The 144,179-nt window shown below is 45.2% G+C and overlaps 1 protein-coding gene across 1 annotated transcript; it reads right to left on the bottom strand.

The window, feature by feature from the left end:
* Window positions 1–34,590: 34,590 nt before the first annotated feature.
* On the bottom strand, window positions 34,591–103,510 carry LOC133345865 (Krueppel-like factor 6). The gene is made up of 4 exons (XM_061556915.1): window positions 102,936–103,510; window positions 81,383–82,079; window positions 55,786–55,909; window positions 34,591–38,298 (listed from the first exon to the last, which is right to left on the bottom strand). Exons 1-4 carry the CDS (start codon window positions 103,035–103,037, stop codon window positions 38,247–38,249), a joined length of 975 nt encoding a protein of 324 aa, XP_061412899.1. The 5' UTR covers window positions 103,038–103,510; the 3' UTR covers window positions 34,591–38,246.
* Between the last annotated feature and the right edge of the window lie 40,669 nt (window positions 103,511–144,179).

The raw sequence follows: 144,179 nt of genomic DNA, 5'->3' as shown, positions 1-144,179 counted from the left end.
GATTGAAGGTTGAGCAACAACGGTGGAGGGGTTAGGCTACTTTATTCGAGACGACGGGATGGTCAGGCATGGCTGCATCAATGCTTTTGATTATGTACAAGAACAGCTGTCCAGATTAATGCCGTTCTTTTTCAACGATTTTATTCAACGGTTTTACTTAACTTAACCTGTGTTTGTCGTGGTCAAATCGTGTAATCAAAAGTTGGTCTACTTCCTGTTGTCCAATCAATTCCAAATGTTGCACACTTAGATCCGGTGACAATGCATGTCTGTGTGAAAATCGGTACCAATTCATCAATGAATTGCCTCCTTTCAAGCAATTACATTTTTTTGTATGGAAGGTTGATTAATTATATATTTTGTGTAGGACAAAAACGCCGCGGTCGATAAACTGTGGAATCGGCTCGCACAAAACGCAGGTGCCACGTGTCTCAGGCGCCATTGACGTGCTTCTCAAAGACCGCGAGTTAAACCAAGTTGTTAATAAAACCGTTAAATTTCGATTTAAAGCTTTCGTGACTGCAGGGATTCATCTTCTTGGTTCTTTCGGTAAAGTCACGTAGAAGGGAAATAATAAAATAATAAAAATAAACAATAAAATAAAAATTATCACGACGTTTCGGCCACAACGCAAGGTTGCTTGCGTTGTGGCCGAAACGTCGTGAGAATTTGTAGTTAATGTTTTATTTTAATATTTTATTATTTCCCGTCTACGTGACTTTACCGAAAGAACCAAGAAGAATAAAACCGTTGTTTAAAAAAAAAGTACTTTTTTAAGGAGTTTATTTTTAGCGTAATACATCGCAGCCAAAGTTGCCATTGTAGCTGCCAGATTGCGCTCGGCGTTTCTGTAGCGCATTGCGACGGACCATTTGGTGCGCTTAATGTCATACACCCAGGAGATAAGTAATTGAGTGGTAATGATAATTTACCGGCCCGTAAAAAGTTTTTAACAAGATAAAAATACATTTAAAAATTTCTTATAGAAATATACAATGGACCCTCATACATATGTACATTTTAGCCAAAGGTGTAAGCTTTTCAGACAATTTCGTCAAACTTTCACGATTTTTTGTTTACTAAACCGAACATTTCCATGCAAACTGAGCTCTTACGTAAGCCACATCTACCCACTGCGATATAATTGTTTGAGATAGTTTTTAACGTTCATTTGAATGTTACATTGCTGCACTGACTCTCTCTGTGTTGTGTTCAACATTCTGTGCGTTGGATTACAAGTCTGGTCGTCTCCGGCTTGTATTCTATTTTCTCCAGTGATTTGCACATTGGGTACATTTTTAATTTCATCATAAAAAGAGCGGCGGAAAAACGCGTTGCCTTTTCGCTCCATTCCAACAGGAATTAATGCACGCGGCGCAATGTTTCGAAAGCGGCGCGTGATTCTGTTCAATTAAACCCTCTAGAGATGTCGGCGGCAGGCTCGGGGAAAATGTTTCACGGCAATAATAAAAAAAAACCCCGACACAACAAAAGCGATTAAGCCGCAGACATTTTTCCGCACTCACACATCCAAAGTAACTCTCCGCCATGCAAAGTGTTCGGTGCCGTGATCTCTCGACTCGTTCGTCTGATCGTCTGGCCAGCGGCTAGCGGCTGCTGTGGTCGTGGGCCCTGCATCGCCAAACGTCCATCGGAATCTTTGATCAGAATCTTGATTTGGACTGGAGGAATCCGATGAGCGAGCTCTGAGGCTCTATGGATGGGTACCTGAAGGGGACCCCACCCAACTTACTGTCACGATAGCCACCCACACGACAGCGAACTGCCCCCCCCCACCCCCCCCATCGAGAGGAGCTGACACCAAACCTGATTGAACATCCAGTCTTTTTTTAAATTTTTAATCTGGCATCTTAGTGACTAAAGCATCACGCCACAGTACTGCCCTGTGTTGTATAATGTTATTGCCTTTTAGAAGCCACGATTATTGCATTATGCAACATCCACATTATATAGCAGCCAGCCAGTAAACCATGCACTCTCTCCAAATTGTGCAGTGCGTAGAGATAAACGCTCTCTGCTCTTTGGCTGCCCTGGACTCACGGTCTGCCTGCCCACCCCCCCCACCCACCCACTCCATCTCCGGATGAATAATTCATCGTTCCCATAAGCACACGGCCATTGCTTCACAAAAGAGACCCGAATGAACTGTAAAGTCAGCTAAGATAGCCAAGCTTGCTGACAGAATGCTATATTAGCAGTGACTAATAGCAGAAACAAATGATTTTCTGGGGGGCCTGAGTACCGGGCATAATAGATATGCACCTAATGCACATTCGGTTCAGTATTGCTCAAGGAAAGCGCGTCGTAATGGATGCGTTTTCCACTAGGGGGTGTAGAGTCCTAGCCAGCAATCGTACGGAGCTCGGCTGCTGGGAATCAAACACGTCTCCACATCGCAAATGTGCTCCGAGTCCACGATCGCGCAAAACTACAGGAAATCAAACATCTTAATACAGTTGGCATTCGCTCCGTTGTAAAGAGCGCAAGGCCAAACACGAAAGTGATGTGTTTCACAGACGTACGCTGGCTTTTTTTTCTTTCTTTAACTCAATTCAGCAATGAACTGATGATGTGTTTCAAGTGTGCACCACGAAGCCACCATCCACTGTGAAGCCGGTATTCATCCCGCCGCGGGTGACAAGATGTTGACTACCTCGCCTGGTTATACGCAAAGGTCGTGGGTTCGATCCTGACCGTGACGCCTGCTGCACATGTGGAGTTTGCGTGTCTCTATCTCTCCTCGTAGGTTGTGTGCATTCTTCTCCGTGTCCTCCGGTTTTCCCCTTCCACATTTAGAATCAACATCACGCGTTCAGAGCATTTCGCTGCGATACATTTCCACGCGATAAGCCACTTCGTTGGGTTATCATTTGTGGCCAGGTCGCTTCTGACAAAAGAGCTCTGCAGCTCAGTGGGCCCTTACCTGGTAAACAAAAAATAATAGGAATACACCCGTGGTAGAAACCAGCAGCCGTGGCACCGATCTTCGATGCTCCACAACAAACGTGAATCGTGCGCTGCCACGTGGCCACGTCAGCCCGCCGGTGCGAGCTTCGGGGCTGCTCCGAGTTGAGTGCACGTGGGGTCACCGCCGGCTGCACGAGCCGCGCAACAGCCTCGAGTGTGACAGCCAGAGCCAGGCCCGCAGAGACAAACATCTCCTCCCCCAACCACCACCACCACCATCCCATAGCCTTAACTGTTGGGTGCAAGTTCTTTTAGCGAGCACCTGTAAATGCCTTGCATGGTACACGAGGTAGTTGGGTGGCCAGCACTACGCCCGACTGCCTTTGTCTCCCCACACCGCACCAGGTACTCATTTGAGGCTGAGTCGACCTTGGAGAGAGAGGCCCAGGATCGTTTTAGATAATCGCCACTGGTGTTGCCCGCGAGCGGGAGCGTAACTCGGGTCACCGGGCTTTGTAGCGCAGCGCGCTAACCGCTGCCCCACCGCTCCCCCACACAAAACACACACGCACAGGCGTGCAATGTGACCAGGCTGACTGCAGAAGGCTGCGTTGCGGGAATAGAGAGAGATAGGCGGGGGGGGGGCGGGGAGATACCGAGGACAAGAAAAAGCGGAGCGGCCAGACAGACAGAGCGAGAGAGTGGCAAGGACGGATGGCCTTTGTTCCCTGGCAGCCGTGACGGAGCAACAACATGAATGTCGTGAAGAAAAAAAACCCAACCACTCTCTCTTTCTCTCTCTCTCTCGAGCCACGCTCGTCGCTGTGATCTCCTCTTGCTCGGCGGCTCAACTGCCTGAACGGGGTGTGAGCGCTTGAGCAGGAGGACTTCTTTACCTGGTGTGTAGCGCAAGCCTCGTGCGCGCCTTCTGCAACGTGACCGTGCCGGATGACACATTCCTCCTGCGGAGGAGGGAGCTGGTAGGAACGTTGTTGGGTTGCTCGGTCAATGGCCAGGGTCAACGGCGGCGTGGTGTATTCCGCAAATATGGCCGACTGTGAGGGCGGGCACAAGCCGGCGTGAGTAGGTTAAACGTTGAGTTTGATAAGGGCACCACGGGGTGACCAGCCCCTCCCCACCCAGCCCCACCCCTCCCACCCCCCACCCAGCCCCACCCTTCCCACCCAGCCCCTCCCCAACCTCCCCTCTCCACCCAGCCCCACCCCTCCCATTTTTGGATGCACGACGGACGGACGGACACAATAATCCCCTGTGGGCTGGTGTAACCAGGAGGTTCCTACCAGTATAAACTCTTTGGTTCTTTCGGTAAAGTCACGTAGGTAGAGAAATAAAATAAAACGAAAATTTAAAATTAATAAATCACGACGTTTCGATTGCAACTCAAAGCGTCCTCTGCTGGATTATTTTTTTCCGCCTGAGGACGGCCGCTTGTGTTGCGATCGAAACGTCGTGATGTATACATTTTTGTTTTATTTTATTTTGTCTACCTACGTGACTACCGAAAGAACCAACAAGTATGGATTCCTGCAGTCACGAAAGCTTCAAATCAAGATCGTACCGGATATATTGTAAGTTATAAGAATTATATATTGATTGGTATGATTTCAACTCGTGTTGAGGACATGACACACAACAAAAATGTGCACGTAATATTTACTATTACGTAAGCTCTGCGATTTTAACAATCTTACGCATTTCAACTAAGAATTGCATCATGTGCAGAACTCCTTAAATCACTGGACGGATGCTATGAGGTAACTGGTAATCAAATCTGCAGCTGTGGATGATTAAACCTTAATTCCACGGTGATTAATATTTATACACTTTACAGGGCTCGTGCAGGAGGAGCTCACTGAACACGTGCAGCCGTAACGTTAATAGGTGCGGCTTGCGCATTTAAAAAGGGCCTTCGCCATTAACACGCGGGGGGGGGGGGGGAGCCCCTCTTTATAAAGCACAAAAAAAAACACTCGTTGGTGCTGGTGTGGGAGTGAGCACCTGCCTTGCCTAGGCCACCTGTCCACCTCATCGATCAAGCATTAATGTTTGCCATTCTACTCAAGCCACCTGTACGCCCTAAATCACGGTGTATTGTATCAACTGTCACTAGTCTTACTTTTTTTACCTACCAGGTAAGGTCCACTGAGCTGCTGCATATGTATATATGGGTGTGGACCAATCAACTTCAAGGACAGTGCATATCATTATCATCATCAGAGTTGTTTCTTTTTGTTTGCATTTTGACTGCTTGTGTTATGGTTATTGCAACCATGATGCCTTGTATAAAGGTGTCAGTTTTTGTACCAGTTGAAAGGGTAAAAACCTATTACTGCATATGTATAATTTAAAGAAGCTACCTGGTCGGGGTTTATTCGTTAACCTTGGACCAGTCTTCAATGCCTGGAGCCCAGCACGGCAATGACCTGGCCAAACCTCACACGCCTCCCCCACAGAAAATCGCTTCCGCCCCCTGACTGCTCTGACGAGTCTCGTGTGCCTGGTACCGTCGATGACGTCCAGAACGTCAGCATGTTGTAATGTATGATGTGAGGGAGGATGTGGAATAAAATATTTTACGTATAAAAAAAAAGAAGCAACCTGGCCATGAATGGGAGCTCAACGAAGTCGCTTATCACGTGGCAATTGATCGCAGCCAAATGCTCTAAACGGGTGTCGTTAGATCATGATGTTTGTCCCGCCCGCAGACGGAATCAATCAGAAACTGGTCTGTCTGACGAACACACATCGGCAAATGCACGCCAGGGGCCCCTGTCTAATTTTATATGGAACTGAACTATTAAACTATTTTACTCTTTGGTTCTTTCGGTAAAGTCATGTATAAAGAGAAAATAATAAATTAAATACTAGCATACGACGTTTCGATTGCAACACAAGCAATCATCATCAGGTATAAATGAAATAGAAACACAAATCTAGTATACTTAAAAATGTAACGCAACACAACAGAGAGTCGGATAACATAACAGTCAACACCCTACCTGGTTGATTACGTTCTTCCTGAGAATGCTAAATTTGAGAGAGAGATAAAACACAGAACCAGAGACATATAGACAGACATATAAGCAGACAGATATCACAGAGATACATAGAGAGAGACAAACATAGGCAAACAGAGAAACCACGCCTCTGTGTCGAGGCCTTAGATAGAGAGAGGGGGCGGGGTGGAGAGAGAGGGAGGGGTTAGAGAAATTAGCATGTCAATGAGTGGCACGCTGCAAAAAGCTTGGAAAACATGAGGAGACAGGAAGAGAGACACACTGAATTAAATAACCTAGCAAAATTTCGCAATGTAATGTAATGCAACACAGAGAATCGGTCAACACACAATTAACGCATAGACTGGTTGATTACGTTTTTCAAAGATTGCTAAGTTAGAAGTTAAGTGTGAATTTTTTAAAGAGAGACAAGACGCAAACACGAAGAACAGACAAGAGCAGAGAGCAAACTATTTTAGTTGTATTTTACGAGGTAAACGCCCACTGAGCTAGGATCTATTCTTCAGAGGCGACGTGGCCACAAATGGCAGCTCTTCGAAGAGGCTTATGACGTGGGAATGTACTTGGCAGCCAAATACTCTGAACGAAATTATTCTCAATGTGGAGGGGAAGAACCGGAGGACCCAAAGAAAAATCCCCGCAAACTTCAAATATGCAAGCGTCAGGGTCGGGATCGAACTCAGGACTTCGTGTATACCGGACGAGCCAGATAACATCTCGCCACCGCGGTGCCCCATTCCGTCGACGTAACCTAAGAGATGGGTGCAGCATGCACAACTTTCCATTTTGGATGAGAGAATGACCCAAAGTAGACCGCATGGAAATCGTATGAGGAACAGGGATAAGTGGTGTTATCAATGTGAGCCTGATACTCTGGGTGCGATTCCTGGCCATGGCCAACAATATTGGTGAGCTGCATTGGGGATGCTTGGCAGGTTCGATCTATCTGAGGGTTTGGAGTATGGGAGCACCACCAAGATCCACGAGCCACCACGCAAGCGATGGGACAGCCCTCGAGGATCAGCGAGGACTGGTTCACAAGCCCGCTTGCCGTGCTGCAATCTACCCGGCCACTGGGAAGGCCAGCGGGTTTTGTAAGTTTCACACAGATCTCTGTGTGATCCACCAGCCTTTTCGTTAAGAGACGCTGGATCACAGGTGTGCCCACCTAGGCTGGCTAAGTAGGGGGGTGAGCGGGGGGGGGGGGGGTCTCAAGGGGCTATAGCCCCACATCCCCCGCGTGTTGGTACAATATATAACACCAATGATAAATAAGGGGCATTGCAGCAGCCTTTCATCAGGGGGTAACAGCTACAGAAGACTGCCGGATAGACAAATGCAGATCTTATATTACTCATTCTGTTTAGCGCAGGCCATTTTCTTAAAGTTTGTTGAACACAGACTGTCGTGCCCCCCCTCCCCCTCTGTGTTTTTCAACCCCCCCCCCCCCCACCTCTGTATAGAAGGCTGCGCTACAGGGTTGGCTTATACTTAATGCTTCTGAAGCCAAACCTGTGCAAGTACACAGCTGGCAGAACTTCACACCTCACGTCACCCACAGCGCTCAAGCGATAGGGCGCTGTTCCTCCCCGAGGCTGTTTCAATTCCCACGGTCGGACTTAATGACAGAGTTCGGTCAAACTGACTCGCCACTCGAAAGAGTCTGGGACAGTTTGGATCATCTGCACCGGTGCCCGTGAATTTGTTATGGAAACTCCACATTCACGCGTACGTACGTACGTTGGAACTTCTTTCGCACCTTAAGTAGCCAGTCCGTGCTAATCGGAGGTGCGGGGGAAGGACAACAAACGAAAAATAACAAGATGACAACAGGCCTCTGTATAGTTCAAGCCACTGTTTACATTCAACAATGTGGTGGCGTTTTATCGACCCCAAAATGATGATGAACTCGTGACCTTCCGTTTGCGAGCCTAATACAGTGGCCGCAACTGCCGTTGGCTTCGCAGGTGATGCTAGCACTGCAGGAGTAATGATGTTGGACATGACCAAAGCATGCCTCTTTAAAGTGGACGTCAAAGATCTTGTGACGTCAATCATAAAAAAAGTCCATTGTTGTACACTAATATTGTGCACCAAATGTCCCTTTATCTCCTCCTCCTCATCATCACCATCAGCCATTGTCAATCCACTGCTGGATGAACGCCTCTCCAAGCTGGCATATTCCCCAGCCATCCATGCCATTGATTCCTTGCTCCTATTCAAGTCCAGGCTACACTAAATACCTTTTATTCCTCTGCCTACGTCTGATGGTCAGTTTTTCGTTATGTAATAAATAAGTAAATAAAGTAGCATCCTTTCCCCAGGATGCCCATGTCTCACTGTTTTACACAGCATCTTTAGATGTGTGCCCATGTCCCACTGTTTTACACAGCATCTTGAGATGTGGTTGCATTCAGATGCTGCACGAATCCAATTCGTGATTGTAATATTCCGTACCTCCGATTAGCATGGTGGGCCACGTAGATATATGGACAGGTCCTGGGGCCCCCTGCCCCACCATCAACACACACTGACCAGCGTGGTGAAGTATGGTCAAAACAACTCCCGTAACTGACGCAGCGTTGGGGAGGCCTTCATTTACAAAGCGTTATATAAAACAATTGTAAATGAGGATAATAAAAACATGATTTTTTTTTTTACAGAAAAATAAACTTTTCTGCAAACTGTTTGCTGAACGGGGTAATTGTAAACGTATACATCACCCACGGAGCATGTTTACTAAATTGTTTCCGTGGCTCCATAACCATTCCAGCGAGTCTGCCGTGGATTCTGTGGGTGAATTGTCAAAAAACATTCTCTTAGCTCACGTATCGGAGCAATGTTGGGTTACATCTTGGGGGGAATCATCCTCAAGGTTCCAGCGCGCAATAGCAGCTCAGGAAGTCAACCGTTATATTCAGAGACACCCAGCCACACTGGGGCACCGGCAGTCATAAAGTAAGTGGCATGTCTGTGCTGCAATGAGACAAAAATGCGAGCTGGCGTCTCAATTTGCCCCACTCACCATGTGTCATGCATTGCGCTTCAAGACCACACGCAACACATTTGCAATACAATTCGTATTCTGCGCATAATACCGTACTTGTGTGAAGCTGCATTCATCGTGACAAATAGGCCAAGACGTTGGCAATGTTGGGACCGGGATGTTTTCTTTGTAACGTGGTGTCTTTAACCAGAAAACAGATTTGCTATTGATCAGCTACATTAAAAAAAATCAATAACCATTAACCGTGGGCAGAAAAAACAAATAGTTTCAATACTTAAATGTGGCTAAATTTATCTCAATCATGTCACTGGCACGTCTGCGGAGTCTGCAGGAATGGCCAAACTGTAGCTGCATCCTTAGCTCAACAATGCGCGGCACAAGCGTCATAAAAAGATGCCTTTGTTATGCAATGGTACAATTGTCATGCGCTGGTAAAACAATGCATTTGTATGACAAAAGATACCATTGTTACGCATTGGTATAACAAAATACGCCGTTGTTATGCATTGCATGGACGTGTGCGCTTAGATGTGGAACGCAGTGTACAGTATTGAAATTCCGCACCATCTCAATTAGCTGACCCCACAGGGTTACTTCATTTGGGCTCAGATAATGAGGGCCGTGTTAGGAAAAATGAGAAGAAACCATTATATGAATGTTCCTGTGAGGCTCCTCTGGGAAAAGCTGAAACATTTGCATATCAGCTCAGTGTATGTGCCAAAATTGATTAGCATGCACTATTTGGTCTACGGCGAACATATGCATAAAGAGGCAGGGTATGCCGTCTTAGAATTACGCAGTTAACCAAAGCCAATGAATGACCTTTAGATTTTGTTCCATATTTGATGTGCATTCGATCAATTTTTTTTGCCAAACAAAGTAAAAGCGTTACTATGCAGTAGTTTTGGCATTTAGGCAAGTCCCGTGCGTGTGGAAATGCGACGCGTGTGCGGAGGTGGTGTTGGTTTCATCGGCTACACTTCTGTAATCGGGCAATTCTTTGACAAGCTACAATTTTATGCCGATTGTGTTATTGGCATCGCGTGATGAGATGAAGAGTCTGCTCCGATCTCTTTCACGGCAGCGCAACCCTTTGCGTGAAAGGTCAAGGAGCAATTTTAAAAGATGTTATATCAATATTATGAATGCAAAAAAAAACCCCAACAAAAATACAGTTATGAGGATAGTAGAATGGACGAATATATTATATGTTTATATTTTATAAAATATACATACCTAAATATAAATCCATATGTGGTGGCGAAATGTTAAATACCTCACCTGGTATACAGGAGGTCGTGCGTTCGATCCCGATCCTGACGCCGCCTGCTGTATATTTGGAGTTAGCGTGCCTCTCTCCCTGCGGGCGCATGGACTTTTCTCCGGGTCCCTCCGGTTTTTCCCTCCACATTGAGAATCAACGTGCTATCATTTGTGGCCAGGTCACCTCTGAAAACTAGTTATGTAGCTCAGTTGGCTTTACCTAGTAAAATGAAACGAAAAATGGTTTAATAGTTTAGTTTAATGCGAAGAGGGAGGAAATTGGTCATGGGCCGCTGACGTGCATTTGCCGTTCTATGCTAGTCAGGCAGGCCAGAGTCCGATTGGCTCCATCTGCGGGCCGGGCCAACATCGTGAGGTAATGACACCCATGGCTGAGCCCCCTTACGCATCCCCTCGGGTATGTTCTCTAGTTTATGATCGGCTGCCAAGTTTGGTGGAGACTTATGTGACGCCCATTACGTCCAGCAAATTGGCGGCCAGACTGCTTCAGGAATTGGGCGAAATAGTTTTCTTTTCTGAAAAATGATTGCCCTAGGAATTTCTTGAAAAATCCAAATCACAATGTTCATGAATTTTGCCCATGATCTCCATACCTGTCTATGCATCAGCACCATTGTGGAACCAAGACTAGCAATCTACGTTGGTCAATTTATCCATCAACACCACGTAAACGATGTTCAAACGGCATCCTGTACAGCGGCGTCATTTTGAAAATGTTGCCTAAGACCATCCTTCACAGGGCCAAATATACGGAAATATGACGATTGCCAGATCCGCACTGACCAGCCCAGTCTATACTCTTTGGTTATTTCGGTAAAGTCACGTAGTTAGAAATAAAATAAAGTCTAACCCAACAATGAAATGTTCTCTGGAGTTCTTCGGCTCATCTGCCATGTGGCATCGTGTTGGACGGAGATGAACTTCTGCCATTCCACTATCTGGACGCATTGGCCAAATAAGACTTCCATTGCCTCCACTGTTTCACAGACGTACTTCGGATTTAATTACATTATCAAATGTATTCGTCAATTTTTTTGCTTACACATTTCTAATTATTTCCACGTGGCCAGGAAAATGTTTCGATGTCGACTTAAAACTACAATAGAAATCCTCGATCAGCCTATCACCAGCCTCTATCACCAGTGAGTATGACCAGCAAACAGTGGTGTAGTAGCTACATTGTCAGCTCAGGAGGTGCCGCAGTCGTTCAAGTGGGATCCTACTATTTAATGTCTCGCACGGTCGCACCTCGGCTACGTATCGCTGCTCCTCTTGCCTAGTCACATCGTTACGCTCGCGGTGTCGAACATTTAACGCTGCAGGGGCGCTCCGTCGTCGCAAAGTGTAGCCACTACAGCTCCGTCGTAGCCATTTGCAATATAACTACATTTCTTTCGGGTAAAAAAAACGGTATTGCTTCCGATACTAAATTTCTAAATAGCTACGTAAGAGTTACACTAACATATACAGTGGCACGTTCGAGTATAACAGTAATTGCCTTTTCACAATTTTTTTTCTCAAAATCAACAAGATGCCTATCCTTTAGGAAGACGTAATTTTGTGTAATGATCACAGCATGGCTCCTGCAATCGCTTTCAACAGAAACGCTCGTCTCGAACATTGAACTTTAACACGGCTACGCCTGTTTTGAATTATCAACGGAAGTATATCTGAAAAATATAATGACACTACATTGTTAACTCATCACAAAGACGACTCATCTCTAATTACGTCACGGCTCCGTTATTCTCGCTTCAGCGTCGGCACACTTGGAGGTGACTTTTCTCCAAAGCGACGGCTTCAATTGTTCCGCTCTCCGCATACAACAACGGTGATGGAGAGGCGATCCTCTCGCTATGCTGACCGCAGAGGGTTCTTTGTCAATCGGAGGCAACTCGAAGCTTATCTCGGCCTTCGCGCTGCTAATTGGGATGGTCAGATGTATCCGTGAGTCGATGCTCAGGTTTGGGAATGCACGGTCCAAACGTTGCGCTATTTGCTGACGCCAGATGTCAACGCCATAATTAAATTAAAAGGTGGCCACTGGCCACCCACCCCCTCGTGTACCGTTCCGGCCTTCATAAGTGCTACTCGCTAACGACACTTGCCCCAACAGTCTGTGAAGGCTATACGGGGAATCTTTGTCTTTGTGACTGAATGAAAGCTTTTCATGAAAATTAATTTAAACCGCGTTTAAAATATTTTTTTAGGTCTTTTACATATCTATACTCTTAGGTTTTTTCGGTAAAGTCACGTAGGTAAAATAATAATAATAAAAAAATAATAATAAATGAAAAATAACTAGATTAAATCACGACGTTTCGGAGGCAACACAAGTCTCCGTTTTCAGGTGGGACCGTCACATCTAAATTAACTGTATCAAGTGAAGAGAAATCCAAGAGACAAGATCTTATATACCAGTTAAGGGGAGGGGGGAGGAGCTTCTCTAAATGTGGCAGTCAGGAACTAGCCCCCCCACCCTCCCAGTCCCTGACTGCCACCCTCCCCTTAACCAGTATTTAAGATCTTGTCTCTGGGATTTCTCTTCACTTGATACAGTAAATCTAGCTGTGACGGTCCCACCTGAAGACGGAGACTTGTGTTGCCTCCGAAACGTCGTGATTTAATGTAGTTATTTTTCATTTATCATTAATTCATTTTATTATTATTATTATTTTACCTACGTGACTTTACCGAAAAACCCAAGAGTATTAATCCTTGCAGTCACGAAAGCCTCAAATCTAGAATTTTACATATCTCATGGTGGCTGTCAAGGGGGCCCAAAGTCATCGCTAATTTGGATGGTCATATGTATCCGGGAGTCGATGCAAGTCACCCCCCTACCCGCCCCACGCTCGTTACGCGACTGCCAGCAATTATCACTGGCCTCCATCACCAGCAAATCTCCACCGCACCTCAGATTCGCACGGCTGCCGACGTACGGTGCGAAAGAAGCTCACAACGTACACACATCGTCAGCCTAAGCGACCACAAGCAACAAACACACACACCGCAGCCAAGCAGGAATAAGGCGAGAGGGGGACACTTTTCACGTGCACACACGCAGCAGCCTACGTGACGCAGCCTACTTATAGGACACGGGGCTAAGGAGTTGTCACAGCGGAACGGTATGGCGCTCAGTGAATTCCATTTAGCGGCGAGTGCGGAGGACGAGTGGCTCGTTTGGCGCCAGGGTAAGACGGTGCCACGACACGATGCGCTCTGCCAAGGTGGCGTGGCCCAGAAGAGTGCCAGAGAGAGAGAGAGAGGGGGGCCCACTCTGGCGTGTCAGCCACCGTGGCGTAATGAAAAATGGCCACTATCGCGTTCCGCATGGGAGCCTGGAATTAGCAGACTAATTATGTTATCCATCCCACTAATGAAATTTGTTCTGCTCGTTTTACTGTCAAAATGCACAGGATTTAATTTCCCGGGCCGTCGGGCCAGAGCTGGGCCCTCCCGATGATTCATCACTTTCTGGCTGGCTTAACCCCTGCTCATCATTCCACTGTTACACGCGCACGTGCGCGCGCGCGCGTGTGTGTGTGACTGGGGAGCGGTAGCGTAGTGGATGGCGCGCTGCGCTACGAACCCGGCGCGCCCCGAGGTTGATTCCCGCCCACGGGCAACACCATTGACGATTGTCTGAACCGGTCCCGCGGCCTTTCCTAGGTCGACTCAGCCTGAAATGAGCACCCAGTGCGGTGTGTGAACATCGCAACTGGGGAGACAAAGGCGGTCGGGTGTGGTGCTGGCCACCCACCCCCCTCGTGTACCGTTCCGGCCTTCATAAGTGCTACTCGCTAACAGCACTTGCCCCAACAGTCTGTGAAGGCTATACAGGGGATCTTTGTCTTTGTGACTGCATGAGTTGGACGTGTGTGCGCACGATGTGCTTTTCAATGTGGGTGTCTTTCCAAAACGTAGGCATATGGCTTATTGAACACTTAAGGCATAATTAAATTTGATATATAAAAAAACGTAATGTAAACAATATTACGATTGTTTCATTCCTGTAACAGTGCATGTCTCCCCACGGTGTTTGTACATGTGTGTGCGTGTGTGCGCATGAGCGCAGATCATCACCAGCACGTGTCCTTGCATGTGCACTAACATTCGTGTGCAGATGGTGGCATGCGGACAGGTCCTTTCACGCACGAAGATGCGTGTTTGTCTGTGTCTATCTCGTTGGGAGCGGCAGTGCAGTGGATCGGGCACTGCGCTACGATCCCGGCGACCCGGGTTCGATTCTCGCTCAAGATCAACACCGGTGACAATTATCGTGAACAGGTCCTGGGCCTCCCCTAAGTCCACTCAGCCTCAAATTAGTACCTGGTGCAGGTCACCCACCGCTCTCTTGTGCTACTCGCTAACCTGTTAAAGGGGCTACACGGGCGACCTTTGTCTGTTGTGTGCCCGTGCATTTGCGTGCATCCAAGTCACCATCCTCGTTCAACCCCCCCCCCCCCGCCTCATCCCCACTCCTACCCAATACCTCTGCCATGGGCTGCATGCATTAGCACTATCGACCGGGGGATTAGCTGCCTTTAACCTCCCCATTCCCTCCCCCCCACAACATCCCTCGCTGTCAGCTGCCCCGTGGCGCGAGCGACTTAACCCATTCCCCCGCCCGCCTGCAGCCTTGCCCTCAGCTCACCCCCCGATGGCCCACGTGGATTCACGTGGCGTGCCCCCCCCCCCCCCCCCCCCGGCGGAACGGTCTGGCGAACCAACAAACACAACAAAAGTCACCCCCGTAGAGGCGCGCGTGGGTAGCGCTTCTTCCACGGAACCTGCCCGCGTCTCTCGCCTGGCACCACAGCGGCGCGCGACGCTAACGAAGTCGTAATTAATTGTTGCGCGATAATAGGACTCGATATTAGTTTATAGCGGCACGTCCGTTTCATTGCCGTCCGCCCTTTGGTATTGTAAGCACACTAAATGCGCGCGCGCGCGTGTGCTTATTTTGCATGGGAGATGAGACGGCGACGATTAGCGCACAATCAAGAGGGATATTAGCGCAGCGATGCGGCTAAGTGTTAAGAACAGCGCGATCAATAGACAGTGAGGCGTGCCGACAGGGATCATTCTTCACAGCCTGGTCAAATGCCACAGACAGGGCAGGCGCCCAATTTCCCAAACTAGTTTCTCCGGGGCGAAAGAATAATCATTCGTGGATGATGAGAATTGGGAATTTGCAATGCTGCCCAGTTAAAGGAAATAACGCAGCACTCTAATTATAATCGGCTACAACGTGCTCGCCATAGCAATGTTTTTGGCATTTGTCTACAAATGTCCACAAAATGAAGACGTCAAATTGATGTATAGCCCGAATAGGGCATTGCAATCGGGATTAGGCTGTCAAAATGAAGGCGGCAAATGTGTTTGTCCACGCAGCGGTGCCAGGGCATATCCAAGCCCTACATTCCCCTCAACTGCTAAACGCACACACAGTGCGACGTCCCGAGATAAACCTCATTCACAGAGGCTGCGTTCACCGCAAATCACGCACTTCACGGGCATGGCATGCCCAGTCACGTTCGCGTTTGAGTTTTGAGGGTCTTTTGCCAAAGCTCCATGCAATTATATACATTATAGAATTGCGGAAACCACCTCGCGTGCACGTGTCAAAATCAACCCAAGGCTATTTAATATCCCCAATGATCTGAAATAATGAATATCTGAAACTGAAAGATTTTCATTGGAGAATAAAACAAAATTAGAGGTTTTATGTGTTTTACTCTGCACTATAAGTGTACTGTAATGTGGAATGGAAAGCTTTGTGATTTGAATGTGTGTACTGATAATCATACTGCAGGCATGGTGATTAAACATACTGAGGCAGACAGTGAAGACGCGAGATACATGAAGAAAATAGACAGTCTTAGCATATCATTTGTTTAGTTATGACTCAGAATTACACTCCAATGGCTCATTGTAACGACTCATAAATGTATTATCTCACGTTTTGATGGAGTGGAATTTTTTTCCTTTCTTTAAACGTGTTTCGTATAACAAAAAAACATGTTCGTGGCAATTGCATGGACTGCCAAATTCAGCTTTGCTGGTTAAGAATTGTTTTTTTAACGATAGTTTTATTAATAAGGACTGTAGACAGTCGAAAAAAATTTGTAAAGCATGTTTTTAAAACAAAAACATTAAATGTCGTCAATTTCAATAACGCAATTCAGCGTTTCTTTACGATGCATCTCCCGTTACGCTTAATCGCCAAGTATTTATCGCGCATGGGAAAGCTGTTATCACGCATACTGATGCCGGCTCATTTACCCTCAACTTATAAAATTATCTTCCATTACAACAACAGCATTTTGTCAGAGCTTGATGGGCGAGCTACATTCGAAGTTTATTGCATTTTTTTCCCGCCACCTCAACTATTCAGCTTACGCTCAACATTCAGCCAAACGATGCCGGCCCCGCTTATTTTATTCATGAAATTTCCCCAACTCCGCCCACCACACCAGACATCGGCCACCTTTCCAGCATTTACTGTATGTTTGTCCAGAGATTGCACTTGATAGCCCTTTAAGGGATCCGTCTAGTATATAAAGAACACATGGGATGCATAAAACACACGGTAAAAATGTAGAGTTGCAGGTAAATTTGATTTAGAAATTATTTACGGCAGCTCGGATGTTTGAGCGCCGATGGAGCGCCTGGGAAGGTCGCTGGTTTGCGTGGCAGTGGCCCATCACTCACGGCACGGACTTGCTGATCCGGACTGCCATAGCTCGCTCGCCAGCTGCGCCCAAGGCTCTTTACCCCCAACACAATAAATCTAACGTCCATTAAATGCTGCGCGGAAGCAAATGACTGAAAGAGATGTCCCAACGCCGCAGCGATCTCTCCATTGTGACCTCTCGTCCCGTCCGCCCACCTCCCTTCTCTGGGGCTCTCTGTCAACCCAACCCCTGCTTCCCATTTACCCCACCTCCTCACACCCGCCACAACAAACTCCACCACCACCACCCCCTCCTCCCCTCCCCCCATCTCGTCTGCAGCTCAACCCTCTCTCTCTCTCAGTGTAGCCGGGAGCCACAAATCAATATGCATCGGCTGGGATTTGGCCAATAGAGGAATGCTATTGGGTTAGCGGGGCTAATGAAAGCGTGCGGAGGGAGGCGAGCGCTGGCGTGGCACACTGGGGGCTTTTTAAATGTCCCAAACAAATCCACAATTTCAAAAGCGGTGGCACGTTCGTAGGAAATTATGTTGTGCCACCATGCCATCCTCTATATGCCCCTGAAATCCTCTCTTGATATATCCCTTGTGGCTTGTGGCGAACGGTTGTTGTCTTTCCCCCGCACCTCCCATTAGCGCGGTTGGCAACGTCCGGTGCGAAAGAAGTTCAACACGCGTCCGTGCGTACACCGTGACGTGCTGGGTGACTCAAGTCCCGTGCAAAGCGCCACATCAGAATCCGTGGCACAAGAGCTACGTTTAAACAGTGGGAACCAAATGACGCCTGGATTAGCATCTCAAACCAAGTGTGTCTGTATTCTTTGGGTATTTCGGTAAAGTCACGTAGATAGGTTCAAAGAAAATAACAGAATATGAATTCCAGCTTTAAGTCAAGATTTAAGTGTGTCTATGTGAGTATCCAGCTGGTAGTCAAGCAGACGAGCGGGGAGTGCATCTTCGCAAGACGTATCACTCCCCTTTGCAAGAGTGCACTTTCGAAGTTTTCATTTCGTTAAATTACAGAAAAGTTCGACGCTGCGTGCGTCGCAACGGGACGACCGAGAAAGTAGCGCTCGTGCAGTCTAAGCACGTTCTACACAGCCACGAAATAAAAATAAAAAGTCTGCTTAACTCCATACCTGAATATCAATGGGATGAGGGTGCCTTCACTTTTCCATTTGAATCTGGCGGCTACCTCTGGCAAGGGGAATAAGTTAAGCGCGCAAGGTGAATCATTTTTCCTGCATTGAATAGAGCCTACCGAAGGGTCCCAAGTTTGAGCACAATTGGATGCACTTACACAAAATTACATTTTTTATGCACTCCAGTTTGAAAAGTCGGAGTCAAAATTAAAACTACTTGGTGTCTTTGTCCTCGTGCATGGCAATGCAGTTGTTAAACAGACATGTATTCCAATTGTGCACGAGACATTTGAGGAGTCCGAAAGATCCACCCAGAAACCTCACAGAGTGGTGACATCTTCCCGCGTTGTGGAGAGCGGTTGTGGAAGATATTTTCACAAGGTTCCTCCAGGAAAAAAAATTAAAGTTGCTTATTTTGTCCTTTACAAAGCAGGGAATGGTAACTTGCCACATACACACTCTGCTACGATATTATTGGTCGCATGGCAGTCAAACCAAAATGGCATTCAGAAACACGTGTTTTTGTGCAATCATTGGTCACCAGGCTGTCATTAGCGATTGGGCAGAAACCGTGAAGTCACTCCATAGTCATGGGTGGATATTTCATTCCATTATAAAATTGGTCACGTGAAACCTTTCATGAATCACCGCAAACTCCTCTACACAAAAATAGGCTTTGTATATATACGTATGCCGAACAGTCTTTAGCACCGTACGTAACTAACCATAAAAAGAAGATATATTCTTGGTTCTTTCGGTAAAGTCACGTAGAAGGGAAATAATAAAATAATATTAAAATAAAACAATAAAAATTCTCACGACGTTTCGACTGCAACACAAGCAATCATCATCAGGTGTGAAATCCATAGCAAGAAAATTAGAAAAAAGTGGCGTTTGTATATCATTTTATTATTTCCCTTCTACGTGACTTTACCGAAAGAACCAAGAATATGAATCCCTGCAGTCACGAAAGCTTTACATCAAAAAATAAAAAGGAGATGTTTATGAAACAATTGGAAGCAGCTCAACTCCGTCAGTGGACTCGAGAACCAAGATATCAAGAACGATTTGAGACTTCTTGGAACAACGTGGCATGAAGCGGCTCAGCTGACAGAAGACGGGGAGCTGTATAGCAGCTGGGTTTGCCCAGTGTGTCGCTGTTTAGCACGGGAAGGAATACGTAACTACGTAACTATCGATGGATGTTGCACGAATCCACATAGGGTCCAATTCAGAGCTACATGCCCTTCGGAGACGGTTTATCCAATATGTTTCCCAACCCGCTTCAGCAAAGACAACAATGGCTGTTTTTTTGGCGTGTCAAGAAGTTTGTCTGCTGGGCCATCCACCTTCAGTTCCTCTTACGAAACACCAGAGACTACTTCTTTAGATTTGCCACGCCATGGTCAGGCAAAGGAACAGAATAGACCAGAGTTTAGTGCTTGGCAGCAGAAAAAATGAAGCTGGCAATCCTCTCGGGAAACAAACTACTTAAAACATATATACAAATTCTAGATTTAAAGCTTTCGTGACTGCAATGATTCATATTCTTAGGTTTTTTCGGTAAAGTCACGTAGGTAAAACATCAAAATTAATAAAAATAAATAAAATAAAGATCACGACGTTTCGGAGGCAACACAAGTCTCCGTCATCTGGCTGTGACGGTCCCACCTGATGACGGAGACTTGTGTTGCCTCCGAAACGTCGTGATCTTTATTTTATTTATTTTTATTAATTTTGATGTTTTACCTACGTGACTTTACCGAAAAAACCTAAGAATATATACAAATTATTAGGTGATGCTGCTTTGGTAGTGATGCGCACGCACAAATAACAAGCAAAACAAACGCTACACATTCGTCATTAATACCGTGTGCCTTTAAAGGTAAATCGTGGAAAATTTCAATGGTCCTTCTGTAAAGCTATGAAGAGCCAATGATTGTGCTGTGAAAACGTTGCCTATTAATTTTGTATGTTTTCTTTTAAGGCCACATAGTTATTGACACGTGTTGAGTTTTTATTTACATCGATATTTTTTGTAATTTATTGGAATACATTACCCCCCCCCATCCCCACTGGTCTTCGCACCTAATTGGCTCACAAGTGACGACATCACATGCATCCCTCTATTTAAGACCGAAACAGGAGGAGGTTGTCTCCAAAACTCTGGCTGTCGCCGGATGAGGCCGGTTGTAATTACCGGTGAAACGTCACGGCACTCAAACTGTGAATGTTGTTTGTGGGTTGACTATTCAGCAGACCCGTGTGCTGTACTCGTAACGAATCGGCATGTTTCGTTTACGTGGCAAACCTCACTAATTTACTGTGTCGGGTGGTGGCAGGTTTAACAACGCATTTATATTAACGTAATCTCACCCCAAAAAAAGCCCTCTATAATGAAATTAAATGAAGCAATAATTATATTATTATTTAATTTTCTTTCCTACGTGACTTTACCGAAAAAAACAAATAGTATACTTTGATAATATATGCATTGTCTTTGAAACTGATTGGTACTGGCAAAGGAGGTCCCATAATGTTATTGTTATTATTTTTATTACTTATTCTATCTACGTGGCTTTACCGAAAGACCCAAAGAATATGAAAAGTGAATAATACTGCAACTGAGGCACATCCATACATACAAACGCAAATGTGCATCCTTGTCACTAATAGCCTTGCATGTGTGGACTAAATCTTACAATATACAGCTGCTGGGAGGTTTTTTTATCCTCTTAACTGATAAAAACACAGGAAGCGGATCCACGTGGTTACTATATTGCATTCTGGTACTTAAAAATAATAACTGAGCCTAGATGCGTTGCTAAATGCGTCGTAATGAGTTGGTCGGCTGTGTACAACATTAGTCCATGAGCCCAGGCCGGGTATTTCACTTCTCCGTTACCACTTCAGGCGGCGTAACTTCCACACGACTGTAGCTGAGTTTCGTGATAACCGTTTTAAATTATTGGCCGAATAAATACATCGGTACGACCACGGGTTTGCTACCTTCGTTGGTACCAATTACTGTTCTGGCGGCGTAAACTGTACGGACGCCGTCTTAGTCATGAGATTTTTTCAACAGATAAGGTGGGCCTCACGTAATTTATAACTCCCTCATTCTTTTCGCAGTGATATATTTTCGCGCAATTGAAATCATTAAAACCGTTGAAGGGCATTTGAAAAATTGATAGCAGGCAGAAAAATGCGTACGGTATTGACAATTCTTGAAATGAATCAACTTTAACTCGATGCGTACATAGAAACGTAGTATATTTCTTCTTCTCAAACTCGATAAAGTAGAAAATCATCGTGCCCGTGTAAACATCTGCATGTTAATGTATTTTACACTCCGAATAATAATCTCATGCTGATGTAGGAGCAATTTTTTACTCACGAATTTTGGTTTGGTTTACATCCACACTCACTGCAGTTGTTAGCCAGAACTATCGTAAATCATCCTTTATCGACAATATATATTCAACTTGTAACGAGCATTTGGTCGCTTTCGTAGAGAAAGAATGACTCAAAGGCGCAAGGAGGAACCACAGACAGGCGGAAAGGCAGCCACGTAATAAGCCAGCGCCAACAATTACCCAAACTCTGCGGTCCTCTATATTAAAGGCATTATCAGTCATTGAATAATGTTGATAATAGGGGTTTTCCCCTTTTTTTCTGGCAACAAAACTGAAACCTTTTTACGAGTAATCATGTCTGCATTAACTTGTAAAAAGGTTTCAGTTTTGTTGCCAGAAAAAAAAGGGGAAAACCCCCTATTATTATATTTTGGTACTGGCAAAGGAGGTCTAATGATGGAGATGCTTACCCTGAGCCCTCATTACTTTTGCTAGTGCATTGTCTTTGAGCTGTACACCTTTTGGCGTCCTCTGGTCTAGCACCAATTGAGACGAGGCTCAAAAGAAAGCCGTCTCTGGTGTGGTCCAATTGGTTTCAAGGATAATGCCAATATATTATCATAGTGTGTTTTTTGTTTGCATTTTGACCACAATTATTGTGGTTAATGCAGACATGAATCCTTGTAAAAAGGTTTCAGTTTTGTTGCCAGAAAAAAAGGGGAAAAACCCTATTATTATATTTTGGTACTGGAATAGGAGGTCTAATGATGAATAATGTTGATTTATGGAATTCCAACATATTCATTTTGCCAAAAGGCTATTCTAGTTTTGAAAGTCAGCTTTCCTAACAGTCGGTACCTGAAGAGAAGATACATGCTGTGAGTTCCTAACAGAATGAGTTATCATAAACGCATTTTTAAACCTTTCTTTGAATCCAGTCGTTAGCAAATATATATCTGCAACAAAACTCATCACGGTGTAAAAGGAGCAAATTCCATTTTATTCTCTGTTTATACAACTTCCCTTTGGATTAAACATCAGTTCAGGAAGTGAATTAGCTATATATTAAAGCAACAACGCAGCTTTTAGGGATCAGGTCCAAATTTCAAAATAAATCTTTATGGAGGTGATTCACCCAGGCAGGGCGGTCCACAAGTTTGTGGAGGCCCAGGGCTAGAGGCCCGAGTAATATGCCACCTGGGGGAGCCCCTTATTCATTGGTAACAAAAATAAAACAAGAACCAGGTCTGTTATGGAACCTTCTTTTGCGTGAGGCCAAGGGGGAATTGCCCCTTTTGCCCTCCTCCCCCCCTTCTCGGCAATGGATCATTTGGGATGAGTGAATGACAAAAGTGCATTACAAGACAGGTTTTTTCTTTCAATTTATATGACTTTCAGCCCATGCAAATGATCGTTTAAAAAATGCTGTTGTTGGAGACAAACTCCACCTTAGGCATGGACATTTATTTGATATAAGTAATGCTGTATATCTACTCCTTTCTAGAAACTGTAGCCTAAATAAACTTAAGTGGCCTGTAATCCATTTACAAGGCACATCTCGACATACGATTCATCACGTAACATGAGCTTAATGCACATCTGCTTTAAAAAACAAAGTAATGGCAAACACGACAATTTGTAGTTGATACTCAAACACAGCAGTGGAAGTCTACGGCTCATTTTGTGGTGGCACCCACCACTTCAGACCAAGAAATCCATAATATACAGGATTGTTATAAATGGCCAGCCTTTGCTATCGTACATGGCTTCAATGGGAATTCACTCTAACACGCATGTAAGGCAAGCATACGCATGCTAATGATATGAGACCGTTCAGAAAGTGAGAGGAAGCCGCGCCGGCGAGATGTTATCTCCCTCGTCCGGTACACAAGAGGTCGTGGGTTCGAGCCCGACCACGACGCCTGCTGTACATTTGGAGTTTGCGTGTCTCTCTCCCCGTGGTCGCGTGGATTTTTCGCCAAGTCCCTCTGGGTTTCCCCTCCACATTTACAATCAACATCACGCGCTTAGAGGCAGGGGTGGCCAATCTGTAACAGACCAAAAGCCAAAAAGAACCCAAATGAGTTCTGCAAAGAGCCAGGTGTACATATATGTGTGTGCGTGTATATAGACAGTTTTCGGCACAGCACAGAAGACATTCAACACATTCCTGCGTAGGGAGCTGGTAGGAACGTTGGGTTGCTCGGTCAATGGCCAGGGTCAACGGCGCGTGGTGTATTCCGCAAATATGCCCGACTGTGAGGGCGGGCACAAGCCGGCGTGAGAAGGTTAAACGTTGAGTTTATAAGGGCACCACGGGGTGACCAGCCCCTCCCCACCCAGCCCCTCCCCACCCCACCCAGCCCCTCCCCACCCCACCCAGCCCCACCCTCCCCACCCAGCCCCTCCCCACCCACCCCTCCCCACCCAGCCCCTCCCCACCCAGCCCCTCCCTGCACGACGGACGGACGGACACAATAATCCCCTGTGGGCTGGTGTAACCAGAGGTTCCTACCCGTATTATTCTTTATTACTGTGATAGTGTGTTCTCCGTTATGCCCCTTCGATAGAGCCGCGTGTGGGAGATTCAAGGGCCGCATGGGGCTTGAGAGACACCGGTTGTCCACCGCTCGTTGAGAATATTTGGCTGGTGCTATACATTTCCACGTGATGATACGCTTTCATTTGTGGCCAGGTCGCTTCTAAAAAAAGACCTCTATTGCTCAGTAGAGCTTACCTGGTAAAATAACAATAGTTTAGAGAGTTGTTTTTAGTTTAGGATGATGGGCGATGGTCAAAAACAACAATAATGGAGTGGTAGCCAAGTTGATAGGCTCAACACGTCCGAGGGAGGAGGGAGGATGACCACTCCTGACTTCCCACAATCAGAATCAGAAGTTGATATTTCCGATTTAAACTTTCAACCTCCTGATTGTGAGTTGAGCGCTCTAACCATGGCAACTCTCCAAGTAATTCAATTACGAGAGCTAGTTAATATTCATCTAGATTCGAAGCTTTCGTGACTGCACGAATCCATACTCTTTGGTTCTTTCGGTAAAGTCACGTAGGTAGACAAAATAATAGATCACGACGTTTCGATCGCGACGCAAGCGAAAGTCTTCAGGTGAGAGAGAAATCCGTCTGCGAGACGCGGCACTATATATAGACCCGGGAGGGAGGGGGGGGGGGCTGCCTGATCGGCAAGAGGGCGGGGCCAGAGTACGGTTCACCTGAAGACGGTCATTTGCGTTACGATCGAAACGTCGTGATCTATTATTTTGTCTACCTACGTGACTTTACCGAAAGAACCAAAGAGCTAGTTAATATTCACGTCAATGCATTAAGAATTTGTCTTGTCGGCGCCACGTTTTAAAGTCTGTGTCTCAATCTCCACGTGGCGGTCCCAAGTCAGGAGTGCAAATTCAACATTGCCATGGCAGAGAAGCAAAGTCTGTCTCTAGGGGAAACCTCAGTTGGCTCCTCGCAAAGTGTTGCTCATTTCATCTGATGGGATACTCGTTGACAATTCGACCGCATTTGAACCTCGCGTCCTCCGTATCGTCACGCGCTCTCTCTGCTGTGCATCGTTACATTTCAAATCATTGACTGTAAACAACATTTACATAACACCTCTGTGTGGACTCTTTATCAGAGCAATGTACACACACACACATTCTGATCTGACAGCTGCTCACAAAGTGGCGGAAACAATAACGGAAGTAGCACAACTTTTTTCTTGGTTTTTTAAAAGTGCTGTTTTTCATGTTGTCAACTGCGTTTGAGTGATTACGTTGTGAACCTATGGGCTGGCAAGCGGGTCTTGGTAGCCGCAGGACAGCTGTGTGTGGTGGGAAGGGAGGGGGGGGTACACTCGCATTTGTCATGATAATAACTTTAACCACTGGGGGACAGCCTATGCAGAGTACGGGAATAAGTTCAACGTACATACCATATAATTTCGTTTGTTGTGATAGGTTTTAACCCTTTCAACTGGTACAACAACTGACACCTTTATACAAGGCATCATGTTTGCAATAACCACAACACAATCAGTCAAAATGCAAACAAAAAGAAACAACTCTGATGATGATATGCACTGTCCTTGAAGTTGATTGGTCAACAGCCGAGACAGCTTTCCTTAGAGCCTAGTCTCCATTGGTGTTGGACCAGATGACGCCAGAAGGCGTTGTTGTGTTTAGTTTTGGTGTCCTTCCCTCGCACCTCCGATAAGCACGGTTGGCTACGTACGATGCGAAATGAAGTTCAACATGTATACATACACATCCTGGTGCAGTGCAATGAGGCCTTCTTGGCTGACACGATTGCGTGAATGTCGGCACGTTCGTATACAAAACATTATTTCACAACAACAGGCGTCACTTTCGCTCCAGAATAACATGCTAGCAGTGGTGTGCACCATCCGGTCATCGTCTTCTTAGCAAGAAGCACATGCCTTCACAGGCAAAGTTTATGATCATGTAAAGCATAATTAGTAAGGAATAATTGTTATTCATCAAGCTTGAAATTCTGACATCTATGTATATGTACATTTAACTTTTATCGCAACGTAAGTAGCCAAACGTGATGATCGGAGGTGCGGACATCAGAGGACATAGCATCGATTGGAGTCAGTTAAATTGTTTTGCTTGATGCATTTCGTACAGGCCTTTTAATTCTACAAACAACCAACACATTTCATTGTCCTACAACTCTTCCAATGGTCATGGTTCCAAGGAAACCACATATTCAGATTTTGTCTTTTCTGCAAGTTTAAAAGCTCAGACGTAGACATGCAGACGATCACACACTGCCAATGTAAAATAGAGACGCTACACAGTAATTGTGTTCATTCACAATACGACAGATTATGTAGACTCGCATAACTCTACAAGTGCAGCGATGTGCCGCACACACACACTCGATATGCACACAGCACAACAGCTGATTAAAATATGATCTGTTGATTTGTGGGTTTTCCAATCCACCTACAAATGAAAGTCAACATGGCAAAGACATCCTGTATCCATAATACAGATTTTTTTTGGGGGTTAGATCGCGTAAATATATAAATGTGTCGTTAAACCCGCCACCACCCAACACAGCCAACTAGTAAGGGTTGTCACGTAAACAGAACGTGCCAATTCGTGACTAGTACAGCACTAATCGGTGTGTTGGAGAGCCAAGCCACAACATTTACAATCTGAGTACGACGTTTCGCCAGTAATTACAACTAGCATCATCAGGCGACAGCCAGATTCGTGGCAGAAACCCTCATGTTTCGTTCCTTAAATAGAGGCGTAGATGTGATGACGCCGCTTGTGAGCAATTTCTTGTGCGAAGAGGGGTGGCGGGGAGGGATTAATGAATGAAAAAAATGGATATGGGTATCCATTCCCAGTTGGGTTAATTGTATGGTAATCCACGTACATTATGTATGCGCATTATGCAAGCTCTCCTGTCGATTGTGTGCACTAAAATAGCCGTACCTGCTAGTGTTCAACGGTAAATCCTATTGAAGTATGGTGACCTGGTTTAGACATGCATTTGAACAATGTATTACCAGAGGATTCGCTTCCAATGAGCACTAAGTCTGTAGTTATCCGAACGGTTAAAATATTTTTGTATTTCTCACAATTACGATAAATTATCTAATTAGTCTTGGCCAGTAGTAACTAGTTTTGCACAGAGCTTCAACATTATTTAAATGTATTGAGTGTCCTTGTTGGCATTCGTGTTCTGTATTATGGATGATATTGGTCGCGAAAGCCTACGTGTTAAACTGTATACGGGTTTAAAGACCACAGTGGAGTGAGCCTTTGAGAGAAATGGACGTACAGATGCGTGTAAAATGGCATTTCAAGGACTCAAACGTAACTAAACAATGGCGTCAACTATTGTGCAATCACATAACCTATACAGAGCAAGTCCTTAACTCGAGAACAAAAGGCCAACCCCCTGACTACAATGCTGTATTAAAACCTCCGGCCCTTTTCATCGCTTCTCAGAATGTAACTGTTCATGAAATTGGACTTTACGTATTTTATTTATCCCCGTATACCGGCGCCTGAACCAAAATACTTCTTCGGTCAATTTTGGAAAATGAATTCTTTATCCAAGGTTTGTTGGGATCTTTTTTTTCTCTCGAGGGCTTTTCAAGCGCATTGCCTGCTGTGTCACGGGCGGCAGATGCCATAAATTCCGTGACCAGAACAAAAAAAAAAGCACAAGCCCAAAGGAGAACCTTCCCATCATACAATACAATTTTGTTTTTATACAGCATGAAGACGAACGGGCTTCGCGACAGACGCTGCGCACCGTCTGTTGCCGTACCGGTCAGCGGGAAACGTGCCGAGACGTAACGCACAAATTGACGATGCGAAACAGAGGGTGGCCAACGCGGCGGACGAATTAAAACAAAATCGACACGTTCGTCAATGACACCGTGCGCCTTCGTAGAAAGCAATTCATAATATCTTCTTGGTTCTTTCGGTAAAGTCGCGTAGAAGGAAAATAATAAAATAATAAAAATAAAACATAATAAAATAATAAAGGAAAATAATAAAATAATAAAATAAAACAATAAAATAATAATGTTTTATTTTTATTATTTTCCTTCTACGTGACTTTACAGACTCTGCCTTCTCGACAGACCTGTCTTCACCAGAGGACGGCTACTTGTGTTGTGGCCGAAACGTCGTGAGAATTATTTTATTATGTTTTATTTTTATTATTTTATTACTTCCCTTCTACGTGACTTTACCGAAAGAACCAAGAAGATGAATCCCTGCAGTCACGAAAGCTTTAAATCGAAATTCAATACATAATAGGCGACGTTTCGGGCAATGACCCTTCCTCATAGCACGTAAATCAACGTTGAACGGAGATTATTGGGCAACATAAATGACGCCTCGAGAAAATGGTCCTTCATATATGCTATGAAGGGTCATTGCCCAAAACGTTGTCCATGAGTACAATACAACATCTTTCAAGGCCACAGTGTTATTGACAAATGTGTTGAGTTGTTGTTAATTGTGCTTGTGCATCACTGCCTTTGCAGCAGCATCACCAGATAATTAGCTTAATGCAGAGTTATTTTATTACCAGAGTACATACACCCCTGGCAATAAGCCAGGGGTGTATGTATTTTGTGTTTATTGTTGTGAAGATTTCAATCACAGATTACATTTCAGGAGAGCTGCAACAGGATACAATGAATCCGCAACAGAACGAATGATAAATTATGTTATTTGCGTAAGGAAGCCAATCAGCGTCAAGGGGCGGCCTACTACAGGGGCTTTTGCGATCCACAAATCTTTTGATCCAGAAATCATATACACACAGGTTGTATTGTAAACCATCAGTCGATTCCCGTTCCAGTGTTCCTTATACGGGCAAAGCCACGCCCGATGACTCTACATATGGGCCTAAAACGTGAACATAATGTATCATTCATTCTGTCACGGATTCATGTTATCGCGGATTCATGTCAAAGCGTGGACATAATGTATCATTCATTCTGTCGCGGATTCATGTTATCCTATTACGGTGCTACCAGAGCCATGTCACGAGATAGAAGGCTCCGATTCGGAGTTTATGGAAATGTTAACTGCAGATGTGCACTATGTTATAGCTAGGAGGTCACTTTATAAAATCAACTCAGGCAAGTTACACATTGCATTTGAATGTTTCTATTTACAGTAAGTCCTCGTTTAACGCGGTGCCGCATTAAACGAAAAAAAACGCGTTCGGTAAAACCTTTCCAAATCAATAATGTAACGATATAGTTTGGCGAGATGCGATGTACTACTGCTAGGCACGCACAGTGACATGGCGGAAGAAATAACTGAGGGTACACCGCCGCGTTACTGTATCATTCAACGGACTGTATCACTGTACCACTGCCACGCAGCTCAATAAAGTAGTTAATCGTCCGCTTAGAAACCGCGTTATAACGGCGCGCGTTCTGCGTTATAACAAAGCGCGTTCTGCGTTATAACAGAGCGCGTTCCACGTTATAACGGCGCACGTTCCGCGTTATAACGGAGCGCGTTCCGCGTTATAATGGAGCACGTTCCACGTTATAATGGTGCGCGTTCCGCGTTATAACGGAGCGCGTTCCACGTTATAACGGAGCGCGTTCCGCGTTATAATGGAGCGCGTTCCACGTTATAATGGCGCGCGTTCCGCGTTATAACGGAGCGCGTTCCGCGTTATAACGGAGCGCGTTCTGCGTTATAACGGAGCGCGTTCCGCGTTGAAATGGCGCTCCTTCCGACTCATAACGGTACGTCTACTGCGTTGTGCGAAACGTGCTTCCCAAAAGGAAGAACCACGTTATAGCAAAAACACGTTGTGGTGCGAACACCACGCGTGAAGCGATCGTGTACGGCGTGGTTCTGTGTAATAGGCTCTTCAGTTGTAGCACTGTGTCAAAAACAACGTCACCGCAGCACAGTGCGTTGTCATATTTCAATTCCGAGCAGCTTTTGCAAAGATTGTAACGAGCGTAAGCTCTCTGTGGCAGCGATGTCTCGTAAAAGGTGGTGTATAAACGAAACGTAATCTCATTGAGGTTGAGATACAGACGTTGGAAAGGAGTTCAAAAAGAGATCACTCTTCAGTTCACGTTACTGAGAAATAGCAGGTTGGGCGATACGGTGTCATTTAACAGCAACGCGTTTCCAGTGCCACCTAAAAGTCGCGTCTTCAAGACAACAGAGGTGAGACTATTGCATTCGCTGGACATTTAATTACATTACCCCTGGAGGTGACAGCATTTACTTGTGCAGAGCAATGAATCGTAGCAGAAGGCTGGTAGTGATATGTGTAGAACACATAGGGGTTTATTTCGACAAGGGCAGGAGATGAACGTGTATTGACAAATGACCGTTGGAAGGTTGGTGATGGTGGTGGTGGTGGGGGGGGGATGAAGCGAAGGTGCCAGAGTGGTGAGATGAAGGGGACATAATTGAAGCACGTGGCCCGTACAGCAAGGATCGATTCACACTTGTGGGTGTTGCAGATCCCCCCCCCCCCCGTCAACGCCTGCATGAGGCCGCTTGTAATTAACGGCGAAACGTCACGCTACTTGAATTGTAAATGTTGCTTGTGGGTTTGCTCTCCAAACACACAAAAACGGGGTGCTAAACTAGTGACGAATTGGCTGTGTCGGGTGGTGGCGGGTTGAACGACACATTTATGTTTAAGAGATGTGACCCCCAAAACAATTCTCTATTATTGGTAATATTGGTCGTGACAGCCTATTACGTTTCGATTTAAAGCTTTCGTGACTGCAGGGATTCATCTTATTGGTTCTTTCGGTAAAGTCACGTAGAAGGGAAATAATAAAATAATAAAAATAAAACATAATAAAATAATTCTCACGACGTTTCGGCCACAACGCAAGCAGCCGTTGTGGCCGAAACGTCGTGAGAATTATTTATGTTTTATTTTAATTATTTTATTATTAGCCTATTACGTGTTAAATAGAAAAAAAAACCTGTACACTTGCAGTTTGTGGTTCCGAGGCTTTGGTATAAATTCCACATTACATTGCTAAGAACTCATACAACTTCTGTTGGCTTCCCACAAAGTTATACAAACTGTGATTCAGATGCAGGGACCTGCTTGTGGGTGTCTGTTTACAATAAATAGAAATAACTAAATTCACACATTAACGGACACTCATAACCTTCATGTCTATTGCCATTGCACTCCAACCTATCATCACACATTGACATTTTAACAATTTAAAGCTAGGTTAAACAATGTACGCTTGCTTACGAGTAAAACGTTTTTTTCTACATAGCTCATTATGTAAGTCCTCACCACAAATAAGGCTATTTAAATAGGGCCTCCGACGGGTTCTGGCACGATGCCAATTACATTTCCATTGCCATGAATCCACAGTGTAGCGTGACCCCCCCTACGCAACGCCTCTGTGCTCCAACACGCACCGGGCACGTAACCCACATTATGTCGCGACTGCTAATTGGCTTGAAAGGTCACACGCCCAGAAGAGCTAATCAGCACTCGTAAGCAGTGCTGCGTCTGGGCTGCATGTGGCACGCACGCCGACCAGGCAAGATGCACTGCCAACGCGGGGATTCACGGCGGAGATAGATAGCCCCCCCACCTCCTCCTCTGCCCCCACCTCTGTCCCTCCACCCCCCCCTCCGCCCCCACCGCTGAAACTCGCCCTTGCGGTTTGCAAACGAGGTGAGTAGAGCGGTTCCATTCACAATTGGGACCAGCACCCACCGGTTCACACGCGTATCCATGAACGAAGCAAGTTCATGCCCTGTCATTACCATCGCCGCCCGCCGTCGTTAATTGTAAAAAATAAAACTATTGCATCGAAAGGAATGTCTTGGTGGCAGTTTTGAAATGTGATGGGCCCCAAAATAACGGCATCTGCCTAAAGAGGACAATATATGGATATTTAAACCTCATGTTGTACACTTTGTCTTACCTGTACGATGAATGCCATCACTCATTTCAAAGGTGTGCATAGCCAAGGCTAAATATAATCTCGATTTATAAAGCGTTAATGTGTGACTCCATACAACTCTTGTGGTTAGCAAATGTTTTGTTTATATTTGACTCCAATAGATAGTGACAACATTCAAACTCGTTTGTATATAATTACACTTGAAGACAGATAATTTATAATTAACGATATTCTCAATGAATGACCATTTTTTACAGGTTTGAAAGGTAAAACGCATCAAGGACATTTCACCGAAACACTTTGCTGCAATCTTTACAGGGAATTATTGTTACTTGTGGAATATAACCAAATTCATTAAAAAAATCCCACCTAAATTATCCCCAAGCTTTTTAATCGTCCTAACTTTAAAGGACTTGGATTTATACACTTACATGTCAAGGAATTTTGGATGAACGTCGATGCCTTGAAAGTACGTATTACTACCCTAAAACCAGGCATTAGTGCTGTTCCAGAAATATGGCTTCCACGTTCCATTACAGATGCTAATGTATCATTGAGCGGGTTTAATTTATTCTGCCTTGATTATCCAAGAAGCGGAAGGGGAGTGTTAACTTTATATGTTTCATCAATTGAACAATTGTTTTATCTTGAAACCAAAACGATTGAATTCTTATGATGAATGTGCAAATTATCACCTGAATCCCGTTTTCATCTCGCCGTTACTGCCAGCCTTCTACATATGACTTTGCAGGTTCATTGGTCGGTAATATTCCAGCTCCCTGCATACTCTCAATTGATTGCTGTCAGAGACATGGGAATGGAATTGGCTTTAGTATCCAATGTCCGATGCATTAATTCTGACAAACTTGTTACCATCGACCAAATCGATAACAGAATCCCCCTTGATCAATGTAAAAAAAATATTTGTTCTACCCAGTGCTTGGGCCTCTTCTTGTAAAATGTCAACTGTGGGTATTTTGGTAAACAATTTGAATGATGACTATTTAGTGGCCTATATTCCAGTCAGTACACACTTGAGCACTCATTTTAAAATAATGAGGCTCGATGAAATTGTTTGAACATATCATTGTACGTTCAAATATGCAGATACATGGAAAATCTGCTTGTTTCCAATCTGCTGGCAAAGCAACTCCAAAATGCCAAGCAATTGGTTTTCAGATTTGAGAATATTGCTGTAACAGCCATTTCCATCGTTTGAATATTTCGCTAAGGTGTGCTCAGCTGTCTTCATCGCTCTCTGACAAGTCTTCGGTGAGGTTTATAATCTTAACCTCTAGATTACATAGCGAGCGGCGTGAGTATTAAGGAAGTGGACCGGTTTGCAAAATTATCGACAGGGAAGAATATTATCTTCAGAATGCAGTGATTTCTTCAGATTTCTTTTTTTTTTCGTTTCTAAAGGAGTATGCCTAAGCCCAATACTTGGGTCAACCACCCGTCCTCTTTTGTACATAAATAACACGGGCTCACATTTAATTACAGACATTCTAAAAAAACATGTTTGTGCTATCTTAAATACGGTGCAATATTTGCAACTTATCTGAATAAAATTCAAACATAATTTCCACTGGATTTTAGCAACATTCAAATGCACATCTTGTATTTAAGACTTGGAGTAAATGTGGATGCGAGTGTACTCTAATGAATGCACACGTTTTGCCTGTTTGAGGACATTCATTGAAAGTAATAAATCAGCGTTATATATTTTATATATATCTTATGTATAATCACATTTTTTTACACAATTTCCCGGAAATTTGCTCCGCGAGACACACTGTTTTTGGTTCTAAACATGTTTTGCCCACACAGCGTTTGGGAGAACCACAGCATGCCAGATGGACGCTTGAAAATGAGAGCTATATGGATGTTTTTAGTATATCTTTATTTATGAATGTAACCCACTCTTAAATTGCTATACCCTAGAAATGTGTGTAAAATGTAAAAAAAGATACAGTATTTGATTTTGTTTGTATTCGCTTTTATTTGTAATTCTGTTTTCCAATATTACATTTTGTAATTGCATTTAGATATTTTTTTGTGCTTTGGCCTATTTATTTTGTTGATTCTATAGTTTGGTTAAATGTTATTTTTTATTTGTTTTACATTGAACTTGGATTGTTTTATTGTGAGACTATCTACATTTATCTTTCAGCATATTTCCAACACGGTACGCGGGGTAAGTGTGTTTACCATTCTAGCTATGCATCACAGGAAGGAGTGCATATCTTATTTTAATTCAATACAATGGTTGTATGCTGTGCTATGATACAATTGCAGTGATGCAATGGTGGCAGTGGTTGGTGCGTTGTGCTGTAACCCAGTGGCCTGGCTTGAAATATCGTGGAGAGGCCTTCATCCAGCAGTGGATTGACAAAGATCTGCAACATCATTTATTATAATTTTTTATAATCTGATTAGGGTTAAGCTAAATTAATTGGAATGTTTATGTTATTTTAACTTATATTTTTTTTAATAGAGACGGTAATTCAACATTCGCCTAATCAACGATTTTAATGCAATGCGATTCACGTTATCTCAGGAACTATACGAGTGTCAGCAAAAAAATGGTTTCTGGGAAATGTCAAAGGATTCACAGCAGTTCAAAAAGAATGCCATTCTCTTTATTTGATAACCAGAAATAGGCATGAGCAAAGATTGACGCGCGTGGTTTCCAAAATGCCCCAGACATCACAGACACCCATTATCAAAAGACAGGTAGATTTTTTTCTAGAGAAATGAAAACAGCCCGAGATTCATGCTGCCAATGGCTTTTTGTTGTTGTTGTCAGAATTACAATGCAGTCAACCGGAATAACTTAAGTAAGTGTGCCTGGTTTATCAAGCGATACACAATAAAAAAAAAAAGCATTTACACAACAGAACGTCAACAAAATGTTGCATAGAATTTTCCAGCCGCATATTTAAAAACAATTTTACAAAAAGGAACCAAACATGAATCATGTTCACCAATATTATGAACATCATTAGCGTACTAATATAATACAAAAAATCCCTCACAATTTTGGCCAAACTCTTCGAAAGAATTGGTTTCAATCAAAGCAGACCGTTCAGCACTCTAAAAAGCACTATGAAAATCAAGTACAGTTTCCCAATTTGGAACTCTTCCACCAGAGTCATGCTTCCCCCACCCCCTCCATCCACTGGGCTCACAACAGAGGTCGCAACCGGGTACCCGATACCCGTACCCTACCCGATACCCGGCTACCCGTACCCGGCCGGGTACGGGTACGGGTAGGCCGTGAGTCACTGGTGAGTAACCGTTTGTCACTCATTTCGGGTAGGGAACGGGTACCCGTACCCGGCCAGGTACGGGTACGGGTACCCATTTGCGACCCTGGTGCGGCCGGGTACGGGTACGGGTAAGGAATCAAAACCCGTTTGCGACCTCTGGCTCACAATTCACTGCGCTGACTTCACAATGTCAGCAAACCCGACGGAGTGTGGGGGACACTCGGGGAAAGGTGGCGCAGCGTCATTTGCATACGCTTACTCGACGTTTCGGGCCCTCCGCCGAATCGCCGCACGCAAAATCTGCCGGAAAATGTTCGGCGGTCGCGTAAGCTCGGCTCGGCTCGGCTGGGCAGGAGTGAAACTTTGCGAGGATGGTCACAAATTTTCAGAGTGCCCAAGAAGAAGGCGCCCCCCCTCCCCCCCCCCCCCGCTGCTTGATGTCATTCCGTGTTTATGTGCCCATGGAAACAGCCTCTTAGCGACGTAAGCGTCTCTAAGCTGTGCACACAGATGTTTGGTAAAGCCAGGCTCGCATGGTTGCCTCCGTCTATGGTTAGGGTTAAATCAAAGGATTTCACACGACATCCAGCGGATTTCCTCAACTTCTTTTCGTCAAATTTTCCCTCCCTCCTCCTCCTCCTCGCACCTCCTCCCCTCAATCCGAACAACTCCCAAGCTGAAATTAGGCTCGTGGTAGATATACGGTCCAGCGAAGCTTAAAAAATGTGTCAGGTATCGTGTTTGTCGCATGCTGCATTTGTGTTTTACGACTAAGTATTTTTTTGTTTGTTATATATATGGGGCGATTGTGCATTGTAAGTTGTCTTTGGTGTTTATCGTCGTAGTCTGCTGTGCAATGCACTTGGTGGATTTTCTTAGTGGAGCGTCGGGCCAAGAGCTTCGCTCGTGCCTGTACGTATTCGCTGCGTGTTTGCGTGCTGTGTGACCGGGTTATTAATTCATCGATGGGCATTCTTTATACGAGAGCACTTCTGGTGCCATGTGGTGACCAAACTGATGCTTTGGAGCTCCTGTTTTTTTTTTTAACAAATTTTTTAAGAGTATAGCGTTGCTCCGATGCCAGCCAATTCATGTACACATTTGAATGATTTACCTTCCTCCGAGTTATCTAAGTAATGCGGTGTCTTGTTTGTCTGTCAAACTTACCACAATGGTGAGCGCTTAATCACAACCAGATTCCGTCGCTAAAACGATGAGCTATTTTTTTAAATGCAGTGCTGTTTCCCCACCCTTTTTTTGGCTTACTGTACATTTGGTTTTAAAAAATAGAGAATGCGTTATCAAGAACAGCATATATATATATTACTGAGCACTATCATACGTGAATTCAGAGATAATTCCTCATTGTACAACAACAACAAAACAATTACGTGGTTTATAACACCAACAATATGGCTCTCAATTATAACCTGATAGTACTTTGTAAGTTACTCCAGTACACAATAATTTAAGTAGCAACAACACAAATTACCTCCCCTCCCTCCAAAAAAATATTATTAATTCGCAACAAAAAAACCAGCAAAGCATACACAGCACGGAAAAATGCCCTCTTGTCATGTCCTTTACAAAAATGTACCCAAGCATCAAAGGCAAACACCTTGAGGGTGTCTTTGACATCCATTGTAAGTGCATATTGATAGTGTTGTTGGTTGGTAACAGTCCGCATAATGATCGAGTCTGCAACATGGCTAATATGGTGTCAAATCAATGGTGTAAGGGCACAGAGACAACAGGCGTTGTTATTGCACCCCCTCATTAAATGTCAACGTGTGACGGTTAATCCGACGGATGGCGTGTACACGCAATGCATGACATTTAAGGCACCACTCTGGGATGTAACCAGGAGGAGATAATTTCGTTTCGTCTGGAAAGCCAGACAAGAGGATGTTAAAAACCCAATTATACCACGCATTTCGCGGACACGTTACGGGTGTGCCATTGGGACAGATAACGTGACAATGGAAAAAAAGATTCCCCCTGATGAAACAAGATTATTTCACAGTTTCTATGAATGGCTCTGTGTTTTTTGAAAGCTTTCCTTACTCACGATCTACTTTGAAAACATAACAGAGTATCGACGCTGCCCTAAACTTGCCAACATTGCACCGGCAAGGAAGCGTGAAATACGGAACACATAAAACCCGAGACCTTTCCCTTTAATGCGTTTCCGTTCTATTTGCTTTCTGTCCGCTTGAAGCAAAGGTGCAATCCATGGATTTTATCGTTGTGGTTTGTGCCTCCCATTCTCCGTCTTCCAACATTGCATTTGCGAGCGCAATGGAAGGGCCAGCAGCCACCCAGCTCTTTAACGGGGGCTGCTGCCTGTGCAGCGCTGCACATTTTTAATCAAAGCCACAGACATTTGTCTGGACTCTGTTCATTTTCCAAGGTGTCAAATGTTTTCAAATTGATTCACTAAAAAATTACTACCACGAGTGAAGCATGTGGCCTTTCTTCAGGTGACTGCATAAGAATAAGACATTGAAAGTATTAAAGTGTCCTTATTTATTTTTCTCTTATCTCCCCCCCCCCCCATTTTAGGTCATGCTAGTGAAGCAGGGATATTGTTGAAGGGTGCAACAGATATCCTTGCGAGACGAAAGATAATGAAAAACGGAGGGCAGTTCTTAGAAATGTATTGAGTGCGCCGAAGCGCACAACTTTCTCATCGTCCCTGGGACGATTATTTTCCAACTTCAATAAAATCGTTTGTTTCCGATTTCGGAGCCCACACATCAATGGGCAAAACAGTTTTATAGCGCAGCCTAAAAGACTGTTTAAAACTCATACTTGATATAAATTCAACACTCATTTCACAATAATGCGCACAGTGCATGGATCAACTAGAAGCAAGTCATCACACTTGGTGTCTGTTTTACCAAATGCCCACTTGGAAAATAGGACCTTCCGATCTGCGTTTCGTTTAATCACCGAGGAGAACCAATGTGTTCTTGCTGGGAGTCGGTAGCGCTGTGGTGGCGAGCTGTGGCGGTCATCGTTGGCATCGGAGTGCAAAGTCTGAGGAGTCCGAGGGAGGTGGATGCGAGACTCAGATATGCCTCTTCATGTGCAGAGCCAGGTGGTCAGACCTTGAGAAGCTCCTGCAAATAGCCGCACACAACATCAAGAATCAGGTGGCGTGAAAAACAGAGGGATTACAGAGCATGCGTCAGTGTTGACGCCAGGTATCCAGTTGTTACTTCAGTGATCCTGTACGTAACATCACAGGTTAATTCCGTATGTATGTATGTTGAACTTCTTTCGCACCGTATGTAGCCGACCGTGGTAATCGGAGGTGTGCGGGCAAGGTATGGGTATGTATGGACATTAGTCGTAGCCTTGCAAGGTTAATGTGCATTAATGGTTAAGTTAGTTACGTCTATTTTGTTTAATCAGGTGGGACCTCAAGAGACCAGGATAGTTTAATTCACAAGAGTAACTTGGGGCACTCGTCTGCCAGTAGGAGGACATTATTGGTTGTACATAATCCCAAGTGAGTCATTTTGCTAATTTGGCAAATAGTCTGCATGCGTCATAGACGTGCATTAAGTCATCTACTGTTATATATGCACGCAGTTTTGATGACCTGTGCGTACACAAGTGTCATACTTTCTTCATTTCTCAATTGGAATATACACAGCAATCATTCCCGCCCTACTGCAAACAACTTTGTAGGACCCTTCTCAGAATACTAATGAAACTCGCTGAGGCTTAGCTGGGCAAACAAGTCTAACAACAAACATTTACACGGTGGAGAATCGCGCAGTGAAATTAACAGTTGGCTTTCTACACATAGGCATATTTACAATACCTCCCTACCACCATCATCACGTACCCTTGCCCACACATTGCAGCAGAAGCTCCCAGACCGGCCTTTTCAGCCATTTGAAGATTCACAAACAGGAGCCACCGAGAGGAACAATCAATACTCGACCCTGAGTGATCGTCGATGATTATGATGATGACATACCTACACGTATATTGTGCGGTCCACATTAAAAAAATCTACACGCATTCAACTGTTCACACTCAAATTTTGATTTAAAGCTTTCGTGACTGCAGGGATTCATATTCTTGGTTCTTTCGGTAAAGTCACGTAGAAGGGAAACAATAGAATATTTTTTATTATTTTTTATTATTTTATTGTTTCCCTTCTACGTGACTTTACCGAAAAAACCAAGAATATGTTCACACTCAGTGAATTGTATTCCAAAAAAAAGGATTCTCAACCGCCCTGACCAAACCCCATTCATCTGTTCCGGTTTCAGTAAAACTCCTCTTTGCCGATTTCCTGTTGTCCACACACCTCCTATTATGTGCATAGCTTGTACGATCCGCACACATTCCTATCTTGTGCGGTACATTCTACCGAAGGAGGATTTCTCCACAATTCTGGCTGTCGCCTGATGACGTTGGTTCTAAATACTGGCGAAACGTCGAACTCGAATTGTAAACGTTGCGGGTTTACTCTCCAACACACGAGTGACGAATTGGCATGTTTTGTTTACGTGACAAACCTCACTAAATGTCTGTGTCAGGTGGTGGTGGGTTTAACGACACATTTATAGTTACGTAATTTAACCCAAAAAAAGCTATTGATAATATTAGCCGTGAAAGCCTACTTGTTCAACTGAAAATGTTCCTGTAATAAGTCACTCAGAAGTGTCAGCAAAAACCTTCATGGAAGTTGATAATTCTTCCTAATATCCAAGCCATCATGCAGATAAGAGAAGTAACCGGATAATGGTGGCCAATTCATCCGAAAATCTGTGTTTATTCACTCATTCCATCCCAGTTAAGTGTAAAATCTGCAGGTAAGCACACAATTACCCCCCACATCAAGCAAGAAGTATACAATGGCATTTCTCTACACTACAATCTTTACACATATATAGTATCTATGTGCCTATATAACATTTCAATTTTTATGGAAGGTAATGTTTTTTATAGGGAATGACATTAAAGTGCTCGTTATTGCGATATGAGAAATTGCTCATTTTTTTGTAGCGTTAAACGATCAAAAGACATTGCTTCTAAAATAAAAAGGGAAAAGCCAATGTAATGTTTGCCACGATCATCAGGCGCATGATGACCTTTATTTATCGTGCGCTGCGAAGTTGAACGCAAAGATGCCATTGAGCCTGGCCCATAGTGAACAAGTGCATTCGCCTTATGGATACACGGCACACAGTCTACGGGGAGACATGGGGAGACACGAGGAGACATGGGGAGACGCGAGGAGATGCGGGGAGACACGGGGAGATGTGGGGAGACACGAGGAGACATGGGGAGACGCGAGGAGATGCGGGGAGACACGGGGAGATGTGGGGAGACACGGGGAGATGTGGGGAGACGCGGGGAGACGTGGGGAGACACGAGGAGACATGGGGAGACGCGAGGAGATGCGGGGAGACACGGGGAGATGTGGGGAGACACGGGGAGACGTGGGGAGACGCGGGGAGACGTGGGGAGACACGGGGAGATATGGGGAGACACGGGGAGATATGGGGAGACACGGGGAGACACGGGGAGATATGGGGAGACACGGGGAGACACGGGGAGATGTGGGGAGACACGGGGAGACGTGGGGAGACGCGGGGAGACGTGGGGAGACACGGGGAGACGTGGGGAGACACGGGGAGATATGGGGAGACACGGGGAGATGTGGGGAGACACGGGGAGACGTGGGGAGACACGGGGAGATATGGGGAGACACGGGGAGATGTGGGGAGACACGGGGAGACGTGGGGAGACGCGGGGAGACGTGGGGAGACGCGAGGAGATGCGGGGAGACACGGGGATGTGGGGAGACACGGGGAGACGTGGGGAGACGCGAGGAGATGCGGGGAGACACGGGGAGATGTGGGGAGACACGGGGAGATGTGGGGAGACGCGGGAGACGTGGGAGACACGAGGAGACATGGGGAGACGCGAGGAGATGCGGGGAGACACGGGGAGATGTGGGGAGACACGGGGAGACGTGGGGAGACGCGAGGAGATGCGGGGAGACACGGGGAGATGTGGGGAGACACGGGGAGATGTGGGGAGACGCGGGGAGACGTGGGGAGACACGAGGAGACATGGGGAGACGCGGAGATGCGGGAGACACGGGGAGATGTGGGGAGACACGGGGAGACGTGGGGAGACGCGGGGAGACGTGGGGAGACACGGGGAGATATGGGGAGACACGGGGAGATATGGGGAGACACGGGGAGACACGGGGAGACATGGGGGACACGGGGAGACACGGGGAGAGTTGGGGAGACACGGGGAGACGTGGGGAGACGCGGGGAGACGTGGGGAGACACGGGGAGACGTGGGGAGACACGGGGAGATATGGGGAGACACGGGGAGATGTGGGGAGACACGGGGAGACGTGGGGAGACACGGGGAGATATGGGGAGACACGGGGAGATGTGGGGAGACACGGGGAGACGTGGGGAGACGCGGGGAGACGTGGGGAGACACGGGGAGACGTGGGGAGACACGGGGAGATATGGGGAGACACGGGGAGATGTGGGGAGACACGGGGAGACGTGGGGAGACACGGGGAGATATGGGGAGACACGGGGAGATGTGGGGAGACACGGGGAGACACGGGGAGACGTGGGGAGACACGGGGAGATATGGGGAGACACGGGGAGACACGGGAAGACGTGGGGAGACACGGGGAGATATGGGGAGACACAGGGAGACACGGGGAGATATGGGGAGACACAGGGAGACACGGGGAGATGTGGGGAGACACGGGGAGATGTGGGGAGACACGGGGAGACGTGGGGAGACACGGGGAGATATGGGGAGACACGGGGAGACACGGGGAGATGTGGGGAGACACGGGGAGACGTGGGGAGACACGGGGAGATATGGGGAGACACGGGGAGACACGGGGAGATATGGGGAGACACGGGGAGACACGGGGAGACGTGGGGAGACACGGGGAGATATGGGGAGACACGGGGAGATATGGGGAGACACAGGGATACACGGGGAGATATGGGGAGACACAGGGAGACACGGGGAGATATGGGGAGACACAGGGAGACGGGGAGATGTGGGGAGATGTGGGGAGACACGGCGAATACGTCGTCACTTTATTATGAACACCGCTACCTGATTTGCCATTGCCTCAACCCCACACACACTTACGTCGCTGACAGCATCGTCGTCCGTCATTTCTCGTTATCCGTCGCCTTTTCTCAGCCTTCGCCTCTGCCTACGACGCTGTAAGTCGCTTTGATTGACGTCGTTTCGATATTCGTCATCGCACCTTTCAAGAACGTATCTCCGATGTAAGCTGGGGTATTACTGTATTTATATATACACACATTATGCTTTTGTATTTCCTCGCTTTTTCTATTTCCTACGCCATTTTGAAAGTCCTCGCTCTAAGATTCTGTAATGCCGTCTGGAATTCCCTTCCTCCCGACTTTCTTGCAGCTAAACTAAAACGAATAATACATCTTGACTTAAAGCTTGCGTGACTGCAGGAATTCATGCTCTTTGGGTCTTAAGGTAAAGTCACGTATATAGAAAATAAGAAAACAATCACGACGTTTCGATCGCAACACAAGCAATCGTCTTCAGGTGAAAAAATAATGTATTTTTATTTTACCAGCTTAGGCCCACTGAGATATGAAGTTCTTTTTCAGAAGTTACCTGGCCACAAATCATAACTCAACGAAGTGGCTTATCATGTGGAAATGTATAGCAGCCAAATACTCTAAACGCATGTTTCTAAATGTGGAGGTAAAACCCGGAGGACCCGGAGAAAAATCCATGTGACCACGGAGAGAGAGACACGCAAACTCCAAATATACAGGCGTCGTTGGGGTCGGGATCGAACCCTAAACCTTCTGCATACCACGCGAGGTAGTTAACATCTCACCACCACGGCGCCGCAGCTGAGACTTTCCTTGCTGGCCTTGTTCAAGTCAAGACTTAAGATCCCATTCGTTTTCATGTGCATAGGGCTAAATATCTTTGCCCCTATGAAGCATCTGCGGTTGCATTTAGACGCTATATAAATGTAAATTGTATTGTATATTGGCTCGTAATTGACGCATTTATAAAGCCTACTGTATTTTGACGCTATGTAAAGGTTTTATTTGGAATCTATGGCGTGGCTGAGTGTTTTGTGGTTTGGTCAGTGGTAATTCTGGTGCAGAGTTAAATTGCATCACTGGGGCAGGTTACGATTTTTATCTTTCGGATTGTGATGCAAGCGACATGGTTCTTCATAATCCTCTAAATACTATCAATGTTGTAATACGTAGGCTTTCGGGACCAATATTATTATGATCAATGTTGTACATTCTTACTTCTGAACATTTACAATTTGCCAACATCACACATTTTTTCATCACATATTTGCATATTTATGCACATTTAAAACGTATAAAAAAATGGAACACATTTTAACGTCGATATATAATCATGGGACGGACTCAAACCTGCAATGCACCACATTTGCCCGCTGTAATTAACACAACTCATATTGAATGGAAGTTACACATTTTCAGTGCTTGATATATTATGACGAATGTGATGCGAGTGTGTGTTCTTTAAATGTAATTATTGCAACGTCTCCATCGCTTCATCATTAGCGCCGCTGGCTATTCATCTTATTGATTATGACAAAATGGTAGCTCAGAGACCACACACAAGTGCAGCGACAGTCGCGGTGTCTTGGCACATCGCAGTGGAGACAGAGACCGAGAGAAACCATCGCACAGATCCAACACATTGCACTGCGTAGCGGGTACTGCGGTACGTGTGTTTGTCCGTTTTTCTACCACGTGCAAACCATCCATTAATGGCACTGGTCAAACGCACTAATGTAGGAGTTTCCTGAGTGAGGATCTCCTCTGTAGATTACTATTCTCTTGCGTGGCGCTGCCAATGTTACATGAAAAAGGAGGAATGGCGATTGGTTTTGGATATTCCTTTAGAAAAAAGAAAATGTCCCGACCGAGTAATCTCAGAACAAAGTGAAAAGGGGAATGATTTATTTCGTAAAGTGAATTAAAGTTTGATTTGCATAATTATTTTTGCGTAGATTTGAAATTTTATTTCGGGCAATTACCTAACTAGTATAATGTAAATGAAATACATTATCGCAGTAAATTATGGAAACATTACACGGTTGTCCAAATTAAAAAAAATCTGTCATGCTACTATGCTTTGATGGAGGAATATTCGGCCATAAAATAATTAAAAGATGTAATACTGTATTCAAATATATGTAAAGCCCGGATAAAGCCGGATATTTAATATGAAACCGTGGTGAATGCCAATAAGTTAACAGAATCCAATGAGTCTTTTTTTCACGGATGTCCAGTAAGGGGCTGGTCAGCGAATTACAACAACAACAATAAAAAATACAAAATAGAGAAAAGGTAACCAAGTCACGAAATAAAAATAAACATAAATAACGAAGTATATAACTACTAATTGCAAAAGAACATACATTCCAATATTTTGACGAATATACGAGCACTATACTGTAGTCTTATCCAAATGGTTCACGCTTGGATAAGATTAAGCAAATAACTCCAATTGTGTTGTATGTAGTTATATAATTATATGATTAGGTTTTACAATTACAGCTTTGCGATTCAGCACTTGCAAATGTCTGTCTGGGTGTTTGGCTTCTCGTGCCAAGTAAAGATTTGCAATCTAGAGTTTCTCCTAAATAAATAAATAAATCGCCCTTTGATGATTGAGGCAGCCTGTGGGCAAATCTCATTGGTTGCTACACCGCGGTGGCGGCTGGGAGATGTTAACTATGGGAACCTCATTTGCCAGTAAAAATATGATAATTGGTTTTTTTACCCTTCTATCTGGCAACAAAACTGACACCTTTTTACAAGGAGTCATGTTTGCATAGACCGCAATACCTGCAGTCATAATACAAACAAAAGAACATAACTCTGATAATGTGCACTGTCCTTGAAGTTGATTGGTCCACACCCGAGACAGCTTTCCTTAGAGCCTAGTCTCACATGCGCCTTTTGGCGTCATCTGGTCCAACCCATGTGAGACTAGGCTCTAAGGAAAGCTGTCTCGGGTGTGGACCAATCAACTTCAAGGACAGTGCACATTATCAGAGTTATGTTATTTTGTTTGTATTATGACTGCAGGTATTGCGGTCTATGCAAACATGACTCCTTGTAAAAAGGTGTCAGTTTTGTTGCCAGATAGAAGGGTAAAAAAACCAATTATCAGATGTTAACTACCTCGCATCGTATACGGGAGGTCGTGGGTTCGATCCCGACCCTGAAGCCTCTATATTTGGAGTTTCCATGTTATCCCCGTGGTCGCGTGGATTTTTCTCTGGATTCTTGGGGTTTTCCTTCCACATTTAGAAACATGCATTTAGAGTATTTAGATGTGATACATTTCTACATGATAAGCCACTTCGTTGAGCTATCATTTGTGATAGCCAGGTCGCTTCTGAAAAAGAGCTATAGAGCTCAGTGGGCCTCACCTAGTAAAATAAAAATAGTTTAGTGCTGCATTCGTTCGAGGTCGGACACGTTTTTCTCCAGCGGATATGTTTGTCTGTGCATCACAAGAGCACATGGTGAGTATGCTCCTGTACCAATTGTAAGGAAATTTAGTATGCAACAACAAACGTATGTAATTTGTTTTGTAAACAATGCATATACTGTGTTTATGAAATTGCGGTATTTTAAAATGAGCAGTGTACAGCCGAACAGCGCATGTTTAAATCTGTGCTTTTGTTAATGTTGCTTACGAAGAGTATTTTCTTTAAAAACAAACATAAATCACGTTTGATACATTATACGATTAAATAAAATACACGTTATAAATGACAGGACGGTATTGAAAATTCACAAATGTAAATATTTGTTAACTTGATTTGAAGCTTTCATGACTGCAGGAATCCATACTCTTTGGTTCTTTCGGTAAAGTCACGTAGGTATAAAATTAAATTAAATCACGACGTTTCGGGCGCAACACAAGCGTCCGTCATCAGGTGGGAAAACATGGTCTGCTGCTGATGCACACTGTTTTATTTTAATTTATACCTACGTGACTTTACCGAAAGAACCATAGACTATGTGTTAACTATTTGTCTTTACACGTGAAAAGGTCATTGTTTATGTTTAAGCTGGTTTTGATTGGTTTTAACACATTACACCATGAATATTTTCAATTCGGTCATATTTTAAAGCATTTATTACATTCCATTAAGCGCGGTTAGTATGCAATGAACTCATAGTCATGTCATTAACAGATACCCTTTTCTCATTTCCTGCACACCCGTAGAGCATTACAAATCTTGCAATGTGTTTATAGTTGACAGCAGGTCCGAGTTTTTACGATGCAGAGTTTCATGTAATACAGTCTTTTTCAGGATTTCTTACCGAACACTATAGACACACACAGTCGGTATGCACTGTACTTACAACGCCTATGACCCCGTAAATTTCCAATTCCAATTTAAATTAACATGCTGCTAATTGCCTGTAATCCATTACTTTCGGGATGAGTTTGATGGCCTGTGTGCAGACAAACCCAGCCTACGTGGCAATAAAGGAGGCCAGCAGATGGCAGTACAGCAAGTGGGACGTTATTCCCACCAATTCATGGTGAAATACAAAACATTAATTAGTAAAAAATCCTACCGCAGTCTATGAAAATCCAAATTTTTTAAATGACTGGGTAAGTGAAGGTCGCTATGATGCATGTACTGTGTTTGCATGGCAATCCTCTGTACAGCTTTTGAGAGGGACTCCCTCAGCTCTCCATTAATTACATTCGCCCAACTGTGTTACCATAACAAAAAATACGAAATAGCTTAAAATAGTCTAAAACCGGCATCGGCACTCAACAAGTCTCCACACTGTTGTCCATGCACACATTGAGTGGCAGGGATGGCAACAGAGACCAAAGGTAAACTATTTTATATGTTTTCCATGTAAGGCCCACTGAGCTATGTAGCTCTTTAATAGAAGCGACCTGGCCACATATGATAGCTCAAAGAAGTTAATTATCACGTGGAAATGTATTGCATATAAATACTCTAAACGCATGTTTCTAAATGTGCAGGGAAAAATCGGAGGATCCAGAGAAAAATCCACGCAACCACGAAGAGAACATGCAAACTCCAAATATAGAGGCGTCAGGGTCGGGATCAGGGATCGAACCGACGACCTCCTGTAGACCAGGTGAGGTAGTTAACATCTCGCCACCGCGGCGCCACAGACTGATGCAGTCACAAGGATAAACTACGACAACTTGGTCCGGGTAACAAATCAGAGAATGTTCTTGACTGTCACTGGCGTTGCCATTTGGAGAGAGGACTGTGAAACAGCAAACGTGAATGGTACTGGCAAGAATTTCTCACATAAGTTCTCAATTGTCAACGTGGGAGTGTAATAGATCGGCTGGCTTACTTTTAAAAGGAATCCAGTCTGTCCAACGAGTACTCAAGGTTTTAACAGCAACGTGAAATAATTCCTTATTTTGTGAACGCAAATGAATATAGTTACTTGATAACTTCTGGAATGACTTTCTTCATTGTCTCAAACTGACACAATTTCTTCCATAAAAATAGTTTTGAAACAATTATTATTAAATTTGTAAAAAGACGAATCATAATAAAAGTAGTGAACTGGTTTCTGCTAGCAATTGATCATTGCACCTGCCTCTCTGTCTCTCTTTAGGGCCTCTGTTGAGCTTCCCCCTACTTTACTGTAATCTGATAAAAGCGAATTGTTAATTGTAATGTTTTATTTGTCAATATCTCTCAACACATGCATACACTCAACGAGCTCACAGAATGTTCACGAATGCATCATATTATTTCAACCAAAAGCTTGTCCAGCAACTAAATGTATAAACTCATTATTACCCTACGCAACCATCACTTCACCTCACGACTCGACAGAAAAGGAGATGCTTTGCTTGATGGGCAGCTTGATTCAGTCTATCGTGTTGGAGAACTACGACGTGAAACAAAGATAAGTAATATTTAAAAAAATACTTTTTTTAAAACAGGAAGTGGCCCCGAGGCTTGCCATAACGTACGGGACCGTGGTCATTTACAGCCAACGTCAGTTGAGCGTGGAGAATTAGACCCAAGCCGAAACATAACATGTAAAAATGAATGTTTAAAAAGATTTTTTAATTTTTTTATGATAGAATATAGTATTGTCATCAGTATGACATAAGTATACCAAGTTTGCAGTGGATACCACATTGGGAAGTGGGTAAAAATTTAATTACAAGATTTGAGGATACGACAACGACGACAACAGACATAGTGAGTTCAATAAAAGCGTGTAAATAAAAAACAGTCTTGTACGAATTCATTAAGATCATGACTGCAGTGTGGCTTATTCAACTTATTTGTTGCATTATCACAGGCAATGCTCTCCAGCTCACACAAACATTGGGCGATGCACATCCTTGTTTTTGCTCACACTTGCATATTTAAACTATATTAATGTTTTTTTTATTTTATAAAACACATCCACATGCTCGCAAACCATAAAAGTGACCTAACGCAAGACTCGACAAAGGGGACTGGTCCGAGTGGTCCCCATCTTGGTTTAAAGGGAACTCAAACCCGCCAGTGAAGGTGTGTTCACAGTTCGTTGCAGGATATTTGTGGCGTCCCCGGCTAACACTGCCAGGTCTAACACGTTCTTTCGGAGTGGGCAGGTACGAACTTGGTTGGACAGCGCATTCGTGTGATCCGTGGTACGCGGCGCAAGCTGCGTGGGGCGGCGCGTCACGTGGTGCTGAGCCTGCCCGAAGCGCTCTTTGAAATACAAATCGAGGGGGTGGCTATGCACGACAGACAGACAGACAAATAATCCCTGGTGGGCAGTGTGGTACTTGTTGTTCCTACCTGTATTAACCACCAGCTGCTTGACGGTGGGTCAAATAACGATCCTGAAGTGTTGTTCGAAACAAAAAAGCCCGCCACGCGTGAAGGCGTCACGGTCCAGGTTTTTTTCAACAAGTTTGAAAAATTCCACCAACAAAATGCCTAATTGTCAAAACAAAAAATCACGGCCACAATCTTGTTCCTCTGCTTGTGAAACTACTGCGGATTACAGTCGTAAGTGAAACGGTGCTCTCGTGATAGCGCCGTGCTATCAGAATTACACGAAAAAAGTGGGAAGGATTCGATTACTTTTATATAAGGTGGCAGGACTGTTCATTTTATTATTGTTGTTGAGACAATTTCTGCTATTCAGAATGTATATGCAAATTGAAATGACACGGTAGATGTATATGTTGCTGAAATATTAAATATTGTCCATCCAAGTGATGTACCACTTACATTTTGAAACAAAAAACGGCAATTAAGGAAGCTAATTTTCCACGTCTGTTAAACAGGATTCTTGTCTAGAAACATTGACAAATCTAAACACGAGCCATGTATTCATTTATTGATTACAATTACTGTCATTCTTACTAATGGGATGCATGCATTACATTGTGCGTATAAGAATGTATTGCTTTTTGATTTATGCAAATTGTACGCAAATGTTACTTTTAGACTAATGGAACGCATCAGACGGAACATGTGAAACAATACGAGTCAGTGCAAATGATGGAAACAAATTGAATCTTGAATGAAATCATGACCAGGATTAGTGATATTTAATTAAACTGGGTGGGTGCGGGTGAATAATTACATTTCTACAAAACACCAAGGAGGTGAAGCAATGCTCTTGCCTATGTTATCATAAATTTGAGGCAGACGTCTACAGGGAAAGACACTCGGCATTGTACCAACATCATCAAAAAAGCCATAGTTTTTCTTTCAATTTTGTTTCAAGGAAAGTTGCATTGACATAAATGCACGTTTATATTCTGACAGGCACTCCCACGATTAAAAAAAAACAAGTTTAATAACGGTTGCTTAATTCCTTCCAATGTATTTGGGTCACGCCACCAACCAAAGTTCAATGCCCCGGTAATATGTCAGTATTTGTACCCACATTTAAACCTTTGATGTCTTTACAGCAGTTGTCAATATTGTGGGCTCAGCATTATTTCCATCGATATTTTATTTATGCTTGCAGTAATGTCTTCCAATACTGACATTGTTTTCAGATAGAATCAAATCCCCCCCCCACCCACATCGTAACAATTTTACGGCATTATCTCTGGTGTGGTGATGTCGCGATTGGTAATGATGGCTTCCCCCCAACAGCTAAGGCCTAGATATGCTCTTGTGTGAGAATAAATACCTTGTATGAGCAGAAATCAAAACCCACTTGGGAGCCATATAGCGGAAGAAAAAAAATTGAGAGGTTATGCTTGCTGCAAAATTCAGGGGAACGTAAGAGTGAAGTGGGTCCCCATAAAAGAACCCAAAGCAATATGTTTTCATCTATAAGGGCCCCCATAAATCTTCGTCGGCCAGGGCGCCAACATGCGCTCTCTTTTGGTTTTTACTGGTTAGCTGTCAACTTTGAAACAAGCCCTATGTTTGCAGTCCAATAACGCCGCTGCAATCTGAGGAGCGTTACAGGCTTGACAATGTTTATTGCGGGCACGTTAACGACGCCACTCGCAGGGTCCGCGTTTCCGTGCCGAGTTAGCGGGCACCTCCCATAGGGGCCATTTCCTTCCATACACTTCCTGCCATTCTCCGGGCTAAGCACATTGGCCACTGGGCTCTTGGGGAAGCCCTGAGCGCAAAAAGGAAATTTCCCTATCGCTCTTGTCTCACATTTTCTCGAGATTTCAATTTGCCACACAGGAAAAAGTGAGAGCAGTGTGTGATCACCGGGGTATGTAATGGAATGCCTCCATCTGTAGAGCTAAAGTTCAAGGGAGCAATTATAATTCTTGCATAATCACTCTGATGCCTTCAATTAATCGAATTCATATTATGCGTAATGCGTTTATGGAAACGTAAACAGTCTTGAATCCAATTCAATCCATAACAGGAGGAGTTAAAATACATTTCAACGTGCATAAACAAAATTGCCTTTGAACATATTTAGTTTATGTTATTTCATTACATGGGGCAGTACGATGAAATTGGTCAACACGGTTAAATAAGATACATTTGACTTAATTGTTTATGGTAATGTAATGCATTGCTGCATGCATTAAGCAGAGGGAATGGCGCAGCTTAGCGCTAAAATAAGCGGATATTAAATAGGCCAGAATTCGCAGGATTAGGTGTCAAAGAGGCATGGCTGCAACAGGTCATTAGCAAGAATAATGAAAGGACAGTCAAATGGAATTCACATTAGCCTTTAAAACGCATCACAAGAAGCAAACAGCAAGCAGCTGTGTTCGTCGCTGGCCGCATTGCTCCCCAGTGTAATTGGTTCCTTTGACAGCGGTACCAGTAATTGTCCTCGTGTGCTGCTCGAGGAATTAGTTAAACAAAGTTACGTTTTCTTTTTTTCAATTCCTTTCCCAATATTTGAAAGAAAAAAAAAACACGATTACAATAATCCCGATGAAGGTTATTCTGGAAAGAGTAAAACTTCGACTGTTGCCATCTGCGGTCAACTTTGCAAGGCTTCGCCCCCGTTGTACCGCCGCGTGCGCTCGAGCAAGCCAGCGTACGTCTTGGCAAATAGCCGTGGCACGCGAGATAGTTTCCATCTGTTCTGGCCCGGGGAGTTTTACGGCGAATGAGGCGACCGCGCGTAATCCTTTCCCACAGCGCAGTGCACTCGGCTCTTAGTGGCACGGTCTCCATAGTTGTGCCCGTAAGCCAGACGTCAACCATCTCCCAGGCCCTCTTCAAGCCATCACATCTGTTTGCGTGAATGGGAAGAAGCGGCCATTCACGTTGTGCAATGTGTAGAGATATATAAGTGAATTCGCACTAAGGTCTCGCCATAAAAACGAAATACTTTGGGATCTTAATTTAAGCACCAAATTGGTCACTGTGTGCCTTGTACGCTTGACATTAAATAATAATTTACGGGTGAGCTATCAAGTGAAAGAAAATCAATCTTTAAAGACGTTTGAAAGCAATTCACGGTCAATGCTCTCATGAAATTGTGTGCCAAGTTTTTAGTGACCATTAAAATATTGATATGCATAATGACATGTCAATACATCATACACATGGACAATATGAAGAATGGTTACCATCATTAACTGATGTTATTGTGGTCATATTGTGAAATAATGAATACATGGTATGTTTGTATGGGTTATCATTTTGTAAACTGTTTTGCAAACATCCAATTATCTCCTTACCCAGAGCTTGCAGTGGACATTCCACATTACTCTGGCAGAGGCCAGTTTCTCTATTTTAAGACTGATGACTTATTACAAAGCAGTGCTCATAAATGTTTATCGAATATGATAACTCAATGAACAAAAAACTCATGCCACTACTGGCAAAAAGGTCCTTCACGAGAGGGAGCGGTACGGAGAGAAAAGCACCGCATTCAGTAGAACCCCCTTCTTAACGACAGTAATTGGTTCCACAAAACCGTCGTTAAGTGGGTTGGTCGTTAAGCGAGTAGATGCTTTCACTTTAAAACGCGGCAGACACTGAATTTAAACAATGCCCCAACTGCTCATGAATGGACATCGCTGATTTGCCGAGGCCGGATGAGACCATTTTGGGATCTCGCCGATTGACCGAAATTAGCGGTCGCGTGCTCGTCGCAAGCCCGTCGTTAACAGGCGCATGGTCGGTAAGTGAACACATTGGGCTATATGGAGGCCCGTCGTTAAGTGATTAGTCATTAACAGGAGTGGTCGTTAGGAAGGGTTCTACTGTACATTGTGGATCTGTCCTGAAATTTACGCACACCTTGAATTTGGCAAATGTAGAAGATCAGACTGCTAACGTTTTAATTGGCATTAATGGTGCTACGAATTTATAACTTCGGATTACATTGTAACCATGGGCACTAGGTCCGTTATGTGCATTTGTGTAAAGAAAGGAACTCGTTTTTTAAAGGTTGTACCACAGTCTTAGAAGATGCATTGCAGCGATAATGATCTGATATTGTTCCAGAAACAATAGAGGAAATGTTTTGGACAAATGCCTCTGAAATAAACGACGTAAGCTTACCGGGTTGTATTTTACCCATCGCGGGTGCCTTTGTCTTTGAGATCGAATGTGTGTTACCTTGCAGGTTATTATAGGCAGGATGAAGTATGCAAGTTGCCATACTTGTCACAGCCTTTCACTTGTCAGTGCGCAACCGAGCCTGCCAGCTCAGCCAGACGTCGTCGCTGTAAGAGTGCGCAGGTGAAAATGAAGTGTCATTGGAAGGCAACTGCTTAAAGGATGGAATAGAAGAGCAGGGATGGGACGTAGAAATTAGATGTAATTTGCTGCACCAGTCATGGGTCATGGATGATTGACTCACAATTAATTGCTTGCTGTGTCATATTGTGGTCGATGCAATGCCTTTGCTGTATGCGTGGCATGTGCCGACAGCGCACGTGGGTGTTACACTCTATCCATTGCATTCACATGCTGATCGTAGATGTTCTCATCCCTATCCTCGTTCTGTTGTATTGATGCTCGCAAATAAATACAAACTCTGTACATTGGTAACTTTTGTTTATTCTTCAGAATTGGAATTATAAAGTATTGGATATCATCATGGGACCTCCTTTGCCAGTAGCAAAATATGAGAATAGGTTTTCCTCTTTATTCTGGCAACAAAACAGCTGTGTTAAGATGTTCAAGCACCAAACTGAAACCTTTTACAAGGAATCATGTCTGCATTAACCACAACACTTGTGGTCAGACTGCAAACAAAAACATACTCTAATAGTATATGCATTGTCTTTGAAACTGATTAGTCCACACCAGAGACAGCTTTCTTTCGAGCCTAGTCTCGTTTGTTGGGTTTTTGAACCAGCTGTGCCAGGATTGGGCAAGTACACGAGCGTGCTGTATGGGAATTTCTTAATTAATAATAATGCAATTTATAACGCACGCAAATTTGCGGACATAACGGCCGCAACTCGGAGGCGTGGAGCCATGCTCAGATTCACTCGAAAGCACGTGGCTGTAGAGGTGAGTTTTTAAGTGTCTCTTGAAGGAGGCGATTGAGGTGCGTTCCAGACTGTTGGGGCAGCCACCGAGAAGCAGCGCATAGACATGACCATCCTGGATCTTGGTATCAAGAGTCGCACTGCGCAGGCATCTGCCGTGTGCTGTGCTGCAAGTTGTCAATAATGAAGAGAGGTACGGGGGGCAGGAAGATGTGATGGCGTGGTGGCAGAGGCAGGCGATCTTGTATGTGACCCTACTGGCGATGGGGAGCCAGTTGAGAGCACGGAGACAGGCTAGTGAGTCGAGATGGGGATGAGTGCGGGCAATGACGACACGTGCCAGGTTGTTTTGTAGTCTTTGTAGTTTTTTGAGGTTGTCATACGAGGACCGGACTAGGACGGAGTTGCAATCGTCGAGGCGAGACCCAACTATGCAACATGCCAATGTGTTGGCAGTTTCAATGGAGATGACATTGAGATAGCTGATCAGTGAACCTGATGCTGTGACCAAAGATGTGTATGTGTATTGGGAGCGTATGCTATTATTTTTAACTTCTTTCGCACCGTACGTAGCCAACCGTGCTAATCAAAGGTGCAATGCTGTTATGATGACCCCTACACTCCCCCCAGAAAATATTGAAAATATACCGACGAATTTGAATGCAATTTGTTGCCATGTGTGGAACGAAGAATGCGTGCACGTGCGCTGTGTATGTATTTGCTTGTATGTGTTGCAATGTTTAATCAGTAGATGTGCTTGTGTGTGTGTCTGTGTAGATGTGTGTGGGGAGCAGTAGTGTAGCAGTCAGCGCACTGCGTTACAAACCCGGTGACTCGAGTTTGATTCCTGCTCACGGCCAACACCAGTAACGATTATTTTAACCTGTCCTGGGCCTCCCCTAGGTCAACTCAGCCTTAAATGAGTACCTGGTGCAGTGGGCAAACATTGTCAGACAAAAGCCGGGCCGGGCGTGGCTCTGGACACCCACCCTTTCGTGTGCCGTGCCAGCTTTCATAGGTGCTACTCGCTAACAGCACTTGCCCCAAAAGTCTATCTTCGAGGTCACGTGGATTTTTCTCTGGGTCCTCCGGTTTTTCCTTCCATCAGCATCGATTTCCAGGTGATAAGCCACTTCGTTGAGCTATCATTTGTGACCAGGTGACTTCCGAAAAAGAGCTACGTAGCTCAGTGGGCCTTACCTGGCATAATGAACATCGTTTAGCCGAGGATATTTTTGTTTTGTGTCGACTCGTGCATACGTGCGCACGATTTAGTACGTATTCTTAGGTTTTTTCGGTAAAGTCACGTAGGTAAAAAATTAAAATGAATAAAAGTAAAATAAAAATAAAATAAAAATCACGACGTTTCGGAGGCAACACAAGCCTCCGTCCTCAGGTGCAACCGTCACAGCACGACTGCCGTATCAAGTGAGAGAAATTCCAAGAAAACAGGCCTCGTATATATACTGGTTGAGGGTGGGAGGAACCAAGGTAGGCCCTGAATACGTGTCGTTTTTTTGCTTCCGTTTAGACGAAGCTAAAACACGGGCGCCGCCCTCTGTGAAGGTGTTCGTGCGCTGACTCCGGCCCCGTCTCACCTGTCGCAGTGCGCGCACTTGAACGGCTTAGAGCCCGTGTGCTTGCGGTAGTGGCGCGTCAGCTCGTCGCTCCGTGCGAAGCGCCACTCGCACCCCTCCCACGAACACTTGTAGGGCTTCTCGCCTGCAGAGCACCAACAAGGCAGGGCATGGGAGATGTAGACTTGCAATTGGGAAAGGATAACAAAAAAGGGTCACGCGGCTAAAACCGTAGCGACTATGCAAACACGAGCGTTACGTTCGCTCCAGAATAACATGGCAACAGTGGTGTGCACCGTCTTGCCATCGTGGTATTATCAAGAAGCACATGCCTTGACAGGAAACGTTGATTGTAATGTAAAGCATAATTAGTAGGGAAGAATTATTATTCGTCAATGTTGAAATTGTGACATGTGTATGTTGAACTTCGTTTGCACCGTACGTAGTCGACCATGCTGACTGGAGGCACCGACCATGATCTGTGCCCCTCAAGCTGAAGATGGAACATAATTGAACTTTGAATCAAATGCAATTGGGGTGATGGGTTACGATGTCAGTGGAAGTCCAGCAAAACGTGTTCAAAAATATCCGTGACAATTGCAGATGTCAGGGTGAGTAGATTGAGCTTATTTTTGTTTTCGATTTAAATGTTGGAGACGATATTTTGTTAGCCCTACAAATGTAAGCATTTCCAGTACTTTTCATATTTCCCAACGGCATGAACGTACCATTCAATTGACAGAACACCATTTTATAAAAGTGTCCAAGTAATTCTTCCAAATTCCGCATTCTAAAGACAGTCAATGCTGTAAATATGGATCAAATGACACGTATTGAAGTTGCTCATTGGGCATTACAAGATTTCTGTGAGTGTCATACTAAACGCATTCTTCAAAGTCGATCCATTTGCAGTGTTACTTGACAAGTATATGACGAGTAATTTGGCCGTGGTAATTTCACTTATCCGTGTAATTGCCTGCATGATAGAAAATACACACGTGTCAATGTGCCATGTACACGCACTGCTTGATGAAGGGTCTTCCCATGCTGCGCGGACGCCAAGTTCTACAATATAATCACGGAAAAAGTCCAGGTTGACACTACATAACCGTCGTAGCAACCCAAATGAGGCCTTCGCTCCAGGCTGTGCCCGGGCGCACGCACCGACAGAATTCCACTCGGACAACACCTGCTGCACAGAATGGTGACTAACTCGCAATGCACCTCCAGTTAGCACGGTTGGCTACGTACGGTGAAAAAGAAGTTCAACATAACCAAACACTGTCACGTATTGCACTCGAAATCTCAGCTTGGTACAGTGAAACTCCTCTTATCCATGGCCCTGTTACCGAATCACCTATATTATTTCACAACCTATGGACTGATCTGCAAAACAAACGTGTCCTTGTCCATGGGTTGAGTTTTCTCCGTAAATTTGAGATACTTACGCGGGGAAAGGGAATCGCCCAAAAGTGTCAATGGTGGGTGATGAATTCGTCAGATTTTTCGTGGGGGTCTGCAGATAGGAGGACTTTGATCTATCCTCGGGAGACCAAGACACCTGCCATGACGCGAAGACAAAGGACGTCCTCGATGCTCTGACAAGATAGGGGAGTTGACGGATGCCCAGACTTCCATCTCACTTGCATGACGGGATGCGGCATATCAACAAAAAAATGAACAACATATTTTTTGTTATTTTACCAGGTAAAGCCCACTGAGGTATATAGCTGTTTTATTTTTAAAAGAAGCGACCCTGCTACCACAACGAGAAGTGGCTTATTATCACGTGGTAATGCACAGCAGCCAAATACTCCAAACGCACGCTTCTAAATGTGGAGGGAAAAAGCGGAGGACCCGGAGAAAACTCCACACGACCACGTGGAGAGTGAGAGAGAGACAGAGAGAGAACACGCAAACTACAAATATACAGCACAGGCGTCAGGGTCGGGATCGAAAAGCCACGGCCTCCTGCGTACCAGGCGTGGGAGATGACATCTCGCCACCGCGGCGTCACGTATCACGTTGCGCGGCTACTCTGTGCACACGCGTTAACGCACGTGCGCACTGTGCACGCGCACGTCCACCGTGAGGGCGGCAACCGCGGAGATGGAGCGATGACGTCGGCTCCCGTGCAGGTGCTCGATGGATGAGAGGTGGCGGCAGCTTGAGGGGGAGGCCTTCATCCAGCAGTGAATTGACCATGGATGATGCAGGTCATGCGTGTGTCTATTTGTGTTCATATATGTACATGTGTTTTTGTCCTTTGTCAATCCACTGCTGGATGACTGCTTCACCATGCCATATTGTTGTGGGGGTTGTTTGACCATACTTCACCATGCTGGTTAGTGTGGGATTGTTACACGGGCCAAGGGCACACGCCACGAGGTTAGCTACGGCTGGGATTCGAACTCAGGGGGCTGGGTTCATTGCACGGTGGGCTAACCACTGACCCACCACTCCACCCCCATGTGTGTATATGCCGGTTGCGCTTTTCTATAATATAATATAATTATATAATGTACGTGTATAGAGCGTGTACAAGTATGTCTACGGTGCTTGCGAGCGCGAGAGTGTTGACGCATGGGACGTTTAGCATGGGCGAGAATGTTCCAGGTCTCACACCGACAAAGTAGCCACTACCCCCTGCAGTAAGAACACGTGGTAGGCAGGCTGCTGGATCAGGTGCGTTAACCGTGCACAGATAGAGGAGTGAAACCAGCTGAGTGAACAAAATGAGTTCAAACCAGTTCTCTAAATGCTTCCACCGAAATGCTAGAATCCAATCGTGAGATGAAGCCTTATTCGTCTCTTATATAAAAAAGCGGTGAAAAAACTGTATTAAAACATCTTCTTGGTTCTTTCGGTAAAGTCACGTAGAAGGGAAATAATAAAATAATAAAAATAAAACATGATAAAATAATTCTCACGACGTTTCGGCCTCAACGCAAGCAGCCGTCCTCAGGTGAAGGCCAGGTCTGTCGGGGAGACAGCGTCTGAACTTCTCCCCGATAGACCTGGTCCTTCACCTGAGGACGGCTGCTTGCGTTATGGCCGAAACGTCGTGAGAATTATTTTATTATGTTTATTTTTATTATTTCATTATTTCCCTTCTACGTAACTTTACCGAAAGAACCAAGAAGATGAATCCATGCAGTCACGAAAGCTTTAAATCGAATTGTATTAAAACAATTAAAGACTCATTGTCCTCCTATCGCACACATTTAATTATTCAAGAGGACAGTCATTAACTAAACGGCCAGCAAATCACGCGAGAAAAGTGGATATACCAGAGGCTTCTGCCATATGTAAAGTGGCTTTTGCCCTGGCCACATTGGGTCATGAAAGGCGATGAGAATGGGCGAGGTTGGGTAGACAGGGATTGGTCATGGACCACACCTGCAAATACTTTCAGCAATTCGATTTACGTGAAACATGAGTGCATCTCCAGACGCATCAGCTCCTCCTGCACCTCTTGTCCTGCTATTTTGCTGCCGCGCTGAGCTTTTGGGAAGCAATTTCCAACTTAGCCAGACATTCGACGTGGGCAGAAACCATTTTTATCCAGTGGAAGCTCCTTTTACCCTCTTAACATTTCGATATTTTACTAGGTTATTGAATTTTAGTTTGTCCTTCTGATTTTCAGACTTGCTTGCCGTGTCATCGCACTTGCAGAACCTTGTTTTTGGACCACTCATTGATATGCAAATGTTTTCTCTAACCCCCTCCCTCTCTCTGCCTCCTCCCCCCTCTGTCTATTTAAGGCCACCCCACAGAGATGATCACCCCTCTCTGTTTCCTGTGTTGCTCCCTCTATGTATCTTGGTGATATCTGTCTGCTAATATGTCTGTCTATAGTTTTCTGGTTAGATTTTATGTCGCTATTTCATTATACCTGATGATGATTGCTTGTGTTGCAATCGAAACGTCGTATGCTATTATTTAATTTAATTTATTATTTTATCTTTAGACGTGACTTAACCGAAAGAACCAAATAATAGCTCCTTTTACGTTGGAGGAGAGAGTTTCCACCATTTTGCACTCCTGGTTTGAGCAAGGTATCACGAAACATGTAAGCTTTGTGGTGCTGTTTGCGATAAAAAACACTTCGGATTAATATAAACGACCCCGCATGCCTCCTGTTTCACGTTTGGATTCCATCTGCTGCCAAAAGATGGACGTTTTTATTCCCTCGTAGTAGGCCTCGGCAAGGTAAGGTAAAAGTGTAAAAACAACGAGCCTACCTTTACCCTACCTTTTACCTAACCACAATACACTCACTCTACCCTACCTTTTACCCTTTAGCAGGTAAGGTCAAAGGTCAAAAGCAACGAGCCTACCTTTTACCCTACCCTTTACCCTTACCCCTTGGCATGTCGACACCTTTACCTTTACCCTTTTACCCGGTAAAAAGGGTACAATTACCTTACCTTGCCGAGGCCTACCTCGTAGAACGCCTTGCAAATTTCAACCCAAATCCAATGAATACGACTTGGAAAATTTTTTTCTGAAGATAGATATTTATATATTCCACCCCCCCCCCCACCCCCGACCGTGACTCTCCGCCAACACGTGTCATATGTCTGATATTAAGCAGTCAGGATGTCAGAAGAGTGGACTCGCAATGCAATCGGGAGTGCAGAGTTTAGCGGCGAGGTTAAGGGAAATGATGATCAAGGGGAATGACAGCTGAGACGAGATCAATGAGTGCACGAAGAAGGGCAGTCTCTGTGGGGTGGCCAGTATGGATCCCAAATTGACCTGCATTCTGCCAATAACAATACCCACATTACTGAAGCACCGAAAAAGAAAAGGGGCATACATTACTCGAGTATTCCAATTAATAATTTTGATTTTTTTTATGGACAGTTTGGAGCCGTACCCATAATGCAAAATAGACGTTATCGTTATTAGACCAAAGATGACGTCCACGTGGATTTACGCTGCCTCTGTTACTCCTGCTGTTATGGAGTGACTAATGCTGCCAGCTATGGCTGCAAAGTTTGGTCGTACATGTTATGTATATCGTTAATTGTTGCATTGGAATCACAGTTCCTATGATCACTGTTACATTGCTTTTATAGCTTTATTTAGGTGATTTCGAAAACGTTTTGGTTTAGCCATATTTGTTTGTTGTAGTACAGAGTTAGACTGATAACTTTAATATAAATTGTCTTATGGTTGTTATTGTTTGACTTGCATCCCACTGGGATTTCTGCACACAGCGTTGATATTCGGTGCTTTTTCTGGAAGACTTTGCTGTTTTTTCCTGGATTTTTCTGTTTGCGCGGAGCCACTTTAAGATCTTCCTTGTTAATGTTTTAGTTTGTTGCGGTTGCACCCGAGTCCAGAGCCGCATGGCTCACAGGGCTATACCCAATAAATGAAACTGAAAAACTGAAAACTGTCTTGGCCCCTATCCCCCTTCGTTCCGAACGCGCCGATGTCAACGTACATGGCGCGCACTCAACAGGGTTACGAGACGAAACCGCACGTCGCGTGATTAGCCTCTTACCAGCACAGCCCTGCCTGCCCTCGTCTCGCTCACACACTCGCAGCTTGAGGCCGACACGCGCACGCGTGGCGCTCATTAGTCGCATTATCGGGTGTGCGAGCGCAACCGGGAGTGCAGATTATGCTGATTTACCCAAAGCCGTGCCGTCTACACCACCACCCCCCCTCCCTCCTCCAAACAACCCTTCTCTGCACTCAAGCCCAATTAAAGGGTGGCACATGCCATGGTCGAGGCCGACTGCCACAGATGTCCAAGTCGTAATCAAGGGAAAGAAAAGTTACAACTGGATGGCAATTAGCTTTTTGGTAAATAAGGGTGCAGATAAGGTGGAGTTGGGGCATGCTGACCAATACCCGCGTGGATTAAACGAGGAAATTAAATCCAACTTGTTTTGAAGAACCTCATTATTTTGCATCGTGCGATATTTTATACGGAGCCCTTGTTATTCCTAAAAGGTGCAGCTAGTTACCCATTCACATAATAGCTTTGTAGGCCACAGCAAAGCAGGCAGAATGTGAGCAGTTTTACGACTCAGACAAGCGGATCGCGTTTGTACGTCTGCTGTCAATCACACTTTAATTGACGTGGGATTCACTCCACTGGGGCCATTTATGTAAATTATTGTATACTGAATATATGAATGTTTTATCAAATCTCGCTCCGGTTTAAACAACAAAAACATTGAATGTATAGATCATTCACAAATAAATAAAGCGGCGAGATAATGCAGCATGTCGTGCAAGTGTGAACGAAAGCGGTGGAAAACAACGAAGACGGGAATCTTGGGTTCAGATGAGGCGCAGAGGAGACGAGGATTTGAGGACCCCTCCCACCCCCCCACCGGAGTGAGATGAAAAACATGGGTGAGGACAGTTCGCCTCGGGAGTGAAGGGCCTTCCACATCCATTATTTATCCTGCTGCCCCCATAGGACACGGGCAGCAGTGCATGTTGGGAGCGAGACACCACATGATCGGGTAGATCTAATTGTGAACCTCCCACAGGACAATCCATCAAGGCTTGTCATATCCAGGGACAGGCTGAAAAGCACAAACCCTCACAGGGCGACAGAGGTTGGGTTGGGTGGTTGGGTAGGTGGGTAGGGGGCTGCTGCTAAGGCCAGCAGCTAGCGGTAGGGCTGGGTGGACCCTGCGCCAGGCTAAAACATTGAACGCTGTACAGTATTTGATTTGTTTTAATAATACATACATAAATGGTTGGCCCACAGCCAGGAGCAGTGGGGGGTGAGGATTATAAAGAAAAGAGTCGCTTCAATTTCCCAGTAGCAGACCGAGCAGTAAATTTCATCCATTAGGCAAGCCATAAATCTGTGTCCAATGCCTTAAAACGGAAATTTTCTTTTCAATTTTGTTTCCTTTCAAATTAATCTTAATACATATGCTCTGCAAAATGCGCTTGTCAAGACTAACCGTCTACGTTGCTCGCTGCATACGGCGGGAATTGCCTATTAAAATTTCATAACAATACAGTAACGTGCTGCGGTACAGTGTATGTGCTGTGGCACAGAGACTAATTTATACGTCACATTGTAAAAATTGTACGGCTAACATAAAATGGGTTTAGCTTCCAATAAAGTGACACTTACATTACCAAGATCGAGGCTGACGGTAAACATTCCTGTCCACGTGCATCGACTGTTTAATGTGGCAGACACACTTAAAACTCCGCAGAAGTTCCATTTGAAAATTGGAATTTTGGGCAGAAATCCTTTACTTCGGAAAGATGTTGCTTTTCTGTAATGTACCATTAACGCACACCGAATTCCCCGTTGACCAGTGCATGCAAAAGACAACTTCAACTACTTATCCATTTTAAGTATGCACACGTGTAGGGTATATTTAAGCGAGCCGTTTACTATGACCGAGCATAAAACTGGTTTGCAAAGCAACGTTTTTGGCGCACTGAACATCCATTTGTAAACGACAAAAGACTGGGACTTGAGTCTGCAGATTGGCCAAAGACCATCTATCCCTCAGACAAATTAATTGCTTTATTTTTCTTGAAATCCATCAGCCTGTGGATCATCTTGACCAGTGCTTTACAGGCCGTATTTATTACAGTAGACAAAGGTCTGGGCTCTCCCGACTCTCATCTTCGGTCAACTTTGATCAACGGATGATGCCTAGTTGCCAGATAAGGACCTCAATGAAAACTATGGGACCCATTCAGAGAAAGAAACACCCCCTCCCAAAACAACTTCGATATGCGTGGTCGTGGAGGATTGCGGGTGACAACGATGAGAGTAAAATACGTTGGTACCTGTAAAAACAAAAGAGTCCCTCACAGCCTTCTCAACTTCCCGCACCAAAATTTGACAGCAACATTTTGTCGCAGCGGACCAGTTTCAACTTATCAGCACGAGTTCAAGCATATTAGACGAAATGCTTCTGGGTTGCCAGATGCCACAGACAACACCGCTCAACGTAAACTGTTCAGTGCCAAGTAACGATGCAAACCATCACGGGAGGACGATGGGTAACAAGCGGGTAAGGAGTACGGGCCAGACTGGCTCAGTTTGGGAAATGTATACGCACCTATTTCCTACTCATCGGCAGATGGCATACGTTGGTGGGCAATCTTAAGTAAATGCTGCTACAAACGCCTTATTGTGTACTGTACATGGAATGGCCGGTGTCCAATCTGCCCGAGGGAAATTAAAAACACCTTTGCATAATTGTAATCGATGGCTCCCTGCTATTACAAGAGGCATATCGTGCGGTGAGGTAAAGTTACACAAAAACTGTTGGAAAATAATATATTGATACGAGAAGTACATTTACATACTGTTATACAGATGAACCCGAACACTTTCTAAATGGTGTTACATGTTGACTGCTACATGGCTGAATTTCCATATGCACATCTATGGAAGTCAAAGTAATTTAGTACAAGCCTACCTGACAGTTCATATAATAAGTTTATTTCCAAACCCATGTTTCCTTTCAGTGTTGCAGCACTCATTATTTATTCCATTAAGTGCAACGTTGTGATTTATTTAAATTACCCTTTAGAGAATGCAGCTGAACATACAAATTCCCACTTTATCTTATGAATTGCATTTCTCTGCTCACAGTTATTAACAAAATGGATGTCGCTGGTGCATTGTTCTTGTAATCTGCGAATTGCACCACTGGACGTCCGTCTGCACAATCCTCACTCCTGTAATTGCTGCCAATTCTTGTCTCGAAAAAGTCTCTTCCATCCACGATATCTCCAAATCTGCCGATTGATGCCCACCATTTCAACTGTGCCGCACAGACCGACAGACTTGAGTGGAGGTGGCGGGGAGGGGGGGTGGTGAACACAAGGCGGCCGCTCGACGCGTTAAACACCGCTGCCGCCGGCGCAGGAGAAACATCGGTCAACCTGGATGCGCTTAAATTGCCTTCGCACGGGAGTCGGCAGGTCAAGGAGTCAACGCGCGGGAGTGGAGCCGCTGCTCGAGTGACTCTGACACGTGCGCGACCCGCGGTGAGACGCGCAGGCCACTGGAGCATCTCTCGCCGATCTGCCGACTCCCAGAGGAGCCGAGCGCCGTGGAGGACCTCGTCAGGGCTATAGACAAAAGCCGTGGGTTATTATCCATTGCTGGCCATATGACCATCATCACAAGCCGTGGGTTATCCATTGCTGGCCATATCATCACAAGCCGTGGGTTATCCATTGCTGGCCATATGACCACCATCACAAGCCGTGGGTTATAATCCATTGCTGGCCATATGACCATCATCACAAGCCGTGGGCTATCCATTGCTGGCCATATGACCATCATCACAAGCCGTGGGCTATCCATTGTTGGCCATATCATCACAAGCTGTGGGTTATCCATTGCTGGCCATATCATCATCACAAGCCGTGGGTTATTATCCATTGCTGGCCATATCACCATCATCATCCTCATCGCGAGCCGTGGCCTATTCTTTTTGGCCATATCATTGGCATCATTATGTGCCCAATACAACGGTGGTGGCTGGAGCGCAGCCTTTGATTGGTCAGTTACAAAGGCTCATGCCCAACAATGACAACCCTTTTAAAACATCAATTTGAAGCCACATTCTAATAAAATACAGCTCTCGTAGGTCATGATATACGCCACACATGCATTTGAAAATCATATCATACTCTGTATGAATTCTAATTCTTTTTTTACGTGAGCGAATAGCATGCAGTAAAAGCCACCGTAAGTAATACAAATATAGCGCAGTGCTGGATGCTGATCGTCATGATGATACAGTAATTATCACCGCCACAATTATCCTCTGCTCTCATTACCATTGTTACAGTATTGGTATATTATCATGCATAGTCATAATTGTTACTGTCATCATTATGCACTGTCATTGTGATTATAGTAATCGTCACCATCGCCAATTCCAGCATGATGAATTTTTAGGCTTTGGCATAAAATAACAACATTCTTCATAATTTGAGAGCTGCTTTTTGGGTCATCGCAGTGCGACCTACGGCGGATTTAACTTTGGACGACAAAACCACTACAAACTGTGTTATTTACTTTCAACATACATCTTAGTTACCCACTGACGGATGATCAATGTCAGCCCTGCTACATCATTATGAGCCATGTTCTATCCACTGCTTGACAACGGCCACGGTCATCATCGCCCACAGTCGCGCAATGCGAATACAAATGAAGGCGAGAGATGGAGGCAGGTCTTGATTGCTGCCGACGTCGAAAATAAACATCTCACACCAGACCCGACCATCGAACCTCCCGGTATTCACTTTCCACGCCGCCAGTGGTCGACCATCAACCGAATCAGGACCGGGCAATACTGATGCGGCCAACTGATGCACGAATGGCGCATTGAAGATTCTGCGATCTGCGAGATCGTGGCCACCAATCCCAAGCCATCGACCGCGTCGTAAACACTCCGCCGATGCTGCTGCTGCTGTCTTCACGCCTTTAAAGGAGGAACGAACGAGACCCCACTCTGCTTCTGAACACACAATTGAGTGGATAACAAATCTAAGATTACATCTTTAATCCGCTCCTTTTAAACCGTACGAAAGAAGCAGACGCAATGGTAGACAATCCACCTCGCTAACTGCACATGGAAAAAAAGTTCTTCATCACTCATCGGATTCCATCAGTACAATTCAATATTCTCATTCTGATGAGCCGAACCAACTGCTTCATCCCCGCAGTGGAAGTCATCTCAAGCGAGCTCCTGCCTTTGGCTGCCACTCGTGCCGGTCGTATTGACCGCGAGCCACCGTCCCCTATAAGCGACACGTCTTGCCCAAGCACGCTCTTCTAAACGGTCAATATGATGTATCTAACTTTCGCATTTGCTCTTTGATCCGTGTGTTCTCTCTCCGTCTCCCGGTGTGATTCCAAGCAGTCTAAATGCAGGGCCATAAATAATACAACTGCGCCTTTTGCTTTGTTGAAACCAGGTTATCAATCTGCTTACCAATGCCAGTTACGCAGCAGAGCCTTTCAATCACTGGAAGCATATCCTGGCCAAGATTCACCCAGCAAATACACTCATTCCACTCTTCCCACCAGGCTCCCTTAGTCAAAACGACCTTTAACCGTTCTCGAGCACACACCGCTCTTCTACGGATGTCGCTGTTGCAAACAAATCTCCGCTTCTTCTCCTCTGTACCGGCAGCAGTGAATTCACTCGATAAAGTTTAAGTTTCAGACATTTGTATTTGTGCATCTGATGTTTTTTTGGCAATCTGACTCAGGGCCATCAAATTTAGTGCACATACCAACCATAGCAAGTACCTTACTCTAAAGGATAAATAATTATGTAAATGTTCTTGGTTCATTCGGTAAAGTCACGTAGAAGGGAAATAATAAAATTATTTTGTCAAGGCGCCCTTCCCCCTCCATCCCAGCTTAAATAGACGCTCCAAGCCTGGAGTGTGTCATTCAGACTCTGTCTTCTCGACAGACCTGTTCTTCACCTGAGGACGGCTGCTTGCGTTGTGGCCGAAACGTCGTGAGAATGATTTTATTATGCTTTTATTCATTTATTTTATTATTTCCCTTCTACGTGACTTTACCGAAAGAACCAAGAAGATGAATCCCTGCAGTCACGAAAGCTTTAAATCGAAAATTACTGTAAATGTATTATTTAAAAGCTTGAATCTCAGATTTTTGCTCACTGCCACATGGTCTTAAGGCAAGGCCACCTTTGACACCGCTCCGATTTATTTTGGTAGAAAATATTAATTACAGTATCCAGTACAGTAAAGTATCTTACACTATACTCATGCATGAGCATTAGTGCACAATGTATTACCATGGTAGACCACAACACAGTACTGTACAAGTCCGGATAATGTGCAAGGCACTCTTTTCATCAGCTAAAATACGATTTTAATTTAAATCAAATACTGCACACTCCTGCAGCCACGTTGCATATTGTTGGGGTAAAATGTGTAGTTAATACAATCATGTACGGTGCTGTATTGCATTTCCTCCATGCGATACAGCTCCGTAGAGTATTTGAGCACGTTGCAACACAGAATAGGGAAACAACAGAGGCGTCGTGATGTCTCATAAATGCAGGAGTGTGTGTGCGTGAGTGTGCGTGCCGAGCCAATAAATCGTAATAAACTGGATGGTCTATTTAGCAGTGATTTAAATGGACAGCTATAATAGAGACCCAAATAGCCGATTAAACGTACGCAATTTAAAGATTATAAATGAGGTTAAAACTGACGCTGTGGGGTTGATGTGTTGCCCCCTTAGGCTTGCCCAGTGATGCAGTAACCATTTGCAAATACGACTTGGACGTCTGAGCTTCATAGCTTATCGGATTCCTCCGGTCTAAATCAAGATTTTGATGGTGTAGTCTGCAGCGGTAGGTGGCCAAAAACAATAACAGATACAAGACTGGGTTATAGTGCGGTACGATATGTGTTGCTCTGTTTGATTCTTTATAAATAACGTATGTAAAAATATGGACAATATATTTAATAAACGGGACTGTATGAATATAAGTTCGATAATTTGATACCGAACTGCCTTGGAAGCTAACCGCCCCTTTTCCTGAAGACTACCGCTTGTGTTGCGATCGAAACGTCGTAGTTTTTTGTTATTATTTGTTATTTTATTTAAACCTATCTACTTGACTTTACCGGAAGACCCAAGAATAGGAATTCCTGCACTCACGAAAGCTTTAAGTCAAGTAATGAAATAATTTACAAACATTGAAAATATTAAAATAATTTCACTGTTTGATAATCGAGGACACAAACATGTAACGTATTAGTTATTTTAGACAATGTTTAACAAGCATTTACATTTTTTGGAAAATGACTTAATTTGTCATAGATTATTGAGGACATTCATCCAGTTAATTATTTATTTACTGTCGACAATTGAGGATTGATGAAATGTTCATGAAATGTCATCGATTTCTGAACATATATAAAGAATGAAACATCGCAATCAAATATTATACCATATTACAGCAACTGAAATACTGTTATAAGGAATTTCAGTAGCGTGCTGTAAACACAATGCCAGTGGCTATGCGGTTACAACTCCAATGTGGTCACAATATGTGTATCGTAATACCTCCATCGTAATGCAGCCCAACAAAACTGAGGTTATGCTGATTGGCTCTCCGCATCGCCTTCGCAAACGTGATAACGTTTGCCTACTTATTCACAGCGCTGCAATTAAACCCACTCCCGTAGTTGGGAATATTCATCCCTCGCAGCAGCGGCGGCTTTTTGGCTAACTAGCGAACAAAGACGGCGGCCACCGCAACGCACACTTTCAGTTGCGCTTCTGCGGCCGTCTGGAACGCTCTTCCTTCCGATATTCGGAAGCCACTGGAGCTAGGCACTATAAAATCTAAATGTGAGAAACTCATTTCTTTAGAACTGCTTTTTGTGTTTAGGTTGTCGTCCTTCCCCCGCATCTCCGATTAGCACGATTGACTACGTACGGGGCGAGAAAAGTTCAACATACATACAACTTTAAAATTCTGTTACTAACCTGTACGGATTTCATATTTTTTTTTGTGACAAAACGCGAGCCCGGTACAAAACGCCGACTGACCTTGGAGGGGAACAGAAACTCCACAAAATTCGGCGAGATGGGGCCGTACTACGTAGGGGCGGTGGGGAAGTTAGACTCCTTGCCCCAGCCAAATAGAGACCACGCGTAGAAGCGTGAAGATTTATATGGCGAGGGAGAAGGGAGAAACCTATAGGGCTTTTAACGGTCTCGTGCCCGGCTACCTCAGTGACCTGCTGCTACTCTACCCCTCATCTCAATTTATGTTTCCTGGACTCCAGGGCCTCTCTCTAGCACCACGGTGGCGAGATGTTAACTGCCTCGCCTGGTATGCAGGAGGTCGTGGGTTCGATCCCGACACTGAGGCCTGTTGTATATCTGGAGTTTGCGTGTCTCTCCGTGGTTGCGTGGATTTCACTGCCGGGTCCTCCAGTTTTCCCCTCCACATTTAAAAACACGTGTTTAGAGTATTTGGCTGCTATAATTTTCCACGTGATAAGCCACTTCGTTGAGCTATCATTTGTGACCCGGCCGCTTCTGAAAAAGGGCTACATTGCTCAGTGGGCCTTATCTGGTCAAATATATTTTTTAATAGCAGTCCCAAAGAGGCGACCACTGAGTGATCGTGCATTCTGTTGTTATGCAACCAGCACTGGTGGAGAAATGCTCCACCGACCTATATCAGGAAATGTGACTCTATTTTCACTTTGGAATCAAGCTTGAACACCTGTTTCACATGGCAAGGACCAGATTCTCCCGAGGATGACAACTAAATGTTGGGCTCTGACGGGACCCAAACACGTGGGCGACCAGATCCAAGCTGTATTTTCTCGGATTAAATGTTGTCATGTGAAACGGTAATTATCATGGACCAAGGTAGTTCTGCTCTGTCGTCATCTGCTCACCGATGAATGAAGTACTTAAAATCCATCTCACAGGGTTCATTTACGTGTTAAATTAAAGCTGGATATCCCTTACCTCTTGTATGTCCATGGCACTATGGATAAGATGTAGATTATTTGATTCCGAATTCAAAATAAAAATTGCTCTTCTTACTCTTTGGTTCTTTCGGTAAAGTCACGTAGAAAGAAAAAAGAATAAATTAAATAATAGCATACGACGTTTCGATTGCAACACAAGCAATCATCATCAGGTACAAATGAAAGAGAAAACAAAACCTAGTAAACTTAGAAATATAATGCAACACAACACAGTCTATGTTTACTAGGTTCTGTTTTCTCTTTCATTTGTACCTGATGATGATTGCTTGTGTTGCAATCGAAACGTCGTATGCTAGTATTTAATTTATTCTTTTCTCTTTCTATGTAACTTTACCGAAAGAACCAAAGAGTAATTTCTGCAGTCACGAAAGTGCCAAATCAAGATTTCTCTTCTTGTTATTTTGGTTGCCGACCCCTGATGTAGGCTAACATATGCGTAGCTGTGTTTATGTTTGTTATGAGAACAAAGCAACACTGATAGCGATAATCGTAATTTACACATGTATAGCACTAAAAGCCAACACATCTCAAGACACGAGACACAACGATAGGGATACACAAAGTTGAACAAGTAGGAAATGGCATTGCCTGGTCCAAGGTGAACATGAAGTCTGGGTAAGAGGCAAGTCCCAGTGGCCAGATCACCAAGGGAGCAGTGGCAAGACAACAGTCTCAGGTCAACCACCAAGAGCATCCAGACTCGGTGCCATAACACCGCCAATGTCCACAGGGGAGTGTCTGAATGCTGACCATTATCCAGAGGCTACACACGTGACCCGGCGCCAGCGCCAACCGTTTCCAAAGGTTCTAGATTTGAAGCTTTCGCGACTGCAAGAATTCATACTTTTTTTTTCTTTCGGTAAAGTCACGTAAGTAAAAAAATAAATGAAAACAACTATATTAAATCACGACGTTTCGGGCGCGACACAAGCATCCTTCTTCAGGTGGGGACAACGTAGCGAAAGTACAACCTGAACGTCGTGATTTAATTGAGTTGTTTTCATTTATTAAATTTTTTACCTGCGTGACTTTACCGGAAAAAAAACCCCCAAAGAGTACGTCTCCAAAGAGCAATGAGCCCGTGGGTCCAGCGCTGACAAAGCCCACGGCCAGGGGCACGGGGGACGAGCTGGCGGGGCCGGAGGTAACGGCAACTTGGACGAGTGCGTGGATGAGGCTAGGCTATGGTCAGGTGGCCATGGCAACATTGGGAAAAAAATATATACACATAAAGAAAAACCATTCAAACGCTGTCTTTCCGACATACCTGTTCTTCACCTGGGGACGGCTGCTTGCGTTGTGGCCGAAACGTCGTGAGAATTGTATTTTATTATGTTTTATTCTTATTATTTTATTATTTCCCTTCTACGTGACTTTACCGAAAGAAACAAGAACATGAATCCCTGCAGTCACGAAAGCTTTAAATCGAAATATAACAACAAAGGGAAGGGATTTGGGAATTTACTCAGAAATCTACGAAAGCTAAATATAGTGTATTAACTTGTTCGTGTACTTTAGATTTGTTAACAGTAACATTGACACGGTTGAACAAATTGTCGTTTGCCAACAAAAATATTGATTTGAAGCTTTCGTGACTGCAGGAATCCATACGCTTTGGTTCTTTCGGTAAAGTCACGTAGGTAGAAAAATAATGAAATAAAACAAAAACAATATATCATGACGTTTCGATCGCAACACAAGCGGTCGTCCTCAGACGGAAAAAATAGTATATTAGCCGATGTTAATGGGTAATATTCCAACGCTTAAATGTTTCTGAGCACAACTGATTAATTATGTGCCCCTGATGAAAGTAAACATGATATGTGTGGCATACATTTCAGGCAAGGGCTATTATTACATTTCCTGTTATGCGATTCACAAATGCCATGCTTCACACATATTCTTGATGCGTGTTAAAGAGCTATGTCTGTACATAACCAAAACAAACTGGCAAACAAGAGAAGCGCTTCTGCTAGAAACTACGACGGTATTAGCTTTGGCTCTAGCGGTGGCACTCTGCACTGAAGCTTATGAGGTGTGTGTGTGTGTGAACAAGGCATATAATTAAGTTGAAAAGTCTAAACAGGTGAGCGTGCAGCTCTTGCAGAGTGGGTGAATGTCCCGTGCTGCAGTTAAGAGTGCATGGTTCCGAAATGCCCTGTAAGTCTATTTTGTCAGCGTCCGCTGCAACAGGATTATATTTTCTGTTGTGGCGAATTCTCTTAGGCAATGGGACGAGACGGAGCAATGCCTCACACGGACTGTGATCGCCGGACGGGCAAATTGGAGAGAGGTAACAGCCGAGGAGCCAATATCACCGCATGTGCTATTTGAGGAATGTAGATTGATATAAGTTATTAAATAATTACTGGTGTATTTGGAATTTTATAAGAATTAAATTTTTATTGCATGTTCCTGACCGTTATTTGTTTTGTCCAACATTTTTTGGAAGCAATTTTTATTATTATTAATTACTGAAATTATTCATTAAAATTTAGTTAGATCTAATATAGATTCCTTAAACCCATTTAAAATTAGGTCAGGCAGTTTGCTAAGGCGGCATGGATAAGATTGAAAATTATTATTTGAGATCAAACATGTACTACATTATGCAACATATTAACACGGAACGGTGGTACAACGATTCTAACCACATTCGAACGCTGGCCCAACGTTGCATGTTTACTGGGTTACAATTGTTCAACATTATTCTTTAAAAAAATACATTTCAAAAACATGTAATGCCATTACTTAGCAAGTCATGTTACTGTATTACTTATTTACATTATTTTTCGAATCCCTTGAAATGTTAATAGAAATGTGTTCAAATAAAGAGATATTCCAATTGCTGTATCTCGAGTCGAAAAGTGTATTTTTTGTACGTGCAATTTGACTATTGTACTGTGAAATTGATATGCCATTGGCTCTGTGTGTATTGCAACACATCAGGCATGTGACCAGTGCGTCTCAGCTTGCTGACCTTACTCTAATAAGTTGTGCTATCACTGTAATAGAATCCTAAGGGGGCCTTGCCCGGGATCTCTTGCAACATGAAGTTAAGGTTTGGCAGGAGCAACCCCCTACATTGCTTGAGGTGGATACCACTTTTATGGCATGGTCAGCAGAAGCAATGATGTAAAAAGAGAAATGCATTGTGGAGTAAGTGATTGCTTGGTATATAAAACCGGCAATGTATATCACAGGTTATTCTTTGGAAAATTCATGACGTCCTCTTCTTTTGAGAGCCTTGACAAATGACTTGAGCACACAATGCCCCTACGATTCTCGGAAAAATCAGACACAATATATAATTTAACATTGCAAGATTTGCAACACTTGTTCCCTTTAAAATGTTACGTAAAGAAAATGTAATAGAAACCTCACATTCGTCAATAACACTGTGGCTTTGAAAGAAAAAAATAAGTATATATAATAGGTAACATTTTGTGCCTTCTTCATAGCAGATAAACATCACTGTGTTATATTTCTGGTTCTTTCGGTAAAGTCACTAGGAAGGGAAATAATAAAATTATACAAATAAAACATAATAAAATGAAATTCTTACGACGTTTCGGCCACAACACAAGCAGCCGTGCTCAGGTGAAGAAACAGAGCTGTCGGAAAGACAGCGTCCTAATGAACACTGCTAAGCTTGGCAGCGTATTTTAAGCTGGGTGGGAGGAGGAGAGAGCCTTGACAAAGGAGTTTACATATCAACAGAGGAATTTAGGAATTAAAGAGGTTTCTTCACCTGAGGACGGCTGCTTGCGTTGTGGCCGAAACGTCGTGAAAATTTTATTTTATTATGTTTTATTTTTATTATTGTATTATTTCCCTTCTACGTGACTTTACCGAAATAACCAAGAATATGAATCTCTGCAGACACAAAAGCTTTAAATCGAAAATCACTGTGTTACATATGTAAGTACTGTGCTTTGAAGTGCTGCTCTTGAATATCCTTGATAAAACGAAGTGTCACTTTAATGAGGCATACATGACTGTGGTACCGAGTCAATATTCCCCCTCAAGACTTTCAGAAGGGCCCTGCTGGAGATATGTGTCACGTGCTTAATTGTATGTAAAACTGTACAGTAGCAGTAGTCGTGCCATCATTGATGATACAAGTTCAAGGCGCAGCCCTGAAATGTCTTGCTCACGCCACTGCTGGCAGAAGGCCCCACTAGAGGAAGCTTTAGAGAGCCCCTCGAGAGAGCACATCCATGCTGGCCATATGATCTTGGAAGAGGTGGGAGTCACCTACACTTTACCCCACCATATGCGATCCGCCGATGAACTAGCTACAGTTTGTGCATTTACAGTATATACAGGGTGGTCTAGATGTATTGTCACCCTCATTTAATAATCTAAAACTGAAAATGCGTGCATACTAATGGCTGTGAAAACAGAAATGAATAAGCAAAGTAAATATTTTCATGGGCCAGTTAATTGGAGGGTGGGGGGGGCAGGTCACAAGGCATCCGGTCCACCCTATACTGCTGGTTGCACAGAGGTGGGCAGATAAAAAAAAAGATACTTGCACCACCGTTTAAGCTGTCGTGCCGGGAAATCGAATTGAACCGGCGACCTTTGGATTACAAGTCCGGTTGCGCTCCCCATTACTCGATGGCAGCGTCCCATAAATTAGCGTGTAAATAATAAATGGCGAAATTGAAATTCAACAGTATTTTGGACGGGGGCCCCCCTCCCCCGTAAATCAGCTGACAATCAAAAGAATGGCAGAAGCAATTTTTCTCACAACAGTTGCACTCGCTACGCAGTCTTTACAGATCATTTTACAATGGGCCGAGACGCGGGCTTTTTCCCCGCGCGGTATTGAGTCAGCAAGTAATAAGTGTATTATCTAATATTTCATCCGCTGTGCCACACAACACATTAACTCTGAAGCAGAATATTTTACAATGCTGACCATTTCACTTCCTCTCTGAGCTAGGGAGAATCCAGCCACTGTACTGAGCATTATTGCGCACGCTAGCCCACAAGACTGAGGATTGTCCTAAGATTAAATAGATCCCTCATCACTCAAACGAATGTGCAACCATACATAAATAAACATACATAAAATCAAGGTACAGTATATTACAACTCCTCATCCGATTTCCCTGGAAGCTACACATCCTATGATATGCGCACCTAATTTCATATCCATGCACTGTTTTATTAGAGCCCCAGGCTGCGTTCTCCATCATATGGATAAAAGGACATGACAATAATTTCCCTAGAAATATCACGAACATTTTTTTTTTATCTGCAGCAAGGCACTCATTGAAAATACAGGGGAATACCCGTGTGTTACGTGGGGTTGAAGATGATGGTGTTGGTGATGGAGGGATGATGAGTGCTGGAGTTGATCTGACACGAAATTATGCGAAATTGGTCTGCTGGAAGAAACTCATTGCTCCTATAATTCTAGCCTCCTGCACGGGTAAGGTGGAGTACCCGAAGTAGTGGTAAATTCATCCACGTCTTACCGTCGGTTTATTTGGAAACTGTGGGAAGACGCATGTAAAAGGATCCATGCCAAGGATCGCCATATCGAAGCAGATAAGAGGATTTACAAATGGTGTAAAATGTTATTCGAGTTTTCGATCAGAGCGCAAATGTTTTTAGCCATTTTATTTGCTTAACGTGACTTTCTGACCCACCCCTACTGGGCATCTGTGAAAAAGAGCTTCATAGCTAATCGGATTTATCCAGGTTAAATACATTATTAATATTCACGTCATTTTGTTGACCCAATTATGATATATTAGTTAAGCCATAGTGCATCATACTCAAATATAAGCAATTGAAAGAGTTTAATAAAAAAACGTGTGTACTCGAAAAAGAGAACTGTGGTCAGTCATCTATCATAATCAGTCATGTCCTTTCCACTGCTGGATGAAGGCCCCCCCCCCCATTATTGCCACCATCTCTCACAGCCTTGCGATGTCACAATCCATCTCGCCCTTGTACAGGAGCAGATCTCATTGCTTCATCTCCACAGTGTCACCTTCAGTGACAGCTGTGTCAGGTCGAGTGAGGGGGGGGGGGATCACGGGAAATCATGTAGCGAGCGTCTAACATTAAATAACAAAAGGATCAATACATTACTTGAACTGCATTTTAATCACGCCATTCCGGTCAGGCCAAGTTCCCCAATTGTAGGAAATCGCTCTCCGCTGCCCCTCATTCTGCAATCATGAAAAGGCTCAAAGTGGACGGGCTCAGGGTGGAGTTAGGGCAGAATCAGGTAATTGAAGCATCGCATCAATCAACGTTGAAGGGCACAGCCTTTGAGGAAACACTGAACAGGCACGGGAACCCATCTGTAAAACGCGTCGGGATTTTTGACCCTGCCATTGTTGGTGACTTTTAATCACGAGCCTATTGCATCTCCGCATTAAATATGCAACGTTGAGCCAAAGTTGACGTGTGATTGGAACTGTTGGACCAATGTTGGCCCAACTTTCCATGTTTACTGGCTTATAGCTCCGGGAATAGGGTCAGATGCCACGAAATGGACGCACACGGACACACGCTGTCTCTCAAGATGAAGTTGATGGTGATGAAGCTGATTAGGATAGAGATGATAATAACAGTGATGTTAATAAGGTTGATTTATAACGCGCACAACGTTTGTGCAGCCAGTCGCAAACAAAAGTCGGATGCTGGTGATGATGAAAATTATATCGGTAAAGTTGATATTATTCATGAGTGCATCGTTGACTGTAAATTATTTTTTCAGAAGGGTCTTGAATTGACCCCGAACATTTTTTCCCGTTTCATATTAATTTCTGTTTAAAAATCCTTACTTGAAAAAAAATACGTTTTGTAGAATTAAATTAGTGTGGGGAGGGGGGGGTCACAACACATCTAGACCACGCTGTACAGTGGCGCGTGTGGGTTCAACTAAGGTGGTTTAGGGCGCAGCCCCCCTGCATTCCATAGCTCACACCGCTGCTGTTGGAAGGAATTCCACTCGAGGAAGCTGGAGGGTATTCTGGTCTACTCTTTTTTTTTCTCGGAAGCTTAATTTAATATTAAAAAAACCCATCACCACCACCAGCACCACCACGGCTGAGTACGTTTTTCAAACACGGGTGTTATTCCTGTTACATACGAAACAAAAAATGATAATTGTAATAACACGATGGAACATTTTAATAAATAGACTCGACGATACCCCCAGACGGCGCGAGGACGATTCGCGAGGAGCTCTGTGATTGGTCAACGTGAGCATCTGTCACCACTCTCTCTCTCTCTCTCATCTCTCCTCTCTCTCTCTTCCTTCTCCAGTCCCTCGAATCTCTCTCTTTCTCTCTCTTTTTTTTACTCTTCACTGCTGGCCGGACATGTTAGCAAATACACACGCGCCTAAAGGCAGATAGACACGGAAATACCAGACAAAGATCCCCAGTAAAGCCTTAACCGACTGTTGGGGCAAGTGCTGTTAGCGAGTAGCACCTATGAAAGCCGTAACGTCACACGAGGGAGTGGGTGGCCAGCACCACGCCCGGCCGCCTTTGTCTCCCCAGTGGCGATGTTTTTACGCACCGCACAAGGTGCTCGTTTAAGGCTAAGTCGACCTAGGGGAGGCCTAGGACCAGTTCAGATAATCGTCACTGGTGTTGGCCGTGAGTGGGAATCGACCGATATTCCACATCTATCATGATAAGACGCAATTCTTTCTATTTGAATGGCCACTGTTGTGATCGTACATACAAAGTGCACACATCTCCCTGTGAGAGGTCTGTGAACCAACTCGCGAGTCGGTGCCATCTCGCAACATATCGGGTTTTGGCATTTTCACCAATTTAAACGTCATCCACCAACCCTTGCCTTCAACGTGTTGGAATGCAGGTGGGCACCATTGCTGATGCTCATACCACCTCATTTAAGGCCGAGTCAACATAGGGGATGCCCACGACTGGTTCACACACAAGATACTACTGATGGTAGCAAATTTGGCTGGCAATTGCGCACAGGTCACCTGGTTCATCATCGTGCTATTACACTATGTCACGGCTTCCCAATTAACTGCACTTACCAGTGATGTTTACTGGGCCTCCCCTAGGTCGACTCAGCCTCAAACGAGTACCTGGCGCAGTGCGCAGACATCAGCACTGGGGAGACAAAGGCGGTCCGGCGTGGTGCTGGTCACCAAGCCCCTCGTTGCGGAGTGTTGGCCTTCTTCATAGGTGCTCGCTAATGGCCCTTGCTCCAAACGTATGTTAAGGCTATGAGGGGCATCTTTGTCTTTTGTGTGTGTAAAGTATGGCCTGGCTCGAGTCCCAGCCAGAAATGTTCTGGGCCTGCATTAGGTCAACTCAGCCTTAAATTAGTACCTGATTAAGTGTAATAGGGTTGTTAAAATGGTCACCGTTTGAAAACCTCCGATATAAACCGCCACAAGTTTGCCGCACACGTAGAGGTGTGTAGCAGCACACATAACGTGTTTACCTCTTTAACCGAGAATTGCTGGGAGCTGTCCCCTGGCGGTGTGTTGGTTGAGCAGCACGTGATTGGAGTCTATCTCCCGGCGCTGCATTTGAACAATTTGGCCAAGTTTCTCAAATCTCTTACCCCTACATAGGGGGGCACGGGGTAAATCCCACCGTGCCGGCCCTCCGACGCCTTCCAAACTACCCCCCCCCAAAGCGCGGGGCCCGGGGCGATCTCCCCGACTTGCCAAGAGATGTCTCTGCTTCTAATCCCAGCTCACAGCAGCGGCAATGTGTAAAGTGCAGCTCCGCCCAACTCTTCCAAGATTCACGTGGCCCTAGCGGTAGCTCGTTCGCCCGCTTCTTGCAGAGGTTCACGGTTCGAATTACAGCGTCCGCCCTGGTCAATACTGCGGCATGCGCATTAACCCCACAAAAATTAAATACGTTGCTGTCTGCCTGGCTGTGGACGGTAAAGATCCATCGACGTAATTCGCAAGAGAGCCGACGTCATGGGCCGAATTTGCCAAATAAAAAAAATCGCTTGCATCTGAAAAAACTTACCAGGACCCTCCTCGAAACGAGTCACGAGGCTTCGAGAGGCTTTCTCGGGTAAGCAAGCGTAATAACTCGGCTTTATCTGCCGTGTAAGAGTTAACCAAAGCACCCACTAGAGCTGCCTCTAGGAGCAGAAGGGCCCCTTCAGCCACTCGAAGTTTCCGCAACGTACACACGTGGGCCAGACGGCAGGCAGCAACCCTCCCACGTGCAGCACTGACAACGAGGCAATGCATTTGAAGTTCCCCATCTGACACATATATATATGCAGGGCCCTCACGGCATTCGTCCGCCCAAGTGTTGTGCACGACAGGGCAGCAGTGTGGGGTCCCAATTCCGTGCAGGTGTAACCAGCGGGGTCCCAAGGGGGTGGCATCCCCCCCCCTACCATCACCCCCACCCCCAGCACCCCCCCCCCCGCTCGGGTTTGCTCGAGCAGCACAAATAACTCGCCATATATTTATGCTAATGCGCGTCTAACAAGGACATTTGGGAGTTATGTGCTGGTGGACATCAGCATTTCACACACTCAAGGTTAAGGTTAGTGTGTTGCAATCGCTGTTTTGCTTGTAGCTGTCAAATTAAGTTACCTGCGACGGGGGGGGGGGGGGTGGGTGCACAGCAGAGTGATCACGTGTAGGGAATGTTGCGGGGGTGTTAACGAGCACTGGGGAATCTGAGGGGATGCACTCCTTGCCGTTGAAGCGAACCTGTCCCTGCTGGGGTCGATCAACACTGCCGCGCCTTTGGTACCATCAGGCCTTATCTACGCCGGGCTGAAGAACACAGATTCGCATTTAAACTAAGTGCATCAAAGAACACACGCAGGTGGCAGTGCGGCAGCAATCCATTGTTGTCCTGTGCTTGTCAGCTCACGCGTGCATCTCTGCTCCCTGCCTTTTGACCACCTCGCACTGACCAGCGTGGTGAAGTATAGCGCTAAAACGAAACTAAACTTTTTAACTTATCACTATATTTTTCAGAAGTGAACTGGTTATCACAAATCGTTTGCTCAACGAAGTGGCTTGTCATGTGGAACTTTATAGCAGCAAAATACTCTAAAGTCTAAACGCGTGCTTATAAATGTGGAGGGAAATAACAGAGGACCCGGAGAATAATCCACAAGGCCACGGGGAGAGAGACACGCAAACTCCAAATATACAGCAGGCGTCAGGGTCGGGATCGGGATCGAACCCACGACCTTCTGTATTCCAGGAGAGGTAGTTGACATCTCACCGCCACGACCCACACATGTGGGTAGGCTGCCATCCGACAGTGTACTGCTGAACGTGTTGATCAGTAGCAATATTGAGGTCCGATTTTGGTGTCTCTTGAATACAAGTTAACCAATGTTAAGGTAATGCATGACGGGGGTGCATGCACATGCATATTAAATGCGCTACTTTGTTAAGTGCAAAGGAGAACGCGTCTTTTCAGTCGCTGGGTAATGCTTCCTCCTTTTCTTGCCAAAACAACTACCGGAGTGCCCTATCGTGTCTCAGGCCAAGATGGCCCTTCCTCCTCAAGCATGCCTGTTTGCAAATGCGATGTCCAAATGCAGAGATTTCACATCATTCATGCCGGGAACGGTGTACGGAGTTCGCAAAGTATTAAGCCCACTGGCCGACGCATAGATTCGTAAATCTTTCCAGCTTCGCACTATTAAATTGCTAGATTTGTTTTAAGTAACATACCTGTCAACCCCTTATCAGTGCCCTACCTTATTACAGACCAATTCAGACCTTATTGGTCACCCCGTGCCCTTATAAATCTCAACGTTCATCCTGCAAAGTTCCATCACAAGGGAGAAACACACAAAAAAATATAACAAAAAATTGCCCGTATTGAAACGGCCGCACGCCATATGGACCTGAAAACTAAATTTCCCTCTTCAAGAATACGGGGTATAAACTGTGTGGGCTGACACGGTATGAAGTCGTAAAAATACCACAGCTCGACATCCAACTTTGCAGAGGACACCGACTCTCGTCTCGGGTGCCAGACGGGGGCACAGCGAGCACCAGAGAACGCGGCTACCCAAGCCGACGGCGAGGACGCAACACGCACAGGACGCCCACCTGTGTGCGTGCGGAGGTGCGCCTTGAGGTGCGAGCTCTTCGTGTAAATCTTGCGGCATCCGCTGAACAGACAGCGGTGAATCCTCTTCTTGCTGTCCTGCATCACATCGCCGCTCCCATCGCCCCCGAACTTGCGCAGCCTCCGCGGGGCCCAGCCCTCTTTGACGCCCCTCTCGGCCGGCACGAGCGACGACTCCTGCTGCTTCCCGGTGGCGCACGGCGAGACGGTCGGCGCGGACAGACCGCAGCGCTCCAGTTTGGGGGACGACGGGGGAGTGATGAGACTGGTCGACGCGTTCACCTCCGCCGTCGGGACCTCCGTGTCCTGGCTCTTGCCCGGCAGAGCAAGGATGGTGATCGGCATCGGGAACTCCAGATCGTCACTCATGCTGCAGTCCGACACGTCGGCCAAACAATCCCAAAGTGCGCCGGCGGCGGCCGTGTCCATTGCGTCCACCGGTCCCGGCGAGTCGCTCTCAAATCCTGCCGGGCTTGGCGAGACGACGTCATGGGCCTCTGTCCTTTTCTCCTCTTCAGCGGGTGGTCCAGGCGCGGCTTCCACGGGCTCCCTGGACGCGCACCGGCGATCGCGCGGCGTCTCAGCTTCCGGCTGCCTTTCGTGGACCTCCGTGCTCGGCTCGGACGGGCGGCAGCTGGTCGGCTCACTCTGCAGATACCTCTCCATCTCGAGGCATATCTGAGGGCACAGACGCCGTGCGCACGTCGTCAGGGTGAATGCAGCGCTCCACCTGCAAGCGCCGCACGAACACTTTTCGACATGGACCACGGTTGAACATTGTGTGTGTGTTTCGATTTAAAGCTTTCGTGACTGCAGGGATTCATCTTCTTGGTTCTTTCGGTAAAGTCACGTAGAAGGGAAATAATAAAATAACAAAAATAAAATATTATACATAATTATTTTATTATGTTTTATTTTTATTATATTATTATTTCCCTTCTACGTGACTTTACCGAAAGAACCAAGAAGATTGTGTGTGTGTGTGTGTTTTTTTAAGGAACCTTAAGAACTGCAGTATTACGGTGTAAGTTATTCAAGCGCTTTATTTCTTACTTGTTAAACTATTCAAGGCATCGTCGCATCGTGTGTTGCAATTATAATGTTTAAACACATTGCATTTAATTGTCCTGGTTTTCACATTTATTACGGATTCTTAACAAAACATCGCACGAGCGGCTCAACAGATTGTCTCTCCGTACCCGGTGTCTGGGCTCCTCGTGCTTGCCAACCACCATCCCTCTTTTATAAAGAGCAAGGCAAATTGCGCCAGTGTTTCCCTCAACCCTGAGGCCGCAGCAAGCTCCTGAGTGGCCTAATCACGTATGAAGAACCAATAACACAGTGGGGGGGAGGCTGGAAAGCCTTTTTATGTGGTGCCCAGTAACCATTATCTTCGTGGTTCTTTCGGTAAAGTCACGTAGAAGGGAAATAATAAAATAATAAAAATAAAACATAATAAAATAATTCTCACGACGTTTCATTCAGACGCTGTCTTCCCGACAGACCTGTTCTTCACCTGAGGACGGCTGCTTGCGTTGTGGCCGCAACGTCGTGAGAATTGTTTTATTATGTTTTATTTTTATTATTTTATTATTTCCCTTCTACGTGACTTTACCGAAAGAACCAAGAAGATGAATCCCTGCAGTCACGAAAGCTTTAAATCGAAAAGTAACCATTATGTTTCTCACTTTTCAACGAAACCCAGTTGTACGTATGCATGCTGATCTTCTGTTCGGATCGTACGTAGCCAACCGTGCTAATCGGAGGTGCCATTCAGTGGCAGGTTGCTGAATTGAAATTACCCTTCTCACATCAACGTTTTTTTTAAGTTACATTTTTTTCTCTCAAAATAAATTGGTGTGATTATCTTTGAGTATCAGTGTGCGGTAAAGAGGTTAAAATATTGGCACCCGGCCATTTAATGGGTACCGTTCGCAAGTTTTTCATTGCGTGTGAAGTCACTGCCAACATTATAATTATCATAATGTACATCACAGATGTTTGTATGCAGGGCTCTCATAGTTATTACACATATTTCAGTCAAGTTTTATAACAAATGATTTGACGTGAACACTAATTAATTGGATCCAGATCAGCAGAGTGTTTAATACAATTGAGATGGCCTTTAGTCAAACGTTTTTGCAATTATTGCCAATTACAGTGCAGAGCCAAAACGTAGAGTATACACCACATGAGCTGCAGTGCTCTAGACCGTGTTATTCAGACGTAACAAACCGAGCAATTATGAAATAGATACTGCAGTTTTGACTACAGACACTCCCCGCGCTCTATTAAGAGTGTCCACTAATAATAGATAAGGTCCACCTATCCTTAGCAGAACGCCTTACCTACTCAAACAATACGTGCTCGGATCTTGTCGAACATATACCAGAACTGTGAAATGTTTTGTACAATATGTACGACATGTAATTGAATAGTTAACACGAATTCGTATGTTTGAGTATCATAACATATGTGTGGTGATGTAAAACAAATGTTTATATGCTCGAGTGAATGAGTAAGCATGCAATCTACTAATACATACATATAATTTACCGAAACAATTTGTATTTCATCAGGTAAAAACCCACCGAGCTATTGATTCTTTTTTCCGAAGCGACCTGGCCACAAATGATAGCTCAACGAAGTGTCTTATCATGTGGACATTTATAGCAGCCAAATAATCGAAACGCATGTTTTCTAAATGTGGAGGGAAATACCGGAGGACCCGGATAAATCAAGGCTGTCACTGCACAGTCATAACAGCAACTAGATATATTAATGTATGAATTCGTGCGTATTGCTTGTCTGATGACTGCCAAGCGACGGAAACTTTTGTTCGAGGCGAATAGAATGGTTTACCACCTAAGCGATGTGACTGGGTCTCACGCGCAAGGCTGACACGCTGATACCGATAACGCAAATGGATGTTACTGGAAAAATGAATTCCACGTGAGGAGCGCATTCAAAACTAAATCTTAATGACGGTTCGTGGCGCATTCGTCTCACGACGAGAGGTTCGTGCAGAACGCGTTGGGTGGACTGCAGTCCGACGATGAGGCTTATCATTCCACACTCTCACATGAAGCATCGCTGTCTCGCCATAGGCGCAATAAAGTGAGAAAGTACGATAAAATATATGTCGTGAACGATTGCACAGTATTTCCAGATTAAATTGCTTATATGCAATAAAGTGTATAGTTTTCATCTCAGGTAAAGTATGTTCAGTTTAAACCTGGAAAAAAACCGCCCTGAAATGCTATTAGCATTTCAAATATGCAATAAATACTACATCTGGCACAATTCATTGCCTTCTCTGAAGTTATGTATCACACTAAACATTCATAGGCATAGTATCTCACGGCGGCTTGTTACCTAACGCCTCAACTACTTTTATCTGTGATGAAAAAAAAACTGCTTCATATATTATTCAGGTATTCCGATAAATGCGCAGCCACGGTGTTTGTGGTCGCAGCGAGGTTTAGCGGAGAGCGAGAGAGAGAGGCAGAGAGACAGAGTTACAATTGCTTTAAAATATTGATGGCAAAAGTAATCACACCTTAAAGACGCTAAGGCTCGCTTTCATTAGTGTTCACATTCTTTTACATCAGGAAACTGATCACGGGATAATTTAGATCGGGAAAGCAATCACGCTGCACGTGCGGCCGTACCATCTTGCAACGGCGCTTGATCAATGCCGAGATCAAAACGGATAGTGTCCGCTCCTTGCCAGCGAATAGAAAACTTCTTTGGAGAACTTGTGAGGCTAATTGAAGAGTACAAGGTGGACAAATGTAATTCTGCTTTACACGAATGCTGTATTGGATTGTCGACTCCACACCCGTGGGGACTTGCTTTATTGGGTTTGTTATCTTTAGAGAATGGGCAAAAACACGCAGCGGCTTCACTGCGGCAACTTTTATATCGCACGGTGGCGAGATGTTAACTACCTCGCCTGGTATGCAGGAGGTCGCGGGTTCGATCCCCACATTGACACTTGGAGTTTGCGTGTCTCTCTTCTCGTGATCGCGTGGATTTCTCTCCGGGTCTTCAGGTTTTTCCCCCTCCACATTTAGAATCAACATCACGCGTTCAAACTTATTTGGCTGCCGCTATACATTTCCACGTGACAAGCCACTTCGTTGAGCTATCATTTGTGGCCAGGTCGCTCTTGTAAAACATATCTAAATAGCTCAGTGGGCCTTACCTGGTAAAAAAAAAGTTTATTTTGCAATAGTTTTGGTTTTATCATTCTGACGATGATCGTTCAGGGCCAGTGGGCCACGAAGCTAAATTTGAGGCTTCACGAGAAGCAGATCGCATTTGGCAAGTGGAGTCTTCCGAGCGGAGCGGCTCCTTTCTTCTCGACCTGTTTCTACACCTCAGCCAATGAGCGATCGGGAACTGAAAGCAAAATGTGCATGATACTTTATTGGGGGGCTACGCGATCGGTTCAGTATGGGTCTCATTTTTACTTCAAGAATAATAATACGAATAATATCACATTGGCTCTCTTGAACTGACGTGCACAGCAAGTGAATGTACATTTGTATGTTGAACTTCTTTTGCACCGTACGTACGTAGCCAACCGCGCTAACTGGAGGTCAGTAAATGTGTACATGTACAACCACCCAGTAAGCATGCAACGTGGCCATTTGGGTTGCAACCATTGGACAAACGTTGGACGTACATTGATTGGTCCCACGTACCATGTGTATGGGTCGTTTTTATTATGCCACTGCTGGATGAAGGCCCTCCACATACCTTGCGGGTCGTTGCTGTAATCGGCATGTCATACGATCTAAACAGCTCGCTTTCTTATTGGCTGATCACACCATGTTCAATTGTCTTCATTTGAACTGTTAGGAGTATCAATACTATGGATACAGAAAGTGTCTCTCCACTGCTGGAAGAAGGCGTCTGCACACCATTGCGATCTCACCCGGTTCCGTGATGCCACAATCCACCTCGATCCGGCACATTAACGAATCTCTTCACTACATCACCATGGCTGGCCATCAAACAAACACGGTTGCCACGTCGCGCGCTTTCAGACGCGTTTCTGCGGCCGTCTGGAACGCTCTTCCTTCCGATATTAGGAGGCCACTGGAGCTATAGCGCTTTCAAAATCTAGATTTAAAACTAATTTCTTTAGAACTGCTTGTTTTATCCTTTCCCCGCACCTCCAATTAGCACGTTCAGCTACGTACGATGCCAAAGAAATTCAACATACATCAACATACACACTACTAAACACTATACTATATACTACACTACTATACACTACAAACTATACACTACATTCTGCACTCCACCACTGTACTAAATTGAGAACTAATTTCTTTAGAACTGCGTGTTCTGTTTATTTTGTAGTCCTTCACCCGCACCTCCGTTAAGCACGTTCGGCTACGTACGGTGCTAAAGAAGTTCCTTATACATACATCATACTTACATCCGTCGTATATTGTCAAGGTAACATGAACACCAATGTCTCTCAGCGAAGAGATGATGTAGCCAATTGGCTATGCAATCTTCCATTGACTGATTTGGAATGAGTACGGTATTATGAAACAAAAGTTGATTTTGGCTGCAGAAAATGATTTTTCTTTTGACCTCTGTCAATTCACTGCTGTCGGTCACAGAGGTTGTTTCACCGTTTTCCACAAACTTTACGCGTAGCTTTTTTGCAGCCAATATCATGGTTCATAATTGATGTTTAAGTTAGGCTATGTAAGAATGATCCTTACTCGGCCTAACCAACGTATATATATTGATCAATGTTACGGTCATATTTCACTCGGCTGGAGCAGTGCAGGTTGGTGCAGAGGAGGGGGTGCCCAGAACTAGTTCAGATATCACAATTGATGTTTCCATCTTCTTGGTTCTTTCGGTAAAGTCACGTAGAATGGAAATAATAATATAATAAAAATAATAAAAATAAAATAATTCTCACGACGTTTCGGCCACAACGCAAGCAGCCGTCGGTTGCTTGCGTTGCTGCTTGCGTTGTGGCCGAAACGTCGTGAGAATTATTTTATTATGTTTTATTTTTATTCTTTTATTCTTTCCATTCTACGTGACTTTACCGAAAGAACCAAGAAGATGAATCCCTGCAGTCACGAAAGCTTTAAATTGATGTTTCCATGGCCAGGAATCGAACTCAGCCTCCAAGTTTCAGAGCATAAAGCGTTAACCACTGCACCACCATTCAACTCCCTACGATTATATCGCCTAAACATACTTTATAATTCACCGTTTCGCCAATTGTGTCCGTACAAAATATAATTCTTAATTTCATATTATAGCAATGTACATGTAACACATTTTCCCCTTTTCCTTGAACAATTTGCCAAATGTTTGAAGCCATGATATGCGACTGTCAAGTTAAATGCCCGTCTCTGCCGCCGCTCAGTCCGCCCCAGTGAGTTCACTCGCTTCCCAGGTCACTCTCGCATGGCGAAGCTCTCCCGGTGGTGATATATTTACGGCAGGTTACCTGGGAAGGGACAAACAATGCATCAGCCCCTTGGCAGATCCTGGCATCCTTTTATGGTTTCTGAAAATGTCAAGAGCCTGTGCACTTGGCAGCGTTCGCCGATCGTAGTCATTGCATAACACGCGACATCCGACCAAGATTTAGCTTTTATCTTTCTGAAATGCTACACCATACGTATATTGTACGTTTTGTTTGTAAGCTGGCAATCTGAGTGTCTGTCCATTTGGAAAAGTAGACCGCTGTGTTACGAGCAAAATCTCAGATAAAAAAAATTGTCCACAGGTATTTAACAACAACAACAATATAAATAACTTCTCTTTAGTTAATTCCTCTATCTAATAATGCAAAATATGATATTGGTATGGGCGCGCAATGGCTATATAATTAACGATCTAATACAGACGTTTTAGAAACATACAAATAAAGAATACAGGTTGGAATTAACGAAAACGAACATAAGGGACTTAAACATAGGTCTCGTAACGATAACATTTGTTTCAAATTAAAACAATATTTTTCAGAGCATAGTGTTTGAAATGTCCATGTAAGCATATGGCTTCAATATCAGCACATAATTGCTTTGTTAAACTGTTTCCTTTAGTGTTGTGTAGGTGTGTGACAGAATGCAAATACTATGATATCTGGACACACTCTTGAATCTCAGTGAACTTAATGGAGTGAAGCCTGCACATCATGTCTGAGCAAAATCTGACACCATTGTAGAATCAAGTAACACAAATTCAAAGTTAATTATAGTTTAGTAAATATTTGAATGCAGTGGAGTGAGCATTTTGAGACTGAGATGTGACAGTGCTTACACGTTGAATTGATTTTATTTTTTTCCTCCAGATGCCTTGGTTCGAGTGCTCTCACAAAGCCTGCTGATGGGCCCGATCCCTGCTTGGCAATCTATTGGCCCTTGCATGTAAATCCAGGGAAGGGTTTTTTTCCCGAGGGAACTATTCTGCAGGGTGTTGCTCTTATTCCGGGACAACCGTGGACCACGTTAGTGAATTTTCGATTTAAAGCTTTCGTGACTGCAGGGATTCATCTTCTTGGTTCTTTCGGTGAAGTCACGTAGAAGGGAAATAATAAAATAATAAAACATAATAAAATACAATTCTCACGACGTTTCGGCCACAACGCAAGCAGCCGTCCTCAGGTGAAGAACAGGTCTGTCGGAAAGACAGCGTCTGAATGAACACCACCAAGCTTGGCAGCGTATATTTAAGCTGGGTTAGGGGAGGAAGGGCGCCTTGACAAAGGAATTTGCATATCAACAGAGGAATTTAGCATATTTATGGAAAATGCAGATATGGGATTAGTAACTACTTGTGGAATGCGTAGGAGGGGAGGGGGTCTCAAAGTCATATTATGCCCGTGCATTATGTAGGATTAGCAGCAACAAAGGGAGGAGGTACGGTTAGCAGTAATAAAGGGAAGGAATTTTAATAGTAAGGAACTGCAGCAGCCAAACCACCACGTAAAAAACTAAAATATAAACTACATCAGTGTCATCAATATACTAAATATACTCTCCAGCGAAGGTCGCTTCGCGTTGGCGATCGCAGCCGAAGGTGCCACTGCCCGAGTGGTGCATCATTCATGTGCGCATTGCAACTCAAGTGCGCATAAAGAAAACGTCGCGGACTACGGAAAAGTAATTGTCGCTTGAACGTAAACACAAAAATTGCTGGTTAAACGTGGTGGACGCGTTCCTGAAAAGTGCTGCATTAAGCGAAAACGTGCTAATTGAGAAATCACTGCATATAGATTCTTCTTCTTCTTCTTGTTCGTCCATCAAAGTTGGTGATGACCATGGCACTTTTGTCATTTTGTTGGGTTTTGATGAGTGCGCAGATGGCTGAAGAGGCCAATCCGAGCCCAGCATTCTCTGTGGCACACTGGACAGGTCAGGGAGGATGTAGAGCTCTGAGGTGCAGCCACACGTCTTTCCTTGGTAGATTTGCGCTGCTGCCTCTTCAAGATGGCACAGGAGCGTCTCCTACTCTCACAGAGGACTGCACCGTCCTGTACTTTTCTTCTCCAGGCAGGTCGGTCCTGTGCTAGGGATTCCCAGCTTTTCAGGTCGAATAAATAGATAACACTGGTCAATTTTTTTTTTTTCTGGCCTGGACTTTGCCAGCTGTTCTAGACTAATTTCAGGGTGCCGATTCCAAATCTGATCTCAGATTTGCTCTATCACATCTCATTTTTATGCTATCGGCATACCCCATTTTCATTGATTTTACCCGAAATTAACTTTGTCACTTATGATTGATTGCAAGTTGTTGCGAGTCAGTGACTGCTTTAGTGTTAAAATGTGGTGCTGTATTTTTAGGATAGTGTGTTTATAATATCATTTTATGTAGATATCCACATTTATTTAATATTTTTCTTCTGCAGTTTTTATTGAAAATGCAATATTTGATATCTCTAAAACCTGATGTGATAGACAAAAACTGATGCCAGATTTGGAGTCAGCACCCCAAAATTACCTTAAAACCGTTGGAATACCTTATGCCAGAAAAAGTGTGTTGACCAGTGTAATCAACAATGCAAATTTGAATCACATTTGCACTACAAAATCAGCCTATAGTCATCCCATTGTGGAACAAAGACCTTAAGTGAAAGTACGCCGTTGCGCAATGTATCATTCCGCGTACCGTATCACACCGCTCAGCCGCACAGCTCAAGAAAGTAGTTCCTCATCGACCGCTCAGCAACCGCGTTATAACGGGATTATTCTGCATTTTGCGTAAAGTGTTCCCTCGTAGAAGAACCGCGTCATGGCGACAACTCGTAGTGTGAGCACGCGTACAGTGAGAACTTAGCGTATAGCAAATTAAAGTTCAACGCAATTTACAAAATGGTATTGTACCCATCACTCGTCCTTCCATGTTGCACAATGCTGTGCCCTGCAGGTATGTGTGTATGTTGAACTTATTCTTGGTTCTTTCGGTAAAGTCACGTAGAAGGGAAATAATAAAAGAATCTGAATATAAAACAAAACAAAATGTTTGTTAATAAAATAATATAAATCTAAAACAATAATTTTATTATTATGTATTTATATTGTTTGATATTTTTATTATTTTATTATTTTCCTTCTACGTGACTTTACCGAAAGAACCAAGAATATGAATCCCTGCAGTTACGAAAGCTTTAAATCTAAATTTATGTTGAACTTCTTTCGCACCGTACGTAGCCAAACGTGCTAATTGGAGGTGCGGGGGTGGGGGAAGGCAACAAACTAAGCACAAAAAGTAGTTCTAAATAAATATTTTCTTTTCCAATTTCGATCAAATAGTGCATAGCTCCAGAGGCTTTCTAATAGCTCCAGTGGCTTCCTGGGTGGCATTGCCACGGTAAATTGGCATTTGCCGTGAATTCACACCTTGGCTTTGAATGCATTGGCCGTCGACTTGCAGTGTTTCTCGTGCATGCGTCCATGGTCCACAAGCCGTGCGTGCATTGCCGAGCGTGGGTCATCGCATCCTCCATTCATAAAGTAATAGAGCCGCAGTGCTGTTCATGAACTGCATTTATTTAGCAGGCACCTCTGCATGCTGAGGTCTTTTGGACTAAACAAATATAACATCGTTTTACAGTGCCATATCCTGATAATTATGCTCGGCAATTGACCACAACGCTTCATTGGTAAGACGTGAAAACATTTAAGCGTTCAAAAATGAGAGCACCTCGTGCAGCGAAGGATATTATCCCACATTCTATATCTACACGTAAAAAGTAATCGCTCCATTTTAGGCATTTCCAACAACAAAATTAAACGTATCTATTGACCCATTGGCTACCCAGATTAATGTTAATCAGGCAGCAGCCTTCGTTTAAAACACGCAACGTCTGCAGTGTTCACACCTCCCGGGGGCTCGTTAACAGCCAGGCACGGTAGATACCCGATGGTTTAGCACATGTTGTTGGTAAGTATCCACTCGATACGCCATTGGGCCGTCGGCATTAAACAAACGGCGTTGGAGGGAAATACGGGGAGCTCAGAGCAACAACGCAACGGAGTAACGTTTTTTTTTTTAAAGAGAACATCGAGAATTGCGGGGGACAGTAATGATGAGTCTACATAGGTGGTCGCCGATATTTATTTTTGTTATTGCGACAAAAACGCGAGCCCGGCATGGCGCGAGACCGGTACAACGCGTTCGGAGAGGGTCAAGAAAATCCGTACTTAGAAGGGGCAGAGTTGGGCCAATCTTAATAATAATAATACGATGGTTGGATGGACACTGTGGTTTAAGCATTTGATTCCATCAAATGGTAACGAGCTCAAATCCCAGTCAAGAGTTGATTGAGCCTATAGTCTCTCTAGGGGATGATAAAATAGTCACCGTTTTGTGCGAAATGCATGCTGGAGAATGTGGTTCCTTACCGTGAGAACGAGGCCTTTCCATCACTGGCTAAGGGCTGATGAGCGCTCGTTTGAGTATTGAGCCGATTTTACATTTCACTTGATTATGTAAGCCGGATCATGTTTTTATCTTCGATGCTAATGCCTTCTTCAACATCAATGCATTGGAGTTCCAGCACCCAAGTACACTCTACGTGAAGCGATAAAATAGAAAACGAAATCGCGTCGATGGCTTTAAGAGGCGACATTTGGGGTTGAGGAGACATGCACTCGATGCTTGTTGTAAATGTTCCACTGAAATTCTATGAGCGGTGGTGCCAATGGGAGGCCATAGATCAAAGGCTTCAAGAGGGAGATCTTTGACACCGAGAGCGGCAATTTTGGCAATGTGACCCACGTGGAACCTCAGCCGCAAAGTGTGATTAGAGACCGCGCATGTTCACAATGATAGAAGAATATCGTTGATTCAAGGACCTTCGTGAGAAAAACGGGGGGGGGGGGGGAGGGAGGGGATGGGGAACTGTGCATTACAGCAGTTGCAGTGTGTGGGAAAATAAAGGGCGCGTAGAAGACAGGGACTGCATTATGGGAGGAAAGTTGAAAGAGTTAAGAGCTTAATTTTCAAGACAGCCGGATCGCTTAGAGCAGCAAAGCGGGTAGCATTACTGTCGTATGATGAAAGGCCTAGCAACACAAATATTAACAACAACAAAACGGGCAATAGAAAGAATGTGTTTTGGAAAAAAAAGTGATATCTCAAGGTCTGTAAATGCACAAGAAGAGTTTCAAATACTGGGGAAGGAACTTTTTTTTTTGGGGGGGGGGGGGGGGGGGGTATAACCGTGGTTAGAAAGTGGATGCGAAGTGAGGTTACGTGTGGACTGTGGAACAAAACGAACTGATGGGGATTCTGAGACGAGATAAAACAGCAAGGTCGTGGGAAGGGGCAGACAAGATTGGGCAAAGGCAGTTGTATTAAATCGTAATAAAAATATATAAATATTGATTTAAAGCTTTCGTGACTGCAGGGATTCATATTATTGGTTATTTCGGTAAAGTCACGTAGAAGGGAATTTTATTGTTTAATATTTATTATTATTTTATTATTTCCATTCTACGTGACTTTACCGAAAGAACCAAGAATATTAAAATATATATATTTAGCCTGCGTATTTGTAAAAATGAATATTTATCACTTTTTACAATTTTTGTTTGTTCCTGTCAATTTTAATTGGAGTAATAAATTACATTTATGTTACTCCACTACCGGGTGAACGCTTCCCCTACTAGGCTGTTTGACCATACTTCATCATGCTGGTCAGTGCGGCTTGATGAAAATATAATCATGCGCCACTGATGTTAGCCGTCGCCACTAAATACAACTCAGGACACATCGCTTACTAATGTTGCCCACAACACAGTGGTCGATAGCAAGGTGCACAACCAAACTAATAATGATCGGATATCGTATGTGCGTTGAACTTCTTTCGCACCGTATGTAGCCGACCTTGCTAATCACAAATATGACAGATATGATCGTCTACAATTATATCGAGCAAGTCCAAGACTTTTAAAACATCTCTAGTTCCTAAACAAAAACAGAGAATAGACACTTCTAAATCGAACTGATAAAGGCTTGAAAGATCCACAAACGAACGATGTCTATTGGTTCGGATGTTATTTGCACGCTTGAGAAGAAAGTCTGGGGAAAATGTGATGTCTCTCTCACTACCAGAAGACATTTAATAGAGCGAGACGCTGCGCTTGCTACCCGGTACAATCGATGCCCCAGCGCTTAACGCCTGCACTGCTGCTACCTGGCTCATTAGCGTTATTAAATAGGGCCGTTATTTTTCAATTTGCTCATTGTAATTAGCACTTTTATTTGAGCAGCTAATCGGTGGTAATAATGCAATCTGACACCACCCAACTTATTGTACACGATATAAACACACGTGGTGCTTGTGTTTTTTTTAATTGACCTTCAGAAAATGATGGGGCAGATCTCCAAAGCGACAGGCCAGATGCAAACTTAAATACAACATCTAACTCTTGCTCAAGTTAACTAAAACTGAAAGACACAACAGCAACGGGTTTTAAAATTACATTCCACTGTATCGATAAAATGCATGGTTTCAGACTTCATGATGTCACAGATATGAAATGTGTCATCCCAACATCGTTGTAAATTGGTGTGATCTACATCTAAAAGGTTTTGTGATCTACACATAAACGTCGTGGGATGCTATTATCATGAATGACGCTGTATAAAATAAAATTATTATAAAGGGTAAAATAAGTGAAAGCCATATGAGATGTTCTTTTAATATGTCATTTTACGGATTGTCAAAATATGTCTCAGTGCTCCGTGAAGTACTGAGTGCGATTCATCTCTGTTGAACCCAAGGCAGTGGGGAAAATTCTACGTGTTCATGTTGGAGGCCGGTCTCTTCAATGGACATCAGTACATTTGGGCTACCCACAACGTGATACTCATTTTATACAGTCCAGGAAGGATGATGGGAAAAAGTTAATCCCCACCTAGGATTGGGATTTTTCAACGAGCTGGGAGTTCTGGCATTACAATTTTTTTTATCAATGAGTGATCATGCTATTAGTGAATTGTAGGCAAGAGTTATTGGAACTATATGGTTTATGCACAGTATAATGGACACTAATGCACAGACAATTATGGATTCATTAATTTCATCGGGAAAAAATTAAGGTTATATTTAGTCATACATAGAACTCTCTACAAGTTTGCAAAGCAGGATGATATTACATAAAAGCAATGTGGTGAAACATAACATTGCATTGATTACATCACGTGATCGGTGAATGTTGAGCTTATAGAAATATAATTTTCAGTGTCATCTTTATATTATTTATATATCGGAGGTATGTTTGCAGAGTACTGGGCATCAAATGGTTCTTAAAAAGTCACACAAACCTGTTTATGCACTAATTATGAAGATAAATAACAATCTGTTTTAGTGGTCACAATAAAATAAAAAAAGATAACATAATCATAAAACTGCAAGTACAATAAAATGAATTAGGTACGTAATGATGCATCGAGGAATTAATTCAAATCACAGACTATGTAACATAAACACGCATCATAGCGTGAGCGTGAGAACTGCATTCTTTAGCTGTCAATTATTTCATCTGCACGTTAGGATAAGCAGATTTGCTAATATTTGTCAACACACGTACAAGCCAGACGAAGCTATGTACAAACGTGAAATTCATCATCATCACCAGCCAGATTCAATCCACTGCTGGATGAATGCCTCTCCAAGCCACCGCCATCTCTCACGAATCTGTGATGTGATAATCCACCTAGCACCGGCCCACGAGATGATTTTGTTCGTCATTAACTATTCATTAGAATCAAAAGATTGATGAAAATCAACGTACAGCTCTCTGTCAATCTACTGCTAAAAGGCCTCACCATGCCGTGGTGGTTACTGGGTTGTTTGATCACCACGCTAGACAGGTCGCCTGGTCCACACAGTGCTCCAAATACACAGAGCGTCCTGCTTGATTAATCACCCATTGTCATCATATGTATAATCATGAGGACATCTTCTTGGTTCTTTCGGTAAAGTCACCTAGAATGGGAATAATAAAATAATACAAATAAACATAATAACAGAGTCTGAATGGCTCTGTCTTCTCGACAGACCTGTTCTTCACCTGAGGACGGCTGCTTGCGTCGTGGCCGTAACGTCGTGAGAATTATTTTATTATGTTTTATTTTTATTATTTTATTACTTCCCTTCTACGTGACTTTACCGAAAGAACCAAGAAGATGAATCCCTGCAGTCACGAAAGCTTTACATCGAAATTATGAGGACATGATTTCATCAAGCACCAGCCGGGGCCTAATCCGATCATGATCCCTCTTGGCCTGACATTACACTCAGTGGTACTCACTAGAGCTCGCTCTTGGAACAAACTGTTCCTTGCTATGTGAACGCTGGATTTTAACCACAGCCTAATGGACATTAGCATCACAGCAAACAAACTTGTTTGGGCATGGAGGCACTTTGGCGTTTTCGTTATCCGTGAATGATTGAAAAGGCTTTGGCTTCATCTCCAGGAGTTTGTAAAAGGGAAAGAGAATTTGGCAGCCGTATGTAATTTTAGTTTTTTTAACAATGACATGTATCCGACTGCCAGAAGCAGGATTCCTTCAGTCGTCCGATACATCAAAACTCCATCCTTTGGAAGTACTGTCTCAAAAAAATATGACATGGGCAAACATTGCACATCTGATTAAAGTGATAGCCATCACTGTTGGTGGATGTAAACAGCTGGTTAGCTTAGCATAATTAAATCATGCACGTTAGAGTAATAAAATATGCAGCGTACTACACATCATATAACATAGAACCACATTTTGAGGATATATAAATTAATTAGAAGTTTCCAATGCATCGTGTGCTGGTAGTTGTGGTAACTACACCAAAATTCGAAAATGTAACCAGAAAAATGCCAAACGCATGTACAGACCGCGTGCACTACGTGACAGCCTCTCCATCATGACCCCACTGCTGCCATTTCTCAGCCACAATTGTCAGGTCATATGGAATATCAGCCAAGAAAACGTGATGTATTCCCGTGACTAAACCTGTTCAAGAAATGCCCCTCAGCTTTTCATTGCAAACGTAAATGGGGGCTTTAGACTATTATAAATTGTACACATTTTGTAACTATAACTGGACTTATCCAAGGGAGTGAAAAACAAAACACAACTTTGCACGGTTGTCAAAGTGTCTCCCTGCTTGGATGATCACTGGGGCGGCACCCATGTCTTTGTGCTGCTCCTGAGCGTGTGGTACAAATTCCACATTCCCAGGGCAGGGTCCAGTTTTTCTCTCCGGAGGGAATACATCTTTGACTTCTGAAAAACGATTTCTCATTTTAATGACCTTTGTAGGGATGCCACTTTGCACCGATATATCGTTAACCATTATTGTCTGTGCATATAGTTGCACAGGTTTTGTTTTAAATGCAATGAATAGTCGATACAATGAGTATTTTCACTTGTGGTGCTAGGTTCTTACAATTGGCTAATACTATAGACCAGTCGTTCTTAACTTTTACTGCAGCCTGCATCCCCTTGGTTCTCAATCGTAACAAAAATGTATAATTTTAATAAATACATAGGTTTGATGAAACAAACTAGCTGTACATACGGGCCCGTGCTTTATTTGTGCTTTCGATTATTTACCTTCTAAAACAAAATCCGGCCATGTCTCGTACCCCTAGAAAGGGCATCTGGCATGCCCACGGGGTGCATACAGCCCAGGTTAAGAACCACTGCTGCAGACTATCCATTCTGAGTGGGATGCCAAGAGACGTTCGTGTCAATTGTGACGAGTTTCCCTCCCGTGTTCATTTACCGCCCGTTCATGGCCCAAGGCTGGTGACTGGGCTTGGAGCTGCCCCCTTTCTCTTTAAGAGCTCCAATGTCCAACTTAATTTCAGAGTGGAAGTCGAGGACGCACCGCGTGCTTTGAGATGGATCGGTGTTCACACAGAGGTATGCCTTTGAACGTTGAACAAAAGTCTATGTACAATCGCTAATTCGTGGGAAATGCCTCCGTCGTTTCCCCACTTCGGATTAGCACGGTGTGGCTACGTACGGTGCCAAAGGAGCTCCACACACAAATAGAGACAAAGATCCCCCGTATAGCCTTAACAGACTGTACGGAGCAAGTGCTGCTAGCGAGTTGGACCTATGAAGTCCGGCACTGTGGCACACGAGGGGGTGGGTGGACAGCACTACGCCCGGCCGCCTTTGTCTCCCTCGTGGCGATGTTTATACACCGCACCAGGTACTAATTTGAGGCTGCGTCGACCTAGGGGAGGCCCAGGAGCGGGAATCGAACCCGGGATGGGCTGGGTTCGCAGCTCAGTGCTCTAATGGCTACACCACCGCTCCCCAACACACACACACACAGATAATGTCGATCTTGCATCTTGAACACGAACAGCAGACATCTGCCTCGTAGGCTTATTCTGCTTGAACACGAGAGGGCAACTGTTGCTGTGTGGGGGATATCCGCCGTGCAATGCGGTGCTAATGAAGGGGTAATTGCGATGCTCTCGCTGTACGGGAAGGCCCTCGCATTTCACAGCAAATACTCATTTGTTAACCCAGTGGCTTTGAATAGTTTCACAATATTTCCTTGCGAAGTCAACACGTGCAACATTTACTTTATTTAGATTGAAATGAGGTGAAATACTTTCCTTCCTTAATGTATTTCCTCGTCTGCATGGTCTGTACATTTTTTTCCCACACAAATGCGTGCTGCTTTTGATGCTCGTTATACGTACGGTGCGAAAGAAGTTCAACACACGTGCAATAGTTAAGCTGCGCATCCACGTACAGCAATGCGGGCCATTAAAATAAAACGTTTTTTTTTTGTTTACAAACGATAATTTTTTAATGTTCCATCATTGACTAAAAAAAAACCCCAATAAAAGTGTGACAGCTTTCCTGTGATTTAAAATCGCCACGATCCCCTCGCGAAGTTGCAAGGTTTTTGTCGTCTTCAGTTTTCACTTTGAGTGATGCTTTCAGGAGCGGTCGTGTTTTTTCAATGTTTAATTTGAGCATCGATTTAAAACATATACTAATAATAAACACGCAACGATCAGTAGATATACGTACACACACACAAAAACAACAACCACGAAAAATACTTCATTGTAACGGTTATGGACTCATTAAAAATGTAATTGAAAAGTATTTCCCACTCAAAAAAAACGCACACACACAACCAGAGGTGGTATAAATCGACTTGCAGGCGCATGCCCCCCGCGGTGAGGCATTATCACGCGGTGATGATGCTGCTGCTGCTTCTGCTCTGACAGTGGTGCACAATTAACATCAACAACAGCCTCAACAGATTCGTCAACAACACTACGTGGCCCTTTAAACAATATAGATTTACATATAAAACAGGCGACGCTTCGGGCAACGGCCCTTCTGCGCGTGCTCTTGCAAACGTGGCTTGCCATGTCAGGGCGCTGTCAACGTTGTCGTTGTGTATTACAGTAGAAGTATTTGGCCTACATAAGATCTTGTTTCAGTAGCTTTCTCTCTCTCTCACCTGCAGACGGTCGCTTGTGTTGCGATCGAAACGTCGCGATCTATTAACAATTTTCTACCCACGTGACTTTACCGAAAGAACCAACGAGTATGGATTCCTGGGGTCACGAAAGCTTCCAATCAAGATCGAGTCGTAGCGTCGTTATGATCGTGCCACCAGCCTGGGCGATCTGCACGCTTCCTGCAGACACTTGGGTTGAAAGTGCCGCACGCCGTGATTGATACGATGCGCACGGCTGTGAACCACGCCAGGGCAGGGCAGGGCAAGCCGCAACTAATACCGAATACATTATGGTGGTGGTGGGTGTGCATGTGCGCGGGTGACGCGGACACATTGATCAGCGACGCCACGGGGGGAAAGTTTTAAGTGAGGCCGCGCATCGCACGCACATTTTTCACACCGATGGGCACTCTCCAAATTGCGGACGCGATAAGCGGTGCGACGCATCTCGTTGCAAGCGCGCCGCGCTGCCGGCCACTTTTAAGGGGGCCGTTTGATTTTGGCCGTCGCTTTGAAGTGCAAACGTGTAACCCAGCCGAAAACGTTTCTTCTTCGTGAATCGTAAACTCCGCGGTCCCCGTTGGTAATCCGCTGTTGAACGCGGAGCGAAAGAATCAAACTCCGATCGCCGGCGGTGTGGGTGTGTGGGGGGGAAGGCGCGGGGTGGGGGGCGGGGTCTTAGCCGTGGTGCGCTAACCACTGCGCCACCGCTCCGTAAAGTGTTGGCTGTACTAATATTCACGTTGACAAAATAAGAATTCTATAAACAGGATACTGTATATATGCAACGAACAACCCCTCCCCCACCCAAACCTGTTAAAGCTTGTGACGATTAAAATGTTATTTCCAACTGCAATAAATGTCGCAACGTTCTAAACCTGACACTACCTCGAACACAGACCGCACCACGAGTGCCTGTCCCACCCGCCGTCCCGTGCCACCCTCACAGCTCGAGCCCCAGCGTGTGGACACGGGGTCGCTCTCACGAGTCGAGTGACACGGAACGCGGTGCCGCCGGGCGAGCGCCGGGTTCTGTACCGCGCGCGTCTCGCAGGGCAAAGACAAAGATCCCCCGTATAGCCTGGGACAGACTGTAGGGGCAAGTGGCGTTAGCGAGTAAGCAACTGTGAAGGCCGGAACGGCGCGTGACGGGGTGGGTGGTCAGCACCACGCTCGGCCGCCTTTGTCTCCCCAGTGGCGATGTTTTTGTTGACACACCTCACCAGATACTCATTTGAGGCTGAGTCGACCTCGAGGGGGCCCAGGACCGAATCAGATAATCGTCACTGGTGTTGGCCGTGAGCGGGAATCGAACTCGGGGCGCCGGGTTTGTAGGGCAGCGGCACAGCCACTCACGTTAATCATCATCATCATCACAGTCATTGACAGCCCTTTGTCAATCCACTGCTGGATGAAGGTGCCTCCACGCAGTGTCGAGGGTTGTTTGACCATACTTCACCACGTTTGGCCAGCGTGGCTTGGAGAAGCAGGTGGTGAGAGCAGAATCGGTTCAGATAGCACCCGCCACTGGTATTACACCAGTGCGTGGCCGGGACTCGAACTGGCGCTCACGGCGATCAAAGTACAATTCACAGGGCTCTGTCAAAACTCTGCCACTGCTGGGGCAGCGGGTTGAATCGTCTGACGACAAGACGCGTGCGTTGTCCGACTGCACGTTCATGCTGTCGTGAATAATCACACCACTCACAACACCACCACCAGCCACAACAACAACAACGACAACGCGTTCCGTGGGGCGAGCCGCGGCTCTCCGAGTGAGCGCGTTGCCTCCACGCACAGCCGCGGGTGCCAATCCGCGGAGCTCTGCGCGTGACCCCAGCGGTGGCGCGCGCCCCTCGGGCCGCGTCGACACGAGGCGCTCGGTTCGCCGACAACGAAACTGCGTGGAATTGGTACGCGTCGAGTTTGTTTGGTGGGTAGAGCGAATTACGAATCGTCCTCTCTCGCATACGTGTCGCGCGTGTGTGTGTATATATATATGTACTAATTCTGTCAATGTTCGCCTTGAGAATTAACCCACAACCACCACCACCACCACAAATAACACCACTGGCAACATCTTACCACGTGCGCAGCGGACGTGTGCGAGTGAGATGTCGAATTTAAGCGCTATCGACATTCAAATCGCAGTTCTTCTTTCTTTCGTTCTGTGAAGGGTCTTGAGAAACTGACTGAATCGACACCCTTGGTGCGTTCAAGTTGTCGTCACGGTCGCCCTGCGCGCAATACCGGGTAACTGTTAAAAAGAGCTTCATAGCTCATCGGATTCCTCCAGTATGAATCAATATTCTGATTTAAATTTCCTTCGCGTTCGGGCGGCAGCGGCTCTTACCACTCGCCGTGCAATCGTCGTACACAGCAGCACCAGCATCATCATCATCAGCATTCTCATCAGCAGCAGCATCATCAGCAGCACCAGCATCATCATCAGCAGCAGTGGCCACGTGGGGACGAGCGCGCAACGCCGCGTTCGTGTCACGGCTCCCACCAGCGCCAAGTGACTTAGCCACTTGCAGTGTGCAGACAAAGACGCGCGCACTGACATTCTGCATTTGAGCCGCCAGTCAAACTGAGTACAATCTGCTTCTGCAAGCGGCTGTTTGGTAAATCAGCAGGGACCCTGTGGTTTCCACCCCCCCCCCCCACACTTCCCCAATCACAAAGCACCGCCGATAGGCAAGAATATTGTCGGTGCGTTCTCTCCGCTGCGTTGTCCTAATCGTTCGCGCAACGCGGTAAGTAATCTCTGCAGCAGACACCGCGCGTGCGTTGCACAATGCACGCGCGTGCGCGTCTGTCTGTTCTAGCCATGCGTACACTTCATGAACGTGCAGCCCACAGCACCTGTAATCATCACGGCACATACGCACAGGCACATGGACGTGCGTATAATGCACGTTCGAACGAGCACGCCGCGTTCAAACGCGAGTGACGGGACGCGCAAACACCCTCCCGTGCGTGGCCGGGGGTCCCTCGAGAGTGAACGCGCGCCCCGCTTCGCCTGTCGCGGGCCACCCCGGGGTGCTCGGCGCAGAGCTAACACGCGGGGGACAACTCTCCGTCTGGGCTCTCGTGTCTGCGAGTCGGCGGGCGAGCGAGCGAGTAGCCACGCGGTGGTGTCAAGATTAGCGCGCCGCGCTACGAACCCTCCCCTCCCCCCCCCCGAGTTCCATTCACCGCTCACGATCACCAACACCCATTGACGATTATCCGAACCGGTCTTGGGCCTCCTCCCCTAGGTCGACTCAGCTTCAACTGAGTACCTGGTTGCGAAGTGTGAACATCGCCACTGGGGGAGACAAAGGCGGCCCGGGTGCGGCTTGGTGTTGACCACCCCACTCGCTCGTGTGGCCACAGTACCGGCCTCGATAGGTGCTCGCTAACAGCACTTGCTCCCAACAGACTACACGGGGGAGCTTTGTCTTTGTTTGTGCACTCCCCCACCGCTCCCCCACTCCTCCGTCGCTTCGCCCGCCACCCGCACTCACTGCGCGCTCTGTTGCGCTCACCTGCTGCCAGATCTCCTCCAGCGATGGCAACGCCGAGAAGTAGCCGGTGTCGTGCACCAGCTGGAGCTCGTGGAAGATGCTGTAGCTGGGCAGCACGTCCATGGCCGCTGGGCTCAGCCAACAACAACGACAGGAACCTCTTCGCTCTCCGCTCGCGTTTAAAATCCGTCCAAATCTAGCCGCGTCGGCGCCGCGCGCAACGCATGCCACCCACACCACCACTGCCACCGCCGCCGCCACCACCGCGGTGCAACGTGAATGGTTCCACAATTCAATTGCGCACGCTCCGCCTACTTGCTCGTCTGCCCGCCTGTCTACCTGTCTGACTGCCGGTCTGCCTGTCTGTCTGTCCGTCTGCACCGCCTCCCTTTGCAAGACGCGAGCGCACCGCCACCGGCGGGGTTCTTATTCGATCAGTAACTTGCTACTCCCCGGATCACGCCACCATCGCATCCCTTTGTCTCTGAATTATTCCCCCCCCCTCCCCCGTAAACCTCCTCTTTAAATGCCTATTTGCAACGAGGCGTCGACGGCCATGTTACATATTCCGAGAACGCAAGCCGTGCGATGCATGCGTGAAGACGCGCAAACGCTACCGCCACTGCTGCGTGTCTGCTCAGCCACCGCTGCTTGCTACCACTGCTGCTGCTGCTATTGCCGCCGCCGCTGCTGCATCAGCAGGGTGCGCTGCTGCTGCTGCTGCCCGCTACTGGTGCTGCGCGCCAGCGAGCCGCGCTCATTGCGAGGCGATGCGCTAATTGTACATAATTTATACCGCCCAGAGCACGCCTGCCGCCAATGGCGCTCTGAGTGGGGGAGCGCTCCGAGCGAAGGCGGCCAATGCTGGCTGCGCGCGTGTGCGGCTCGCTGCGGAGGAACGATGCAAGAGTTGCAACCATTGGACGTGGGGGGGGGAGCGATTGTACCTTCTTCTCATAGTTTATCCGCGCTTCTCTGCTTTCGGGGGGGTGGGGGGTGGGGAGAAAGCGGGGCAAGGCACGCGAGGAGGGATGGAGCGGAGTTTCAGCTCCGAGATGAAATTCGAATTCGTGCGAATCTTTCGCGTGGCGTCACGTGACGCGCGAGCTATGCAAGTTGATGCGTGTAAGTTTAAAAAAAATAATAAATACTACATTTATGGACGAACACAAAAAAATGCAGTGGTCGTAAATTATTCTATTTGCTTGTAATTTGCTAAGCGGTGGACCCTTCCCGAACGCATCATTTGGTTGTTCCGAGTTTCTCAAGAAGTCGCCATTTGTCTTTTCCGGGAAGTGATCGCCACAATCACGGGAATAAATGTTGTAAAGAAATAAAAACGTGTCACAGCTTTCCTGGAAACGTGCATCAAAAGAGGCACAGGCCGTGCGGAGAAGTCACGTGACACGTACGAGCTGATTGGGATGGCTTGTGAGTCATTCACACGTGCGCTTTGCCTCTGCGCTGATCTTGAAAGTCTCGAGCTCGCTTGCAATAACAGCGCAGCAGCTCACTGATGCATACATTCACTTTCGGTTGATTTCAGTTTCAGTTTATTTGGTATAGCCCTGTGAGCCAATCCAGCTCTTGAATCGGGTGCACGCCTCACTTACTGTGTATACACACACGGCGTAATATTTGACACATACCGCGCGTGTGTATGTGTGTATATATAGGCCACTACGATACCTGAGCCGTAATACGAGCCGCCTTTTAAATCGGAGCCGCGCTATTTAACGGGTACGCTGCCGTAAATCTGTTCATTGCGCGCGATGCGCTGCAGCGTCGCGGCCCGTGCGCGTGTGTTTGCGTGATTTGTGTTGCACGCGTACATGCACACACTCACGTGCACACACGTGCACACACGCGCACACACGCGCACACACACATGCGCGTGTGTGTGCGTGCATGCGTGCACGGGGAAAAAGGCGGTGTGCGGTCAGTCGCACGCGCATTCGAGAAACAAAACATAGACATCGCATCACCTTGCTAATTGCCCTAACATATTTCGAATTGCAGTCTGTATACATAAAAACGGATACTCCGCAAAAGAGATAATGGTGTGCTAAACATTCTAATAAAAAAATCGATCGGTGCCCATAACATCGTGTGACATTGTTCCATAAATAATACAGATTATCATCTTATTTTATGGCGCGTCATTCCTTCGAATCGTTGTCGCGTCTGGTGTCTTTTTTTCTGTTCTTCCCTTTACGACATAAACCATTTCTTCAAATATTGCGCCGGTGTGAGAACGTTAATCCGCATTAATCGGACGTCTCCAAGCGAAGAACATCGCTCGTCCGGCCATTCGGCGCGGAACGAATCGCCGGCGCGCTGTGGAGCTTGCCCGTGCGACGTCGCGGTTCGGATATCCCAGTTCTTTTTCTCTCTCTCTCGCGCGCGCGCACAGAGCAGCCCCCGAGTGAAATGCGCGTCTATAATTAACGCTGAGTGTCTCTCGTTATGAGACGCGTCCGCCTCGCGTGGCATAAATAACCCGCGCCGCGAGTAACCACGAGCCTCCCTCTATCCTCCGCGTCACATCCAGCGCGTGGGACATCGAGCAGAACGTAGCGCGCGGTGCGCAACAGAGATCGTGCGGTGGTGGTGGGGGGGGGGGGGGGTCTCGTTCACACCGCAACGGGACTTCACTGCTGCCGCAGTGGCCCAAGTGCCGACCTCTAACTCCACGTCCCAAATTCGGCCGACACCGATGACGAGAGAGGGGACCCGTGGATTTCACACCCCGCGGGTCGCCGGGATGAGCGCGAGTCTCTGCTCGACGCGCGCGGCCACCGCTGCCGCCGATGCTGCTGCGGTGGCGGCGGCGGCGGCGGCTCTGGTTACACGCCGAGCGCTTATACGCACCCACCCCCCCCCCTGCTCGTCGAAGGAGAGATGTATAAATAATTAGAACGATGATGGTTTTTACCCCGTGCGTTTGAGAAAGAAAAAAAACATGCATATTTAATGCCACGGAAGCCACCGCGGGAGACATTCGTTCACGTCGACATGTTACAGACCACGCGCGGTAACGCGCTAGGTGACTTGTTCGTGCGAGGGTTCGAGTCTCGACGGCATTGTGGGTTACGACCGCTCGAGTCGCTGCACGCGAATGCAACAGCAGCAGCAGCGCCCCGCGTTCATTCTCCAGCAAGAAGCAACGTGGACCGCGCCGGCTAGCACAGTGCACAGTGCCCTGACGTGCCCCAGCGGTGCCCTTCTCTTCTACGACTCATCCCTAACCTTACCAATAATCACCCCGCGCGTGGACAATTGTCGGTAACCTCTTGATTGGTAAACAAAAAAAACATTTACAAAAACAAAAAAGTGTGGTGCGCAGGGAGTGTGCTCCGCGAAGGTGGAGTGTAAGAGGCCATCATCTGTTGCGGCCCTCTGGAAGCGGGGAGCGAGATTGGTTTTATTGTATTTTTACGCGCGAATCCGTCTTGAGCACGGACCTGGGCAACTGTAGCCCACGCTGCGCATATCGCATAAAGCGCTGCCTCAGCACGAGGCGGCGGCGAGCAGCGAGGCGGCCGGGAAGACAGCCACAAGATGAGGAGGGGGGTGGGGGTGGAATGTAATCTCTCTGGCTGAGTGGCCCTGGCATTCTGGCATTGGAGGGGACCGTTAATTGCGCCCATGACAGCGCAGAGGAGGCAAAGCGTCGCGCATGCCCAAGTGGACGACGGCTGGGCGTGCGTGGGGATGAGTTTGCCGCTACGAGATGGGAGCGGTGGGATCGGAAGTGCGCGTGTGTGTGTGTATGTGTGTATGTTGCATCAGCCAGTCATCTCAGTCAGTCGACCCGTGGCACCTGGGTCTGCCCCGTGACCTCCTGCCAGCGGGCGTTCGACACTTCACGTAGCCTCAAGGTGCACATAGCCTGGCACAAGCGTCGTGGTGACGTCACCGCCACTTAGTGGCGAATGGCGGTTGTTGTTGTTGTGTATGTTGAACTTCTTTCGCACCGTACGTTGGCAAACGTGCTTATCGGACGTACGCGAGAAGGATAACGAACTAAACACAAAAAAGCCGTGCTCAAGAGATTGGTTTTCAACCTTTCGGTTTAAAAGTGCCGTAAGCTCTCAGCGGCTTCCTAACATCGCGAGGAGGAGCGTTGCCGGACGGCCGCAGAAGCGCATCTGAAAGCGCCCCGCGATGCAGTGGCCGTCTCTGTTCGATGTTTCGCCCAAAAGCGAAAAGCAGTTGCTGCAGCAGCGGCGGCAGCAGCAACAGCAGCAGGAGGATGAGGAGCAGCGCAGAGGGATCGCTTCAGAAGACAAAGAACGAGGCGCGTTGTTACGCAACGCACGCCGAGGGGCTGTGAACTTGGCGCCCCGTGTTAAACTTCAGTCCTCAAGGCGCTTTGTGTGTTTTTTTTAGATTAAATTCCCCCCATTGACTGCCGAATCCAGCCACTCTCCTTTCCGAAAGTTACACTGTATTTGTTCACATGTTTTAGAATGTTAAGTGCAATTATTTGGTTTTGTTTTACCTTACCTGGCATCATTCAGGTTGTGCAGCGTTAAATGTATTGTGAAGTTGAGCCTACGGGTATGTATTCATTCTAAATTAGAAGTTTTCGTGACTGCAAGGATTCATATTCTTAGGTTTTTTCGGTAAAGTGACGTAGGTACAAAATAAAATTAAAAATTACTAAAAGTAATAATAGAAATAAAATTATAAAATAAAAATTACGACGTTTCGGAGGCAACACAAGTCTCCGTCATCAGGTGGGATCGTCACAGCTAGATTTGCTGTATCAAGTGAGGTTCCACCACATTCAGATAAGCCCCTCCCTCCTCCCTCCTTAACTTTTATTTAAGAACTTGTATCTTGGAATCTCTGCCTCACTTGATACAGCAAATCTAGCTGTGACGGTCCCATCTGATGATGGAGACTTGTGTTGCCTCCGAAACGTCGTGATTTATTATTTTATTTTATTTCAATGATTACTTTTAGTAATTATTTATTTTATTTTTAACCTACGTGACTTTACCAAAAAAACTAAGAGTACGGGTATGTATGTTGAACTTCTTTGGCACCATACGTAGCCAACCATACATGAAACGTTTTACAAATGTTGCGTCCTTAAATTGTCCTTGATGTAACCCAGGTCGCCCTTGCAAAGAAAGGTGATGCTCTTTCGTGTGTCTCAATAGGTTTATTTCATCTCCTGGTTAAATAAAGGATACAGAAAAACAGTATTGGCGTTTTAATTGTCAATACATTACCATTACCACGTCGCATTCGGGACTTTGCAAGTCCAATGTCTGGATTAGGGGGCCACTCAGACCAACATCCCTTTGAGGTCAATAACTTTGTAGCAATGTCAATAGTGGTCATCCTATGGATATAATGGAATCTGCTGTTTTTCACTCTTGGCTATGAACAGCAAATGGAAATAATTGCCAGTCCATACTTCTTTGAGCGTGGAGATGAAATACTGTGATGCTAACGCACATGTGACAATAACAAAATAATACATTCGTCGATAAAACTGCCTTAAAAGGAAAACATATAATTGTTGATGTTTTGGACACTGTCCCTTCTTGTTCGCACATAATTAGACAAATAGCTCTAAACAATTTACGGATGACTGACTGAGTTGATCCTTCACTCTTAATTGTGACACTCTCAAACATTAAGGGTAGCAGGGAAGGGCAGTAGGTAACGCTTGTGCCGTGCAGTAAGATAAAATCCTGACTTAGATTCACAAATGTCGCACCTTTGTGTGGAGTTTGGTACGCTCTTCCTCTGTTCTGCATTGGTTTCCTCTGGGATCTCCTGTTTCCTCCCATAGCAAACCCCCACCCCCGCCTCCCTCCACACGCAATGTAAGCGGTATTGACTAAACAACACCTCAATGCTGAACAATAACCCGCAAATTACTCAATTGGGATCACACAGCAGCAGCAGCAACATCGCTCCCTGCAGCAAGAACCTTGGCAGGACTCTCCTTAAAAACGTGTTTTGAACTTTAGTGAGACTTTTCTTACCGAGTCGCAGTAGTAGTAGTCGTGATAATTATTACACTGGTCAACAACAACAACAACAACAAATTCTGGCCTGGACTGTTGCAGCTGTTTTAGACTAATTTCAGGGTGCTGATTACAAATGTGATCTCAGATTTGCTCTATCACATTTTAACTCTGTCACTTATGATTGCAAGTTGTTGCGAGTCAGTGACTGCTTTAGTGTCAAAATATGGTGCTGTATTTTTAGGATAGTGTGTTTATAATATCATTTTATGTAGATATCCACATTTATTTAATATATTTTTTTCTGCAGTTTATATTGAAAATGCAATATTTGATATCTCAAAAACCTGATGTGTTAGACAAAAACTGATGCCAGATTTGGAATCAGCACCCCACAATTACCTTATAACCGTTGGAATACCTTATGCCAGAAAAAGTGTGTTGACCAGTGTTATTAACAACAATAATTTGCGACGTACGATTTGTGCAATCATTGGCGGCTGAGCTGCGCCAATCAAACAACGACATCAGAGCCCTTTCACTCTTCAGTGTCCACTTGGGGATGTCTCAAAGGTGCTACCCCGGCGCTCTGCTACGGGGCTGCCCTCAGCCTCTGTGAGCCCTCAGAGCGCCTTTATTGTGCAATCTCTTCTTCACACGTTGTTTAATGTCCCCCACAGCAAGACGCCACGTGAAGGGCCTTCCTCCGAGCGAGCGAGATGTTAGCGTGAGATGGTTTGACGATCGCTGGATCACTTCGTCCGCGGTGATCTAAACAAAACCGTAAAGAACGTTGAGACTCGATCTCTTTGAGAGGCTGCAAATCCCTCCCCGACATAATTGTTCTCACATTGCTCTCTTTGCGAGGAGCTAAAGGAAGAGAAGAGCGAAACCTCTTTTTAAATACTGTACCATCTATCTTCGGTTTTCCTCTCAATAAATAACTAATTCTCATTATTGATTTGCTTTCATTGCTTATTAATTATACATGAAGTAAATTGATGATAATAAAAGAGTTCAGGCTCCCAGACCTTCGTTTTATACTTGTGCTTATGGCTGCCACTCTAAAACTATGAAATGAACTATCTTTAATTTACCAGGTAAGGCCCACCGAGCTACATAGCTCTTTTCAGAGGCTACCTGCAGCCACAAATGATGTGGAAATGTATAGCAGACAAATACACTCAACGCACATTTCTAAATTTATAGGGACAGACCGGAGGACTTGGAGAAATATCAACGCGACCACTGGGAGAGAGAACGTGCAAACTCCAAATATACAGGTATAGGGGTCGGGGTCGAATCCACGACCTCCTGTCCACCAGGCGAGGTAGTCAACATCTCGCCATCGTGGTGCTCTCCAATGTTTCCATATGTCGTCTTGAGATGCGGTCGCCGTTAGACCCCCTGTATAACTACGAAGTTGATTGCAGCACTGAAATTGCCCTCTCGGACCACTGCTGATGGAAGGGCCTCCAAATAGATGGAGCTCTAGAGAGTCCTCTAGTTCAGCGTTTCTCGAAACTTTGTTTTAGCTCGTTGACCACTCAGCAGATGCAAGAATTTCCGCGGGACCACCCAGCCCCAAACCCATGGTGACAAAACGCATTCGCTTTTTCTCTCTAAATACTTGTCATACAAAATTATTCGTACTACATTTTTTTTAATGCAGCTATAATCTTTTTTAATAGGGGTGGCATTTATATCTTAGGGCAACGGTAGTTTAATCAGGGTAGTTTACTTTACTGGTTTTTTCAGTAAAATATCACAAGTAAAATATGGATGAATGACCGAAACGAAAGACGAAAACATTGACGTAATTATTTCGCAATAAGAATGTTTTTTTCCACGATTTGCAAACCCGGTCATACAATCTTGCGGCTTGCATCACAACCAGTTCTCGTGATGTCGAAGCAGTTGGAAGACGAATGTCAGTTAAAATTTCTATTTATTGACAGTTCCATGATGACCAGTGTGTTAAGCTGCACCGGTGTACCGCCAATACGTCCATTTTCATCACAGCCTCGTGGTCTATCTGGAGGAGCGTTGCAGACCACACCAGTGGTACCGGGCACCGCATACTCGTAGGTTTTTTAATCCTTTATATTAAGTTCGCTTGCTTGCGTGCTTGCTTGCTTGCTTACGACCGTGCAAATCTTTCGGTCGTTTTTTAACCCACTTCCCGTGATCCAATCGAGCTGACATTTTGCACACAGACTCGTTGTGCGAGACAATTAATGTTCGTGAAATTTTTTTCTCCAAAATTTTACACTGTTTAGGGAAAACAAATTAAATATTTAATTACCAATTGCTTAATACTGGCAGACAATCATCTGACCCATAGGTGGCAGCCATCTCAAGCCAGAGGACGAGAGGACTCTAGCCGCCACGCATATAAAGGATTTAGAGTGGAAAACTTTGTTTTTACGGGTTTACTTGTTTTTCCGGTAAAGTCACCAGGGACTGGGAGGGTGGGGGCGGGGCTAGTCCCTGAGTGCCACATTTAGATAAGCTCCTCCCCCCTCCCCCTTAACCAGTATTTAAGATCTTGTCTCTTGGATTTCTCTTCACTTGAAACAGTAAATTTAGCTGTGACGGTCCCACCTGAAGGCGGAAACGTCGTGAGTTAATGTAGTTATTTTTCATTTATCATTATTTTATTATTATTATTATTTATTCTTACCTACATGACTTTACCGAAAAAACCTAAGAGTATGAATCCTTGCAGTCACGAAAGCTTCAAATCTAGAGCCGGGTACCGCGCTTTGAGAACCAACTGCTCGAGGTGGTATTTTGAGAATTCTGATGTCCGCAAATTGGCCTACTCTTCCACCAATGGCCAGGCATCATGGCAGGGGAGGGATGTCCACTCTTTACCCCACAACACGTAACGTGCCTTAATTGTGATGTTTCCATATTCTTGGGTCTTTCGGTAAAGTCACGTAGATAGGTTCAAAGAAAATAAAAAAAAATTAACAAAAAAACTACGACCTTTCGATCGCAACACAAGCGTTCGTTATCAGGAAGAAAAAAAGAGATGTATCCATTGATACTGCTTGATGGACAAAGGCAGAGTGAGTTTAAGTAACTTGCACCATTTCTTTCAGATCGAAATGGAACTCGCGAGCTCTGGATACATAGTACGACGACACCAACCATCTTCTAATGTTAGAAAGTACTACACCATCTATCTGGCCTCTCTGTGTGCTGCGAAGAATGCACATTGCCCGACGCGCTTCGCCTGTTATATACTTTCTTTTTCTCTCTCTCTCTCTCTCGCTCTTTTAGGCCACAGTGTTATTGACGACTGTGTTGAGTTACCCGTATAATGGGATAGAGCTCGGGTTTGGCACGAGGGTTTAAAGACGAGTGCGATGATGGAAAGTGAAACGGCGCATCCGATACGAGAGAGCGGAGTAGACACTTAAACACAGACCTTTGCAGTGCACGCGCGACTGGGAATCCCATACTTAGCAACGACAAACAAAAAAACAACCCGCGAGCATTGCTCCTGCTTCATTATTGAAGTGTACACGACACATTGCTCCTGTTCAACACCGAAGCGGCATCGGCGGCCTGCGTTGTGTCACAAATCGACAGAGGATGGAACCGGTGGGCATCTTTTTGGTTCTTTCGGTAAAGTCACGTAGAATGGAAATAATAAAATAATAAAATAATTCTCACGACGTTTCGGCTACAACGCAAGCAGCCGTCCTCAGGTGAAGAATGAAACGCCACCAAGCTTGGAGCGTATATTTAAGCTGGGTTGTTGGGGGAAGAAGAGCGCCTTGACAAAATAATTTGCATATCAAGAGGAATTTAGCATATTTATGCGAAATGCGTAGGAGGTGGGCGGGGGGTTTCAAAGTCATATTATTTTATTATGCTTAAATTTTATTATTTTATTATTTCCATTCAACGTGACTTTACCGAAAGAACCAAGAAGATGAATCCCTGCAGTCACGAAAGCTTTAAATCGAAATTTAACCGGTGAGCAATTTGTTTTTTGTTTTGTTTTCCACGAGGGAGTTGTCGTCTGTGGATTTATTCACATTGCAGTTTTGTTTAATATATATTTTTTAGTTTTGCATGCTATCTCATCGTCAGACGTAGAGAGAGCCTGTTGACTGCTGCACCATGATCTACACACCACCAGCCCGCGATTGGCGTGCTAATAGCAGGAGTAGAACGCAGATTTTTTAAAACGTTGTTCACCTTCAGTTATAATACAGAATATTTGTTTATACCGGAGAAATCCGATTAGCTATGAAGATTTTTTTTTTTACAGATGACCAGTAGGAACACGGGCTCAGAATGTAACAGTGACAAACAATAAACTACACGATAGTAGTGCAAGGTCTAAGAAAGGTAAACAACTTTTAAAAATATACAAATAAAACTAAACATTTTCTTTTATCTTACCAGGAAAGCCCACTGAGCTATTAACGTCTTTTTCAGAAGCGACCTGGCCACAAATGATAGCTCAACGAAGTGGCTTATCACGTGGTGCATTTACAGCAGCAAAATAAATAATCTAAACGCACGATTCGAAATGTCGAGGGGAAAAAACCCGAGGACCCGGAGAACAAACAGCCACGCAGTTTCAGTTTCATTTATTTAGTTTCATTTATTAGGTATAGCCCTGTGGGCCATTCGGCTCTTGAATCGGGTGCAACTGCAGCAAACAAAACACTAAAACATGAACAAGAAAACATTTTAAAGTGACTATGTGACTGAGTGCAAACAGAAAATCCAAGAGAAGACAGCAAAATATTGCAGAAAAATCAGCGTACACTAACGCTGTGTGCAAAAATCCCAGTGGGATGCAAGTCAAACAACAACAACAACCACAAGACAACTTAGATTAAGGCCATCAGTCGAACTCCGTACTCCAACAAACAAACATGGCCAAACCAAAAAAGTTTTCGAAATCACCAAAATAAAGCCATAAAAGCAATGTAACAGTGATCATAGGAACTGTGACCGAATTTTCACAATAAACAACATAAACAACATGTACCACCAAACCCTGCAGCCATAGCTGGCTGCATGAGTAACTCCACAACAGCAGGAGCATCAGTCGGAGTATCAAAAAATTTCCATTCCACCTTTAAGATTGGCACACTAAATCAAGACACAGATCATACTTTGCAGCGGTCATCCGGAGCGAAACGCGATCAACTTTTGTAGACAAATGCAAGCTTCTGCGTTGTGAGTGCGCTGTGTTGTGTTCAATATGAGTGCAGGAATGGAAGCAGACTGCCTGTAATAGTAAATTAATGTTGATTAGCTCCCGAGTAATAATCTAAGTGTAATCATTTGATGAATGGCATTTGTTGACGATGGGATAATCATAGCGTGAGGGTTATCTATCAGCTGTGCTCTAACGACAGCTGGCGCGTTGCCTCTTCTCTGCTCTCTGATAGACGCACGCATATTCCGCACATAATTAGCATAATATCCGTTCCAGCAATAGACAAATACATTCTACACTAACACGGATGTGTAGAAGAATAAGAAAGCGACCTTTCATATGAAAGCTCATTTAGGTCAAGAGAGTATTTCTATTGACGGTCGTGGAACGCAAAGGACTTGCATTGGGTATTGTTCGCTTAGCATGCATTAGCACGCCAGCTTTGTCTTCTTGGCACTCATCCGTGCCAGTCTTTTGTGCTGCATAATTGCCAACATTGACCTTGGAAGTTCTGTCGAGATGAAGACTACTTAATCTTTCCTTCTGGGAAAAAAAAAACACGCGGTACGTTCCTTTATACGTACTCGGTTTATCCTAGATGCACATCACAGCACTGAATTGATGATCTACATATATGTTCTATTGTGCCTGTCATATACGCTAGTTTAAGAGACAACTACATTTAATGGACACATGTTTGATATTTGTGCCTCTGTCGGCTGTGAGAATTTGCTGGAAGGCGTTTTTTGTGTTCTAAGGATACGTCGCAATGTACGAGTATAATTTAAATGGAAATGTTTTGCCCACTATTGAATTACGAATAACGCTGCAATAACAACTTTCGCGTCGTTACATTATAAAAACAAACCATGACGTTTAATGGCTTCAAGTCCGATCTCATCACTAAAATGTGCCAAAAGGGATGGACCTTTTTTTTGCAGCAATAGTAGAGAACGTTTCAAAGCAACGCGAAACAACGCGACATTGGGATTCGAATGCGCATTCACATTTCAAACGTAAAAACAAACAAAAAACCGCCCCAACAAATGGCCACAAACACAAAGCATCGCCAGCGCTGTTCACCACTGCCATGCGGCCACTCTCGTTTGCACTACGTGCAGACACAGACTCTACATCTTATTGAAAATGGCACAACATTTCTTGACATATTAAACAGATCTAATCTATATGATGGAAAGCCATTTCTTTTTGTCTGCTCCCACAGTCTGATCCCCCCCCCCCCCCCACCTTTTCCTTCATGTGTTGTCTGCGTGCCAACTTCAGACACTCAGGGCTAAAATTCATGCAGCGTTTCAGACACTGTCCGATCAGCCAATCAGACATTCTGTCTCGTTTTGGCAGAATGATGGCATTTCTTTTTCAGATCGCTGAAAAGTGGAGGGACCGCTCTCCGATTGCGGGATGGGTTAAAGTCGGAGAAGGCGATCAGGGGAATGATTGGATGGTCCCATCTGTGGGCGGGGACTTTCCCATCAATTCATGATGCTGTGGCGGGATTCACATTTCAGGCACCGCAGTGGCGAGATGTTAACTGCCTCGCCTGGTATACTGGGGGTCGTGGTGTTCGATCCCAACCCTGCTGTGTATTTGTAGTTTGCGTGTCTCTCTCTCTCTCCCCGTGGTCACGTGGACTTTGCTCTGGGTCCTCCGGTTTTCCCCTCAACATTTAGAAGCATGCGTTTAGAGGACTTGGCTGCGATACATTTCTACATCGATAATAAGCCACTTCTCGTTAAGCTATCATTTGTGGCCAGGTCGCTTCTGAAAAGAAAGCTACCATATAGTTAAGTTGTCCTTACTTGGTAATGTACAAAAAATAGTAAAAAAAACTGTTCAGATCATATTTTTTGATTTAAAGCTTTCGTGACTGCAGGGATTCATATTCTTGGTTCTTTCGGTAAAGTCACGTAGAAGGGAAACAATACAATAATACAAATATCAAACAATACAATTATCACGACGTTTCGCCTGCAACACAAGCAATCATCATCAGGTGTGAAAAAACACAGCAAGAAAATATTTCCTGCTGTGTTTTTTGAGAATTTTTATGTTTTATATTTTTCTTATTTCATTATTTCCCTTCTAGGTGTCTTTACCGAAAGAACCAAGAATATACTTCAGTTTATAGTTTAGTTTACATGCATCGAGTCCTAACTTGGGATTGTCCATCGCAATGCGCCGACGATTTGACCGAAATCACATTTCCAATTCCGAGCCCCTTGTATCGCATCCAAGTTTTCCTTGGTTCATTGGATTTTCGATTCATTGATTAAAATTGATTCTTCATTGTGCAATGCACACATCGATTTGTGCGTTTAAGAATCAAATATCTACGATTGGTACGTGTCGTTAAATGGGGTTCACGGAAACCATGCGTCCACTGGAGTATGTGCGTACACCACAACGAACAAAAATAGAATTGATTTGTTAATGAAAAATGTGACCCCTAATCATGGCAATTCATCAAACTGCGGAGGGGGTGAATCATTCTCGATTAGGGATGTAATGATCCACAAAATCACTTCCTTCAAGTGATTCTTGAAACACGGGATGGTTTCATTGAAATTTACGTCAAACATTTGGTTATTTACAATTTGCCTTTTGTTCAGAGCAATTTATATCAAGAGATAATCTACATTTGCATTCATTAAAGGACTCTAGATAAAGTGTTATTTACTACTCTATGGGGACCTCATTTGCCAGTAAAAATATGATAATTGGTTCTTTACCCTTCTATCTGGCAACAAAACTGACACCTTTTTGCAAGGAGTCATGTTTGCATAGACCGCAATACCTGCAGTCATAATACAAACAAAAGAACATAACTCTGATAATGTGCACTGTCCTTGAAGTTGATTGGTCCACACCCGAGACAGCTTTCCTTCGAGCCTAGTCTCATATGGGTTGGACCAGATGACGCCAAAAGGCGCCTTTTGGCGTCATCTGGTCCAACCCATATGAGACTAGGCTCGAAGGAAAGCTGTCTCGGGTGTGGACCAATCAACTTCAAGGACAGTGCACATTATCAGAGTTATGTTCTTTTGTTTGTATTATGACTGCAGGTATTGCGGTCTATGCAAACATGACTCCTTGCAAAAAGGTGTCAGTTTTGTTGCCAGATAGAAGGGTAAAGAACCAATAATCATATGTTATTTACTAATTTGCAGGGGCGGGGGCACTTTGGCCGATAAGACATCAGCAGTGTGAGTGAGGGTCTGCCACACATTGGAAACCATTGGGGTTTGACAGCATCACAACGACGACGGCGATGATGATGATGATGGTCATGGAGGGCAGCACGTCACGTGCAACACCAAAAGCCACCAAGACGCCTGGCTGGCCTTGCCACGATGAACACTTCTCGAGATATTCAAACCACACGTGCTCTTCTTGATTCACAACGCTATACAGACTGGAGGTTGACAACACTATGGAATCTACATGATCATGTCACTGTAGATTACTGTGCGATCGACCTCATGCTTTCTCTAAACATTCACACTATTTTCCAGTAGACATAATCATGACGCGAAGCATTGCTTGTATATCTATTTACACCCCTATTGGCTATGTAGATTTACTCCGTTATAAGTTTTTTCCAGAGATGACCCCAACTATAGATGCTATAGACTCACGCAGCTTTAGATGACTATATATTCACGCCACTAAATATTGTATATACATCTTCGCACCACTATAAACTGTATGGTCTCAGGGGAATAAAAGCAAAAAAATGGTGACTTCAAATTGTAACGATTCATTGAATCCTTGGAGTGCTAATCATTCCATCCGGAGTGTTTCTGGTTTTATATAAAACTCGAGTTTGTATCAATTTATGAATATTTATGAAAATGCGTAATGAAAAAAAAACCCAGCTAGAATTCCTTGAATCGGATAGTGTCCGATCAGCTAATGGGAACATCACTCAATTTTGACCGATTAACACAGCCTTGCCGGCCATCATCAACATGATTGTTCTTGTCGTGTTTAGTTTGGTGTCCTTCACCCAGCACCTCCGCTAAGCACAGCTCGCAACGCACGATGCGAAAGACGTTCAACACACGCCGCACGCTTCCATAGTCAACTTTCATTGCGCTCACAGCGCGCTTAATACATGGTTCACTCTATTAACCTTGGATAGCAAAACAACACCAACACTCTCTAGGCGTAGTTAGGATACCACGTTGCCAGGTAACAATCAAGGATGATGACATAACTACTGCAAGTCATGCGGCCCGGCCCCTCTCTCGCTGGAGAGATGCGGTGCGGTGTGGTAGATGGAGCAGAAGTTGTGCGGTGAAGAGCGGAGGGCGGGTGCGGTTGGGGTGTGAAAGAAGCAGCCCTCGCTGGGAGGGGGACACGTGAAGGAGGGGAGTGATTAGGGAAGATGGAGAGCGGTTTGAGAGGATCGCCGAGAGAGTTAGGGGTCGAGGGAAAGGGCGGTGGACTGGCACGTGTTTGTCTGCTTATTGCGCACTTCAGATCGTCACGGATATTTTGAAACCGGTAAATTATTACAGTCGTTTTATAACCAGAGAGAGAGGGAGAGAGAAAAAAAGTCGGGTCATCTCCGCTGTCCGACCACAGAGCATGTCCCATTGGGCCCTCACCCGTCTCTACTTCCAATCGTGTTCCCTTTATCATACTCTTTGGTTCTTTCGGTAAAGCCACGTGGGTATAAAATAAAATGAATCACGACGTTTCGGGCGCAACACAAGCGTCCGTCATCAGGTGGGAAAGCGTGGTCTGCTGCTGAGGCAAACTGTTTTAGATAGTTTGAAATGGGTGCAGCCCAAGGGTCATAAAGAAGTGGCCGGGGCTAGTGATGTTAATGTGAGAAATTAGCGTGTAACTGTAAGATAGGAGGAGAGCGGCCTCCTGGACGAGGGCACGGAAGTGGCTATTAGCATTACCCCACACCTCCTCCGTACATTGAACTTTTATTGACTTTGAACTTCTTTCGCACCGTACGTAGCCATCCATGCTCATGGGAGGCGCGTCTCTCAGCCGCCTCCTTCCCCAATCCCACAGCCTTACGTTCTGTCTTCACTCCACTGCTTCTCCCGCAACGAGAGAACATTTTTATAATAAACAATTGGAGATATATTTTTCTAAGTGCTTTGAATGTATGTTTTGCTTCGCGATGGGCACGTTAAATAGAGCACCCCGACAATAAAGCCATAACAAAAGAGATAACAATTACAATTACATTAGAATGTAATTGTTAGGAGTTGAGCACGTGGTTCATCACAGATATCACATAAACGCTTGGGATCGCCAGGCGCCATTAGATTTTCATGAGAGATGTAGATACAGTAAAATGTTATTCTATTCTTGCGTATGGCAATATATTCAGGAGCCAAATGCAGATAGATGCCTTAGGTGTCTGGCCAGGAAGTCACGTTGAGGTTTTGAGAGCAGTGTTTAGTTGGTTCATTCGAAGACCTCCACCGATCAGTCGTTGGTCCACAATAAGGCCCCTTTTCCGCATTTAGCTTCACTGATGTCAAATTAATTATGTCAAATTAACGATGTTGAATTAACGATGTCGCATGAAGCAGGGTCAACGAACCATCCCATGACCGGAATTCACGGAGGCTTTCATCCTGCAGCGGATTGACAAAGGGCTGTACAAACTTATTTGAGCATTGTAAATCTATCAAAGCATTTATTTATTCACAAAGTCATTCCACTAACATCAAAATGTCAATCATAATCAGAATACAGTACTTGGGACATGCGACCTCGCTAAATCAAGAGTGACTGACCAAGATGATGTCCAACTCTTTTAGGATTTCCATGCAGACAATTATTTATATTTTCCCATTCGATGTACAGCGCATGTGAGCAAAAGAAAGCACGCCGCTATTTAACCACATTAATCCACACTTGAATTTAATATAAGTCACAAAGCTCACGGAAGCTGAAAGCTCTCAAAAGGCTAATTAAATACACAATATGCTCCGCACAAAGGAACGGTAATTGATGTTGCAATAAACGTAAGGTTTTTTTTGTTGCGTTTGGGTTGAGTGTTCGTCAAATTGACTCCAAGCGGTTCATATGTCACTCGTCGTGTGCGTTGCACGTGTTATTTTTGTACAAGTCAGCATTCTGTGAACCCTGCTTAAAAGCGTGCTCTTTTCTCATTAAAGCAACACTTAAATGGAACAAGCCATGCAGACAGTTGGGAAAATATCACCTTGTGATGTTGCGTGGCAACATCGGCTTGTTGCTTAGCAGCAGACAGCAGCGGAAGGGGGTTTGGGGTGGTGGTGGTGGTGGGGTTAATGCCCAAGCGTATTCCACTAGGCACCTCGCCGGGTGCGCGTCCCTTGCATTGTTCACGAGTTAAATTATTTTGCTTGAATGCCAACCCCTCGGCCATCGGTCGGCGTGCGCCACGGCTGCGACGTCTGGTGACTTTCGAGAGGCGAGAAGCCACTTTAAAGAGGTCGCATATTTAAATGACAAATGTCAAAATGTCAACGTCGTCATTTGTGCCACTCCGCTCCTCGTCACGCGATGCCATCTTCGTCGTCGTCGTCCCCCTTGTCATCACAATTACTGCCACTGCCATTTCGTCCACTTCCGGTCATTAAGCAAAAGTAGATGCCATCAGTAATAAATAATAGCAATGAGACTCTGATAACGATTGTATTAGTCATGAAAACAACGATACCGCTGAGGTCAACATGCCATTTTTAGACGATGATTTCTGTCCATCAAGCCGCAGACAGTCGCCTTCTTGGGAAGGGAAGGTCACGGTTTTGTAATTTGCTATTGGCCCAAACTAATGTGGATGTTATAAATCATCTCACGCTGCCTCTGCATCCTGTGTGGCTATCTCGGGCTGCACGTTGGCGTAAGAGCCAGACTAATAACCTGCCGTGGATTCTGCCACTTTCCCCGGGAGTCATTGATCACGACACGGAATTTAAACATACTTTTACAACACTCCCTTAAAGTACCATTCGCATGCTACTATGTTCTTGCTTAGTTAAATACCTAATAACGATTTTTTTTGGTGTGTGTTATTAATGTCTTTCTAAAAAAAACGACGAGGCATCGCAATGTTTAAGCGATGATTCAAGTTGTAGGTAAAGTCTGGCAAAAAGGCAACGCGCCGCATCTTAATAATTCATCTTCGGAGCGTTGTTTCGCTTCGAGGAAGCCACTTCATCCCCACTGCTTTTACGCTTCACGTTCGTGCCAGGGGCTTTTGCCTCTCCAGGTTCCAGTCGAGTCCCGTGACTTTGATTTTTTTTTCGTTCCATCGCACACACCCGGCGTCTTTTACCCGACACCACGAGCGGTGCAACTTAGCAGATCCATTATAACCTTCTCGTTTTCATCACGCGTATGTGTGTGTGTGTGGGGGGGGAGGTCTTCTCACGATTTAAACCCGAATGACGAGCGCGCTGTTGGGAGCGGAGCAATGCGGGACTCGTGGGGTGCGCCTCTCTCTTCCTGCGGAGTCGCCACGGCACAAACTGGTCGGCAACTAAAAAAAAAGCCACAAAATCATCAGAATCTTTACTTATACCGGAGGAGGAATCCGATGAGCTAAATAGCTCTTTTTAACGGATGTCCAGTCGGGCGCGTGTCAGGGAGTTACAACGACAAACAATACAAGAAACACCATTTGAGTTACAACGACAATGATAGAAAAGCAAAGCAAATCACAAAAAAAAAACATTTTTTTTGTTATTTTACCAGGTAAAACCCACTGAGCTATTAGCTTCTTTTTCAGAAGCGACCTGGCCACAAATGATAGCTCAACGAAGTGGCTTATCGCGTGGTTAATTCACGGAAAAATAAATAATCTAAATAACCTAAACGCATGTTTCTAAACCATCCATTGGCGCTCCATTTCCACGTACCCCTATCCAATGAGCCACATCTCGGCCCATCTCGAAGCCATACCATTTGTTTCCCATCCTAATGACTGCTCCTCCATCAGGTGGCATGCACCTGTAATTCATCACGACGGAGGCGCGGTGGGAGGACCCGTCTCAGCAGCATTGTAATTCCATCACCACGGGGCTAGGAGGGGCCCAACAGATGGTAGCATAGCAAGTGGGTTTCTGACACGCAGTACGTTAGGTACATTTATATTTGCAGGTACCCATTTCTTTTTCATCAATCCGCTTCCAATGCTCTGTGGGCCGTGGAGGCAGGGCCGGATTAAAATGTTGAAGGCCCCTGGGCTACAGGTACTGTGAGGCCCCCAATAATATTTTCAAAAGGAAAACAAAGTTAAAGAGAAATACAATTTATTCTTTACAAGGCTAACAACAAATCAAATTCCGCATTCGCAATTTAAATGACTTTTCACTTAATCTCCGGAGGCCTCCCAGCTAGCGGAGGCCCCTGGGCTTCATCCCCTAAAGAAAGCCCCTGTGCCTTAATCCGGCCCTGCGTGGAGGATATTCGACCATACTTCATTCATCGTGCTAGGGGAGGCGGCGAGCAAGCGTGAGAGCACTGCCCTCTGCCGCCCAGCTACGAAGGCCCAATCCAAGCCTGCTGTAAATATTTCTCCGGGCACCACTCTGCTTTCCTTCCCGTGTATGCAAAACGCTCAAATACGAAGTCCAAGCACGCGGGTGTGGGATTCGCTCTACTGTCTGTAATCTATCATTATATGGGAAATTATGTCCTCTTTGCTCGAGAGAATGGCCTGATAACAGTGCTCGGTGTCACTGCTCGATTGATGGGTTGGGTGCTGCGTTGGCACTTTTCATGTCACTGCAGTTTATAGAGCGGGCAGCACTTCATGGCACAATTTGGAACGCGACAAAGCCACAGAAATGCTTTGTGTTGACATTTAATCTGTAGAAGGCACTCGCATGAGCTGTACGAGTATTGCAAACGCGTAATTTGTTATAATTCGCCAATTCAACACTGCGATGCGATTATTACATCGACAATTATACTCTTCTCTATCGTGTGGAAATCAAAATGTTGGTGCCTATCACGGTTTGAACATTTTGGATACATTTTGTTGTTGCATTTCTTCAATATGAACTGTGCGTGTGATGAACTCAGCCGTAGGAACGTGGAGCCGTCACCAATGGCTCAGGGCTGCCAACAGAAACGAGCATCGCACGTGGGCGATTTGAGCAGGGAGACGCGGATGTGACTTGCTGTTGTGAGTGTGTGTGTGGTGCATATGTAGCATGTTGGGGAGCGGTGGTGCAGCAGTAAGCGCGCTGCGCCATGAACCCGGCAACCCCAGTCCCATTCCCGTCTACGGCCACCGCCAGTGACCATTATCTGAACCTGTGCTGGGCCTACCCTAGGGCGACTCAGCCTCAAAGGAGTACCTGGTGCGGTGTGTAAAAACATCGCCACTAGGGAGACAAAGGCGGCTGGGCATGGTGCTGGCCACCCACCCCCTCGTGTGCCGTTCTGGCCTTCATAGGTGCTCGCTAACAGCACCTGCCCCAACAGTCTGTTAAGGCTATACGGGGGTCTTTGTCTTTATATACTGTATGTAGCCTTCCAGTGAGGTGACAGTCCATTGATATGACACACGTCAAATTCCACATTCCCAGTTTATGCAAGTAAATTTTGCACAAAGTGGTACATATTTTATCGAACGTCCTAGGGTGATGGATTGAGCTCACCCCAACTAAATATTGCACTTGCACCTTTGTGATTTTGAGGTGAGAGCACTAAGCAAAGTGCCTCCTGCTATCATACACTGCAGACTAATAATAATAACATTGTATACATACTTCATTACATTTATTTTTCAATCCACTGCCAGATGAAGGCCTCCCCACGTCACGTCGGTCATAGAGGTTGTTTGGCCCCAATGATTGGTGTGGGTTGGTGGAGGGAGATTCCGGACCACCTCAAATATCACCCACCACTGCTGTTAGCCATGACCAGGTATCAAACTCAGGCCGCGGGGTTCACAATGCAGTGATTCCCCACTTCACCGCTCCCCCCCCCCACACACAGTTTACAACCTACTTTCTACTCGATGTTGGATGAATGCCTCCTCGTGCCGTGTCGGTTATTGATCCACTGTTTGACCATACCTCGCCGCGCTCGTCACAGCGAGGTGGTGAAAATGAGATGGGCATGTATGTAGCACTTCTTTCGCACCGTACGTAGCCAACCGTGCTAGTCGGAGGTGTTTGGATAGGGCAACAAACTGAACACGCGCAAAAAAAAAACTGTTCTAAAGAAATTCGTTTTCCCCATTTATATTATTTGGCTGATATAAAGGTCCACATTGTTAAGCCACTTCGTCGAGATGTCATTTGTGGCAAGGTCGCTTCTGAAAAATATCTGAATAGCTCAGTGGGCCTTACCTGGTTAAAATAAAAATAGTGTACTTTTAGTATATTTATTTATTATAGTAATGTATTACATCTCCTTTACTTTGCACTCCTATCGTTCTTTTTGCGTTGTTTGTTGATGTAACTTTCTGACCCGCCCCCCACTGTACATCTGAAAAACAAGAGCTTAATAGCTCATAGGATTTCTACAGGATAAATAAAGATGATCTTTTTGAAATACATCTACGGCCCAGATGTGCGATGGTTGCCAGCATAGAGTAAGCCTGAGAAACAATTCCATGCATGATTACCAATCACTGAGTCAATCCGTTACGTGGTATATAAAATGCAATCCCAATGTTGCTCTGTGTAGCCGCAGCATCGCGCTCAGAAGTTTTGGGATCAATATCCCAATTGGTACAGCGGTGGTGTCACAGTGGTTATCGCGCGGTGCTTTGAACTCCGGTGACCTGGGTGCGAGTCCTGGGCTCCCCTCTTCACCATACTTCACCACACACTGACGAGGGTGGTGAAGAATAGTCAAACAATGTCCACGACCGACACAGCATATGGCAAAGGCGTTCATCCAGTAGCGAATTGACAAAAATGGTGGATACATATATACATGAAGACAAAAGGACGTGGGATATTTTTGTTTACTATTCAACTGTTTTTATTTTACAAGTAAGGCCCGCACTGAGCTGTATGGTTATTTTGCAGAATCTAACTGGCCACAAATGATAGCTCAACGAAGTGGCTTATCGCGTGGAAATGTATCGCAGCCAAATACTCTAAACGCGTGTTACTGAAATGTGGAGGGAAAAACCAGAGGGCCCGGCGAAAAACCCACGCCACCACGGGAAGAGCATGCACACTCCAAATATACAGGCATCGTCAGGGTCGGGGTCGAACCCACGACCTCCTGGCAGTGGATACCATGAACTGTGGTAGTAAAACGTGCATAAAGCTATCGAGGCACATTTGCTCATATAATACAAAGACACACGATCCCCCGTATAGCCTTAACAGACTGTTGGGGCAAGTGCTGTTAGCCAGCACCTATGAAGGCCGGCACGGCACACGAGGGCGTGGGTGGCCAGCACCAGTGCTGATGTTTACATATCGCATCAGATACTCCTTTAAGGCTGAGTCGACCTAGGGGAGGCCAAGGACCCGGTTTAAAAAATCGCCACGGGTGCTGGCCGTGAGCGGGAATCGAACTCGGGCCGCCGGGTTCACAGCGCAGCGTCGCGCTAACCGCGGCACTACCGCTCGTCTAATAGATACCGTGACAAGCGGCACTTCATCTGTGGGCAATATTGGCCACAATGCACCTGGACCACACAGAGGCGACGTGAAATCACTGTGGCAAGCCCGACTCGCATGCACGCACCGTCCCTTCTCCCTCCACGTCTCCCCCGCCGCTTTCCCGCTTGCACTCTCCCTTTGAGAGGCGCAGGTTGAATGCTTTTAATGCAGAGGGGCACTCCGCAGTGCAGTGGCCGATGAGAGTGTGCGCGTGCCCCTCTATCTGTGCTGTCGCTATTTCGCCGGCGTCGATGCTGCTTCGTCGAGGCTCGCGCGAGGGGGTCGTCTCGTGCTCAATTGCTGCAACTCATCAACGCGCTCTGCGAGATTTAAATGTTTAACAATCGAAGGGAAGCGGGTATCGGATCATCCCGGACCATCTGAAGGGACCAAAGTGACTGAGGCTTGATAGATGGAGTTTGAGAAGCCCTGATAAGGCTAGATTTGAAGCTTTCGTGACTGCAAGGATTCATACTCTTAGGTCTTTTCGGTAAAGTCACGTATGTAAAAAATGAATAATAAAAAAGAAATAATAAAAGCAATATAAATTTTAAAATTATTTATTATTATTTATTATATTATTGTTTTTATTTATTTATTTCCCTACGTGGCTTTACCGAAAAGACCTAAGAGTATGGATCCCTGATAAGGCATAGTATTACTTGGTGTTCTATGAAGAAGGACCAGTGCACCGAAACGTCAAATTTTATATATTTTTTACTTTTTTAAGGTCGCAGTGTTGTTGACTAATGTGTTGGGTACTGTCTCACGAGGCTTGCGTCGTTTCAGCGCAAAGTGTTTCTGCATTTACGCGGCAGAAATACACCGCAACTTGGCACACAGATAACCCGGATTCCATTTTTTTCCAGACAAAGGATACATGAATAAGGAGGGGCAGCGTGACGGACAGAGCATTTATTCGTAAGTATTCGCACGTGCTTTTAAGGTGGTTTTCATATTGCATTTCTTGAGTGCATAAGCACTCAGTTATGCTAAAACGATCGGGCTTAATACTAGATGCGAGAATGGGTCAATTATTGCAGTCACCCTTTCCCTCCCCGCACCCACTGAAATGGTCCCTGCTTCTGGAATTACAGCCCAACGTGCACAATAAATACTCGCCGGTCCACTTGAGACGACAGTTTGTGGCCGTCCGTGAACACAATATGTATCTTAAGGGGTGGGCGGGCGGGGGGAGGGACAGGGGTTACGAGAGACGGGTGCTCAATTTAACTGCATGGTGTCCAATAACGCGTCCAACGCAGAGCCACCACCAAGACAAAGCTCTCTACCATGTTCGCAGCTGAAATGGTGTTGATTGATGGAGGAGGGGTGGGGGGGGAATTCTGATTTTCTTCCATTTGCCTTCTTCCACAGAATATCACCACGACCACCAACACCATCATCATCATATTACTAAGTGCTCCATTTTGAGTAGGGGGGGGGGAAGTTGGGTGGGGAAACATTCACGGTAGAGACGCGTCACGTGGGCTATTGGAAACTGATGTTTGTAAATTTAAATGATTTTTTTTGACAAACGCTTTCAAAATTTGCGCGTTAGCACGGGACTAATCGGCAAGTGAGAATGATGAACTCATCAAATCCTGGCACCAAACCTGTTTAATGCAATGGTCATATTTCACTTGCATGGTTTCCCTCCTGAGGCACATTTATATTATCAGTTAATTGGGAAAATTATAACACCCAATATTCGACAGCAGAACATATTTCGGACCTTTTTTTTTGGTGGTGGAATATTCATTTCAAATTGGCCAGCCTTGAAGGCAACACTGATTAACTTAATAAAACTTAGATACAACCCCCATATTGTATTATTTTATTGCGTTTCTTTTTTATGCGGACAGTAATTCTGAAGCTGGAAACAGTGTGCGGTGGCCTCTTCAAATTTATCCCTTAATAATGGAATGGCTTTTGGGTGCAGGGGTAATAAAGGATTGCCCGTGCCTGTGTGGTCGCATGGCTGCAGGCTCTCTCTCTCTCCACTTGCGGTGGTAGGAGACTCGCTTTGGAAGCGCCTAAGGAACGCAGCCGTGCGGGGATTACCAAACTCACGTCCCGACGTCCCCACGCGTCCTCTCGCTCTGGCAGGCCAACAGACCGAAGGGCCTCTAAGCCGCAGCCTTGAGACGGAAGTGGCCGCAAATGCTCAATAATAAAAACAACAAAATATCTAAAACATTTTTTTTCTTTACAGAAACGGAACCTCCCGGTCTTGCTAGGGTAAAATGTTGTGCTGAAAGTACGAGAGATGAAATGTCTTAACCGTGACCAGTGGAGCTGGAAAGTGGACCTCCAATGCAGATAATACAAATCACATACGCATATCTAATCATATCGAATTTATCCACATGTCACACGTATGTTTGTTGAACTGAGGCGCGTAGCCAGCTTCGAGCTTTCAAGTAAGCTATCGCATCCAGTATAAGTTCGCCGTTCTGGTCTATATAGCTCTGCGTGGTCTTGGACCAGTGTACTTGCGGGCCGACTGATCTGTCACACGACTGGAGGTGTATCCGCTATGCTCGTCAGAGCCAGGATTTGACTACTCTCCCAACCGCGGCTCTTGCGCTCGACGCTGGAGGGGTCCGGGCGTTCATCAAGCGTTGCCCGAAGGATCTGGAATTCCTTACCGGCAGTGATCCGGCACGCTAAGAGCCTCAGTGTGTTTATGAGGGAGTGCAAGATTCGATATTTTCGCAATGGCTTTAACTTAAACATGAATCCATTGTGTTTACTTTTTATTTTAACGGTGTACAATGTTTTGATACCCCCCGCCCTCACCCACCCTTCAGTGATGGTGATATTGCATTGAAAATAAATAGGGGGTTTACAGTTCTTTCACACCGTACCTAGCCGTCCGTGCTAATCGGAGGTGCGGGAGACGGACCACGAGGACCAGCGCGTGCAACCGGACGCGCGTGGCCTCAGGCGAGAACGACGCTGGAGGCCCACGTTGACCCCACGTTGACCCCACGTTTGACCTCACGTTGACCTCACGTGACGACTTCCCTCGGCAGGCATCTTCTTGTCGACGGTGGCGCGCGTTGTTTGGGTGAATCTGCCGCGCGATTCGCTCTTCTCCGTGAAAATGTTCACACACCGTGGAGAGATTGGCCGTGTGCAAGCAGTGGCTTTAAAACGGCGGTAGTGGTAATGATGAAATCCTCCTCATCCTCTTGGCATGCTGATCATCATCATCATCCACCCTCTTCATAGTTATGATCATCATCAGCCACTGCATATCCACTGCTGGATGAAGGCCTCCCCATTGCGTCGCCATCACTCGCGTTCTCAAACTCTGTCGGCCTGCGGACTACCCAGCCACGCCCCCCCCCCTTCTCTCTCTCTACAAACCAGTCAAAGAAAATCATTCGTGTTACCGAAACATAAAAACAGCAGATATACGTTTTTAGGGGGGGTCATTTAGATCTTAGGTTTAGGGTGGTTTCATCAGGGTAGTTTACTTAATTAAAATTTGTATTAAATGTAAGTAAACATATTAATTAATGTCCGAAACAAAAGGTGTAAACATTGTCATTATTTTTGATCAACCTGCGTTTGCATCAGCCCTCGGACCACCTGGAGGACCGTGGCAGACCACACTCTGAGAACCACTGCACTAAAATAGGGCTCAGATCACGACCATTATTCCATTCCGAACTGATCCACTCTGATCCACGTTTCCGCGGACGCAAGCCTGATCGGCCCATTCCAGATTGGATCTGTTTTCCTGCTGATTTGACCTCATTTAAGGTGAATTCTTTCTCCAGCTCTTCATTATTTACCACTTGTTGCCAATTACAATTCTCCCGTTGCCTGATATTTCTCAGCGAATTTCCCCTTTGCAACCAATTTCACCAAATCTCCAAGACATCCATCCTCCTCTTTTGAACATTCAGCACTGCTACTGCTATCCTTGACTGGTTCTGACCCTGCATTCTTATAACTCCGCTTGTGACTTTTAACTGGAGGAAATAATGTATTTGCTGTCCATCTTTTATAAAGATCCACTCTTTCCTCTGCCCTTGGAACTCCAGTTTCTTCCCCACGTGGAAAATGCCACACACATCCCAACACCGGTGTCTCCAGAATGGAAGTCTTGAAGCTTCTAGTTTAGCTTACCTAGCTTAAGGGCTCTTATCGTCGGGCAAATGGATTCATCGTTGGAGCTATGTAGTGTTTAAACTGCATCTCTGGGAATTGATATACACCCCTAGGATCTTAAGTGAACTACTTTTTTACGAAACGAGGTCTGTAGCAGTTCGTTTCGAGGCATCATAATAACTGTAATATATGTGCAGTTTTGTTGTCATTTGTGGGAAAAAAAGCTCTTGTTATTGTATAATAAATGTGTTCATGTTCAGCTTTTGTGAATTATTTGCAGTTTTAGGAAAGTATTCTCATCCCCCGTTTTCTCGGAAATTGTTTGGGTATCAAACTATAAACGTAAAACATGTGCAAAGAGGAATCACTGATATGTCTTCCGTGACAAAGTTCACCAAACAGAGGAGACTAAACCTCGCCCATAGCCTCGATAATTTCCCAGACATCACCAGGGTTCACACAGGCCACTCTTTGGGAGATAAGCGGGCAAATGTTTTTTTTTTTGCATTAGATGCACTCGAGTGCTATCATGTGAAATCAAAGTAACTCCGAAGAGATTTATACATTTGTCTCAGCCCAGAGGAAAGAAAGGCATCAGCCTGCAAGAAGCCACGGAGGCACCGACACTGCGCCAGGGTAGATACGCTGCAACAACAATGGTCCGTGCAGAAGCAAACAGGACGATAAACTCTGTTATTACAGATTTATATCGCACCCATTGCAGATTTCAGCGGGTCATAAGATTGATTTGAGCAGTATTAACAAGTGGGCAACTAATTCCAACCAGTCCGTGTGTGTGTGTGTCTTACAGATGCTGGCTGCATCCACATGGGGGTGGGCGTAATGTTATTTAATCATTGAGCTGGATGTCCCATGTTGGCCTTAGATCCTGGAAATATATATTCCGAAGTCGCACAGACGCTCTGCATCTTTTTTGCACCTCGCACTACGGTCTAAATGAACGGTGAGAAAAAAATAGATGAAGCCTTCCCCCCCCCCCCGCCCCTTTTTTATTAATATTATTATTTTCACCGACCGTAAATCTCAAGAGGCAATAAAAAAAGCCTCGCGAAACGAGAGGCAAAAAAGCATCGCAGGAGTTTGCTGAGTGTGCAATGGCAACTGATGCCACTGGAGGCCAATAAGCATCAATCACGGGGCGGGCAGTCAGGGTCACATAATTACAGAGTCCAACTCCGCTGCCCGGCGAGCCGAGATGTTTGGAGAACAGATACTTGCCGTTCCTCCCCCCCCCGCCGCCTCTCGGCCCGCTGTCTGCTTTGTGAGCCGTTTGTATGTTCCGTTATGTACATTGAACTTCTTTCGCACCGTACGTAGCCAACCGTGCTAATCGGAGGTGCGTAGGGGGAAGGGCATAAAACTAAACAGAAAAATTTGTTTCTAGATTTGAAGTTTTCGTGACTGCAAGGGTCCATACTCTTTGGTTTTTTCGGTAAAGTCACGTAGGTAAATTTATTTTTATTTAATTTATTTTTAATTTATTTTAATTTTATTTTTTACCTACGTGACTTTACCGAAAAAACCAAAGAATATATACATCAGTTTGTTTTAAATCTAGATTCATATCAAGTGTACACAGTGGCGGGCAGTGTATTTTACATCCAGGCTTTCAGTGCTTTCCTCCCGCAATTGAACCGCCTTCGAGTAACCTCACCATGACACTGGGGCTATAGGCTATTGTCATTCGACGTAACCACCCATATTCACAGTGACAGTAACCTTTATCGAGTGGAATAAAGTGATTTAACACGAGGCTCAACACCTATGCGAGTTATAATACACTAATTGCAGACATTAATACATGGTGATTGAAACCATCAAGAATGTACCACTATTTCGCAGTATGACAGGATGCTGCATCACAAATAGACATCGCATAGCCGAAATCGATGTCATTACCAAAGAAACAACAACAAACTCACAACAACCAGTCACATTTACTCATACGACCACCAAGCATGCAAAAATGCCGTAAAACACAAATAACACAATCAGGATTCAACAGGCTTCTCCATAAACAAAATCTAAAGCACTAAATCTAAAAATCTAAACATCACGAATGAAAGTTTAAATCTTAGATGATGCTACGTTACGTGCCAGCTAGTTTTACTCCAGTTAGCTAACTGGCCCTCCGATCACGCCACACGAACAAGGTTAATGTAGGTGGCTAGGCCAGCTAGAAGGCTCCGGCGTGTCAAAGAATAGGCCCAACATGGCGAACTCGAAATCTGATTGGTTAAAGAATATGGCAATCAACAACATCGTCCCCATTTGCTTCAACAGCAGAGGGGATTCACTCGGCATTCTGAAGGCATCAGGGTAGACGTTTCACTCGGAGAGGCGGAGACAGCACAGGTGGAACATCTGATTGGATAAAACCTCTAATTTATGAGCGGCACTGGAAGCAGCGCAACTGAGGAAGAGAGTAGCAATGAAATGACGTTAACAGACTGATGGGAACGAACTTTGTAAAATACATGTAGCATTAATGAAAATATATATTAAATTATAAATCTATAATTGTCTGATTTTGACAATCTCTAGGCCAGCAGAGAAGGCCTTGCTGGCTCTGACGCCCCGCCTCTGAGTGCATAGCTCCAGTGGCTTCCTAATATCGGAGGCAAGAGCGTGCCAGACGGCCGCACAAGCACATCTGAAAGCGCGCAATGCAGTGACCAGCTTGGGCTGTGCCCGTCTGTAACTTTACGCGTGCGGCGCAAACCGAATTTGTATTCGGCTTCAGAGATTCCAAAAAACAACGCAGATCCAAGTGTACGTATTAGTCATGCCTTGAGAAAATGTTGTTTGTACAATCCAAATATAAACGCTCAAGCGCTGTATTATTATTATCTGAAATTCATCATCAGCCAGTGTCAATCCACTGCTGGATGAAGGCCTCCCATCGGCAATGCCATCTCACGCGATCCTACGATGCTAAATATTTGAAATTAAAAGAATGTTAAATTATATATATTTATATTTCTTCTAACTTAACATAAAAAATCATATTGGCCAGCCAAGTTAGGTTTTTGCAAATTCTAAAATAAAAAAAATGTGTATTTCAGTGGCATTGTACATCACCGTCTCGTGTTACATTAGCCTCTGGGACTAATGGATATAATGATTTGATTTTACTCTCAGTCTTTCTTTTAACCCGCCATACTCTTCGGTGAAGTGGCCGCAGTGCTCCGATGGATGACTGACCCCAGGTAACCTCTCCGTTTCTGTGGTTTATCCTTTCAGATGAAGACAGTGTTTTTCCCACATTTCCACCACGCCACATCTTTCAAAGTTTACCAACTTACTCCCCATTCAAATGCAAACTAACTCCCCTTCCACGCTGCACGCACCCAATGAGTGTTTAACAAGTCCCACGTGACGCGCTAAGCATATATTGCTGTCTGCGTTAATCGAGCCGATTGAAATTAAGATCGAGATCTCAGTGTGCGTGTAACACGTTTGTGTGTGTGTAGGGAGGAGAGTGTGCGTGTCCACGTGTGTGTTTGTGTATGGGGAGCGGTAGTGTAGCGGTTAGCGCGCTGCGCTATGAACCTGGCGACCCGGATTCGATTCCCGCTCACGGCTAACACCAGTGACGATTATCTGAACCGGTCCTGGGCCTCCCCTAGGTCGACTCAGCCTTAAATGAGTACCTGGTGCGGTGTGTAAACATCGCAACTGGGGAGACAAAGGCGGTCGGGCGTGGTGCTGGCCACTCACCCCCTCGTTCGTGTACCGTTCCGGCCTTCATAGGTGCTCGCTAACAGCACTTGCCCCTACAGTCTGTTAAGGCTATACGGGGGATCTTTGTCTTTGTGTAGGGAGCTGTAGTCTGGCGGTTAACGCGCTGCGCTACGAGTTCGACTCCCGCTCACGGCCAAAACCAGTGAAGATTATCTGTATCGGTCCTGGGCCTTACCCTAGATCGACTCAGCCTCAAATGAGCACCCAGTGCGGTGTGCAAACATCGCCACTAGGGAGACAAAGGCGGCCGGGCGTGGTGCTGGCGCCGTTTCGGCCTTCATAGATATTCGCTAACAGCACTTGCCCCAACAATTTGTTAAGGTTATACGGGGGATCTTGTCTCTGTATGTGTTCGTGTAGACACGTGTGCGACGTGATAATTGCTGAGCGCGTCACGTGGAGAGCAAATTGGTCAACCTTGAAAGGTGTAGCGTGGTGGGTAACGAGGATTGGAGTTTGAGACTTCAGCGTTCCTGCGAATCCACTCACCAGCCATCATCCCTTCTACGGATGTGTCCAACATCTAACATTTAAAAGATGGTTTAGATACTAAACAGCGTCGTAGCCCTCCTGCCATCCATCTTCTATGTTCTTACATCTCCTGCATTCAGCATTGATCCGTGCTTGTAAAGAAAATGAGACGTGTTTGTATCATGTGGCATGCTGGGTGCCCATTTTTCTTTTTAACCTCTTGGCCATCCAACGTCAAAAAGACCGGATACAAATGAAGTGGAGTCTGGGTGCCCACGTTTAGTGTTTTTGTTTGACAGCTGCGTCGGTTCAAATGTGCCTTGAAATATCGAAAAAACACGACCGGTTTGTAATTGAGCGAAAGGGAAAACTTTTCACGCGGGGAGATTTTTGGCCCCGGTGGATTTAATACTTCATTATCCCCTCAGTTAGTTTTAACATGTAGTAGTAAGCTTTCGCGACCAATATCATCCATAATAGCGTTTTTGGGGGGGGTTAGATCGTGTAAATATATGAATGTGTCGTTAAAACCCGCCACCACCCGGCACGGCCAACTAGTGAGGGTTGTCACGTAAACAGAACGTGGCCAAATCGTCACTAGTACAGCACTAGTGTGTAGTGTATAGTGTAGTGTATAGTGTAGTGTATAATGTAGTGTATAGTGTAGTATACTAGTACAGAACTAGTGTATAGTGTAGTGTATAGTGTAGTATACTAGTACAGCACACCGGTGTGTTGGAGAGCCAAGCCACAACATTTACAATCTGAGTACGACGTTATTGCCAGTAATTACAACTAGCTTCATCAGGCGACAGCCAGATTTGTGGAGCAGTCTAACTGTTCCGTTCCTTATATAGAGGTGTAGATGTGGTGACCACGCTTCTGCACTCTTGCGCCACGTTACTCACCCACCGGCGAGATGACTTAGATGTTGTTCTGGGCTGCGCAAAATTGCGTGGCGGTCTTAAGTGTTAAAGGGACCACCATACGCGATTACCATTCGTCACCCCGGGGACATATTTGCTCTTGCACTTTAGGAACAACTAACCACGCCAATGCTCTCGGGGCAACGATGACCTCACGTCTCGGATGCGGCTCAATTTTGTCGAGCAGCGGGGGGGGTGGGGGAGGTGGGGGGGGGGCTCTCAATCATCGGGTCAGAAGTTCAAGTGGCGGCCCCTCGGGTTAACGCTGCAGCAGGGCCGGTTACTCACTTCCGATAGCCACCTGGTGAACACCGATGAAGGAGAGCGAGCGGTGCATCTGTTCTGCTGGTAGGGGGAACAAAACACTGCTTCGTGAAATCAGAATGTGGGATTTCCTTGGCCGAACGGTGGATCAATATTGCACATTAGCGCCGGCAGGTCCGCTTAGTTGTTCAGGTTTGCGCGCCTTGTGATGCAATGCCAACGTGAGGCAAATGAGGTGGAGCAAAACGTGAAATCACCTGACCTACACAGTCAAACAGCAGTCACTGCAATCTGCATACATCTCGCTGATGCAGCATTAACATAATCTATTACCGTTCTGTATATTTCAGCAGGTTTCAGGGGCCGCGCGGTGTAACTGTGCTCCCCACGCAAGCCACATACCGCTCATGGCATTCATGGCAGTCAGCAGCTAAAACAAATTTTTGTTACGTTTTATTTTATCAGGTAAGGCCACTGAGCTGATATAGTACAGCTTTGTTTCAGAAGCGACCTGGCCACCAATGATAGCTCAACGAAGTGGCTTATCACGTGGAAATTTAAAGCAGCCAAATACTCTAAATGGATGTTTAGAAATGTGGAGGGAAAACCCGGAGGACCCGGAGAAAAATCCACGCGACCACGGGGAGAAAACACGCAAACTCCAATTATACAGGCATCGTCAGGGTCGGGATCGAACCCAAGACCTCTTGTATACCAGGCGAGATAATTAACATCTCGTCACCGTGGTGCCCCCATGGTTGTTTCACATGGCTTAACAGCTGATTACTGAGAGGGAAACACAGCAGTGCCTTGGGCCTTTCTTGGATACTTGGCACAATGCGCCGTTATTTTCACGAATGAGCCGTTATTTTCCCACACATGGCATTGACTTTGGAAGGCTTTCATCCAGCAGTGGATTGACCATGGCTGATGATGAATTTCACGTAACAATAATACAGCGCTTCGGCGTTTATATTTGGATTGTAAAAAAAAAAAATGCATCTTTTTTTTCAAGTAAAATTTCACAAGGCATGACTAATACGTACACTTCGATCTGCATTGTTTTACGGAATCTCTGAATTCGAATACAAATTCGCTTTGCGCCGCACGCGTAAAGTTACAGAGGGTTACAGCCCAGCTGGCCATCGGACAAAGACGGTGGTCACTGCATCGCGCGCTTTCAGATGCGCTTCTGCGGCCGTCTGGAATGATCTTCCTTTCGATCTCAGGAAGCCACTGGAGCTATGCACGTTTAATTCTAGATTGAAAACTCATTTCTTTCGAACTGCTTTTTGTGTTTAGTTTGTTGTCCTTCCCCCGCACCTCAGATTCGCACGGTTGGCTACGTACGGTGCGAAATAAGCTCAACGTGCATACGAAACATTCGACATTATTTCTGGAAAATTATACAAGCCAAATTGATCATCACAATAAATAAACATGAATACAATAATCATTTTACTGTAGCGTGATGTGTATTCGCTATTGAGGCGTAACGTGCGATTGTGATCGCATGGCAGAAGACCGATGACGACAATCTTGCCTGATATGCCACTTTTATTCTGCGATGGGATTGCTGTTGCTTAGCATTTGCTCGTCGATGGCTCTTTTTTGACTGTTAAAATAAAAAAGAAGAATAGTTATTGAAATTACATTCAATTTGGTTGAGGGACCAACCCCAATTGAATGTTCTATATGTGGGGAAAATATTAAATCAGGGCAAGTTGACATTATGCAGCAAATCAAGAGACTTTAAAAATGTGACGTTAGTTGATGGGAAAGTGAATGTTATAATACGTTATCATATAGTTTGCCTGTAATGTTGTTCGCAGCGAATGTAAATTAATATACATACATTAACAATAAGGTGGGTGGGGTTGATGGGCTACTTCGTGGTGGGAGGGCATAGATACTGTGCACTCAGACTATTACAAATAAATATTACTGGTAGGAACCACCTGGTTCCATCAGCCCACAGGGGATTATTGTGTCCGTCCATCCGTCGTGCATCCAAAAATGGGAGGAGTGGGGCTGGGTGGAGAGGGTGGGGAGGGACTGGGTGGGGAGGGTAGGGTAGGGTGGGGAGGGGCTGGGTGGGGAGGGTGGGGCTGGGTGGGGGGTGGGAGGGGAGGGGCTGGGTGGGGAGGGGCTGGTCACCCCGTGGCGCCCTTATAAAACTCAATGTTTAACCTACTCACGCCGGCTTGTGCCCGCCCTCACAGTCGGCCATATTTGCGGAATACACCACGCCACCGTTGACCCTGGCCACTGACCGAGCAACCCAACGTTCCTACCAGCTCCCTCCGCAGGAGGAATGTGTTTTTGTTATTTTACCAGGTAAGACCCACTGAGCTATATAACTCTATTTCAGAAGCGATCTGGCCACAAACAATGGCTCAACGAAGTAGCTTATCGTGTGCACATTTCTAGCAGCCAAATACTATAAACGCATGTTTCTAAATATAAGGGAACCCAGAGAAAAATCCACGTGACCACGGGCAGAACATGCAAACTCCAAATATGCAGGCATCAGGATTTGAATCGAACCCACGACCTCCTGTTTATCAGGCGAGGTAGTTCACATCTCGCCTGGCACTCCAACTACGTGTTCGCGTCTCTCTCGGAGCTCCGTGTTTCTTTTCAGTGTCTCACTCCATGTCTCTGTCTCCATCTATCGCTCCATGACAGTCTCTCTGTCTCACACACGGTGTCCATCTCTCAGTGTTTCTCAACTCGGCCCTCCTCTCACCTGTGTGGGTCTCAATGGAATGCCTCACTCTGCGTCTGCCTTGTGTGTGCCTCTCTTACCAAGTCGTTGTTTCCACATTTTATTTTGGATCACGCTCTTGGTGTCTCTCTCCAGACCGCTGTGTCTTTCCATTTATCTGTTTCCTCTGCATCTGTCTTTGTGCATTTGTATACAGACATATCTTGTGAAGCCTGTCCATCTTTTCATTTCTCTACGTATTTATCTTCATATCTTCGTAATTATTTTTTCTTCTAGCTTTTCTGAGCGACTGCATGTGTATCTGTGTGTGTGGTTTGTGTATCTGTATATCCACCCATGCATGCGTGAGTATGGCTCCTTGGGTCTGGTCATCCTTAGAGTTTTTTGGGTGAACCATCAAACAAAGACAATCACTGCATCGCGCACTTTCAGACGCGCTTCTGCGGCCGTCTGGAACGCTCTTCCTGCCGATATTAAGAAGCCACTGGAGCTAGGCACTTTTAAATCTAAATTGAAAACTCATTTCTTTAGAACTGCTTTTTGTGTTTAGTTTGTTGTCCTTCCCCCGCACCTCCGATTAGCGTGGTTGGCAATGTATGGTGCGAAAGGCATTCGACATACATACACTATGTGTGTCAATGTCACTCGATCTTTGTCTGTGTGGCTACGCGTGTCTCCATTGATATGCCCGTCTGTCACGATGCCCCTTCTCTGTTTCTGTGTCTATTCCTGTGGCTTTCTCTGTGTAAATGTCTCTTTCTCTCCCTTTATGCCTGCACATTTATTTTCTTTCTTACTCTCGACATGTCTCTGTACAACATTTGTTTCCGTGTCTATCTGTCGGTGCACGTGTGTTTACATTTCAATTCCAGTCTGTTAAGAAAAATAATTGGAATGGCATTTCTTCCGTTAGAGTATTTAATTTACATTCCTCTGCGTCAATGGCTCATACAGAGATGTATAAATGAATTCCCATACCAAATGTCATGGCTATGGCTTCAAGAATCCGGTAGCAATTGGAAATTCCAACTTTAAATTGTGCTCTCAAACCCTCTTCGCCTTCCTCTTCACCACCCCGCCCCCCGACTAATCCAGAAAATGTCCCCCACTCAAATGACAACAAAACCTACAAGGAGACTAACACACCGAGGAGACGCAACCTTCAAGTCGTCTCTCATCCCGAGTGTCGGTCTGTCACTGGGTTCAATAACAAACACAAAAAAGGCCTCTCCACCTCACATTATAACGGCTTTGGACAAACGCACGAACGAGTCCACGCACCGATGTGCAAGGCCCACGTGTCCATATGCAAAATCAATCAACGGCAGGAATGTAAAAGTGAAGTACGGGTGAACATTTGGTGACCTCGCGTTTAGCAAGCACCGTGTTCTAAACCCAAGCAGCCAAGGACAAGTGCTGCGACAGAAATCAAGTCAAGGGGGCCCAGGGGGGGGGGGGGGGGTGGGGCAGGGTGGGCGCTAACACTCGTGCCTCACAGCGAAGAAGCCCACTGGGCTTCGGCGCTCGACACGAACACCATCCCATGTGGAGTTTGTATGCTGCCTTGCATGGCTCCGTGTCTTCAGGAGGGGACGCAAGACTCGTCGCTTCCCTCGAAGTGCATTTTTTTTTCTTACCTGATTTTATTTTTCAATGTGTACAATGTTTGGGGTTTAGGGGGGGTGATGATACATTTAAAATAAAAAAAACGTTATTTGTTCTCTCCCTGTTCTGCATGGGTTTCCTATTGGTTCTTCACTTAATTGCCATTGCGACACATACAATGTTACTGGGATTGGGTCAAACCATCTCAATGCTGAAACTTACTCAATTGGAATAGCACAAAGCAACATCGCCCCCTACTGCTAAAGAATACTATATTCGGACTCGGCAAGGCCTTCCTGGGTAAGCCAGCTCTGTATTGATACTAATAATGATACTAAGGAGTCCTCTGATTTTATCGTTGGGGGCATGAATCTTTTAAGCCACTTCCGCTTGTTTCTGTAAAGTCCCGTTTGCCATTCCTGGGATAGCTCACTTTTAAATGTTTAAAGGGCGCCGAGGTGGCGAGGAGATGTGAACTCCCTCGCCTGGCTACGCAGGAGGTCGTGGGTTCGATCCCGACCCTGACGCCTTCTGCTGCTGTATATTTGGAGTTCGCGTGTCTCTCTCTCTCTCTCATCATCATCACGGTGGCTATGAGATGTGAACTACCTCGCCTGGCTACGCAGGAGGACGTGGGTTCGATCCCGACCCTGACGCCTGCTGCTGCTGTATATTTGGAGTTCGCGGTGTCTTTCTCCCCGTGGGCCACGTGGATTTTTCTCCTGGTCCTCCGATTTTTTCCCCCTCCACAGTTAGAATTAATATCACGCGTTTAGAGTAAATTGGCTGCTATAAATGTCCGCATGACAAGCCACTTCGTTGAGCTTTCATTTGTGGCCAGGTCGCTTCTGAAAAAACTACAGATGTAGCTCAGTGGCCCTTACCTGATACAATAGAAACTGTAGTTTAGTTTTAAGGTTAAACGAGTATTTTTTGCATTGACCTCCCAACTCGCTAAATGATTCGTGATATGAGGCGGGGCGACACGGGTGTCACTTTGTGTCTTGCACACTGCGCGCCATGCCTTAACGAGGTTGCTGTTATTGTTGTCGTGGTGGTTGTTGTTGTTGATGGTTTATGTGTTGTCGTTATCGTCGCCGTTGAGACATTGGAGAGAACAAATGGAAATGACATCGCGCCGACCCTGATGCCCACCCTGTGCACTCACTCGGCAGGGGGGGGGGGGGCTGAGGGGGTGGGGGGTTGAGGGAGTGGGGGGGCTGAGGGGGTGGGGGGCTGAGGGGGTGGAGGGGCTGAGGTGGTGGGGGGGCTGAGGGGGTGGGGGGCTGTGAGGGAGCGGGGAGGGGGCGGCTTAGGGGGGGGGGAATCGGCTGTCGGGGTCGGTGGGGGGGGGGGCGACTTGGGGGTGGGGACTGAGGGGGTGGGGGGCTGAGAGGGTGGGGGGGGCTGAGGGGGTGGGGGCTGAGGTGGTGGGGGGGGGGCTGATTGGGTGGGGGGGGCTGTGAGGGAGCGGGGAGGGGGCGGCTGAGGGGGGGGGTGGGAATCGGCTGTAGGGGGTCGGGGGGGGTGGCGGCTGCTTGGGGTGGGGGGGGGCTGAGGGGGTGGGGGGGCAGCTGTGGGGGGCTTCTCACCCGACTCGCTTCTCTGCGGCTCGCAGACAGCGCGGAGCGACCTTGGGTCCACGCGTTTTCAAATCCTTGCAGATGCCTCCCTACCATGCGCTCTGCCTATTATCCGCGCTCGAAGCAGGAATGCCCAGGAGTGGCCTCGTGGAAGCACGTACTGTCAGGCGCTTCATCCGTAGGCGGAGTTTGACTTCTATTTGTGTTTTTTTGGGGTGGGTGGCAGGGGTCGGCTTTGTCCCTCACATTACGAATCGCGGGTGCATGTTTGTACTCTTAATTGTAAACGACTGAAAGCGCAAATAAGAGGAGTCTAAACCCTGGAAGTGACCGCAGATTATTCGCAATATCCACATTTAACCGCGCTTTTCTGCGCGGGGAAAAATAGGAAATCCGATGGATGTGCAATAGCACGCATTGTATTTGAGTTGAATGAGATTAACTTTATAGAAATAAAACTAAGTTTACGTAAGGCAGTGGGTGGGAATATACAACACCATAAATACTCGAGTGCTCGCGAGTGCCACACGTTGAGCCGTCTCGAGCCAAACTTCCGTTGGATTGGGCTGTGCAACTTAACCTCTCACTGTAGCATTCTATTTCATAGCAGTGGACGCAGTCTTGGCAGGGAGCCTCAGTATTCAAAGAACAACCCTGGAGAGAGAGAGAGCTTTTGCACGAATTACATGATCGTGGGAAACCAATGATTGAGTTCTACATATCAGCACAAAACTATCGGTTACCCGATTGCGTTGCTCGCTGAATCGATAAGCACTGGACCGCAACACCGTTGCAACAGCGCGCACAACGAATATAAGATGGGCACATTAAATAATAATAAAAATGATACCGTGTTGCATGCTCGAATACGAGAGGTCACGGGGGCAGATTTGAGAACCGTGGATTAAGGATGGTGAAGGAGATCCTGGTTCCTCTTCTTGGTTCTTTCGGTAAAGTCACGTAGAAGGGAAGTAATAAAATAATAAAAATAAAACATAATAAAATAATTCTCACGACGTTTCGGCCACAACACAAGTAGCCGTCCTCAGGTGAAGACAGGTCTGTCGAGGCGACAGCGTCTAAAAGAAAAGGTGAGAGAATCTCGATTTAAAGCTTTCGTGACTGCAGGGATTCATCTTCTTGGTTCTTTCGGTAAAGTCACGTAGAAGGGAAGTAATAAAATAATAAAAATAAAACATAATAAAATAATTCTCACGACGTTTCGGCCACAACACAAGTAGCCGTCCTCAGGTGAAGACAGGTCTGTCGAGGCGACAGCGTCTAAAAGAAAAGGTGAGAGAATCTCGATTTAAAGCTTTCGTGACTACAGGGATTCATCTTCTTGGTTCTTTCGGTAAAGTCACGTAGAAGGGAAGTAATAAAATAATAAAAATGAAACATAATAAAATAATTCTCACGACGTTTCGGCCACAACACAAGTAGCCGTCCTCAGGTGAAGACAGGTCTGTCGAGGCGACAGCGTCTAAAAGAAAAGGTGAGAGACTCGATTAGCTGAGCCTTCTTATCACGGAGCTTGTTGAAGGATCTCAACGTTATGTGGAATCCCTCCCCGTAGAGGCGGTTAAATTTCGATTTAAAGCTTTCGTGACTGCAGGGATTCATCTTCTTGGTTCTTTCGGTAAAGTCACGTAGAAGGGAAGTAATAAAATAATAAAAATAAAACAATAAAATATTTCTCACGAAGTTTCGGGCACAACACAAGTAGCCGTCCTCAGGTGAAGACCAGGTCTGTCGGGGAGACAGCGTCTAAAAAGAGATCCTGGTTCCCGGTGATGTGTCCTCATGGGCCTTTGCTACACGTTCAGTAAGTCGCAGCAGCTCATGTAGGCGGCACTGCCGCACTGCAATCTGTCACAGTTACAGCGAGAGGCATGGCACTTGAGCGCCAGCGGATTAATGAATGTGCGCCGACGTGATGGTGGTTGTAAAGGAATATTAAGTCTTGCGAGCCAGGCGTATGATTTCAGGGAACGTGAGTTGTGAAAATCCACCGCATGGCATGTTTGACAGCCCGTGAGAGGGGTTTTTGTTTTGGCGGGGACGGCGAGACCTGCCTGATAATTGACGAATTGTCCTTTTGTAACAGACTCACACGGAGAAAGGCTTGAACCAATGGCCCCACGTGTAGCTTCTGTATCAGCTCTAGACAAAGCCATGTCGGGGTTAAGAGCCAGAGGTTTTGCTCTGGCAGCTTCGTCAAGGAAGATCAACTCCCCCTCTAAGCTGAGGTTATAACTTACAGATTGTTACAACAGCGCTATATGATTTATTGAGTAATTAGCCTCACACCCTGCACAATTGCTCAAGTAAAAGGTACCTGCAGAATTACTGTCGTAACATTATCCAGGCATTCAGCCACATCTCTTTATTTTAAGACTGCAAAAATTATTCCGCCAGGTGCCAAAAAAAATAGGCAATATTACCTACGGTTGAAACTTTGTATTTAAAATGGTGTAATGTGACATCTGAAGTGTCATGGCAATGTAATTGTAATACTACATCTCCAGTGTCATACATCTGTTTTAGCTTGGTCGTGACATCGTTAACCATTGAAGCTTAAGAGCAGCAAGGTGTCGCAGTTTTGACGCTTGCACCTCAAAGCAAAGAGTACCTGAGTGTGATTCCCGACTGGGGCAGAGTATATTACCCTCCTGTTCTACATGGTTTTCCTCCGAGCTATCTGGTTCCCTCCCATAACGAATGTGAGTGTGGCACTGACCAGGCATCCTAATGATGAAAATTACCTGAAAATAGTCTTGATTTGAAGCTTTCGTAACTGCAGGAATCTATACTCTCTGGTTCTTTCGGTAAAGTCACGTGGCTAGAAAAAAGAATAAAATAAACACGACGTTTCGGTCGCAACACAAGCGTCCGTCATCAGGTGAGAAAATTATTTGCTGTTGTGGCTTCATGTAGTTACTAATTCAAGCTCATTGACATGCTAATTTCTTCAGCCCCACCTCGTCCCTGCA

Source organism: Lethenteron reissneri, chromosome 23 (assembly GCF_015708825.2).
Source record: "Lethenteron reissneri isolate LAM-NWPU_2019-01 chromosome 23, ASM1570882v1, whole genome shotgun sequence".
Lineage (NCBI taxonomy): Eukaryota > Metazoa > Chordata > Hyperoartia > Petromyzontiformes > Petromyzontidae > Lethenteron > Lethenteron reissneri.
This window is presented reverse-complemented; position numbering and strand designations above follow the sequence as displayed.

Bases quoted from the DNA above. Each gene is read 5' to 3' on its own strand.
- LOC133345865 (XM_061556915.1), bottom strand. From the start codon at position 103,037: ATGGACGTGCTGCCCAGCTACAGCATCTTCCACGAGCTCCAGCTGGTG. The intron at 82,080-102,935 runs GTGAGCGCAACA...CTGTGCCCTCAG, and splicing joins TGGAGGAGATCTGGCAGCAG to ATATGCCTCGAGATGGAGAG. The intron at 38,299-55,785 runs GTGAGACGGGGC...GGCTATTTGCAG, and splicing joins AAGTGCGCGCACTGCGACAG to GAGCTTCTCAAGGTCTGACC.